At 42.1% G+C, this 144179-nt stretch overlaps 3 protein-coding genes and 1 pseudogene across 3 annotated transcripts in view; 1 reads left to right on the forward strand and 3 right to left on the reverse strand.

Moving 5' to 3' along the window:
• Positions 1 to 8245: 8245 nt before the first annotated feature.
• On the reverse strand, positions 8246 to 75242 carry LOC128366913 (mucin-5AC-like). The gene is made up of 8 exons (XM_053327676.1): positions 75133 to 75242; positions 51154 to 52826; positions 50629 to 51054; positions 48308 to 48539; positions 41998 to 42219; positions 38181 to 38426; positions 36036 to 36206; positions 8246 to 8379 (listed from the first exon to the last, which is right to left on the reverse strand). Exons 2-8 carry the CDS (start codon positions 52354 to 52356, stop codon positions 8246 to 8248), a joined length of 2634 nt encoding a protein of 877 aa, XP_053183651.1. The 5' UTR covers positions 52357 to 52826; positions 75133 to 75242.
• A 1955-nt stretch (positions 75243 to 77197) lies between these two features.
• LOC128366921 (deleted in malignant brain tumors 1 protein-like) lies at positions 77198 to 79483 on the reverse strand. The gene is made up of 5 exons (XM_053327685.1): positions 79420 to 79483; positions 78556 to 79002; positions 78149 to 78460; positions 77724 to 78038; positions 77198 to 77517 (listed from the first exon to the last, which is right to left on the reverse strand). Exons 1-5 carry the CDS (start codon positions 79481 to 79483, stop codon positions 77198 to 77200), a joined length of 1458 nt encoding a protein of 485 aa, XP_053183660.1.
• A 5829-nt stretch (positions 79484 to 85312) lies between these two features.
• On the forward strand, positions 85313 to 96911 carry LOC128372777 (myotubularin-related protein 7-like; annotated as a pseudogene).
• A 42870-nt stretch (positions 96912 to 139781) lies between these two features.
• pmm2 (phosphomannomutase 2) overlaps positions 139782 to 144179 on the reverse strand; it is a 7969-nt gene continuing 3571 nt past the window's right edge. Inside the window, exons 6-8 of the mRNA XM_053332920.1 lie at positions 143284 to 143359; positions 143035 to 143150; positions 139782 to 141104 (exon numbers count right to left, since the gene is read on the reverse strand). Of these exons, the coding sequence (XP_053188895.1) occupies positions 141000 to 141104; positions 143035 to 143150; positions 143284 to 143359 (297 nt within the window). The 3' untranslated portion in view covers positions 139782 to 140999. The remainder of the gene's footprint in view (positions 141105 to 143034; positions 143151 to 143283; positions 143360 to 144179) is intronic.

The raw sequence follows: 144179 nt of genomic DNA on the forward strand, positions 1-144179 counted from the left end.
AGCCACGTGGTGTTGGACAAATCAAACACCGCCGCCACCTTGGAGACAGATTAGCACCGGATTACTGCATATGTGTGTTTGCGGGACAAAAAAGTGTGTCAGGCCTCGCAAAGTGGAAAAACGGGGACAGCACACAAACACTACAGGTAGTTGTAGTATGATCCTGATCTCCTTAATCTGATGCATTCAGATGAAATGAGAAAAAATATAATCTAACCTGAAGGATTCAAAAAAAAAAGAAGATTCCAAAAGAGGTTGGATTCCACAGGTTTTTGCTGTGATCAGGTGATTTCAAACTAATGAGTTTAAATTCCAATCACCAATCAATCACAAGCAACTTAAACAAATTAAAACTGTTGTAGATACAGAGACAAGCTTCCAACTACGATGATGAAACACTGAATATGTAACTATGTAGATGTTTCACTGCCCTCTAGTGGTCGGGTTCATATCAGACAAGACTATTTTATAATATAATCTCAAAATCAATCTTTACTTTTATATAGTTTGTACATTTGGAACTGCACAAAGCCACACGAAGGCTGTAGACAAACACTGTTGTGAAACTACACAGCCCAACCAGCAGCAGGTAGAGCTGTGAGTAAACATGCACTGATTTGTGGCTTTATGATGAGATTCATCCCCAGAGAAAGTATTTACTGCACCACATATGTCTAATGATGAGGAACCTAACTGTACAACTGCTGAAAACCAGATCAAACTGACAGCAGGTGTTTGAGATGATTGGATCAATACATTTTTATCATCTCCACACTTGAGATTCAGCTCCCATGTGTTGCTATGGAAACAAGCATGTGAGCATATGTCCACTATATGACCTGTTTACAGCAAACTAAGCCATCTGGTTACCTAGCAACAACCTGTGATCATTTTTGCGCCCTCCCCCCTCCATCACTCATGTCATCCAGTATGATCAGAGAGAGAGACAGACAGCTGGATGTTTTTACTCTTCTACTTCACTGCATTTCTCAGCTCCACAAAGGATGTTGAATAGAGTAGAAACAGAGACATCTCAGTACAATCTGTGTGACTATAGGTCTGGTTTTTATCCAAATATATTAATGCATATCATGTACTGAATTTTAAACAGCCGCACTGTATTATCTGCAGAATAAACTGTTACATGTCTACCTTCAACAGTGAAAGAAGCTTCTTCAACTGATTTTTTAACAATCTTGAACTGGAAAACATTAACAGAATCCAAACAACACTTTTCATTATTTTTTTTCTTTTTAAATTAATGATAGAAACGCACTTTATTTATACCAACATTTCAAAGGATTGCTGCAAATTGACTTGGCAGTTGGACAGAAAGGCAGCCAGTGGCTCTGTATGACCTCATGAATGGGTAACCCTGCTGTGGACAATATCTAAGCAGTCAAACTGAGCCTACAACCAAACTCTGAATGATTGTCATCATCATATAGGTGAGCCAAACCACTTCAGTGGCAAAGTGACGTCCCACTGAGAGAAACTGAAGTCTATTTAAAAAATCACAAACCACATGTTGAGTAAAAAGAAAAAGAGGATTGAAATAGAAATTCTCTATGAAAATGATAGCCTGCTCCTCATTAAAGGAAGAGGTTAAACAACCGCAGTAACATTAATGCACAGATCATTTAAACCACTTCAACCGCTGGCTGTTTTAGACTGAAACGTAAAAGGATTTCGGCTTCCAGAGACTGTAAAAAACAACTGTTACTCATTTCAAATGAGGTTTGTAGATCAGCTGCAGCTCCAGATGTGGATAAAAGATAAACTGAAATTAATGTCCTTAATATTCTCCAAAAAGAGAACATCTCTACCCATTTTTTTTTTTACAATTAGAGAACACTGCAGCTGAAAATGTACTGTAGATCTCTGCTGAGCCTGGAAAATATTACAGTCCAGCAGATACAGCCTCTAATGCCCTCATCTGCCACCACATTAGGAAAAAAAACCCTCCACATCAGATTAAAGCTTGCCCGATTGGACAGCCTCAACTGAACCACTGTGCAAGCATGCACACGTGTCTCTGCGGAGTGTGTGTGTGTGTGCACACGCGCACATGTGGTGACTAAAGCCTGCTCTAACCTACATTTGAGGGCGATGGCAGGCAGGCAGGCAGCAGGGAAGTGGGTCTGTGGAGCTCAAGACTGAGAAAACACAGTAGCAGCCAAACACGTGCTGCTGGGCTCAGATGGGCTGGTAAGAATACACACGGTGTGAGTCACAGAGAAACAACACGATGGTGAGGAGGATGAGCACGTTCTTATGAGCAAAAAACTACAAAAATCAGAAAAACCACTGGCCACAGAACATGAGCTGATTAGTAGATAATTTGTTACTGAGCATGAAAAAACACTCTTGCAGAGTAAATGGATCAAGATGATTTATCAAAGATGATGATGGAATTACTGAGACACATGACAGAAATGTATGTGTCAGAGTGAGCCTGCTGGCCTGATGATACTGGCAAACACACAAGTCAAAACCATGTGAAGCTGATGAAGCTAAACTGGGCAAATCTACTGTTAGCTTCTTATCTCTCTGCAAACAAAGCTAAAATGTATGAATGTTCCAACTCTCTGGTGTGTTTGGAGGATTATCTCGTCTCTGCCTGTTTACAGCTCCTCCTCTTTTAATCAATTTTATGAGTGCATCACACACGTGATTTTATATTCTGTATTGCCACTAAACTGAATTCTGATTAGAAACAGCTGGCAGTGGATCATGTTTTTGACTTAAGCCTCTGATATGACCACGTGCAAAGTTTTAAAAAAGCAGCTTTATTGATTTAGTCAAATATTTTGCTCTACTTTCCTTACCGCTGCTTTATTTTGTGTTCAGCTGACATTACAGCAGAGAACCAAAAGTCAAAGCAATGCTAACACTGAACATGAAAGTTCATTCTGTGACATTATGCTACCGTTGTGTCTTTAGCTTAGCAGGCTAAGCTAGTTCATGTTGACATCCTCTCTGACTAATTTGTCCCATCAACAAATATTCATAAAAACCTGGTTGTATAATACTCTGCAGCTGCTTTTATTATTGATTTAGTTGAATATTTTGCTCTACTCGCCTTACCACTGCTTTATTTTGTGTTCTGCCAAGATTATAGAACTAAAAACAGTCAAAGTAATGCCAACATTAAACATAACAGTTCCAGAGCATTATGCTACTGTTGACTCTTGCTAACTTAGCAGTTTAAACTTGATGACATCCTCTGCCTTACTCATTTTTCCTATCACAAACAACCAATATTCATATAAACCTATTGTTTTATACTCTGCAGCTGCTTTTTATTATTGATTTAGTTAAGATTACAAAGCTAAAAACAGTCAAAACAACGCTAACATTGCATCTTGCTAACTTAACAGGCTAAGCTAATTCATGACATCCTCTCACAAACAAGAATTATGCTACTGTTGTGTCTTGCTAACTTAGCAGGCTAAGCTAGTTCATGATGACCTCCTCTCTATCTCACTATTTTTCCCCATCACAAACAACCAATGTTCATAGAAACCTGGTTGTATAATACTCTTTTTTTTTTTTTTTTTTGAGTGTAAAAGAAGAAACAGAATTAACAGTAGAGTAAACATTCTCTGCTGCTCTACGCAGGAGACACACTTTGCACAAATGGCAAGCTTGTAATGGTTGAATAAGTAAAAGCCAGATGCGTCCTTGGCTATTTCTGGTTTGTGTATGTGTGTGAGTCACGTGGTGGCTTGCCCCTCTAGGCGTGGGTATCGCAAGCTAAAAAGAAGCCGGTAGCCATGGCTATTCATCACGCCACTGCTGAGGCACTCGTGCAGAAAGCTTACACACACACACACACACACACACACACACACACACACACACACACTAGTGTTGAGACTCTGACGGCCCTATTGTAACCCTATACATCCGTGGCGGGCTGCGGTAGCCGGAGTACACAACACTGAAAGCCCCACAGCGGAGAGAGAGGGACGGAGGCAACAATGGCTACCAGCGCCATGCGGGAAACAGAAAGAGCTGAGGGAGGAGAGGGAGGAGGAGGAGGAGGAGGAGGAGGAGGAGGAGGAGGGTGAATTGGCCTATGAGGCTTATCTGGAGTCAGGTTTTGGAATCCCATGACTAAAGATTGAACTAAAAAACAAACTGATAACTACACAATAGTCAAAGGCAAATTCACCCATCAGACAAAGTGGAAAATGAGGAAGAGTAGAACATAAAGAAAAGAGTAATATGGAAACATTTTATTTAATTATGGTAAGGAAAATAAATACACAAGGCCCAGCGGGTGTTTTTTTTTGGCGGTGGGTTGGTACACCTGCTAATGATGTTACATTAGCTTCCAGACATTTAGAAAACATTTAGTAGGGGCAACCAATCAATGGGAAGTAGCAAACATTATGCTAGGGTGTGGTAGCATCCCATTTAAACCCAACCCTGCCATGTGTATCTATGGTGGATGACCAAAAAAAAAAAAAAAAAAAGAAAGGGGCGCAGGGTATGAAACTGCATAGCAGCACATGGCAAAGAAGGGGGTGATAGGAAATGGGTGGAGGGGTGGATGGATGTGAAGGTTAATGTCTTCTCTTTTTTTAAAGTCAACTTTTTCTAATTTCTAAAAAAAACAAAAAAAAGGGGTCACAGATGGTGTTTGGAGGTTCATGACACGCTGTGGTTATCAATGGAACGCTGAGTGATGGTGAGATGAAGGAACAACATGGTGGGAGGACGGCGGTGTCTCCAGACCTGCGTGGAAGACCACAGTGTTCTTCCTGCATCCCGACAGCAGCTGGAGGTTTCGGAAAAGTCCTTTGGCCGTCAGCTTCACGTGGAAGTTGGACAGCGATAATCTGGGAGACCATAACATCGTCTCTGCTGGTCCGCCAGTACGGTGCAATGTTCCTCAGGCGAAAGATGGAAGATTTGTTTTGTCTAGTTTCAAGTCTTTTTTTTTGGAAGAGTTTGACTAAAACTTTCAGCACTGTGTCTGCTTTTGTGGACTCTTGCAAAGTCCTCAGTTGCTGGAAATATTGACCTGGATTTTTCTGGGGTTGCCCCTCTCTCCTGTTTTCTGTCGTCACCTGTTTTGGGAAATTACCTCTTTTTGTAATTATAAAGCTGTTTCCAGTATACTCATATTCTGTTTTCTTCAGCAATCTTCCAGTATAATTTTATAAAATGTTATCAAAATTTTCCTCTTTTCTTCTTTAAGTCCAGAAATGAGTGAAAATTATTCCGCAAGGGAGAGAAAGAAAAAACGTAGAGATTGTCGCTGCCATGTGAAGGTCAGGAAAAAGAATCAGACTTTGAATTCAAGCTTTTGACTCACTAGAAAACAGAGGCATTCAAAAAAAAAAAACAAGAGTAAAAGAAGAGGGGGGGGGGGGGGATCCGTTAAGCTGCTAGCTGTCCTTCACTGATTCCGAGCCGTGAGTCGTGATGACAAAAAAAAAATTAGAACAAAACAGGAGAAATTAGGTCTGTAACCCAGCCAATAAAAGAGAAAATGGCGCCAAAAAAAAAAAAAGCTGTGTGTTCTACCGTCGTCCAGGTGGTAGTGAATCATCCAGCGATAAAAGATGGAGAGAGAAAACGAGAAGGAATGAGAGAGGTAGTACTCGTGTGAGTGTGAGAGAAGGAGGGAGGAGAGAAAATCCTCAACGTTGCTGCTGCTGCTGATGATTAGTAGTCCGCTTCTGCTGCTACACACAACACACACCGATCTGTCCCACTGACACACACTACGAAGGTGTGTGTGTGTGTGTGTGCGTACCGAAACAGAAATGTAGCTCTCAACACAAACACTTGATGGCTGGACAAAGACTAGCATCTACACACTCCTTCTATTTCACTGCCGTTTCTAAAGCTCTGTGAACCTAGCACACACACACACACACGCAGAGGGAGGGAGGGATGCTGCAGGGGAGGAGGGGGAGTGGGTGGGATTTGAATAATCTCTCCAGCGCTCGCTCCCTCACTCTCTCCCTCCCGTCCTTGCTTCCTCGCTTGCATCCTCCATCATTATTTACTCTGGTCTCTCGCCCCTCTCTGGGTTTCCATTTGAATGAAAGAGTGACAGAGATGATACATATCAAGGTTAGATGTGATGAAAGGCTGTAGACCAAAAAGGCCCGCCTCTCTCTCTCACACACAACCCCCCCCCCCCCCCCACACACACACACACACAAACACACGTCTTCTCTCTTCATCTCTCAGTGGCAGGTGCCATATTAAGGCTATTCATCCAAACCCAGACGCCTCGTGAAAAGACATCTTTGTTTTACACAAACACACTCACACTACTCACACAGCTTAGCCGTTTAATCACATTTACAGTTTAGCTGGCTTTAAATGACAGTTAGAAGCCCAAAGTCAAGAATAAACTTTATAATCACCTGCTAGTCTCATTTCTTTTTCATCCTGCATTTGCTTTCTGATATTATGCTTCTGGACTGCTATTTTTCTGTTTGCTGTAAATATTAGGCAGTTTTTGACCTTCAAAACACTAAGTTGGCAGTTTATTAGGTCTACTTTGTTAAAGCTAATGCCAGCTCTCAAATAAATCATCCTACATTTATGAAAGGTTTTTATAGAAATGACTTTAGAGAGGTGCTGACTCAACGTTATGGTCATCTTGGAGACTGTAGACTATGGTGCTATTGTTTTGTATTAGGTTACACTGAGGCTTTATTTTGAATATGTTGTGTACCCCTTGTATTTCAGGGTGTGAAAGGGTAGATATAATATTAGAAGAACACAATACAACTGAACACCAACCACAGTATCAGAAACGAGCATGAAGTTAGAAACGGTGTCTGTAAACACTGAACATCATATCCTTCATGATATAATGTATAATATATAAAGATATTCAGGGCTGTTTTATTGGACAGTATTCATTTTAGTTACATTGACCTAAAACTGGCAGCTGAGTGTATATTGAAGTTGTTACCAAGGAAACCTGAAATGACTTGGTAGACATGAAAATCATAAATCATATACTTTACTCTTAAAGGTGCAGTGTATATGATTTAGTGACATCTAATGGTGAGGTTGTAGAATGCAACCAACTGAATACCCCTCCCCTGCCTCTCTCCTTCCAAATGTGTAGGAGAACATACAGTGACCACAAATCATGAAAAATGTATATGTAAAAAAAAAAACAATTCTTATTTTCAGGTGATTACACACTAATTAAAGCATACTAATGAAGATTATAATCCATTTCTACCAAGTCCATTCCTCTAGATGCCACTAAATCTTACACACTGCACCTTTAAGAAAAGTCCAAGTGGCCACTTGATGCAGTATGAAGAGCACTAGAGTAACACTTGGCGAGAGCTTCCTCTTTTTTTTCTTCCTCCAACAGACATTTCAAGCAGCCACTTGTTTTCAAAAGATAAAAAGAGAACTGCAATGACTGAAATGAAAATACACTTAACTGAGCATATGATTATCACCTGGGCATCCACAGATCTTATAAATACACTTTGACACAATGAATTTCCATATTTGTTATAAGGCTCCAAACTAGGCTCAGTAAAAGTAGCACAGCATTATTACATTACTGTCACATGGTGTACTCTGCAGACAGAGACAGCAGGTCACTTACAGCTGCAGCTTGTAGCTTTGCACACTGGCAGCCCCACATGGCAGCATGAGGGAAATCAACACCAGCAGCCACAAATCAACTGGTGGGTATGACTGCAGCTCTACTCTGTGATTGAAGCTGATAAGACGCCAAAAATCTTGCCTGTGCAGCTTTGATTTGCTTAAATCTCACTCAGTGGAGTGCACACAATACAAGAGAAATAAGAAATCACTCAACAACTTCAATCAGGCTTCAAAGATTACAAAATTACAACTCAGCCATGACACATAAATAGTCCTCTTAGAGCACAAGACAGCTCATGGGCATTAAAACAAGACACTGTATGTGTGTGTGTGTGTGCCACTATCAATAAAGTCCATGTTCAATAGAGACAAAAAGAGCTAAAGAAAGCCACTGAGAGCTTTAAAAGCCCACAACTGCTAACCACTGTCGCCTGAGGGCTGCTGTGGTGTGTGTGAATGAGAGAGAGAGGTGTATGAATCAAATACATGTGTGTAGGACTTATGAAAAGTAGACTGCCTGCCTTTCCCTCTGTGTGTGTGTGTGTGTGTGTGTGTGTGTGTGTGTGTGTGTGTGTGTGTGTGTGTGTGTGTGTGTGGCGGTTAAGCCATCATGAGGGTGACAGCATGTCTGTGACTAGCGGCTCCCCGCAGGCCACAGGAGGACTTCCAGGACCGCCGCAGAGGGGAGGCAGCCAGGCGCCCGGGCCCAGACCAGAGCCACCGCATTTCGGGGGAAGGCTGCAACCACAGGCCCCGGCTTCACAAGGCCTGCGTGGAGTACACCGGCAGCACTCATACACTCAATAGAAGCAGTGTGTTGTGTTGTAACGTCACTACTCGCAGAACTTGTCTTCATATCAAATCAAATGAGCTTGTAGAGCTGCTTTAAAATGTGTTCTTGAAATGTTGAACTAAGATTGAACCGAATTTAAATACTGCCAAGATGCAAATGTGGCTCCAGATAAATTTTGTGTGTGTATGTTTGTGTGTCATGAGCAGTATTATAATTACAGAGAGACTGCAGAGGAATGATAATTAAAACTGCAAGCAGTGATGAACGGGCCCTCGCGCCCCCATGCACCGCCCCGTACTCGCATGTCGGTGCGTGCTGCAGTCACACGGCAGACACAGCGGGCACGTAGACGTCTTGGCACCTGGGCTTGTAATGAATGTTGTGTGATGGGGCTAAGTCACATTGCATGTGTCCATTAGGTGGCGCTAGAGATCACCCACCAATTACATGTCATTTTGCAGTGTGTGCTGTGGAGAACACATCCTGTAAATTTCATGTAAATCGGATAATGTTTGTCATGTGAGGCTGACTTCCTGTGTCCAGTAGGTGGCGCTGTGTATTTGACGCAGTATTGATGCATAGATGTGTTCAGGGCGGGACCCTCTACATGTGTGATCAATTTGGTGTAGATCAGACAATGCCTGTAGGAGTTATAAGGACTTCCTGCTTTATGGCGAAGCATCGAAATTGTTTGCACAGCCACGCCCAACAGGAAGAAGTCATAAAAAAGCTTTTGATAACTTTTCATCTCCAATGTCTCAAGATGACTCTGTATGAATTTGAAGTGAATGGGATGAAATCTCTAGGACTAGTTCGTTCAAATATGAGGCCTGGAAATGACCAAAAAATGCACCAAAATTGAGCATTTGTCCCAAGATGGCCGACTTCCTGTTGGACTTAGGGTATGGGTCCAAAGGGCGTTTTTGTGCGTCTGGAGATGATACATAAGCCTACCGAGTTTCATTCTTCTATGTCAATCGGGAAGGCTGAGGTTCAATTTTGAAATATTCAAGGGGGCGCTATTGAGCCGTTTAGTCACGCCCATCCCATTGAAGTATATAGGATGTTAAATGACCCCACTCCAGACATGTGTGTTGAGTTTCGTTACCGTGGAGGCATCCTTTGCCCCTGAAAACAGTAATCGTATTTCATGGCGTTGAATGCGTTGTCATGGCAACAGTATTTGATGATGGGTCACGAGTTGCAGAATGTAGCATCACCAAGGTCTTATGTGTCAGCTGAGTCAATTTTAGGTGGAAATACTTAAGATTATGGGAGTAAGTAATGAACAAATGACGCAAGTGACTTCCTGTCGCCACTAGGTGGCGCTATGACTGTCACTAAATATGAGACTGTACATGTGTTCAGACTGGGACACTGAACAAGCATATTAAATTTGGAAAAGCTCAGACTATGTGGAGTCAAGTTATGAGGGTTTGAATTTTCATGGCGAAGGATCGAAATTCGCCACGTCACCACGGCAACCAGGAATGACGAGGGAAAAAGCTTTTGATAACTTTTCATCTCCAATGTCTCAAGATGATCCTGTGTGAATTTGAAGTGTATGGGATGAAGATTATGGGAGTAATTAGTGAAAGAATGAAGCAAGTGACTTCCTGTTGCCAGTAGGTGGCGCTATGACTGTCACTAAATATGAGACTGTACATGTGTTCAGACCAGGACACTGAACAAGCATATTAAATTTGGAAAAGCTCAGACTATGTGGAGTCAAGTTATGAGGGTTTGAATTTTCATGGCGAAGGATCGAAATTCGCCACGTCACCACGGCAACCAGGAATGACGTGGGAAAAAGCTTTTGATAACTTTTCATCTTCAATGTCTCAAGATGACTGTGTGTGAATTTGAAGTGGATGGGATGAAAACTCTAGGAGTAGTTGGTTCAAATATGATGCCACAATTTGCATTAAAATCAATATTTTGATTCAAAATGGCCGACTTCCTGTTGGAGTGACGTCATGGTACCCACAGACTTTTTTGTGCGTCTTGACATGATAAACATGTGTACCGAGTTTCATTTCTCTACGTCAATCTGTGGCGAGGGGCTCGATTTTATTGATTTTGCAGGGGGCGCTAGAGAGCCATTTTGCCACGCCCATTTATGCAAACCATAAAATATCAAATTTTTCACCGGGTCTGACATGTGTGCAAACTTTGGTGACTTTTAAGGCACGTTCAGGGGGGCAAAAAGGCAGTTACTTTGTCACAAGAAAAATTAAAACTGCAAGCAGTGATGAACGGGCCCTCGCGCCCCCATGCACCGCGCCGTACGCGCATGTCGGTGCATGCTGCAGTTACATGGCAGACACAGCGGGCACGTAGACTTCTTGGCACCTGGGCTTGTAATGAATATTGTGTGATGGGGCTAAGTCACATTGCATGTGTCCACTAGGTGGCGCTAGAGATCACCCACCAATTACATGTCATGTTGCAGTGTGTGATGTGGAGAAGACATCCTGTAAATTTCATATAAATAGGATAATGTTTGTCATATGAAGCTGACTTCCTGTGTCCAGTAGGTGGCGCTGTGTATTTGACACAGTATTGATGCATAGATGTGTTCAGGGCGGGACCCTCTACATGCGTGATGAATTTGGTGTAGACAGGACAATGTCTGTAGGAGTTATGAGGACTTCCTGCCTCATGGCGAAGCATCGAAATTGTACGCACAGCCACGCCCAACAGGAAGAAGTCATAAAAAAGATTTTGATAACTGGCGCTATGTCTTAGCTGAGTCAATTTCAGGTGTAAATACTTAAGATTATGAGAGTAATTAGTGAAAGAATGAAGGAAGTGACTTCCTGTTGCCAGTAGGTGGCGCTATGACTGTCACTGAACATGAGACTGTACTTGTGTTCAGACCAGGACGCTGAACAAGCATCTGAAATTTGGAAAAGCTCAGACCATGTGGAGTCAAGTTATGAGGTTTTGAAATTTCATGGCGAAGCATCGAAATTCGCCGCTTCACCACGGCAACCAGGAATGGCGGGGGAAAAAGCTTTTGATAACTTTTCATCTCCAATGTCTCAAGATGATTCTGTGTGAATTTGAAGTTGATGGGATGAAATCCCTAGGACTAGTTCGTTCAAATATGAAGCCTGGAAATGACCAAAAAACTCAGCAAAATATAGCATTTTTCCCAAGATGGCGGACTTCCTGTTGGACTTAGGGTATGCGTCCAAATGGCGTTTTTGTGCGTCTGGAGATGATACATAAACCTACCGAGTTTCATTCTTCTATGTCAATCGGGAAGGCTGAGGTTCAATTTTGAAATAATCAAGGGGGCGCTATTGAGCCGTTTAGCCACGCCCATCCCATTGAAGTATATAGGATGTTAAATGAACCCACTCCAGACGTGTGTGTTGAGTTTCATTACCGTGGACGCATCCTTTGCCCCTGAAAACTGTAATCGTATTTTCATGGCGTTGAATGTGTTGTCATGGCAACGGTATTTGATGATGGGTCATGAGTTGCAGAATGTAGCATCACCAAGGTCTTATTTGTCAGTTGACTCAAATTCAGGTGTAAATACTTAAGATTATGGGAGTAATCAGTGAAAGACTGAAGCAAGTGACTTCCTGTTGCCAGTAGGTGGCGCTATGACTGTCACTAAATATGAGACTGTATATGTGTTCAGACCGGGACGCTGAACAAGCATATTAAATTTGGAAAAGCTCAGACCATGTGGAGTCAAGTTATGAGAGTTTGAAATTTAATGGCGAAGCATCGAAATTCGCCGCGTCACCACGGCAACCAGGAATGACGGGCAAAAAAGCTTTTGATAACTTTTCATCTCCAATGTCTCAAGATGACTCTGTGTGAATTTGAAGTGGATGGGATGAAAACTGTAGGACTAGTTCGTTAAAGTACGAGGAGTGGAAAACGCCAAAATCGCACATATTTTTCAAAATGGCCGACTTCCTGTTGGAGTGACGTCATGGGCCCCACTGACTTTTTTGTGCGTCTGGACATGATACATATATATACCAAATTTCGTTCATGTACGTCAATCTCTCACATTTTTATATTCAATAGGGGGCGCTATTGAGCCATTTTGCCACGCCCATTTCTGCAAACCATAAAATATCAAAATTTTCGCCGGGTCTGGCTTGCGTGCAAACTTTGGTGACTTTTCGAGCACGTTCAGGGGGGCAAAAAGCCCGTTGTTTTGGGAGAAGAAAAATAATAATCCGGACAGATACAATAGGGCTTCGCGCTGGTCAGCGCTCGGGCCCTAATGACGCAAGTGACTTCCTGTTGCCAGTAGGTGGCGCTATGACTGTCACTAAATATGAGACTATACATGTGTTCAGACCAGGACGCTGAACAAGCATATTAAATTTGGAAAAGCTCAGAGCATGTGGAGTCAAGTTATGAGGGTTTGAAATTTCATGGCGAGACATCGAAATGCGCCACATCACCACGGCAACCAGGAATGATGGACGAAAAAGCTTTTGATAACTTGTCATCTCCAATGTCTCAAGATGTTTCTGAGCGAATTTGAAGTGGATGGGATGAAATCTCTAGGACTAGTTCATTCAACTATGAGACCTGGAAATGACCAAAAACTTCACCAAAATTGAGCATTTTTCCCAAGAAGGCCGACTTCCTGTTGGACTTAGGGTATAGGTCCAAATGGCATTTTTGTGCGTCTTGAGATGATACATAAACCTACCGAATTTCATTCTTCTATGTCAATCGGGAAGGCTGAGGTTCAATTTTGAAATATTCAAGGGGGCGCTATTGAGCCGTTTAGTCACGCCCATCCCATTGAAATATATATGATGTTAAATGACCCCACTCCAGACGTGTGTGTTGAGTTTCGTTACCGTGAAGGCATCCTTTGCCTCTGAAAACTGTAATCGTATTTTCATGGCGTTGAATGCGTTGTCATGGCAACAGTATTTGATGATGGGTCATGAGTTGCAGAATGTAGCATCACCAAGGTCTTATGTCTCAGCTGAGTCAATTTCAGGTGGAAATACTTAAGATTATGGGAATAATTAATGAACAAATGACGCAAGTGACTTCCTGTTGCCAGTAGGTGGCGCTATGGCTGTCACTAAATATGAGACTGTACATGTGTTCAGTCCAGGACCCTGAACAAGCATCTGAAATTTGGAAAAGCTGAGACCATGTGGAGTCAAGTTATGAGGGTTTGAAATTTCATGGCGAAGCATCGAAATTCGCCGCGTCACCACGGCAACCAGGAATGACGGGGGAAAAAGCTTTTGATAAATTTTCATCTCCAATGTCTCAAGATTACTCTGTGTGAATTTGAAGTGGATGGGATGAAATCTCTAGGACTAGTTCGCTCAAATATGATGCCAGATTCAGCATTAAAATCAATATTTTGATTCAAAATGGCCGACTTCCTGTTGGTGTTAGGGTATGTGTCCAAGAGACTTTTTGGTGCGTCTTGACATGTTGAACATGTGTACCAAGTTTCGTTTCTCTATGTCAATCTGTCACGAGGGGCTCGCTTTTATTGATTTTGTAGGGGGCGCTAGAGAGCCATTTTGCCACGCCCATTTCTGCAAACCATAAAATATCAAAATTTTCGCCGGGTCTGGCTTGCGTGCAAACTTTGGTGACTTTTAAGGCACGTTCAGGGGGGCAAAAAGGCCGTCATCGGGAGAGAAAAAAAATAATAATTAAAACTGCAAGCAGTGATGAACGGGCCCTCGCGCCCCCATGCACCGCCTTGTACGCGCATGTCGGTGCATGCTGCAGTCACACGGCAGACACAGCGGGCACGTAGACGTCTTGGCACCTGGGCTTGTAATGAATGTTGTATGATGGGGCTACGTCACATTGCATGTGTCCACTAGGTGGCGCTAGAGATCACCCACCAATTATATGTCATGTTGCAGTGTATGATGTGGAGAACACATCCTGTAAATTTCATGTAAATCGGATAATGTTTGTCATATGAGGCTGACTTCCTGTGTCCAGTAGGTGGCGCTGTGTATATGAAGCAGTATTGATGCATAGATGTGTTCAGGGCGGGACCCTCTACATGCGTGATCAATTTGGTGTAGGTGGGACAATGTCTGTAGGAGTTATAAGGACTTCCTGCTTCATGGCGAAGTATCGAAATTGTTTGCACAGCCACGCCCAACAGGAAGAAGTCATAAAAAAGCTTTTGATAACTTTTCATCTCCAATGTCTCAAGCTGACTCTGTGTGAATTTGAAGAGGATGGGATGAAATCCCTAGGACTAGTTCATTCAAATATGAGGCCTGGAAATGACCAAAAAATGCACCAAAATTGAGCATTTTTGCCAAGATGGCCGACTTCCTGTTGGACTTAGGGTATGGGTCCAAATGGCGTTTTTGTGCGTCTGGAGATGATACATAAACCTACCGAATTTCATTCTTCTATGTCAATCGGGGAGGCTGAGGTTCAATTTTGAAATATTAAAGGGGGCGCTATTGAGCCGTTTAGTCACGCCCATCCCATTGAAGTATATAGGATGTTAAATGAACCCACGCCAGACGTGTGTGTTGAGTTTCGTTACCGTGGAGGCATCTCTTGCCTCTGAAAACTGTAATCGTATTTTCATGGCGTTGAATGCGTTGTCATGGCAACAGTATTTGATGATGGGTCACGAGTTGCAGAATGTAGCATCACCAAGGTCTTATGTCTCAGCTGAGTCAATTTCAGGTGTAAATACTTAAGATTATGGGAGTAATAAGTGAAAGAATGAAGCAAGTGACTTCCTGTTGCCAGTAGGGGGCGCTATGACTGTCACTAAATATGAGACTGTACATGTGTTCAGACCAGGACACTGAACAAGCATATTAAATTTGGAAAAGCTCAGACCATGTGGAGTCAAGTTATGAGGGTTTGAAATTTCATGGCGAAGCATCGAAATTCGCCGCGTCACCACGGCAAGCAGGAATCATGGGCGAAAAAGCTTTTGATAACTTTTCATCTCCAATGTCTCAAGATGACTCTGTGTGAATTTGAAGTGGATGGGATGAAAACTCTAGGACTAGTTGGTTAAAGTACGAGCAGTGGAAAACGCCAAAATCGCACATATTTTTCAAAATGGCCGACTTCCTGTTGGAGTGACGTCATGGGCCCCACTGACTTTTTTGTGCGTCTGGACATGATGCATATATATACCAAATTTTGTTCATGTACGTCAATCTCTCACATTTTTATATTCAATAGGGGGCGCTATTGAGCCATTTTGCCACGCCCATTTCTGCAAACCATAAAATATCAAAATTTTCGCCGGGTCTGGCTTGCGTGCAAACTTTGGTGACTTTTCGAGCACGTTTAGGGGGGCAAAAAGGCCGTCGTTGTGCAAGAAAAAGAAAAATAATCTTGACAGATACAATAGGGCTTCGCGCTGGTCAGCGCTCGGGCCCTAATAATTAAAACTGCAAGCAGTGATGAACGGGCCCTCGCGCCCCCATGCACCGCCTCGTACGCGCATGCCGGTGCGTGCTGCAGGCACATGGCAGACACAGCGGGCACGTAGACGTCTTGGCACCCGGGCTCGTAATGAATGTTGTGTGATGGGGCTAAGTCACATTGCATGTGTCCACTAGGTGGCGCTAGAGATGACCCACCAATGACATGTCATGTTGCAGTGTGTGATGTGGAGAACACATCCTGTAAATTTCATGTAAATCGGATAATGTTTGTCATATGAGGCTGACTTCCTGTGTCCAGTAGGTGGCGCTGTGTATTTGACGCAGTATTGATGCATAGATGTGTTCAGGGCAGGACCCTCTACATGTGTGATGAATTTGGTGTAGACGGGACAATGTCTGTAGGAGTTATAAGGACTTCCTGCTTCATGGCGAAGCATCGAAATGGTTTGCACAGCCACGCCCAACAGGAAGAAGTCATAAAAAAGCTTTTGATAACTTTTCATCTCCAATGTCTCAAGCTGACTCTGTGTGAATTTGAAGTGGATGGGATGAAATCTCTAGGACTAGTGCGTTCAAATATGAGGCCTGGAAATGACCACAAAACTCACCAAAATTGAGCATTTTTCCCAAGATGGCCGACTTCCTGTTGGACTTAGGGTATGGGTCCAAATGGCGTTTTTGTGCGTCTGGAGATGATACATAAACCTACCGAATTTCATTCTTCTATGTCAATCGGGAAGTCTGAGGTTCAATTATGAAATATTCAAGGGGGCGCTATTGAGCCATTTAGTCACGGCCATCCCATTGAAGTATATAGGATGTGAAATGACCCCACTCCAGACGTGTGTGTTGAGTTTCGTTACCGTGGAGGCATCCTTTGCCTCTGAAAACTGTAATCGTATTTCATGGCGTTGAATGCGTTGTCATGGCAACAGTATTTGATGATGGGTCACGAGTTGCAGAATGTAGCATCACCAAGGTCTTATGTCTCAGCTGAGTCAATTTCAGGTGTAAATACTTAAGATTATGGGAGTAATTAGTGAAAGAATGAAGCAAGTGACTTCCTGTTGCCAGTAGGGGGCGCTATGACTGTCACTAAATATGAGACTGTACATGTGTTCAGACGGGGACACTGTACAAGCATATTAAATTTGGAAAAGCTCAGACCATGTGGAGTCAAGTTATGAGGGTTTGAATTTTCATGGCGAAGGATCGAAATTCGCCACGTCACCACGGCAACCAGGAATGACGAGGGAAAAAGCTTTTGATAACTATTCATCTCCAATGTCTCAAGATGATCCTGTGTGAATTTGAAGTGGATGGGATGAAGATTATGGGAGTACTTAGTGAAAGAATGAAGCAAGTGACTTCCTGTCGCCACTAGGTGGCGCTATGACTGTCACTAAATATGAGACTGTACATGTGTTCAGACCAGGACACTGAACAAGCATCTGAAATTTGGGAAAGCTCAGAGCATGTGGAGTCAAGTTATGAGGGTTTGAAATTTCATGGCGAAGCATCGAAATTCGCCGCGTCACCACGGCAACCAGGAATGACGTGGGAAAAAGCTTTTGATAATTTTGCATCTCCAATGTGTCAAGATGATTCTGTGTGAATTTGAAGTGGATGGGAAGAAAACTGTAGGAGTAGTTTGTTCAAATATGATGCCACAATTTGCATTAAAATCAATATTTTGATTCAAAATGGCCGACTTCCTGTTGGTGTTAGGGTATGTGTCCAAGAGACTTTTTCGTGCGTCTTGACATGATGAATATGTGTACCAAGTTTCGTTTCTCTATGTCAATCTGTCACGAGGGGCTCGCTTTTATTGATTTTGTAGGGGGCGCTAGAGAGCCATTTTGCCACGCCCATTTCTGCAAACCATAAAATATCAAAATTTTCGCCGGGTCTGGCTTGCGTGCAAACTTTGGTGACTTTTAAGGCACGTTCAGGGGGGCAAAAAGGCCGTCATCGGGAGAGAAAAAAAATAATAATAATAATCATGGCAAAAACAATAGGGCTTCGCGCTGGTCAGCGCTCGGGCCCTAATTAAAACTGCAAGCAGTGATGAACGGGCCCTCGCGCCCCCATGCACCGCCCCGTACTCGCATGTCGGTGCGTGCTGCGGTCACACGGAAGACACAGCGGGCACGTAGACGTCTTGGCACCGGGGCTTGTAATGAACATGGTGTGATGGGGCTAAGTCACATTGCATGTGTCCACTAGGTGGCGCTAGAGATCACCCACCAATTACATGTCATGTTGCAGTGTGTGATGTGGAGAACACATCCTGTAAATTTCATGTAAATCGGATAATGTTTGTCATATGAGGCTGACTTCCTGTGTCCAGTAGGTGGCGCTGTGTATATGAAGCTGTATTGATGCATAGATGTGTTCAGGGCGGGACCCTCTACATGTGTGATCAATTTGGTGTAGGTGGGACAATGTCTGTAGGAGTTACAAGGACTTCCTGCTTCATGGCGAAGCATCGAAATTGTTTGCACAGCCACGCCCAACAGGAAGAAGTCATAAAAAAGCTTTTGATAACTTTTCATCTCCAATGTCTCAAGATGACTCTGTGCGAATGTGAAGTGGATGGGATGAAATCTCTAGGACTAGTGCGTTCAAATATGAGGCCTGGAAATGACCAAAACACTCACCAAAATTGAGCATTTTCCCAAGATGGCCGACTTCCTGTTGGTCTTAGGGTATGGGTCCAAATGGCGTTTTTGTGCGTCTGGAGATGATACATAAACCTACCGAATTTCATTCTTCTATGTCAATGGGGAAGTCTGAGGTTCAATTTTGAAATATTCAAGGGGGCGCTATTGAGCCATTTAGTCACGGCCATCCCATTGAAGTATATAGGATGTTAAATGACCACACTCCAGACGTGTGTGTTGAGTTTCGTTACCGTGGAGGCATCCTTTGCCCCTGAAAAGTGTAATCGTATTTCATGGCGTTGAATGCGTTGTCATGGCAACAGTATTTGATGATGGGTCACGAGTTGCAGAATGTAGCATCACCAAGGTCTTATGTCTCAGCTGAGTCAATTTCAGGTGTAAATACTTAAGATTATGGGAGTAATTAGTGAAAGAATGAAGCAAGTGACTTCCTGTTGCCAGTAGGGGGCGCTATGACTGTCACAAAATATGAGACTGCACATGTGTTCAGACTGGGACACTGAACAAGCATCTGAAATTCGGAGAAGCTCAGACTATGTGGAGTCAAGTTATGAGGGTTTGAATTTTCATGGCGAAGGATCGAAATTCGTCGCATCACCACGGCAACCAGGAATGACGAGGGAAAAAGCTTTTGATAACTTGTCATCTCCAATGTCTCAAGATGATCCTGTGTGAATTTGAAGTGGATGGGATGAAGATTATGGGAGTAATTAGTGAAAGAATGAAGCAAGTGACTTCCTGTTGCCAGTAGGTGGCGCTATGACTGTCACTAAATATGAGACTGTACATGTGTTCAGACCAGGACGCTGAACAAGCATCTGAAATTTGGTAAAGCTCAGACCATGTGAAGTCAAGTTATGAGGGTTTGAATTTTCATGGCGAAGGATCGAAATTCGCCGCGTCACCACGGCAACCAGGAATGACGGGGGAAAAAGCTTTTGATAACTTGTCATCTCCAATGTCTCAAGATGACTCTGTGTGAATTTGAAGTGGATGGGAAGAAAACTGTAGGAGTAGTGCGTTCAAATATGATGCCACAATTTGCATTAAAATCAATATTTTGATTCAAAATGGCCGACTTCCTGTTGGTGTTAGGGTATGTGTCCAAGAGACTTTTTGGTGCGTCTTGACATGTTGAACATGTGTACCAAGTTTCGTTTCTCTATGTCAATCTGTCACGAGGGGCTCGCTTTTATTGATTTTGTAGGGGGCGCTAGAGAGCCATTTTGGCACGCCCATTTGTGCAAACCATAAAATATCGAAATTTTCGCCGGGTCTGGCTTGCGTGCAGACTTTGGTGAGTTTCGGGGCACGTTCAGGGGGGCAAAAAGGCCGTCGTCGGGAGAGAAAAAAAATAATAATAATTAAAGCTGCAAGCAGCGATGATCGGGCCCAAGCCCCCCCCACGCACCGCCCCGTACGCGCATGTCGGTGCGTGCTGCAGTCACACGGCAGACACAGCGGGCACATACACGTCTTGGCACGCGGGCTTGTAATGAACGTTGTGTGATGGGGCTAAGTCACATCGCATGTGTCCACTAGGTGGCGCTAAAGATCACCCACCAATTATATGTCATGTTGCAGTGTGTGATGTGGAGAACACATCCTGTAAATTTCATGTAAATCGGATAATGTTTGTCATATGAGGCTGACTTCCTGTGTCCAGTAGGTGGCGCTGTGTATATGAAGCAGTATTGATGCATAGATGTGTTCAGGGCGGGACCCTCTACATGTGTGATCAATTTGGTGTAGACAAGACAATGTCTGTAGGAGTTATAAGGACTTCCTGCTTTATGGCGAAGCATCGAAATTGTGTGCACAGCCACGCCCAACAGGAAGAAGTCATAAAAAAGCTTTTGATAACTTGTCATCTCCCATGTCTCAAGATGACTCTGAGCGAATTTGAAGTGGATGGAATGAAATCTCTAGGACTAGTTTGTTAAAATATGAGGCCTGGAAATGACCAAAAAACTCACTAAAATATAGCATTTTTCCCAAGATGGCCGACTTCCTGTTGGACTTAGGGTATGGATCCAAATGCCGTTTTTGTGCGTCTGGAGATGATACATAAACCTACCGAATTTTATTCTTGTATGTCAATCGGGAAGGCTGAGGTTCAATTTTGAAATATTCAAGGGGGCGCTATTGAGCCGTTTAGTCACACCCATCCCATTGAAGTATATAGGATGTTAAATGAACCCACTCCAGACTTGTGTGTTGAGTTTCGTTACCGTGGAGGCATCCTTTGCCCCTAAAAACTGTAATCGTATTATCATGGCGTTGAATGTGTTGTCATGGCAACGGTATTTGATGATGGGTCATGAGTTGCAGAATGTAGCATCACCAAGGTCTTATGTCTCAGCTGAGTTAATTTCAGGTATAAATACTTATGATTATGGGAGTAATCAGTGAAAGACTGAAGCAAGTGACTTCCTGTTGCCAGTAGGTGGCGCTATGACTGTCACTAAATATCAGACTGTACATGTGTTCAGACCGGGACGCTGAACAAGCATATGAAATTTGGAAAAGCTCAGACCATGTGGAGTGAAGTTATGAGGGTTTGAAATTTCATGGCGAAGGATCGAATGGTGAAGGAAATTGTCGGCGCCGCCACGGCCAAACCGGATCCCTAATCAGAAAGTTTTTGATAACTTTTCATCTCCAATGTCTCAAGATGTTTCTGAGTGAATTTGAAATCGGTCGGATTAAATCTCTAGGAGGAGATGGCTCAAATGCGAGGTGTGGAAATCGCCAAAAACGCAGATTTGATACAAAATGGCCGACTTCCTGTAGGAGTGAGGGTATGGGTACAAGAGACTTTTTTGTGCGTCTTTACACGATACATATGTGTACTGAATTTCGTTTGTGTAGGACAATCTCAGGGGTGGGGCTCGCTTTTTTAAATTTTCTAGGGGGCGCTACAGAGCCATTTTGCCACGCCCATTTATGCAAACTATAAAATATGAAATTTTTCGCCGGGCCGAACCTGATTGCACATTTTGGTGACTTTTCGCGCACGTTTAGGGGGCCAAAAACGCGTTTGTTTTGTTTAATAATAATAATAATAATTAAAGCTGCAAGCAGCGATGATCGGGCCCAAGCCCCCCCCACGCACCGCCCCGTACGCGCATGTCGGTGCGTGCTGCAGTCACACGGCAGACACAGCGGGCACATACACGTCTTGGCACGCGGGCTTGTAATGAACGTTGTGTGATGGGGCTAAGTCACATCGCATGTGTCCACTAGGTGGCGCTAAAGATCACCCACCAATTATATGTCATGTTGCAGTGTGTGATGTGGAGAACACATCCTGTAAATTTCATGTAAATCGGATAATGTTTGTCATATGAGGCTGACTTCCTGTGTCCAGTAGGTGGCGCTGTGTATATGAAGCAGTATTGATGCATAGATGTGTTCAGGGCGGGACCCTCTACATGCGTGAGCAATTTGGTGTAGACAAGACAATGTCTGTAGGAGTTATAAGGACTTCCTGCTTTATGGCGAAGCATCGAAATTGTGTGCACAGCCACGCCCAACAGGAAGAAGTCATAAAAAAGCTTTTGATAACTTGTCATCTCCCATGTCTCAAGATGACTCTGAGCGAATTTGAAGTGGATGGAATGAAATCTCTAGGACTAGTTTGTTAAAATATGAGGCCTGGAAATGACCAAAAAACTCACTAAAATATAGCATTTTTCCCAAGATGGCCGACTTCCTGTTGGACTTAGGGTATGGATCCAAATGCCGTTTTTGTGCGTCTGGAGATGATACATAAACCTACCGAATTTTATTCTTGTATGTCAATCGGGAAGGCTGAGGTTCAATTTTGAAATATTCAAGGGGGCGCTATTGAGCCGTTTAGTCACACCCATCCCATTGAAGTATATAGGATGTTAAATGAACCCACTCCAGACTTGTGTGTTGAGTTTCGTTACCGTGGAGGCATCCTTTGCCCCTAAAAACTGTAATCGTATTATCATGGCGTTGAATGTGTTGTCATGGCAACGGTATTTGATGATGGGTCATGAGTTGCAGAATGTAGCATCACCAAGGTCTTATGTCTCAGCTGAGTTAATTTCAGGTATAAATACTTATGATTATGGGAGTAATCAGTGAAAGACTGAAGCAAGTGACTTCCTGTTGCCAGTAGGTGGCGCTATGACTGTCACTAAATATCAGACTGTACATGTGTTCAGACCGGGACGCTGAACAAGCATATGAAATTTGGAAAAGCTCAGACCATGTGGAGTGAAGTTATGAGGGTTTGAAATTTCATGGCGAAGGATCGAATGGTGAAGGAAATTGTCGGCGCCGCCACGGCCAAACCGGATCCCTAATCAGAAAGTTTTTGATAACTTTTCATCTCCAATGTCTCAAGATGTTTCTGAGTGAATTTGAAATCGGTCGGATTAAATCTCTAGGAGGAGATGGCTCAAATGCGAGGTGTGGAAATCGCCAAAAACGCAGATTTGATACAAAATGGCCGACTTCCTGTAGGAGTGAGGGTATGGGTACAAGAGACTTTTTTGTGCGTCTTTACACGATACATATGTGTACTGAATTTCGTTTGTGTAGGACAATCTCAGGGGTGGGGCTCGCTTTTTTAAATTTTCTAGGGGGCGCTACAGAGCCATTTTGCCACGCCCATTTATGCAAACTATAAAATATGAAATTTTTCGCCGGGCCGAACCTGATTGCACATTTTGGTGACTTTTCGCGCACGTTTAGGGGGCCAAAAACGCGTTTGTTTTGTATAATAATAATAATAATAATAATCGGTACGATTACAATAGGGCCTTCGCACTGTAGTGCTTGGGCCCTAATTAAAACTGCAAGCAGTGATGAACGGGCCCTCGCGCCCCCACGCATGTCGGGCTGCGGCTCGGTCGCAGAATGTAGCATCACCAAGGTCTTATGTCTCAGCTGAGTTAATTTCAGGTGTAAATACTTAAGATTATGGGAGTAATTAGTCAACGAATGAAGCAAGTGACTTACTGTTGCCAGTAGGTGGCGCTATGACTGTCACTAAATATGAGACTGTACATGTGTTCAGACCAGGACGCTGAACAAGCATATTAAATTTGGAAAAGCACAGACCATGTGGAGTGAAGTTATGAGGGTTTGAAATTTCATGGCGAAGCATCGAAATTCGCCGCTTCACCACTGCAACCAGGAATGACGGGGGAAAAAGCTTTTGATAACTTGTCATCTCCAATGTCTCAAGATGATTCTGTGTGAATTTGAAGTGGATGGGATGGAATCTGTAGGACTAGTGCGTTCAAATATGAGGCCTGGAAATGACCAAAAAAATCACCAAAATATAGCATTTTTCCCAAGATGGCCGACTTCCTGTTGGACTTAGGGTATGGGTCCAAATGGCGTTTTTGTGCGTCTGGAGATGATACATAAACCTACCGAGTTTCATTCTTCTATGTCTATCGGGAAGGCTGAGGTGCAATTTTGAAATATTCAAGGGGGCGCTTTTGAGCCGTGTAGCCACGCCCATCCCATGGAAGTATATAGGATGTTAAATGAACCCACTCCAGACGTGTGTGTTGAGTTTCGTTACCGTGGAGGCATCCTTTGCCTCTGAAAACTGTAATCGTATTTTCATGGCGTTGAATGTGTTGTCATGGCAACGGTATTTGATGATGCGTCACGAGTTGCAGAATGTAGCATCACCAAGGTCTTATGTCTCAGCTGAGTCAATTTCAGGAATAAATACTTAAGATTATGGGAGTAATTAATGAACAAATGACGCAAGTGACTTCCTGTTGCCAGTAGGTGGCGCTATGACTGTCACTAAATATGAGACTGTACATGTGTTCAGACCGGGACGCTGAACAAGCATATTAAATTTGGAAAGCCTCAGACCATGTGGAGTCAAGTTATGAGGGTTTGAAATTTCATGGCGAAGCATCGAAATTCGCCGCGTCACCACGGCAACCAGGAATGACGTGGGAAAAAGCTTTTGATAAATTTTCATCTCCAATGTCTCAAGATGACTCTGTGTGAATTTGAAGTGGATGGGATGAAATCTCTAGGAGTAGTGCGTTCAAATATGATGCCACAATTTGCATTAAAATCAATATTTTGATTCAAAATGGCCGACTTCCTGTTGGTGTTAGGGTATGTGTCCAAGAGACTTTTTGGTGCGTCTTGACATGATGAACATGTGTACCAAGTTTCGTTTCTCTATGTCAATCTGTCACGAGGGGCTCGCTTTTATTGATTTTGTAGGGGGCGCTATTGAGCCATTTTGCAACGCCCATTTGTGCAAACCATAAAATATCAAAATTTTCGCCAGGTCTGGCTTGCGTGCAAACTTTGGTGACTTTTAAAGCACGTTAAGGGGGGCAAAAAGGCCGTCGTTGTGCAAGAAAAAGAAAAATAATAATCCGGACAGATACAATAGGGCTTCGCGCTGGTCAGCGCTCGGGCCCTAACTAGAACTGTTCGTACCGAACAGTTATGAACGGGGGCCAAGCCATCCGGCGTAACTCGTCCCCCACGTGACTCGCCCCGCAAAGCCCACGCAATATGGCCTAAAAGGACGACGGGGCTCTGGGCGTGCGTCAGGACACAGGCCAATGTCTGAGCCTCAGTATTCACTGTAATGGGAAGTGCGAAAGGCCGAATGTGTGGCGATTTGGATTTGTCGTAATAAGTCCCGCCCACTTTCACCGATTGTTACGTAATTTTGCAGCTGGCCTCTGGAGTGATGTTTCATCATGCTCACCAAATTATGTGTGAATGCGATCATCTTTTAGGAAACTTGATATTTGTGGGTTTATAACGCCCCCTGTTGATTGATTTGCACCATATTTGGCACAGAGCCTCTGGATGACTTCCTGAACAAGTGACTTAAGTTTGACGTTAAAAGCATTTACTTTGACCAAAATATGAAACAATGTGTTTTTTTAAGCTAGCAAAAAAGATTGTTTGGCTATAAATAGAGCATTTTTTGGAGTGCCAAAATTCTTTTGATAACTTTTCACCAGACTCATCTGGAGATTATATATGCAAAGTTTCATGCAGATAGCTCTTAAACTGTAGGAGGAGTTCAAAAAAGTAGGTTTTGCATATGCAGTGATTTAGCAAAGGAAATCTGCAGTAGAAGTGGGCGGGGCCTATATCAGAAAATCCAGCTCTATTCAGGGAATACATGGATATGATGTATATGAATGTGTCATTTAAAATGTGGAAGTTACAGGCAAAAACGCGTTTGTATCCGTTATAGCGCCACCTAGTGGTGTAGATGTGCTATTTTTGTTGTGGAAGATCTGTGTCCTATTCTATATGTACCCTATAAATTTCACAACCCTCATCATGAAAGTTCAGCTAAAATAAATGCTTGTTGTTTATGTACTTATAAGCCACGCCCACATTTACCAGTCATGACCACCTTCAATATATGGCCTCAGCAATGGGTGTGCATCATACCTACCGAATTTGGTAGAAATCCGTAAAGCCGTTCAAGAGATATACATTTCCTAGATTTGTAGCGCCCCCTAGTGGTCAACATTCACAAAACTTGGCTCATACCCTCACAGTCACATGCCAACCAAGGATCTGACATTTGGTGTTAATAGCATTTAGTTGGACCGAGATATCCAACAGTTAGCATTTTCATAGCTAGCTACAGAAATTAATTTGTTAATAATTTGCGCCTACCTTGGCCGAGCAAAATTCTTTTGATAACTTAAGATCCGGTTGAGCTGGGCAGTGTACGTGCCAAGTTTCATGCAGATCGGACAAAACCCCGAGGAGGAGTTCGAAAAAGTAGGTTTTCCAGTTTTTGCGATTTTGCGCAAAAATTTTCTAGGCGGAAGTGGGCGTGGCCAATGGCAAAGTGATTCAGCTCTATTCAGGGAATCTGGGGATATAAGGTTTTTGAATGTGCGATATACGGTGTGAGAGTTATAGGCCAAAACGCGTTTTTCTTACTTATAGCGCCCCCTGCAGGCGGACATATGTAGTTTTTTGCGTCTGAGGTACGTGCAGGGGTCTGGACCAACCCTCCAAATTGCACCGCCCTCCCTTGCACGGTGTAGCCTGCAGCACCAGTTTTATCAACGGAAAAATAATAATAATAATAATAATAATAAAAATCAACACAAAAACAATAGGGTTCCTAGCACCGCTGGTACTAGGAAACGCGTCTGCTTGCATACGCGTTTCCTCGTCCCCTCGGGCTTGGCCCCCTAATAATCGGTACGATTACAATAGGGCCTTCGCACTGTAGTGCTTGGGCCCTAATTAAAACTGCAAGCAGTGATGAACGGGCCCTCGCGCCCCATGCACCGCCTTGTACGCGCATGTCGGTGCATGCTGCAGTCACATGGCAGACGCAGCGGGCACGTAGAAGTCTTGGCACCGGGGCTTGTAATGAACACTGTGTGATGGGGCTAAGTCACATTGCATGTGTCCACTAGGTGGCGCTAGAGATCACCCACCAATTATATGTCATGTTGCAGTGTGTGATGTGGAGAACACATCCTGTAAATTTCATGTAAATCGGATAATGTTTGTCATATTAGGCTGACTTCCTGTGTCCAGTAGGTGGCGCTGTGTATTTGACACAGTATTGATGCATAGATGTGTCCAGGGCGGGACCCTCTACATGTGTGATCAATTTGGTATAGACGGGACAATGTCTGTAGGAGTTATAAGGACTTCCTGCTTCATGGCGAAGCATCGAAATTGTCTGCACAGCCACGCCCAACAGGAAGAAGTCATAAAAAAGCTTTTGATAACTGGCGTTATGTCTTAGCTGAGTCAATTTCAGGTGTAAATACTTAAGATTATGAGAGTAATTAGTGAAAGAATGAAGCAAGTGACTTCCTGTTGCCAGTAGGTGGCGCTATGACTGTCACTAAATATGAGACTGTACATGTGTTCAGACCAGGACGCTGAAGAAGCATATTAAATTTGGAAAAGCTCAGACCATGTGGAGTCAAGTTATGAGGGTTTGAAATTTCATGGCGAAGCATCGAAATTCGCCGCTTCACCACTGCAACCAGGAATGGCGAGGGAAAAAGATTTTGATAACTTGGCATCTCCAATGTCTCAAGATGATTCTGTCTGAATTTGAAGAGGATGGGATGAAATCCCTAGGACTAGTTAGTTCAAATATGAGACCTGGAAATGACCAAAAAATGCACCAAAATGGAGCATTTTTCCCAAGATGGCCGACTTCCTGTTGGACTTAGGGTATGGGTCCAAATGGCGTTTTTGTGCGTCTGGAGATGATACATAAACCTACCGAATTTCATTCTTCTATGTCAATCGGGAAGGCTGAGGTTCAATTTTGAAATATTCAAGGGGGCGCTATTGAGCCATTTAGTCACGCCCATCCCATTGAAGTACATAGGATGTTAAAGGACCCCACTCCAGACGTGTGTGTTGAGTTTCGATACCGTGGAGGCATCTTTTGCCTCTGAAACCTGTAATCGTATTTTCATGGCGTTGAATGCGTTGTCATGGCAACAGTATTTGATGATGGGTCACGAGTTGCAGAATGTGGTATCACCAAGGTCTTATGTCTCAGCTGAGTCAATTTCAGGTCGAAATACTTAAGATTATGGGAGTAATTAATGTACAAATGACGCAAGTGACTTCCTGTTGCCAGTAGGTGGCGCTATGACTGTCACTAAATATGAGACTGTACATGTGTTCAGACCAGGACCCTGAACAAACATCTGAAATTTGGAAAAGCAGAGACCATGTGGAGTCAAGTTATGAGGGTTTGAAATTTCATGGCGAAGCATCGAAATTCGCCGCGTCACCACGGCAACCAGGAATGACGGACGAAAAAGCTTTTGATAACTTTTCATCTCCAATGTCTCAAGATGACTCTGTGTGAATTTGAAGTGGATGGGAAGAAAACTCTAGGACTAGTTAGTTCAAATATGATGCCACAATTTGCATTAAAATCAATATTTTGATTCAAAATGGCCGACTTCCTGTTGGTGGGAGGATATGTGTCCAAGAGACTTTTTGGTGCGTCTTGACATGTTGAACATGTGTACCAAGTTTCGTTTCTCTATGTCAATCTGTCACGAGGGGCTCGCTTTTATTGATTTTGTAGGGGGCGCTAGAGAGCCATTTTGCCACGCCCATTTGTGCAAACTATAAAATATCGAAATTTTCGCCGGGTCTGGCTTGCGTGCAAACTTTGGTGAGATTCGGGGCACGTTCAGGGGGGCAAAAAGGCCGTCGTCGTGCAAGAAAAAGAAAAATAATAATAATCTTGACAGATACAATAGGGCTTCGCGCTGGTCAGCGCTCGGGCCCTAATTAAAACTGCAAGCAGTGATGAACGGGCCCTCGCGCCCCCATGCACCGCCCCGTACTCGCATGTCGGTGCGTGCTGCAGTCACACGGCAGACACAGCGGGCACGTAGACGTCTTGGCACCTGGGCTTGTAATGAATGTTGTGTGATGGGGCTAAGTCACATTGCATGTGTCCACTAGGTGGCGCTAGAGATCACCCACCAATTACATGTCATGTTGCAGTGTGTGATGTGGAGAACACATCCTGTAAATTTCATGTAAATCGGATAATGTTTGTCATATGAGGCTGACTTCCTGTGTCCAGTAGGTGGCGCTGTGTATATGACGCAGTATTGATGCATAGATGTGTTCAGGGCGGGACCCTCTACATGCGTGATGAATTTGGTGTAGACAGGACCATGTCTGTAGGAGTTATAAAGACTTCCTGCTTTATGGCGAAGCATCGAAATTGTTTGCACAGCCACGCCCAACAGGAAGAAGTCATAAAAAAGCTTTTGATAACTTGTCATATCCAATGTCTCAAGATGACTCTGTGTCAATTTGAAGTGGATGGGATGGAATCCCTAGGACTAGTGCGTTCAAATATGAGGCCTGGAAATGACCAAAAAACTCAGCAAAATATAGCATTTTTCCCAAGATGGCCGACTTCCTGTTGGACTTAGGGTATGGGTCCAAATGGCGTTTTTGTGCGTCTGGAGATGATACATAAACCTACCGAATTTCATTCTTGTATGTCAATCAGGAAGGCTGAGGTTCAATTTTGAAATATTCAAGGGGGCGCTATTGAGCCGTTTAGTCATGCCCATCCCATTGAAGTATATAGGACGTTAAATGAACCCACTCCAGGTGTGTGTGTTGAGTTTCGTTACCGTGGAGGCATCCTTTGCCCCTGAAAACTGTAATCGTATTTTCATGGCGTTGAATGTGTTGTCATGGCAACGGTATTTGATGATGGGTCATGAGCTGCAAAATGTAGCATCACCAAGGTCTTATGTCTCAGCTGAGTCAATTTCAGGTGGAAATACTCAAGATTATGGGAGTAATTAATGAACAAATGACGCAAGTGACTTCCTGTCGCCACTAGGTGGCGCTATGACTGTCACTAAATATGAGACTGTACATGTGTTCAGACCAGGACGCTGAACAATCATATTAAATTTGGAAAAGCTCAGACCATGTGGAGTCAAGTTATGAGGGTTTGAAATTTCATGGCGAAGGATCGAAATTCGCCGCGTCACCACGGCAACCAGGAATGACGGGGGAAAAAGCTTTTGATAACTTTTCATCTCCAATGTCTCAAGATGACTCTGTGTGAATTTGAAGTGGATGGGAAGAAAACTCTAGGAGTAGTGCGTTCAAATATGATGCCACAATTTGCATTAAAATCAATATTTAGATTCAAAATGGCCGACTTCCTGTTGGTGTTAGGGTATGTGTCCAAGAGACTTTTTGGTGCGTCTTGACATGATGAATATGTGTACCAAGTTTCGTTTCTCTATGTCAATCTGTCACGAGGGGCTCGCTTTTATTGATTTTGTAGGGGGCGCTAGAGAGCCATTTTGGCACGCCCATTTGTGCAAACCATAAAATATCGAAATTTTCGCCAGGTCTGGCTTGAATGCAAACTTTGGTGACTTTTAAGGCACGTTCAGGGGGGCAAAAAGGCCGTCATCGGGAGAGAAAAAAAATAATAATTAAAACTGCAAGCAGTGATGAACGGGCCCTCGCGCCCCCATGCACCGCCCCGTACTCGCATGTCGGTGCGTGCTGCAGTCACACGGAAGACACAGCGGGCACGTAGACGTCTTGGCACCTGGGCTTGTAATGAACATGGTGTGATGGGGCTAAGTCACATTGCATGTGTCCACTAGGTGGCGCTAGAGATCACCCACCAATTACATGTCATGTTGCAGTGTGTGATGTGGAGAACACATCCTCTAAATTTCATGTAAATCGGATAATGTTTGTCATATGAGGCTGACTTCCTGTGTCCAGTAGGTGGCGCTGTGTATATGAAGCTGTATTGATGCATAGATGTGTTCAGGGCGGGACCCTCTACATGTGTGATCAATTTGGTGTAGGTGGGACAATGTCTGTAGGAGTTATAAGGACTTCCTGCTTTATGGCGAAGCATCGAAATTGTTTGCACAGCCACGCCCAACAGGAAGAAGTCATAAAAAAGCTTTTGATAACTTGTCATCTCCAATGTCTCAAGATGAGTCTGTGCGAATGTGAAGTGGATGGGATGAAATCTCTAGGACTAGTGCATTCAAATATGAGGCCTGGAAATGACCAAAACACTCATCAAAATTGAGCATTTTTCCCAAGATGGCCGACTTCCTGTTGGTCTTAGGGTATGGGTCCAAATGGCATTTTTGTGCGTCTGGAGATGATACATAAACCTACCGAATTTCATTCTTCTATGTCAATGGGGAAGTCTGAGGTTCAATTTTGAAATATTCAAGGGGGCGCTATTGAGCCATTTAGTCACGGCCATCCCATTGAAGTATATAGGATGTTAAATGACCACACTCCAGACGTGTGTGTTGAGTTTCGTTACCGTGGAGGCATCCTTTGCCCCTGAAAAGTGTAATCGTATTTCATGGCGTTGAATGCGTTGTCATGGCAACAGTATTTGATGATGGGTCACGAGTTGCAGAATGTAGCATCACCAAGGTCTTATGTCTCAGCTGAGTCAATTTCAGGTGGAAATACTTAAGATTATGGGAGTAATTAGTGAAAGAATGAAGCAAGTGACTTCCTGTTGCCAGTAGGGGGCGCTATGACTGTCACAAAATATGAGACTGCACATGTGTTCAGACTGGGACACTGAACAAGCATCTGAAATTCGGAGAAGCTCAGACCATGTGGAGTCAAGTTATGAGGGTTTGAATTTTCATGGCGAAGGATCGAAATTCGCCGCGTCACCACGGCAACCAGGAATGACGGGGGAAAAAGCTTTTGATAACTTGTCATCTCCAATGTCTCAAGATGACTCTGTGTGAATTTGAAGTGGATGGGATGAAGATTATGGGAGTAATTAGTGAAAGAATGAAGCAAGTGACTTCCTGTTGCCAGTAGGTGGCGCTATGACTGTCACTAAATATGAGACTGTACATGTGTTCAGACTGGGACCCTGAACAAGCATGTGAAATTTGGTAAAGCTGAGACCATGTGAAGGCAAGTTATGAGGGTTTGAATTTTCTTGGCGAAGGATCGAAATTCGCCGCGTCACCACGGCAACCAGGAATGACGGGGGAAAAAGCTTTTGATAACTTGTCATCTCCAATGTCTCAAGATGACTCTGTGTGAATTTGAAGTGGATGGGAAGAAAACTGTAGGAGTAGTGCGTTCAAATATGATGCCACAATTTGCATTAAAATCAATATTTTGATTCAAAATGGCCGACTTCCTGTTGGTGTTAGGGTATGTGTCCAAGAGACTTTTTGGTGCGTCTTGACATGTTGAACATGTGTACCAAGTTTCGTTTCTCTATGTCAATCTGTCACGAGGGGCTCGCTTTTATTGATTTTGTAGGGGGCGCTAGAGAGCCATTTTGGCACGCCCATTTGTGCAAACCATAAAATATCGAAATTTTCGCCGGGTCTGGCTAGCGTGCAGACTTTGGTGAGTTTCGGGGCACGTTCAGGGGGGCAAAAAGGCCGTCGTCGGGAGAGAAAAAAAATAATAATAATAATAATAATCATGGCAAAAACAATAGGGCTTCGCGCTGGTCAGCGCTCGGGCCCTAATAATAATTAAAACTGCAAGCAGTGATGAACGGGCCCTCGCGCCCCCATGCACCGCCCCGTACTCGCATGTCGGTGCGTGCTGCAGTCACACGGCAGACACAGCGGGCACGTAGACGTCTTGGCACCCGGGCTTGTAATGAATGTTGTGTGATGGGGCTAAGTCACATTGCATGTGTCCACTAGGTGGCGCTAGAGATCACCCACCAATTACATGTCATGTTGCAGTGTGTGCTGTGGAGAACACATCCTGTAAATTTCATGTAAATCGGATAATGTTTGTCATATGAGGCTGACTTCCTGTGTCCAGTAGGTGGCGCTGTGTATTTGACGCAGTATTGATGCATAGATGTGTTCAGGGCGGGACCCTCTACATGCGTGATCAATTTGGTGTAGACAGGACCATGTCTGTAGGAGTTATAAAGACTTCCTGCTTCATGGCGAAGCATCGAAATTGTTTGCACAGCCACGCCCAACAGGAAGAAGTCATAAAAAAGCTTTTGATAACTTTTCATCTCCAATGTCTCAAGATGATTCTGTGTGAATTTGAAGAGGATGGGATGGAATCCCTAGGACTAGTGCGTTCAAATATGAGGCCTGGAAATGACCAAAAAATGCACCAAAATTGAGCATTTTTCCCAAGATGGCCGACTTCCTGTTGGACTTAGGGTATGGGTCCAAATGGCGTTTTTGTGCGTCTGGAGATGATACATAAACCTACCGAGTTTCATTCTTCTACGTCAATCGGGAAGGCTGAGGTTCGATTTTGAAATATTCAAGGGGGCGCTATTGAGCCGTTTAGTCACTCCCATCCCATTGAAGTATATAGGATGTTAAATGACCCGACTCCAGACGTGTGTGTTGAGTTTCGTTACCGTGGAGGCATCCTTTGCCCCTGAAAACTGTAATCGTATTTTCATGGCGTTGAATGTGTTGTCATGGCAACGGTATTTGATGATGGGTCATGAGTTGCAGAATGTAGCATCACCAAGGTCTCATGTCTCAGCTGAGTCAATTTCAGGTGGAAATACTTAAGATTATGGGAATAATTAATGAACAAATGACGCAAGTGACTTCCTGTTGCCAGTAGGGGGCGCTATGACTGTCACTAAATATGAGACTGTACATGTGTTCAGATCAGGACGCTGAACAAGCATATTAAATTTGGAAAAGCTGAGACCATGTGGAGTCAAGTTATGAGGGTTTGAAATTTCATGGCGAAGCATCGAAATTCGCCGCGTCACCACGGCAACCAGGAATGACCAGCGAAAAAGCTTTTGATAAGTTGTCATCTCCAATGTCTCAAGATGACTCTGTGTGAATTTGAAGTGGATGGGATGGAATCTGTAGGACTAGTGCGTTCAAATATGAGGCCTGGAAATGACCAAAAAAATCACCAAAATATAGCATTTTTCCCAAGATGGCCGACTTCCTGTTGGACTTAGGGTATGGGTCCAAATGGCGTTTTTGTGCGTCTGGAGATGATACATAAACCTACCGAGTTTCATTCTTCTGTGTCTATCGGGAAGGCTGAGGTGCAATTTTGAAATATTCAAGGGGGCGCTATTGAGCCGTGTAGCCACGCCCATCCCATTGAAGTATATAGGATGTGAAATGAACCCACTCCAGACGTGTGTGTTGAGTTTCGTTACCGTGGAGGCATCCTTTGCCTCTGAAAACTGTAATCGTATTTTCATGGCGTTGAATGTGTTGTCATGGCAACGGTATTTGATGATGCGTCACGAGTTGCAGAATGTAGCATCACCAAGGTCTTATGTCTCAGCTGAGTCAATTTCAGGTGGAAATACTTAAGATTATGGGAGTAATTAATGAACAAATGACGCAAGTGACTTCCTGTTGCCAGTAGGTGGCGCTATGACTGTCACTAAATATGAGACTGTACATGTGTTCAGACCAGGACGCTGAACAAGCATATTAAATTTGTAAAAGCTCAGACCATGTGGAGTCAAGTTATGAGGGTTTGAAATTTCATGGCGAAGCATCGAAATTCGCCGCGTCACCACGGCAACCAGGAATGACGTGGGAAAAAGCTTTTGATAACTTTTCATCTCCAATGTCTCAAGATGACTCTGTGTGAATTTGAAGTGGATGGTATGAAATCTCTAGGAGTAGTGCGTTCAAATATGATGCCACAATTTGCATTAAAATCAATATTTTGATTCAAAATGGCCGACTTCCTGTTGGTGTTAGGGTATGTGTCCAAGAGACTTTTTGGTGCGTCTTAACATGATGAACATGTGTACCAAGTTTCGTTTCTCTATGTCAATCTGTCACGAGGGGCTCGCTTTTATTGATTTTGTAGGGGGCGCTAGAGAGCCATTTTGACACGCCCATTTGTGCAGACCATAAAATATCGAAATTTTCGCCGGGTCTGGCTTGCGTGCAAACTTTGGTGACTTTTGCGGCACGTTCAGGGGGGCAAAAAGGCCGTCGTTGTGAGAGAAAAAGAAGAAGAATAATAATCATGGCAAAAACAATAGGGCTTCGCGCTGGTCAGCGCTCGGGCCCTAATAATCATGGCAAAAACAATAGGGCTTCGCGCTGGTCAGCGCTCGGGCCCTAATAAAAAGAAAGAGAATAATCATGGCAAAACCAATAGGGCTTCGCGCTGGTCAGCGCTCGGGCCCTAATTATGTTTGTATAAGCTTCCAGGGTGTGAGCTGTAGTCAGTCCCAATGTGTGTTTGTGTGTGCAGCGCAGTAAACATCCAGTAGGGTGCTTAGGGATTAATAACATCTCATGTCACTTAAAAAAAAAAAAAAAAAGAAAAAAGTTGTACTCATTCAAACTGAAACATACACAACTCAGATCAAAAGGTGGTAAAAAGTTGGAATTGCAAAGATAGTGACTGCCACACCAGGCTTGTCAAATACATAAATATGGTTGCTACCAAATTAGAAAAGCTCCATAATGAAACTGAAGCTTCTTGAACAGCACTTGCATGTCAAGGGTTTTTTTCCATGTGAGCTTCATGTGAAACTAGAACAAAGAAGAATGTTACAATATTTGCTTTAAAAAGGCAGATTAATTACAGAAGGTGAAAAGGTCATTTTTGAGAAGCCCTTAACCAGAAGTGTTTCCAATGACACACAGATTTGATTCAGCCCCTGGTTTAACATGCCTCAGAAGGTTTTAGATTTGTAGCCTTAGTTTAAAGAAATGATTAAGCCAGACAATCTATTGCCTACCAAGGGTAACAATCTAAAACACTATTGGCATCAAAAGAGGAATATCATTTCAACCCTTGTATAAGGTCACAGCCAAAGCTGGTGCTAGTGCCAAATAAACAGAGGGCAGCCACATGTTAAAATTTGGCACAGAACGCAGTGCTGTTCTATAAAAATACCCTCAGAATAACAGAAAAAATAAGTTAACTGCTAACTGGTGACCTTAGTTCAACACTGTTTATGCTGCACATCATGTTTGCCCTTGTAGCTACTGCCACACACACACACAGCCTCACACACTTCCTCACCTGAGCCGTTCAGTCGACTGAGTCTCGCTGAGCCACATCGTTGCAGGGGATACTGGGATGCCACCTGCTTCGTCGGCCCCTGATTGGCAGTGGAAGGCGTCTTTGCTGCCGTTTGATTGGCGGCGGCTGTCTTGGCTGTGATGTGGCTGGTGACTGACGGGGCTTTTAAACCTGTGGAGTAGACACAGAAGAAGTCAAAGCCCATGGTGGACACTTGTGTTTCGCTCGCAGGCCAGATGCTGATGCTAGAACTTTCCGGTTGAACTTAATGCAGTTGGAATTGTGGAAAAACTATGATAGAAGCCAGATTATGACTGTTCTATCTTCTTCTTCCTCTGTTTGTTCTCCTTCACTCATCACTCTCTAAATGTTGAACAGCTAACTGCTCAGCTGGAGTTATAATTTCTCTCTCTCCCTCTCAGTTCCTCCTGTTCCCGGTCTAATAGGATCACATATATTATCCAGTCGCTGACCCAGACGGGATAGACCTATTGTTTGTCTATTAGTTTTGTTGTTTCTCTCCTCCTGTGAGTAGAAATGGGATTGAAGTAGTGTGTGTTACAAAGCTTTAACCTGCTGACTCATACTTATTGTAGTTAGGAGAGAAGTTGCAGAGACCTTTGTACCTTTAACAGTTCTATTCTCTTTCTCAGACTAACACTTTTGAATAGTATCCAGCTGTAAAGTCTTCCCTGTTACTCAAACAACTAGATGAAGCATTAAATAAATACTTTATTACCTTTGGAACAAAACAAAAATGTAGAAAAAGGAAGAATGAACTACCTAAAAACAAATCTTTTTTTTTAAAGTCACTATATCCATTAAAAATACAGCAAAAAAAGTTTAAATGGGTTTTAATTTACATGTTCTTCAGAAATATGCCTCTACACTGGATCCATCCTACAAAACCCTTACAACTTAGGTTTAGTTGTTCATTAACTTGTCTTGTTGATGATTTTATTCTGCTAAACAAAGAGCTTTTCTTTTTCCACTTCTCTTGCTTTCTTGTTCATTAGCTCGACTTTGCCTGGTGTCGCAAGCTTGCCGAATTAGCAACGTTGCTGTGAATGACAATAATGGCGCTTTTCCACTACACAGTTCCAGCATGACGCGACTCGCCTACTCAACGTGGGTGGGGTCGTCATAGCACGGCTCGGCGAAACTGCTGTGACTTCGTTTTATACAAACACATAAACAATGGAGGACATGGAGGCAGTGGTGTACTTGCTGCTGTATGTGGCTTTCTGTCACACACAAAGCAACAACACTGAGCCATATGGCTGTTTCGCTGTTGCTGGTATTTAAAAATGTCGGGTTTGATTCTTGTGTGGGACGGCTCATGACTCTTCCAGCGACAACTCTTCTGACCAATCAGTGGACAGCAGTCTGTTGACGTCACATATAGTATCGGCTCGGCTCGCTTGAAACCTCAGCAGAGCAGGTACTAAAAGTGCCATAAGTAAATCCTATTGTCAGTTACACATTGACAGAGAGGGCAGCACTTTCCTTACTGGTCCCTCTCGCTTACATTTTCTTACAGTGATAAGCTCACTGAAAGACATACACTGTCTCAAATCACATATAACGCTAACTTGCTAACGTTAGCTTATTTTTCTTAAAATAAACTATTTACAGTGCAGAAAAGGGGTACGTTTAACGCTAGCTTATGGATGCTAGCTAATTGCCATTTCCGGTAGTGGGCAACAGAAGGGTTTGAGAGTTGAGGGACAACACTAACCTGACGAAATTTGCGCACTACATAAGTACCGAGTGTACACTGTACTGACAATTTCATGTTGAAACAGAGCAGCACTTTTCTCAATGTTTCATCTCACTTACATGTTCTTACCACGATAAGCTAACTGAAAAACATACGCTGTGTCTCAAATGTCGTGTAACGTGCTTGCTAATGCTAGCTTACTAACGCTAACCTGCTAATGAGCTAATAGCCATTTCCGGTAAGTGCGCAATGACAGCTGTCACACTAATCTGTTGAAATTTGCGCACTACACAACTAAGTACAGCGTATACAGTGTCATGTAATGGACACGGAACAGCCTCCTTCTCTGGTCCCAAATAAGAAATAAATGAACAGTTCTGACATCAAAACTTTGGCTGAACATGTAAAAACAATCACACGCTCACCTGTAGTTGTGGTCCTGGCTTGCAACGACAGAGCTCTGCTCCGCATTGCAGGAGGCTTTGGAGCAGCAGTATTAGCACTAAGTGTGTCACTGGGAGCACTGGGAGCACTGGTGCAGGGGCCGGCTGTGCTGCTTGAGCTGGTGAGTTTTGCCACGCACTGGCTGCCCACAGGAAGAGTGCTTCTGCTGGGCCGCTCATCTAGCTTGGTCCCTGTTGGTACTGGAGCTCCAGGAGATGATAGAGGGGCTGAAAGAGAGAAGAAGCAGGAGTTATTTAAATACTAATGATTTATATGAATTGTTGAGTGAAACTGTTAAGTGGAAGCTTTTTTTCTTTTTTTTGTAACAGAGGAAACAACATTTAGCAAGTTCAACACCAGACTTTAATCATGAACAAATCTTTCCTTTATATTACAGTACTAACAAAAAGCTCAGTGTTAGACATAAACATTAAGCCCCCACAGGGAATTTCTGTCATTATGTAGAGATAAGATTAGGGGGTTGAAGCCCCTTAATGGCTGCCCAGCATAAACTTATCTGAGGCAGTTTTGCCCCATTTGTACCAAGGCGAGACTATAGAAATGAAAGCATGGGGGTTTTATCAGATGTGTGTGTGTGTGTGTGTGTGTGTGTGTGTGTGTTGTTGGGGGCAGGGTATTGAGCTGGGAGACTTAAAGTTGTCAACAACTCATTTGTCTGAGGAAATGACTCCAGACATCTGTGATGTTAATCAGAGATTTTTGGACCACCATCATATCTGTTCCAGGTGTGTCTGGGTCTGTGTGTGTACTTAAGGATGTGTGTGATGTTGATCTACAAGAACGACTGTGTAAATGTAAACGTGTGTGTGTCCATCACCCTGTTCACACTCACTGTATCCTCTTGTGATTTTATGTGGTTAGATGAAGCAGATAAAAATGGAGTGTAAATGCAACCAAAACACACCACAGGATATAGTGGTTTCACACAGACCTCAGCAGTGTTCAGCTAACAAACAGCAGACAGGAGGAAGTTCTCTTGTTGTGTGCTCTGGCAGCCTTGTGACATTATTTGTATGTATCCTCTGCAGTTATAAAAACTGAGCCAGACATGCAATATTCATGTAGCACTGCATGACACAGAGGAGCAGATAAAGGCTGTGTGAATATGTTCTATGTACATCTGACCATTTCCATACCAAAAAATAAAATACTGTGTTCAGTTTCTGCTGCATGATTTTTTTCTGAACACTCATAGACAAATTGTATTTTCCACTGAAAACCATGAGAATAATTATAAATTCTAGGTGAAATCACATCAAAATGTCATCAACTATTTAATCAATGATCAACCAAACTGTATTATATCAAAGGTGGATGGATTTAAGATGACTAACATACTGGTCTACTCCAGGTTTCCACACACATGTACAATCCTTCTAACTGTGTGGAGGTGTACTACACTGACGCAACTAAATACAGATCCTTAACATTACCATGGGAACCAGGCATCTCAAATACGATCTGGTTACCATAACAACCTGGTGATGTGATGCAGCAACTGTGATGTGATGTGCGAGAAGGAGAAGAAAGGAAAAACCTGTGAAGCTGAAGTCTCACTTTTCTCTACATTTAACTACAAAAAGAATGTTAAATATTTCTGTGTGACAACTCATCTTAACTCAAGGTTACTAGATTACTTACTAGCTTTTTTTCTGAGCCTTTTGACCACATGTAACAGACTTTTTTTGGTGGGGAAGGTGGGAGTTTATAAGGGGTTGGTTGAGACTATGAGATCTCTGCCACAGAAGAGAAGCATTAGGAGGAACATTTATCTAATCCTAAATATATACAATCAAATATTAGAAATACTCAAATATGGGACAGTTTTTAAAAAAAATCTCTGTACTTCTTCATTGCAAGCTTTTGAAACATAAACATGTACTCACTTTTTGTCACCCTCCTTCCGCCTCTTCTAATTAAGTTGCCACATTTATTCATTTGTCAGAGTCTAGAGTCGCTCCTCACTCTGACTTGTGTTGTTGCTTTGCTTCATATTCACACTGATTTCATTAAGTCTTATTTTTGTCTTTGTTGTATAATAGAAGTTAGACAGCAGCACAAAACTAAAGTCTTACTAATACAAAGTCTAAATTAAAACGTTCATCTCCAAAACATCTCCAGGCTCTCAGAGAACTAACACGTTGTGTTGCCATGGTAACAGTACAAAAATCTGATGAGTGAACAGAGAATTGATGGATTTTTCCAACTATTTTCCATTAAAATATACTTATTGCTTTTATATTCACACTGTTTATCTGCTGGAGTGAACAACCAACTGTAGCTGGAACTCAAACAGCTGTGAATAATTTACCCAGAATACACTGCAAATTAGTAGACCATTGAAACATTGGTACCCCTGCTTCATTTCTCTCTGAATCATTGCTCTGTCCCACATTTTACACAATAAAGCAATTACAAAAAGCTTGAGTCAAAGTAACATGTTTTCTCCATCAGGGCAGAGTTTAAGATTCCAGCTGTCTCAGACCAGGTCCAACAGGTTGGCAAATAATTCTTCTCTCACGCTCTCAAACTGTCATAATGAGTCAGCTCGTCCGTATACAATAGGTGAGTATGATGATGTTGAGGTGGATGTGCATTGTTTTGTGTGGTTTGTTCTGCAGATTTTCATAAAGATGTTTCATGGATTTTATTATGTCTATCTGTTTAAGACAAATATCCACTTTGGGAACAATAAAGTTACAGTTGAACATCATTGAAAAGTGTTGAATCTGGAAACTAAGTCTAAAAACTGATGTGAACTTTTCTGCAGCTGCTGGACACAGTAACTTGCCAAACACAGTCTACATTCAGCCTTTATCTTCAGCATAAACACAATATACTAAACAATAAAAAGAGTCCAGGAATATAGAGTACATTACAGAGATACAGTGTTTTGTTAACAGTTAGTGTAAGGTAGATTTGTTCTTGAAAGAATGTCAATGGATGACAATAGACACACGCACACACCAAGCCTGTGATGTACAATTATTTATCTTAACTATATCCTAATTTAATCATGTGTACAAGTACAAGAAAACAAACTGTTCACTAGATTAAAAAAAAAAAAAACTCCAAAAAAGGCTCCATCTATGTCCTGGGTGTGGATCACACACACACACACACACACATTCACACACCGTCTGTGCTCTGAATCCTAACCAGATGTGCTCCTTGACCTCCACAAAAGGAAGAGGGGATATGACTGTGCACTTAAGATACACACACACTCTCTGTCTTACACACACGCAAACACACAGAATCCCTGGGGCGAGCAGCGGTGATGGAGGCGTGATCAGTGAGGCAGGAACTGATCATATATTTCACTCTAACAGCCTGTTTGTACAAGAGTGTCAGTACACTTTTAGCTGCTGATTTTATATACTGGATATGAATGTGTGTGTGTGTGTGTGTGTGTGTGTGTGCGTGTGTATAAAGTCCCTTTCAGCTGTGTGCGGTGAGAATGCAAATGTCTGAATCACCTGGACATTAAATGGACTTCAACCTGCCAGCTCCTGAGTGCAAATTCCATGTAATGTCCTTGGGTGTGTGCGTGTGTGTGTGTGTGTGTGTGTGCGTGTGCGTGTGCATGTGTGTGTGCGTGTGTGTGAGAAACTCAAACTGTCAGTGGAAAGAGAAGGAAGTGAAGTCACCACTGAGAGGGAAACCACACCAAAGAAAACCATCTCTGGGGATTCAGTGTATGTGTGTGTGTGTGTGTGTGTGTGAGAGGAACAAAGCTCATCTGAACACACACACACACACACCCCATCACCTCACCTTTGCTCGTGGCTCCATTGTTCTCGTTGCTTCCCAGAGACGAGGAGCTGAGGCTGGTTGGTAATCCTTTCACAGGAAGCTTTGATGTAGCGGGTGCAGCAGGTCGTCCGACAGACCCGGACGGTGGCTGCTGATTGGCTGCTGATTTGGCGTTGGATGCTGCGAGGCCCAAGGAAGCCAATGCAGATGCTCGCTCTGCGGCGGTGCGAGGTTTGGGGATACCTGAGAGAGAGAGAGAACGAAAAGCATGAATTGGTGTTATAAATCATTACAGGCTCAACACACGCACGCGCACGCGCACACGCACGCACACACACGCACGCACACGCACGCACACACACACACGCACACACACGCACGCACACACACACACACACCTCTGGCAATTCACATTTGATCCAAAACACTGACCTCGTCACTTAACTTTAAGCACATAACACACCTGAACTTCAAGCTACAGTTGAAAGACAGAATATGATGCCAGCTTGTGTGTGTGTGTGTGTGTGTGTGTGTGTGTGTGTGTGTGTGTGTGTGTGTTACTGACTTGTTTTGTTTTAGAGTGTCAAAAAAAACAAAACTGCTTTTTATGCAGCGGAAAAAAGAGAAAGAGAGAGAGAAAGCAGCAGTGGCTATTTTCTGATTGTTTCATGGCAGGTACATTTAAATAAGTAAGTCTCCTGTGCAGTTAAAGCTTTGTGTACATTAGTTTAATGTGTACACACAGAAGTAAACCGTCCTACATTTTCAACAACCTATAATAAAACACTTAAGAGACCAACAAAACGCTCATTTTCCATCCTGTACTGAATGGCTCTTTTGTTGGTACCCAGAGAGCTGTATGGTTATGGAAATGTAAAACACGTCGTCTCAAACTCTCATCATTTTTGTGGACTGAATCACACATTCTTTCCTAAGAGCAAAAAAGGAGAGTGAGTTCCCCCCTCTGAGAGCTATGATGCCTTCCTCTTCACACCGAACCAGGGACATGAGATGCTAGAAAGTGAGAGAGAGAGAGTGAGGCATTGTGTGTGTGTGTGTGTGTGTGTGTGCGCAAGTGAATGAGCCAGCAGGTTTGAGTGGGTGAGGTAAGAACAAAAAGGACTTCAACAAAAAGGAGAAGAACAAAACTGTGTTGAATAAATGGAGATCTCTACTTCACTTTTAACTGATGAGAACACACTAAATGATTTCATGCGTCCGTCATGCAGATCCACAACCTGCTATACCTCTGATGTGTGTCTGTCTGGCATAAAGCGATGGTTCGGCGTAATTTCGACCTAGCGTAATATGCACAATGAGGTCTATCTAATCAGCGCCTCAGCCCTTTTTTTTCATTTGGTCGCAAAATAGTGGAGGTAGAGCCATCAGCTGAATGTCTTAGTACAGGCACTAACAGGACCACCAGTGTATCTGGTAAATGACCCCACTAATAATGTCTGGATTGTTATCAAACTTCTACAACTTACTGCTAAAGCTGTAAACATCGTTGAAATATCACGCGATCACTGAAATACCGTGTGGTCTCGCGAGACACCCACACAGCACATCTAGAGATCTGTGCGTGATCGCGTGATATCTTGACGATGTTTCCAGCTCTAGCAGTAGCAGCAGAGTAAAAGCCATCAGGTAAGTGTTTATTTTAATAAACTCCTGGTGTACTTACAAACTTTTCAATGCATGGATTTATGAGTAAAGACCCTATTTGTACTACTGTAGAAGTTTGATAACAATCCAGGCATTATTAGTGGGGTCATTTACCAGATACACTGGTGGTCCCGTTAGTGCCTGTACTAAGACATTCAGCTGATGGCTCTACCGCCATTATTTTGCGACCAAATGAAAATAAACGGCTGAGGTGGTGTTTAGATAGACCTCATGGTGCATATGATGCTAGGTCGAAATTACGCTGAACCATTGCTTTAAGTAAAAACAAGCTGTACAATCAGCGTATTTAAAATTTCATTCAGGAATCAGTCGGTATTCTGGGATAAGCAGACACTGTGACGCGTTACAGTTTGACGACTAAATATATTCACATAGGAACAGGACTGAGCCGGTCGTCTGCAGTGACAGCACCCTAAATCACAGCTCTATCTGAAGCATGAGAATGCATCTTGTCTAATATTAGATATGTAGTGACTCCATGTCTATTCTCAAAGCTGACGTGATGACTACAATGTATAAGTTGGGATATACAATAAGTTATCCTCCTTCTTTTTGGACTCTAAAATCACACATATAAGCAGACTTATTCATTCATGAATTCATACTGCTTATTGCTTTAATTTTTTCTACTATTTCTATCCTTTTTTTTCTTGCTGCACTGTGACAACCTCATTCATCAACACAGATCATTAAAGTTTCATTCAAAACTTCACAGATTTTCTCTCAAACGTTGATCTATTCTGGCAAAAGGAGAAAAAAAAGAGACACAGAAAGGCTCACAAAGAATTGTGGTAAAAAAGAAAAAAGAAAAAAAAGACGATTGGGTTGTTATAAAGAGAAGGGGAAAGGGTTTACATGTGTTCACCACAATTACATTACCTCACATTAACACACACACACACACACACACACACACACACACACACACACACACACACACATACACACACACACACAGACACAGAGAGAGTCTCTGTTGATGAAGGTAGAGCAGCAGTAAAAGTTGTACTGCGACTCGAAGCCAGCAGGAACATGGAAACATCTGGCTCCGTTTGGTTTCAGTTCGGATTGAAAACGCCGGCCAGAGGAAAACAGCTGGATTGTGTTACCTAAGAAATCAATGTTTGGTAAGAGCTGGCTCGCTATGGATGTGCCTCGTGCTTACTGTTGATACACAAAGACACACATGTACGCATTATAAAAAAAAAAAAAGACAACTGCTTGTCGATGCTATTCAGGACCTTTAAGTGCCTGCATTCCTTCTGCCGGCCCTGACTTTAACCTCATTTTAAACCATAAACTCTAAACCAGCACCTGAGTTTAAAGAATCAGGCAGCTGACCGACACTTAGAATGCAAGAAAGTGACTATTTCACAACAGCGCTGTATGCTTATTGTTTGTCTTCTGAGTTTATTTTTCCGACAAGCGGAGCTCGTAAATGCTTCTCAACAGCTGGTTCTCAAATGTCAGCGGTCGGAGCCGTCAGGCACATGAACACAATAACAAGACTGTGATTATTCAAGCAGCTCAAACGCATTAATGGAACATCCACATGAATACAAAAAAAGGGAGCTTAATATTCAGTGCGATGCTGATTTCATTCAGCATTTCAAAAGCCAAGTTATCAATTATTTGATCATATTCAGAAAAGGCTGCACTCATTCACTCTATTCTGTTTGTGGATCATAATATTTGGTAGGCCTGTCTCAATAATTATCGACTTATCGTGCAATATCGTAATTATCAGCATCATCATATGATACATCGACATGACTTTGATCATTTTTTTGAACTTAGTATTGCCACACTTCACATTAGCAGCTATGAGGCTATTCATGTCACATTGGCTAAACAAGTAGTGTCCTCCATTCCTCACTGTGTACGTCCTGAGTGGAAACTGCAGAAGAATTAAAAAAGGTAAATAAGTCTATAAAATAATTTTCAAATGACAATAATATTGTTTATCACGATTATTTATGAGACAATATATCGTCCAACAAAAGTAGTTATGGTGACAGGTCTAACACTTGGTATGATCATTAGTGGGACAAACTGCCTCAATCTATTGATCTCCTGCTCTGAGGATATCAGCCCCCCCGCTACCTACAATGACAGTGTAATGTGCAACATGGCTAGTGCTGTCACTCAACACTTCACTGCTGTGACCCGTCTGTTTTGACTGTTCCTGCTTTCCTCCCTTCCTTCCTTCCTTCCTTCCTTCCTCCTTCCTTCTTTCCTTCCTCCATCCCCTTTTCTTCTCTTCCCTCCTTCTCTCTTTCTTTCTTCCCCCCTCCCTTCCTCTTTTCCTTTCTCCCTCCCTCCCTCCTTCTTTCTTTCCTTTCATCCTTTCCTTCCTTCCTCCCTCCCTCCTTCTTTCCTCCCTTCCTTCTTTCTTTCCTTTCATCCTTTCCTTCCTTCCTCCCTCCCTCCTTCTTTCCTCCCTTCCTTCCTTCCTTCTGTCCTTCCTCCTTCTCTCTTTCTTTCCTTCCTCTCTCTTTCATCCCTTCCTTCTTTCCTTCCTCTCTCTTTCATCCCTTCCTTCTTTCCTTCCTCTCTCTTTCATCCATCCCTTCCTTCTTTCCTTCCTCTCTCTTTCATCCCTTCCTTCTTTCCTTCCTCTCTCTTTCATCCCTCCCTTCTTTCCTTCCTCTCTCTTTCATCCCTCCCTTCCTTCCTCCCTTCCTTCCTTCCTTCCTTCTTTCCTCCCCCCTACCTTACTTCCTTCCTTCTTTCCTTTCATCCCTTCCTTCCTCCCTCCCTTCTTTCCTTTCATCCCTTCCTTCCTCCCTCCTTTCCTTCCTTCCTTCCTTCCTTCCTTCCTTGACTCAAGGACAACAGGAGGGTTAAGAGTGAAAGCATGAATCAGCAGTGTGAGCAGGAGCAGGGTGACAGCTAAACACTAACCTGTTTACTGCAGAGCGTCGCAATCTGTATCTCATCCCTTCACAGATAAGTAAACCGAGGAGATAATCTGCCGTACTGGAGGGGGCCGTAGCTCTAAAGTGAGACCTGACCCCAAACCGACCCCTCCATGCATGATGTGGGCTGCTCAGATTGCTGTCATTTTTTGGGAGACTTTCTTTCCATCTTACGAGGAGATTTAACTATAAAGAGATTAAACCTGAAAATGTGAAAAAGATTTGTAAATCATCTGGTCAGTACTAAATTCAGAATGGCCCACGCGCTCAAAAGGACCCATTGATGGCAGGTCTTAGACTGAGGTCGAGAGGCATCCGTTTGTTCCTGCGTATCAGCAAAGAGGACAGACAAGCTTTTGTCCATCAGAATGTGACCTTTATGAGGAGAAAAGATCTGTCTGTTTTTTACACACATACACACACACACACACACACACACACACACACACACAAATACATTCACCCACAAACAAACACACAATATGCACATAAGCATTTTCCGCTATGTAAATGACACACTGCAGCTCAGTGATTATGAAAAACAAGGGTCAAGTTACAAAGCCACAGACACACACACACACACACACACACACACATACACACACACACAAACAGAGAAGAGTGGAATTACAAGCTACTGGACACCAGACATGGGACACCGTGTTTAAGTTGAGTGTTTCAACAGCGTCTCATCACCAGCAGCATAGACAATACATGTTTGCACACACACACACAGTGAATGCAACAATATCAGGATGTGACTGACATGACGCCAACAGTCCTCTCCATTTCACCGTTCAACACAAATCCCTTTGTTGGTACACACACACACACATAAAGTGGCAGACAGGAAACAGCAGCTTGAAATACCCTGCAGTAAAAAAAAAAAGAGAGAGAGAAAAAGAGGAGAAAAACAACAAAAAGAGAATGACGGAGAAAAAGGAGGAGGGGGGGGGGAATGAACGAGAAAAATGTTACCCATGTGTTCTTTAACTTCCTCTGAAGACAAACAGGGAAGTCGAGGGTGCAATTAGTATGTGCACACAAACACACACACACACAGTCTAAGTGTCCAGTTATAGCTGGTGAACTGTAGTATAAATACAGACACAGATTAAAGATAAAGATTTAAAGGCAGAGTTCTGGTCTTATGCAACACTGCAGTTGTAATGCATTTGAGCAGGAGGCAACACACACACATACACACACATACACACTTACAGTAGACATTAACAGAACATGCCTGTCCATCAGCAACTTGCTCACTTGTATGTGACTAAGTGTGGAAATGGCACAACGGTGTGTGTTAGGGCCTGCCAAAACACTGGATGTGTGGTGTGTGTGTGTGGTGTGTAGTGGTATGTGGAAGGCATTTTAACTCCCAGCCCTGCAGTGTCAGCCTGCTCATTTCCTGAGTCTGCTGCAGACACGAACCAGAGGTTTTCTTCCATCACACACACACACACACACACACACACACACACACACACACACACACACACTGACTGACACATGAGTCGGCATGCCTGGAAGACAGAGAGAGAAAGTCTTCACGCTGAGAAGTTGAGAAGTTGAGAAGTGTCTTGCCGTGTGGTGCACGTGCAGTGTGCCGTTGTGTGTTTACGTTTTAATTTTCATGAGGTAAATGTGTGCGTGCTGAAATAGCTTGTGTGTGTGTGTTTGTGTGTGTGTGTCTTTCTACATAAAGACACACAATGTTGACTCACCCTGACTCTGACTGAAGCTCAGTCTCGCTCTCATTGGAGATCCACCCCCGGCACTTTGTCCACCCTCTCCCAGCTTGGAGACATCAGTCTGGGCTTGCCTTGGCCCAGCGCTCCCCTGTCCTGGAGGTCCGGTCCCTGTGCCTGGAGGTGGAGCCGGTTCCGAGGGCCCCCTATCCGCTCTGGTGCCTCTCGCCTGTTGCCTGGCATTGGGCCCCAGCTTGGAGGAGACTTTCTGTAGGAAGAGCTGACGTTTAGTGACGGAGTCCCAGCCGAGGGGCCCCAGCTCGGAGCTGCGCACCGAGACCATGGTGTTAGCCATTCCCCGCTCGGAGTCAGAAATGTGGACAGAGGGAAGCAAGGGAGGCAGCGAAGGAGCAGAGGGGAGGAGTGAGGGAGAGTGTGTTGAGATAGAGGGGGAGGAGAAAAAGAGAGAGAGAAGGAAAGAGGGGGAGGAGGGAAAATTGGGAGTGTGCTGCAACCACAAGAGGGGTAAAAAAAAAAAAGAAGAAAAAAAAAGTTGCTATTGTGTTGTACATTCCCCATGAGAATCCAGGCTCTGACCAGGCCAATTTTTTTCTCTCTTCTCACCCCCCCCCCCCCCGACTCTATAAACACCGGCACACATGGAGTGAGTTTGTGGACGAGGGTCTGGCGTCTGTCTCTGTCTTTTCAAGAGGAAAGGCTCAACTTATAGAAGCTGTTCTCAGTTGTCATTGCTCAGCTATTTGTGCTAACAGAGCAGTTCAGGGTCTTTGGGGGAAGTGAGGAAAAAATGTTGTTTCTGTCAGATTTCTTGTACTACACACGGAGAACACGGATCCATTTCTACACATTCTCTCGACACATTATTCACGAGTCCAATCATCCGTCGGCTTGGGAAACTGCAAAGATGAAGACATTTGCTGATAAAATCCCTGATGTGTGAGGTGTCACCTTCACCTCCTAACCCACAAATCGCAGAGCAGCAAACATAAAGCTTATTGGTAGAGATGAAATGCTTCAGAGTGTTCTTGTAGTTTATAGCTTCCTCGACCTTTCAGCTGAGCCAAGAGGCTGAGTCCACGGATTATTGAAGCATACCAATACACTAAATCATGTGCTGACATGCTGGCTGGCAGCTCCACTGATGTTTGGTGATATTAAATGATCCAGGGTTGAGAGTGAAGGTTTATGCCTAGATGTAGAACTATATTTTGAATATCAATAAAATGAATGGTTTAGTTTAAGTTGGCCGCCACATTGACATCTAAACACATGCAACATCATATACTGAGCCACTGTCACTGTGACGGTCATATCATCATAAATTGGTTTTCTTGATCCTAACTTCTTTAAAACGTCATTGTCTGACCTTAATCACAACCTTTCAGAATAAAGGTCAATACACAGAAATCATCTCATTTCCATGCAGTTTTGGCACATATATGTCTGTAATGTACATGTACAGGTTTCTGTGTGTGTGTGTGTGTGTGTGTGTGTGTAGCACAGCTGACGTGTTTTAAACACACCCTGTGCTTAGACCCCCGAGGCTGCCTATGAGAGTATATGCTAGGGCAGGTTTTAAACCTGTCACTGTCTCGCTCAATCTTTTAAAAACACATACCAAAGAAAGAGCACACATACTGTACACCCACCACTCCCTCATTTAAAAACACTCTGCACTCTTTTTAAAATCACTCTGACTTTGTCTCCCATGAATGCAAATGTAAACAACAACAACAACAACAACAACAACAACAACAACACCACTGCTGAGGGCATCACTAAAGCTCACTGCCATTTGAATAATAAAAGAAGTCGATTTGCATCAGACCATTATTATTTATTTATTTTTCAGGCTAAAAAATATAATTTACATGATTATAGCATCCTACCTACCTCTGACCTGCAAATGTTAATGACAATGTTTAGCTGCATGGTAGGCGCCTTCAGCACATTCCATCTAACTTCCAGGTAGCTGCAAAACCAGAACTCAGATATTTGTAACAACTTGAGCTCATGTTAAAATAATAATCATGCTGGAGAATATTTGTGTGTGCAATTATACATACCTAACAGACCCAATAAACCCAATGACCTCCCCACACACAGTAAACTACAAGGTTCAATTGTCAATGATATGTTATAGCTGATGGCAACACTTTGTCTATTTCATAATGGCTATGTTGCATAACCTACGTCTCAAGTCAGATCAGTTTCCGGGTTTTTGTTGGCATTTGAATGCGAAATGACATAATTTTTCATATGTCATCTGTGACTTAAGACGCAAGCCTAAAGCAGAGGAGCTTTAAATATACTCAGATCAGGATCATAGTACTCACCCGGCTATGGTTCCTTGGTTTCTCCACAGCTGGCTCTGTCAATAAGGCCTCTCCAGTACCATCCCTTTGATCCTCCACAGGCTCTTCACCAGCAGCTCCACTTGGATGTTTAGTTTCCACAGTATCAGACACCTCCTGGACAACCTTCGTGGGTGTGTCCTGGCGTCCTTCCTCAGCCACCTCGGAGCCCAGTGAGCTGGTGGAGGTCGAACGCATTCGAGTGACGGCTGCAGTCTTCTTCTCTAGCCGAGCAGAGTCATTGGCTGCCGTTTTGTGGCTAGTTTTGAGGTTACAGTTCCTTCCTTTGATGGGTCTCAGCACAGCCACTTTCATTGGAGATAACCTTTGTCTTTTAACCCCATCGTTAGCCTGTACTTCTTCCTTCCTAGGAACAGCTTTCTTTCCATTAGCTGGAGCAGATTTGTTCTGCTGAGAAGAAGAGAGAGGCTTAGAATTACAAATGTTGCAGTAAAGACAACTGTACAATGTTTGATACATGTAAGCTGTTCAGTGATAGTACATTACCTGGCCTTGAGGTTTTGGTGGGGACGGGGTGGAACGAGACCCAACTTTAGCCTTGACATTCTTTAGGTCGACTTTGGAAAATCTCTTTGCCTCAAAACTGGAGGTTTTGACGGCTGTGGAGGCAGCAGTCTTGGGGGCAGTTGAAGTCACAGTGGCTGGTTTGGTTTTTGCTGCTCTGGCTGGCTGACTGGTATTGGACTGGGTGGGTTTGGAGTTCACTTCATATCTTTCAGCTTCCTCAGGCAGAGAAACTGTGACTTCTTTAGCATCTTGAACTGGATTGGTAGAAGAAGGAGTAGAAGATGATATCTGGGTGGGTTCGCTAAGGTCCTCAGAAGCAGAAGGCTCTGTCTGACCTTCCCCAGGTGAATCCAGAGGACAGGTAACCTCGGCCCCTTCTAACACCTGCTCTGAACTCTTTTCATTGGCTACGCTCACAGCTACCAACCCCTCTGTCTGAAAGTCAGATGGTGGAGTAGAGTCACTTGGGTTCAACAGGCCTCCGCTGGACTCGCTGGTTGAGCTTGTGAGGGTTACGCTGGTTCTCCTTTGCACATCCACATCAGAGCACACTGACAGAAACAAAGCTTCCTCTTCATCGTCATCTTCAGGGATTTCTGTTGCATCCGAGTCAGGTGTTGAGGAGCCATGTCTTTTCCCATTACTGCTTCTACTGCTGAGCTCATCATTATTACCATGACCACCACCATGTGTCGTCAAGGACAAGGCCAGTGTCAGGTTGTCGTTCCAGGAGTCTTGGTGGTATTCGCTGCTGTTGGCGTCCAGGTAAACAGACGTTGCCGTTGAGTTGTCGTTGGATTCTGACAGCTCGGCCGCTGTTTGCATCATTCCCACTGAGACATCGTCATCATTGTCATCTTGTTTGCTTTCCTCCTCTGGTGACCATTTTGAAATGACAACCTCTGTCATTTTGTCTGTTTTGGTCATCACTGTCGTCGTCAGGGTGACCTCAAGCATGTCATAGTCCAGCGGGCTGTCAGTCCGGCCACCGCTGAGGCTGCTCAGACTCCGCAATGACTCAGGAGACAACTCCCCCAGACAGGAGGAGGAAGAGGAGGATGACGAAGAGGAAATTGGGAAAGCATTCCCGTTGTGGTCTCCTGCACTGTGGAGAGGAAGTGTCATGCTAGACCCGCTCTTCCCCCCCACAGAGAAGATCTCACTAGGCTCCGAAACACTCATGTTTGGGTATGGGAGGCTGAGAGTCTGTCACTTTATACAATGTTATAACTTTCTTCTGATCTACGATGAACAGGGTTTTATTTCTCCATTAGTTCTGGTTGAGGAAAAAAGACTAACGCTCTTTACAGAAACAATAATTTGAGCTTTATTCCAGAACCTTTAGAAATACTTTATAATGAGATTTGATAGAATGTCCAATCCATTCTCCATAGAGCAGAATTGGCAGTTTTTCTATTTATGTTCCCATAATATATCTTTAGTATGTCACAGAGTTGCAATCCATCCACCTTTATATTTAAACAGAGCACACAAAAGCTGCTGTATTTCCAAAAGGACTGAAGGTCATTGCTTCCTTGTCAAATGCAGGACTGTAATTTAGAAAAGTATCCACTAACGGGTCCCAGGACTGATCCCTCTGTCCTAATTGAAGGCAAGACGCAACATTTTTGGGACTCTGTTGTTCAAAACATCTGAAAAATAGCAAAAGAAAGGAAAAATAAATGTTAAAAATGAGTACATTTAATAAAACACCAACATGACAACATCAATGAATGGACTTGTGTCACTTCTACAGTCCTTGTCACTGGGTGGCAGCACATTGTGAAACAAATTCTGCCATCTGCTGGTTCCCTATTAGATCATATCAAGCTTGTTGCAATGAATCTTGGCATTTGGTTTGATATTAATTTATTAAGTTTTGAGCAGCACACCACAAAGCTTGTGCAGTCATGTATTTATTATCTTAGAAATAACTTTTACACAGAGACAGAGAGAAATCATTAATCTATTAAAAATCTACTGATTGACTCCAAGACTACAAAACTCAGTTGCCAGGCTTTTAACCAGAACCAAGTGATCACATCACTCCTGTTTCAGCCTTTTCACCTCCTAGTATGTTTTAGAATTAATTTTCAGATCTTAAAGATTACTTTTATGACTTTTCATGGCCTCCCTCCCCGCTTTGTCTCTAAGTACTGCACAAACTAGTATGTACTTTGAGATACTCGGGCAGAGGTCTTTTATCTGTTCCAGAGGCCTGGCTGAAAACTAAAGGGTACAGAGTGTCTGCACTCTGTACCCCGAGGAAATCAGGTCAACTGAGTCACTGATTTCTTGTAAGTCTCTTCTTCTGTTAGAACCTTTCCTGATTTTACTTGAGTTTTAATTTTCTTTGAACTGCTTGTTTCTTTCTACACTGAACTGGTTTTAATACACTAAATAGATTTTTAAAAACCTTATGATTTTATGATCCGTTTTATTTTGCTGGCTTTTTGAAGCACTTTGTAATGTGGATTTTATGTGGAGTGTTATACAAACAAAGATCATCATTATTATCATCATCACCATCACCATCATCATCATCATCATCCTGATTTAGCCCCAAACATGGTAAACAAGAACACATACTGAAAACATCACGTCACCATTCTGTACAAACTTCATTCATTTTGCCCAAATTGCTCGGACTGTAAAGCAAAGGGATAGAATCACACAAAAGCTGTGAGAGGAGAAAATGAGAGTGTGAATAAATATGATGAAGAGTACAGAACATGTTTTATACTGCATATTTCATACATCTAGCAATGGCTCCACTTTGATATTTGTTTTAAATTTGCACAATGTTAACTGAATAAATACCAATTACATACATACAGACTTTTAGCTGGTATTTCATAGTTCAGTAAATAGTCTGAATTGTAAATGACACCTGTAATTCATAGAAATCCAGACTCCCGATCCCATTTCCACAGTCACACGGCAAATGTTTAACCTCACTTTAATATACACGTTTAAAACATTTTTAAATTACTGTAGCTTTTCTATTACTTTTGTTCAAATTCTATCTGTTGAATTGTTATTCTGTTTGTTGATAAGAAAAACCATCGCCTGCACACTGATATACAAGCAGAAGTGACTCCATGTTGCCCTCTGCAGGCTAAAACTAAGAACTAATATTTAATGCATTACTGACGCGACTGCAAGGCTGGTGACACACAGACTGGAACAAACTTCTGAAGGTGTCAGTTTGACAGCTTTAGAAATCCACGTGAAAGGCTGTGAACACTTGTCACATCGGATCAAACCCGTTTTGCAAGTGATGTACTCAGTGTGACAGCCAAAATCTTCATCGCCAGAAGATACAAAACCACAAACATATATTCACTAATTCAGTGTCAAATGACCAGCACCATAAAGTCAACTGATGACATCATCTACTGAAACCTTCATACTCTGATTTCCAGCTTTACAAAATCAGTGACACCAGCAAATAAACCAGTCCAACCAAATTATCTTTAGACTGTTTCTTTCAAATTGGACGATGTGAGCAAAGAGAGTCCTATCAAGTTTGTCCACAAACACTGTTGGCATGCAAAGACTTAGATTGACACATGCTGTATGTGTGTGGCTGCCTGTGTGTGTGTATGTGTATGTGGGTCAGGGACAAAGAGAAAAGGGAGAAGCAGCTATATAAAGGCGATCAGATCCAGGACGGTGTCCCGTCTCCATTATCCAGTAATGACAGCAGGGCCCCTGGGCGACACGGGAGAGTCGACTCACTTCCAGGTAGACAGACAGAGAAGGAGGCGCACAGTTAGAGCCTTCAACTTCTCAGGAAACCAACCGTAACCTCACTGACACAGGATCTGTGAAACCTTTCTGTTTCGGAGGAGCAGAGTTACCTGTAACAAGCTTAGATGACATCAACCACTTACAATCATTTCTTTTCATCTGAGTGAGTCTCTTAGTCGCTGCAGAGGTTGTAAACCACTGTATCTTTCTTTATCAGGATCTAAAAGCACTAAAATGCGTCATATTACTGAAAAAGAAGCAAAAATGTTGGTGTCACAAAAAGACACACAAAAAGTTTTTTCTACATTAAAGCAGTGTACAAGTGGCTGGAACCACATAGAATATAGAATACAATAGGTGGACAGCATAACAACACCTTGGCAAAAGTCAGCATCCTTGCTACAGGAGTCCTACAGTTGACCTCTGCACTAATCAATAATCTATGAGTGACAGTTGGAGCAAATCAGAGAGTGACAGAGAGTCTGACTCGGTGTGATAATCAAACTGTCCTGTCTCCTCACAGGCTTGATTACAAGGTTTACACAAGCAGCACATTCAGTAACACAAGAAGTATTTCTCTTAGAGTGACTGTATGTTTCATGATGCTGCTTATAAGAAGACAGCTTGAGTACGTCACACTATGAAGCAGGCCTGAGACAAAAAGGGTTGACTCACAGTTTTCTAGATGAGCATCAGATATGTGGTATTCTGAGATAGATGTGGTGAATTCAGCTCGGTTTAATCAAATATACATTAAAGCTGTGACTCGACTCACTCACTGATGGCCTACTGCTTCATCTCCGCTCTGTCTGAGAGCAGCCAAACAACCAGCCTGAGTCACTGTCGGCCATTAAAGATGCAGCAGATTCATCGGAGGAGCTCGGATCGTGCCGAGAATCTAGTGGGAAAATCTGTCGGGCCTTCAGTCTTGGAGTTGAACCTTTGGAACGCACTTTCATTGTCAAATACAACAGTCAGCGGTAACAGACAGTGGACTAATGCTAATGCTTCTAACATTTACTTAGCTGTGCAGCAACATCTCTCCTGGTGGTTTTTCTGACATATTTGAAAATAGCATTAAAGCCATATGACAAAGTATATATCCAAATACTCATCACATTTAGCCATTCATTGTTAGAATACTTTCTCTTGTTCAATATCCCCCCCAAAATCAAGGTACTTTCATGTAAGACATAGAAAAGCAGCAAATCCTCATATTTGACAACCTGGAAACACAAAATTAACTGTCCTCTTAACTTAAAAAAATATATTACTTATCATCTACATTTTCTGTTGACCAACTAATTACTACAGCTCTTATTATGCCTGTCACAATAATGATCGACTTATCGTACAATAAAGTAATTATTGACATCATCATGTCTACATATGGACTTATCGTATGATACATGGACATGACCTTTGACCTCAATATTGCCACACTTCACATTAGCAGCTAAGAGTCTATTCATGTCACATTGGTTAAGCTAGTAGTGTCCTCCATTCAACACTGTGATGTCCTGAGTGGAGACTGCAGAAGAATTAAAAGGTAAATAACTCTTTCTTAAACCCAATTATAATGGCTGTGTGTGTTTTTAGTGTAGCACCCCTCTCCAATCCCACCCCCGACGCCCCGTGCACTATTATATTATCATTATATCAGTGGTATGAAATGATCTTCAGATGACAATATCATCATTTATCACGATTATTTCTGAGACAAAATATCGTCCAACAGAAGTAGTTATCATGTCAGACCTAGCTCTTATTTGGATATAATATGTCTGATTAGCTCTAAAAGGTATTTCAACCAGCAGTATATCAAGTTCAAACTCATTAAATTAGTTGCTCTGAACAACTAGTCTGGATAATACTCATCATACTGATCATAAATCAAGACTAGTTAGCATTGAACTGTAAAAGCACACCAACGAGCCCTGGCCCAAACATTTCATCTGCTAGGGGTGGGGGTTTTTTCAAATGCGGTCCAACTCCAGCACACCAGGGGATCGGACTTGAAAAGGAGACAGCACTGCCCTCTGGCATCCACTGGACCATTTACAACTGACTAAGAGCATTGCTATTCAAAATCACATCTTGATAGAAGTTCATCTAATTTTGCTCTTTATGGGTTTCTTGACTTTTAATCTTGTTCTCTGCCATCATCTTTTTGAAACTTCTTTAAAATTCATTCTCATATTCATTCTCACAATACTAAACAGGTTGTCTATCTTTACCTTGCACCTTATGGAACTAACCATGGTCATCAGCTGTCGTAGTGTACAGATATAAAATGCCACATTACACAAAGTTTTGATGATAAGAAATTATTTCTTTCTTTTCTGATGCAGACTGAACCTTCTGTTCATTTTGAGGGTTTTCTATTGGTTTATACATCATGCTACTATATATATGTGCACATAATAAACTGACTCTGCACTCCAACAATATTCCTCTTTTATCATACAGAGAGGATGAACAGAGTCAGACACACAGTGAAGGAGTGTCCTACATTAGAGTCAGGCAGAGTGAGCGGCCCACTATCTTTGACATGAAGCCTAGAAAAACTAAAATGACTCTTACTCAACTCAACTGCCCTCCACCAACCACTCGCCTCATCCGCTCCTGTTAGAATCAGTTTCACCATCGGCCTCACTGTGACTGTGTGTGTGTGTGCGCGCACGTGTGTGTTTGAAGTGAATAAATAGGGCTAATCCACAAGTTTAATGACTATTGTTGAAGGCTTGATCCCTGCTATGCATTAAGACACGCTTGTCAAGCAGGTTAAAGCCCAGAGCTGGATGGAGCAGAAGAAGAAGAAACCGAAGAGGAAGAGAGTGACATGAATGAACACAAGATTAAAGAGGCACTACTCTGCAATTACGAGAGGCCTAATAAAGAGTAGGCGTAGGAAACTGTTCAGTAACAGTATAATAATACATTTAACAACAGCTGGGCATTTTAATCCTGTTTGACAAACTCAATAGATATGCAAACCAATTCAATATCGGCTGATAGTATCGTTAAATAATATATAAATAATATCGGTCTGGCTCAAGTCATGAGAAGACAAAATCATAATAATAAAGAAAATGAACTCTATGGGATGTTAATGCTTTTAGTACAACTAACTTTTTATTTATCTAAAATGCACAAAAATATTAAAGCCTGTAATAAATACATCAACTGAGTTTTAAAAAAAGGACCAGTGTGTAAACTGTAGTGGCTGATTGCAACCAAATGAATAGAAATGAAATGAAATATTCACAAGAGCTCACAGGTGCCCCATTTCCAAAAAAGGGTGTGTTTCATTTCACTGTTATTATGTATTTAACACCCTGCAGATTTCATGTTACATTATATTCCCCTGAAGCTTTGAAGGAGGTGTTTGTTTTGTTCAAGGGGACAGCCCTCAGCTTTAGCTGCAGAACAAAAAGTCATGATACAAATCATTATACACCGAGGTAAAATACATCAAGCCTGAGGTTTCCTTACTTATTACAGTTACATAACAGCATGCAACATAAAGGTGATGGAATGGAAACCAAGTCAAGAGGCCAGAAAGACTAATAGCACAACAACTATTTTAACACATGAATCTGAGTCTAATTTCAGTTGTTAACTTCCACTTCCTCACACTCTCGCCCTTTCATCCCACTTTCCTTTCTCCAGTGACCTGAGAGGACCACAGCACTTTAACCAGCCTTTATAGTCACTTAGCAGCTGTGCTCCACCATCACTCTCTTACCTTTCAAAGGCTCATTCAGGAACAACATCCACAGTCGTCAGCCTCCAATAGAAACTTTACATTTACACAAATATATTTAAGTTGTATATACTTTAAGTAGTATCCTAGCCCCCCTTTTCTGTTGTAAAGTTTGTTCTTTTAACCTCTAGTCCAGGTTAGTAGTGAAAAGCTGTTTTGTTATATTTTCTAGGTTAAGTGCACTGCTGTGAGCATCCACTTTTTTTTATTTTTACTTTTGTTTTTTTCCTCTCAAATATCTGCCTCTCCGATCTTATCTTTCTTCTTTCCACTTCATCCCTCACCCTAATCAATGTCAATCTATCATCGTGACCCTTCGTGAGCGTCTGTGTGTGTGTCTGTGTGTGTGTGTGTGTGTGTGTGTGTGTGTGTATGTGTGTGTGTAACAGGGCAGTAAATCACAGTGGCCCGTGCCAGCCACAGCTGACCGCACTAGAAGCTCTCTGTGGTCCATTGTTCTTAGCCAATCATTGTGGGATTCAGAAGCAAGACTTTGAAGGTTTCGGCAGCTTGGTGAGCGACAGCCAATCAATACTCACCTTTAAAAAGGGAGTCATTTAACTATTATTGTGAGTAGTTCTCCATATCATCTTAAGTCTTTATGTCCTGTATTATGCAGGATTTTCCTCATTACAACAGTAAATGTGAAAGTTAAACATGAAGAATTCTACAAACGCACTACTTTAAAAAAGTCATTGTGATGTGTCATGTTACAATGACCCATCATTCATTTATGTCCTATGTTTATTTCAACTTCTAAATCCATAATTACAATACAAGTTCAGCTACCCTGAACTCCTCTCTGTTGGAACCATTAATCACATGACAAATTCCGCCAATCTGAAATCATTAAAAAAATGAACCCTACTCTTCTTTATGGACCAATTAAATAATGCAACATCATAACTGCTCTCACTATTATATTCTATGCATCTGTAAATTGTCACCTTTCTTCTTCCACTTGTTACACCTTTGTTTTTTTATGTTTTTGTTAAGTCTTTGTATGTATTTATCTGCATTTCTTTTTCTCTCTCTTTAACCTCAGTGTTCTGCATGTATTATGTAGATTTCTTCTATTATGTATGTTTAACTGTTCACTGTTTGATTATCTCATACGACAGACATGGTGTTAGTGCTATTTTCAAAATATGAGTCTGATAACTGCCAGTTTAGTCATTACTTTGCTGTCTTTTCTTTCATACAGTTTATTTTTTACCTTTTTTTGTGTCATAAATCACCAGTACATCCCATAATGTAAATCATAGTTTTGTGATAGACTTGTCTGAGCAATAGCTTCAGATTCAGATCAACTGTATTATCCCACATGAGGAAATTCCACAGAATCCACTGTAAAAACAATAGAATACCCAATAAGACCACAGCATAATAATAATAATAACAACAATAATAATAATAATAATAATAATAATAATAATAATAATAATAATACTTTCACTTATTTCCAGTTGTAATGTCAATGTGTCAAACTTAAAATCTACCATGCTTCATGTAGCACTCTGACTGGGAGAGAATACCTCAGTCATACTAAGTAAAACTGACAACTGAAATCTACAATCTGCCTTTTTTTTTAAAGTGCCATGTTGAGGACATAAGAGTGTAAAGGTACACACACACACACACACACACACACACCAAGCTGAAAGAGTTGCAGTCAGTGTGGAAGTGTATCATTAACGTGGAAAAAAAAACTGGGCAGACATTCATTTTTTCCAAGCTACTGAAATACTCGGCCGCAAATTAGCATGTAAAATAACACATTCATTCACACACACACACACACACACACACACACACACACACACACACACACACACACACACACACACACACACACACACACACACACACACACACACACACACACACACACACACACACACACACACACACACACACACACACACACACACACACACACACACACACACACACAGAGAAGCAGTAGGGAAGCAGTGAATGAACAAACTAGAACATTCTATCTTCAGTACGACCTAAGTCCTCAGCTTATAAATGTTTATGGATCTTATCTGTATTAAAAGTAACAGTGCAGTGAACTTTACAACACAAAGAGATGCAATAGCTCAATGTATTTCACAAAGTCCAGTCACTGCTGATGGGAACATGAGCCAAAACAAGCAGCTGGGTGAAAGGAGGACGGAGCTGAGCAGATTATACACAGACTGAAACATCAAATACACTTTATGAACTGATATGACTTCAAATCTATACATTTGGAGAAGAAACACACAGTAGGATTTAATACTGTGTGCACACTGTGATCCCAGCTCACACTGAGTAATATCAAACGCACATCTGAAGAGACGTGGCTTTTAAATGTGACCTTTACAGCACGCCAACATTCCCGTTTCTCATCTATCCAGTCGCTTTCAAAATGTACAACATCTACTACAACAACAAAAGACCAACACTTTTTCTTGATTTCTTGCCATGTGCAGCACTGGGCCACAGTTGAAATTAAAACACCCTTCACAAGCTGAATTCATTCATTTAAAAAGATCCAATGCTTCAATGTATGGGACCATTTAAAGAGGACTCCCACCTATGCTGATTCCTTCTACACCAACGCCAGCCTCCACCTTTTCTGGTTCAGGGTCCCAACATGGCTCACGGGTCAATCTGAAATTCATGTGTTGCTTTTGGCTAAATCCAGACAGCATTTTACAGTGGAGCCTCCAGCGCCGAGCAAAACTGGATTTCCATTTGTTGTAATAAATGGTTTGATCTATGAGGAGTGTTCCTGATTCTAACCCTATGTCATCTAGACCTGTCACCATAACTACACAGTTATTTACCTTTGATTCTTCTGCAGTCTCCACTCAGGACTACACAGTGAGGAATGGAGGACTAGGCATGGGATGATAACCGTGTTCAAGGTATACTGTGATATGAAAAAGCCACGATAACTGAAACCGCCACATTTTCTGTCATACCGTTCCTAAGGTATGAGCTGTTTTTAGTCTGGTCAAAGACAGGAAGTGCTGGTCAGAAATCCCTCAGTACCATGACCCCTCACATTGCCATTACAGATTCAGGTTAAATGAACATGTCTGTCTTTATTTTTCTTCCTTTTAAGGAACATTTTAGAGCTGTAATCGAAGTACCGCAATACTGTGAAACCGTGATATTTTTGCTTATGTTTATCATACCGCCAGAATCTCATACCGGCCCATGCCTATGGAGGACACTACTTGTTTAGTCAATGTGACATGAATAGACTCTTATGTGAAGTGCTAATGCTGCTATAATGCTCTAATGTGAAGTCTAATGTGAAGTGTGGCAATATTGAGTTCAAAGGTCATGTCACTCAATCAGGATTCCTCCACCTGACAGGATCACACACACACACACACACACACGCACCTGTTTATATCACACAAGCAGTTTAACATAATACAAACAATTCAACTGTATTTAAGAGAACTAAGAGTACATACAGCATGGACGTGAGTTAAGAAATTATTGTCATTTCAGATTTTGAACACAATCCACTAATGAATCGATTTAGAATCAATCTGATTAATTGATGACGTAAAAAAAAAAAAAAAAAAAAAAAAAAACAGAAAAAAGACTGCAGGCACTGTGCTCCTGGTTTATTGTTTCAGGTGGGCGGGCAGCCAATCAGGGAGCTTGTTAATAGGCAGGAGGCAGCAGGCTCACCTTTCCTTCATAGAAACACTTGGCAAGCATCAGCACTGCATCACGTTACACACACACACACACACACACACCTCTACACCTCTGCAGTCACATAGCGGACATAACACTCATACAGTTATGATGACACAAGCTAGTTATTAACACGCAGCGGTGGACGTTACACTGCATCACACCAAGGACACCCCAAACACTGCAAAAGTGGTTGCCATAGAAATGAACAGAGTGCTTAGTCATTGTGAGGGATGAATGCGACTGTGTGTGTGTGTGTGTCTTATTAACCATTAGCTTTCTCCTGCCAACACTCACTGCAGAGGTGTGTGTGTGTGTGTGTGTGTGTGTGTGTGTGTGTGTGTGTGTGTGTGTGTGTGTGTGTGTGTGTGTGTGTGTGTGTGTGTGTGTACGTGTGTGTATATTTGTGCGCCTACATCTGCCATCCATTGTACTCTGACATAGCATAAACAGCTTTGTGGGAGGAAATGTGACACTGCTGGCGCCCGCACACACACACACACACACGAGAGAGTTAAGTATTAATCTAATATTACTGTATTATCACATCAATATCATAAAAATCTATAAAGCAGCTGAAAATGCTGTGTGGAAACTATATGAAACACAGTGAGTCAATGGTGAAACACAGAGAGGCAGCATTAGAGTAATGAGAGTGGTGGGAATGGACGGTGAGAGGAACGGCCAAGGTACTAGATGGAGGGACAGAGCTGGTTGGCTGACTGCCAGTCCAATTAGAACTGGACCTAAGGTTATACAGCGTAACGTGGATGGAGCTGTTATGTAACCTGCTAGCAGCTATCTTAACCCATCAATACCTGAATATGTGACAATTCATTTGAACTATTGGTAGTGAAATTAAAAAAAATAAATTAAAAAAAAAAAGTGATTTGAACTGAGTCTGTCCCTTCACCACATCACTGATTAATTATTATACTGGATGTTTTGACTTTGATATGAAGGGGGTGACTCAAGCTGGTCCACTAAAGGTATTGCTCTGTAAATAGCATTGCAGTAGAGCTTATGAAGGAAGGGTGGGGGCGGGGGGTGGGAATGAAATATTTCCCATCATTGAAATACAGAACCGGAACACTTGGTCTGTCCATACATGGTCAGAAAGGTTCAACACCAGCCCGGGCTGAAACAAGAGATAACGCACAGGAAGTACAGTCAAAGCTGGTTTTAAGATAAATTCAGCAGTGTGTCAAACCGAGGCTCCAAATCTGCTTCTTGAATCGTCATCATCATCTCAAAGTTGTTCTAAAACGCTCCTCTGTGGCCTCCCTCTACCTCTACCTCTACCTCCGCCTGACCTTGTATCTCTGCTTGTGTGATGCTGTTTATACAGACCCGAGCCTCCTCTGGGAACAGCGACGCCTCGGCTCTGGCTGCTGAACTTCATCACTGGCGGGTTATGTCATCCTCTGGTTCTATTAATCCAATCACTTGTTACACTTGTTTAGCGTCACATGATGAAACTGAAACACGTTCTACTTCAAAATTCATGCCTATTTGTCACTTTTAACAAAATCTTAGGGACAACTTCTTCAAAAATCAGCTTTAGATTTTAACTTTCTGTAGACTAACTCGAGTAATATGGATTAGACTAAATAAATAACAGTGTTTCATTTTCAGACCACATTTAAAAAAAGCAAAAGACGACTGCAAAACCGGCCACATGCGGCTCTGTAGAAACAATGCTTCGACTGTGCGTACGTCGTGAGGGGGATTTAGTTACATGTGCAATCATCTCCCCAAAGCATCTGGAAGCCATCAAACCCACCGTCTTCAAAGTCTGCGGAGGAAAGGCTACAAGGCTGGTTTGTGTCTTAAGCCGTGACACTGGCATCACCTTCTAATTCTCTTCATGAGAGTCACAGTTCCTTTATTCATTAGGATAATGTGCAGGGGGATTTGTGCAGAAACTTACAAGATTTTAGAGCACATATCAAAAGATTATGAATCAGTTTTGATTATGAAAAAAGTTTTAATAGCTGGAAATTTAGTAAAAAAAACTACACCACCACACACACACACACACACACACACACGCCCTATATACATACTACATACTCTGTTCACTCTATAGGAAATGAGTTGGCTGGAAATAATCTACCAAGACACAAGTTAATGTTAAATGACTGACTTGTTTTGCACCACTCAACATCTCAAAGTGCACTGAACATTCACTTTCCACAAGACCTATGCCCTAGTATGCACACACAAACACACACACTGAAGTAGAAATCATGCATGTACATGTGCTGATCCTGTGCGTAACTGTTGCCACAGCTGTAACTTACACTTCTGTCTCCTTCTTCTCAGGCTGCACAAAGAAAACACATCCAGCAAGAAAAAAAAACAAAAAAAAAAAAAAGAAGATCACGGGAGCTCCATCAGCTCGCTCACACTCCTGGCTTCAGACTGGCATGCACTTGGCTCTGTCCTCACACACACATACACACACACACACACACACTTGATCCTCCTCCTCCTTCCCTCACTCACACACCTCTCACGGCACTGCGCTGCACTTCCATGCGTCGTATGTTACCCCATCACTGCTGTGTGCGAGTGTGTGGGTGCTTGTGAGCGAGCGGGCGAGGAGAGACTACGCAGGCTGTGACGGTGGTCGAGAGAGAGAGAGAGAGAGAGAGAGAAGGAGAGGGAGGACAGAGACAGGGAGGGGGGGAGAAGAGAGACAGAGGAAGAGAGAGGGAGAGATACACCTCCCTTTTTGGTTCTGAAACACGAGCATGCTGCTCAGTGCTGCAGTAACAAGAAGTGTGTGTGTGTGTGTGTGTGTTAGTTGAGGAATGCCTTTTCCCTCTTGCCATATTCCTGTGCCAGAAACAGCAGTTCGCATTGAGACACACACACACACACACACACACACACACACACACACACACCTTCCTCAAGGTCTAGTGTGGGAGGGGGTAATCAGTCTGATGTCTGTGTTTAAAGAGAGCGTGTGTGTGTGTGTGTGTGTGTGTGTGTGTGTGTGTGTGTGTGTGTGTGTGTGTGTGTGTGTGTGTGTGTGCCTGTCTGCCTGCCTGCCAGGTAACCAAACCCTTATCAGGGTCCAACCCCCCAAAAAACATAGGAGTGGCCAGTCCTGACCAGTCGGGCTGGGTTGGCGGTTGCTAAGCAGCAGTGGGCCCCCTCCCTGTTATTGGTAGCGGGAGTCTGAGGAGAAACAGAGAGGGAGGTTTTGGACTAAAGAAGAAAAGGGGCAAAGAGAGTAATGGAAAAGTAACTCATGTAATCTGATGGAGAGTGAGAAGAAAGAGGAGGAGGAGGAGGAGGAGAGGGAAAGCAGGCTGCGGTTAGCCAATGAAAAGGCCCGATCCAAGCAAGATTACAGAAAATTGGTCCTTTCTGTCCTGCCAATAGACTGAATACTAACCAAACAAGTAGATTAGCAAATGTCTTGATCCAACCACAAGACTGATAATGGCATTTGTTTTTTTCATATTCATAATAACTACCCACATGCATATTCTTACATCATCATGCAGGCAAAAGGTCCTCACTTTCAACATCCAAAAACTCTAATAGGTTTTCACAGGGACACAAAGACACACACTGGCCCTGTTTCCTGTACCAGTTCTGCCACTCTCCAGTAGTGTGAGGCATAAATGAACCAGCACTCGACCCTATTGGACACTTGGCACAGCTTGCTGCATTGACAGAATGGGCTCATGCAGGCTGTCGACATTTTTGTTCAAATTAACAATGAGGAGGAATGATGGCTGTAAACTAAATGGAACACATCAGTTTGTTTGTGGGAAGACTGTATGTTAACTTTTGAAATGTCACTATGTTATGATGTGTCATCTAACTGTCAATTACAAAAGCGATCCATCAGGTATGTCTAGTTAAGAGGAAATATGACACCACATTTTTGCTTGAAGGTGAGTTTATTCTTGTCTTTCTTTAGCAAACTGGCTGTAATGGCCTTCATCGCCGAGCAGTTGAACGCCTCAGTGTGGGTGGTGGAGGAGCTGTGAGGGTGAGCAGTTGTTGTTCAGTGCAGACTGGAGAGTAAGCAACAGAAATCGGAAAATCTCTGGACAGATTATTGTTAAATCTGCTGATCAAAAACTAAAATATTGGGACTGTACGGTCATTTTATGGGCTGTAAACACCTGCTGATGTCACTGTTTTTTACATTTTATTAGATCCAGTAAGAATGACGTACAAAAAAAAACACACAAATTTTACATCCACACCCAGATGATAATAAGATCCAGGTTTGCATTCACATTCAGAGATGCAGGATTCAGAGAGGACTGTTACAAAATCTATACAGTTAAACATTTGTTGAACATTGCACTGCATTTGTGGCAACAGATCACAAACGTACAGGTCCGACTGTAATTCAAAACATGGATGATATTGAAATACACTGATTGCATAATTTGAGTGAGCGCTCACACATCCCTGAGACCCTGCAGCAAAAACTCCCCCATTGAAAATAACTGTATCCAACATGGATGATTGAGCAATTCACTGGCCCAGTAAAGCTAATACGACGACTTCATGTCACCCTGATATGTTAGAGAGTGAAACTGATATTAACACTGTATATCATATTTATCTTACTTTTAAAGTGTCTATTCTGGATTTATTGACATGATACAACATTAAATTAACAAATTTGGTCTCAACAATGGCCAGCATTAGCAGACAACAACTCACTATACATTACTCAACATCAACATTTTTGATGTTGTTCACTTAAAACAAGCAATTGGTGGTAACTGCGCATGTAACCACAATGTTACGGCTTCAATCCTACCACTACCACTTCACTGCCCAATCCAATAAAAAGGCAAAAAGGACGCAAAATATCTTTTAAAAAAAGCTAGTGCTAACTTAAAATATAGCATTTATCAACATTTTGATACTACTTTATGGAGATTTTCAGTCATCATGTTGGGTTACAACACATTTGCTAAAACTAAAACATAACTAAAAGAAGACTCGATATTAGACTTGCATTCACCATTAGCTAACGCAATAGCCATAATTAATGCAGCTTAAATATTTGTTTGAAGAGAAAAAAAAGGTAATGCTAAATGTAAAGAGTAATTGTTCAGAAGAGTGACAGTGTGAAGCTATTAAAGCTGTGGTTAACTTTGTAGAAGATATATTATTGTTGTCGACACGTTTAGTTAAACCATACCTGCTTCAGCTAATTTACAGCACATACAGATCAGGTATGGTTCCTCACTATGACTGAGTTCTCAATAAGAATGCCAGCCTTCTTGGGGCTTTATAAATACTGCACTTGAATAAGAACTAAAAACAATTATGAATTCAAAGCATGCACGCAATCAAATGTAATAAAAATCTGTATTGAAAGTGCCTTTGTAAGAATTTCTTACATGGAGTAAAAAGGGTCACACATGATTGTCCAGTGGTGCCCAGGCACTGCTTTTTCTCTTAATCTTTAAATACTCTATAGGCTTACAGAGCTGCTTGTTGACTTATACTGCACTCATAATAGCTTTCTATCATTTCATCTTTTCAACAGGCTATTTGCACCCAACAGTCCGCGCAACATTAAACATGTAGCTGAAAATCAGGGTTAAAATTGGATTTACAGTCAGATCCAGGTTTCTGCATGATTGAGTTCAGCTTGTTTGTTATTATCTGATTATTAATTCCTGTGAAATGATTATATTTGCCAGCACATTTAAATGACCCGTGCACCTCGTGCTTGCAAACAGGAAGGTTTTAATGAACAAGAATCTGAGATTCTTCTTCAATCATTACTTCAAATAAAATGTTATAGTTTTCAAAGTAATATGCAGGAAGCAGAGGTTAAGACATATGAAAAAATGGCTTCATTATTATTATTACCTAAGTAAGAGGTTCACTGTGTGAAAAGTCAAAAGGCCCAGTGTGACAGACTGTTTAAATAAAATAGAGGATAGAAGATCAGAGAGGCCTCAGGAACAAACAGAGAATGGTGATAGGAGATAACCAAAGCGGTCATTACACAGCACATGCTGCAGCTTAGTCAAGAAAACACTGAACACCTTTATCATGCATGTGAGTGGACGATGGCAAGTGTGTAGCTTAACTGCATACACACAATACTGACTGCGTTTCATGCTGTTCTAAATATCCAAAACAGGCTCCATGCTGAAATGTCTCCACAGGCTGAAACCAAGCAACTCTGGCCCAAAGCCCAACACCAATTATGAATTTCTCCACATTTTCTCCCATATGCAAACATGTAACCGTGTAGAGAGGAATTCTTTAATGCACAATAATGCACAAAACTTTTGATCTTTGAAAAAATAAAAAGGGCCTTGAAGTATCCCGCGAGTGAGGCTTACATGGTCTCGTGGGCTGGATTTTTAAGCTTTAGAAGCATGCGAGTCAACTGGGGTGACGCAGAAAGTACTTAGAGGACAATACATGTGTACAAACATGACACACACACACACACACTGTTCTACAGATAAGGTTGAGAGAGGAAACACTGAAATGACAGCTGAAAAGCTAGAACAGAATGTGGACCACCTATGTAGCAGTTTATAGAACATACTTGGTCATCAATCACTTTTGGGATCAGAAAGAGTGTCATCCACTGTAACTGCGCTCTTATTTTGTTGATGTTTTTGATATGTACACTGGTGTACACGTGTGGATAAAAAAAGTAAGGAGACTATTCTGGAGCCGAGAGTGGCACCAGGGGATAATATAATCTTTCAGTCGCTGGTCGTTTTGGAAAGCTCAAGACTAAAATAGATATTCTAATCAATTCCTGTCTGTCTGACACAGGAAGTGTGAAGGGAAAAGTTTGTGTGTGTGTCTGTAGCTGTCAAGATAACAGCACAGCCTCTACTGGCTGCTCCCAGACACACCACAGCGTTGCTTCTCTCGGCTGATGTGGATTCAATCCTGAGATCTGTTACGTACAACAGATAGATATGTGTCATAGATATGTGGTCTCCAAAACAGCTCAAAAACAAGAAGTTATTTTACACACACTTTACACTGTAGTCATCATTTTTGTGATGACTACAGCGAGAACATCTGAGGATTATTTTGCAGAGTGAAAACTGTCTGAATCCAACTCCAATCAAGCATAAAGATCAGCAGAGTGACAACATACATGTTTTGTGATGGAACACTAGCATCATTCTTTTATCCAATGATCAATGGTAATACACAGACACATTTATCACATGCATTTGTGACTAAAAAGAGATTTGAATTTAGAAAAAATCCTTAATCTGTGGCTCTACATTGCAAAAAGTCTTATGGCAGATGTGGCAAAGTTACATCAGTTAAGCAGGTGTTTTTATAACATAATTTGTATTAGTGAACTGTCATGGATTAATCATAACCTCCAAAACATCTCTAAAAAATGGTGACATATTTCTCAGCTTGTTATATGTGACGTTAAATATGTAAAAGATGTTAAAGATGTGGTCTGAGTCATTCATTTCACACATTTAGTGCAGTTTTCACCTCTAACTTTTTCTTGTCAGTCTTCTCAGCCACTGAACTGATGAAAAAAGTGTAAAACTTGCTTAAAATAAAAACCTCTGCTGTGCCAGTGTGAGTCTTTTATTAGACATATTCTCAATTTGTATCTCAAACATAAAACAAAACCAATTCTAACAGCAGCATGAAACTGTTGTACACTGTGCCAGACTGGGTACAAAATGTTTACAGGACATCTGAAGTCATAACATGGACACAAATGATTCTGCTTTTGAGCTGGTATTAAAAGCAAACCTGAAGTCATAACAGGATTAATGTTTTTCCAACATGACTGCCTGTAAGTGGAAGTAACTAACTCCACCTTGTGCCGCAGGGTTTGAATAGAGCCACTATGCACCAGCACAGACCTGAGCCACCTTCATATTGAGGCCTTTGGAGAGGAGGCAGAGCTGCTCAGTGTGCGTGAACGGCTGCAAAACAACCAAAAATAGACTGCAGCCACAGACTGAGGAGAGTGTGAAACATGCTCCTCCATCTGCTACAAGTTGTAGGACTTTGGAAACCCATTAAATATCAATTTATTTTTCATTTATTCTTTGCTGCATCAAATCAGAACTCCTACTGATAGTCATACTCCCAGATCTAAATCTCACTGCCAATTTTGCTGCATGACTCTTAACCTCACATCAGCTTGCTTTAATATCTATAATACCTGAACTCTGATTGTAGAATAAGTAAAAACAGCCCTCCATTTTTGTTTTAATCACACAGACCTAAATGGACCTATTGGTTTTAATGCTTGACACAGAGCTAATGTAAGAGTGTACAAATAGCAATAATGAAGATTTGTTTCCATTTAAGTCCTGCCAGTGAACAAGCGGGAACATAACAGCCGGAGTCCGGAACTAAAGTGTTCAAATAATAAATACAGCAATGCGTTCCATGCCAGGACACATCAACATGTCAACACAGATTTACGCTACTCTACAAGACATAAACCACTAGCGCTTTTGGTGTCTTCTTAAAATCCAACCGCCTGCATTAATTGATTTTTTGGCCACTTGAGGGCAGCATAAAAACCTGTGAATGTATAAATTTACACACTACTGTAAATGGATGTATTATAAGATTGGATATAGCGCTGCCACTCAACCTATTTAACAATTTCTTCCAGTGGTCACTCACAGTATTGCAGCTTTAAAAAAAATCCCCAATTTTCCCCATAAAACACCGTTGTAAAAGAGATGTCTGTAACTGTTGACAGAACACCTCAAACTGCAGACAAGGTCAATTATGACTCTTAATACTATTACTTTTTTGATCCATGGAGATTTTATATGTGTAAAACGTTCTTAAAGCTGAAAAAGCAATTTATAAATCACAATGTAAAGTCTATGAGCTGAGGAGGGAGCTCGCCAGCAGAGCTAAACACTACAATATTCAGTGGGCCGCATAAAATGGAACCAAACCCAGAAATTAGAAACTTTTTTTTATTTTATTATTTTGGCGATGCGCCAGCCCTGCAATTCTTATTGGAGTGAATGGGCACCATTTTAGGCCCAGTATCCAGTTCTTATAATATATCCATGCTGCTGCCTTGTTAGGTTTATTAAGTTGGTGAACGTGTAAGCAAACAATCACAAATTTACACTCCCAGTAGACAAGGAGGAATATCAGCACTAATTCAGAATCCATACTTTCATACAACCCAATGAATATAAATCCATTCTCACTCTGTTGCCACCACCTCCCGGGGATATATCTGGCTCATAAGCTGTTAAATGTTCCATTATGTTCACCGGCTAGTTGCTAATTTTGTTAAGTAATAATTTATTGCTGGTCAAGTAGTGTTACAGTGGGTTTATCAGGGCTAATAAACATCTAAAACAACCCACTGTGTCTGCTTTGTCTGAAAATGACACTGATGAGAACGGTGAGACTCAACCAAAAAACAGTAAGCAGTAAAACCAAAACAATGAAGCTGTTACTATGAAGCTGTCTAAGCTACCATAAGGTGACATCTGACTCATGGTTGATATACAATTATTGAGTAGAACAGCTTTAAAATCAGCTAAAATTATAATCATTAAATCAATTACATGATATACAGTAAACATCTGTCTGCCACTTTTACCAGTCTAAGAAGTTTCCCATGAGACAGTACAGATGTGACCAACCAGAACCACCCAGATTCACTTTGATTGACAGTAAACGTTGCTGTTGTGGTAAAATTACAAGTTAAACCGCTGTTGAGGTTTTGGGTTGGGTTCAGTTGTTAAGTGCACACCACCACGAGGGAAGTATTGTCCCTTTTTAATCCGTTGTTGTGGATAATAGCTCCATCAATCACAATTTACTATGATCATCCCGATGGCAAGTCTGGGCAGAGGAGAGCCCACACACACATTCACACACAAAATTGCAAACTAGACAGCTTGATCTGAGTGCACACACACACACAAACACACACTTGAATAAGGAGGAGGTGGATGGTTTAGACTTGTAGAATCTTGGCACCTGATGTATTTGTAACTTTAACTCCAACTGAGTCAAATGCAGTGCAGATAAAAGGCGGAAATGCTTTGTAGAGATAAGAAAGTCACGTTCTTTAAGCAGAATTACATTAAAATTCACTTACAACACTCAACATTTTTTAATGTGTGAGCTGCCAAAAAATGACAATATAGGTGGCATATGTTTGGTTTTCATGTGGAGTTTGAGCATTTTACATCTACACGTCAACACTGGCAGGAAATCACTCCAAATGCAGGCTACTTTTGGTAGTATTTTGTTCCTCGGTGTTGTCATGTAATAACCCTGATTCAGTTAAACAGGTCATTTTATCGTTTATGTAATCATCATACGATTGTGTGGCATGGTTCCCAGGCGTATGATCACTAATTTTCTTTTTATGGTTACAAATCTCTAACAATTGGTGCCATAAATGCAACCAAGGACTGAAATACTGGCATAATGCCTGTAGCTACCTAAACATGTCAGATTTCAGCAAGTCAAAGGATTATTCTGTCCTTATGATTATATGTCTAACAGAAAGTTAGTTAGTTTAAAATGCAGTGTGTGAATGGAAGTGCTGACATATCTACAACAGAGATAGCACAATAGCAAACACTGCATGACAGGCTGGTATGACACATTTCACAATTGATATGGTGACAACAGTTTGTAAGTCCATCCACCCCCCCCCCCCCCCCCCCCCACACACACACACACACACACACACAGCTGAATGCAGGCGAGCTATTCTATCATTTAAACACTATTACAAACACTGTATACATTTCAATTAAACAGCTGTTCTGTTTTTACTTTCCTATGTGTTCTCTGTGATTACCAGGTCTATGTGTCATGTTTATGGAGCTTTTTGAGCTGCAGGCTGTGTGTGTAGTTCATGTCAAGTCTGTCTCTTCCACCACATGGCACACAACCCTGGAACATTATCCACTTTTGTAGTTTTCAGTTCAGCAGCTTATAAAAACTTAGTTCTGGGTTCTTTATGCTGCATCCCACCACACACACCAGCTTATAAGCATTTTTCTGCCGTTTGCCAGTAGACTGAAGTGACAAGGAGGCACTTTCACTCAATACAAAGTCATGGGGGAGGAATTAATTGTTTTCCCCTCTGGGGTGGGCAGAACTTGATTGCGCTCTGTGGCTATTAGCATTGTCTAACATAATCTAACCCGTGAAGGTGTGCATTAGCAGAAATAAGTGACTAAAGAGTAAAGACATGTATCAACCATTATATGTGATAAGGAACTGCACCGACTCTGACACAGTGGACTATAACGGATCACGTTTTCACAATACATGAGTGAGAGTCAGCTTGTATGATTTTCTTTTTTGGGCTTAACAGCAATGTCCTTTGTTTGATTCAGGGGGTCTAAAATAGAGAAAAGCCACAAAGTGACTTTTGCCAGGCAGATATAAGAGCTTCCAGTAAATTACTGCTTGAGCCGAAGACAGACCCGTGTTATCATTTTGTTCTATGGGAAAGGGATTATCAGTCAATACACTGAAGCACAGGGCTCAGAGAACTCCTTAAAGTTGGTTGTAATAAAGCAGTAGAGGTGCATCCTCATATCACACACACACAGAGTGCTCTGCCATGCCAGGGAGAAGCACTGAGTCTTTATTTAATCTCAGGCAGCCCTGCAGGATGATGCAGAGGACAACCTGTTATGTAAGACTCTGAATGCTGCTGCAGCAGAAATGTCCATTAGACACTGGCACACACTACTGCATGGACACACACACGCAATGCCCTAAGCAGTAGTAAGGACATGACTGCACACTGCCATTCATAAATGCACATTTGTGCTATGCCTAAACATCCACACATGCTGCTGAACTTGTAAAAGGTCAACATACACAACATAGTAGCTGTTATTGCAACAGAGATAGCATACACACACAACTGTAATGTTACCTGTACATGCACATGCAGACATAATGACATATTCTAGGAAGGAGGGTATTACTGAAATACAGGGGGATGCAACTTTAACTGGAATTAAAACCCCATTAAGTCTTTCTGAAACTGTGTAATTGGCTTAAACCTGAAAAACATGTTCTAAGAAGGCATTTACTTTATAGCTTTTAAAAATATTTGACCGATCTGTGTCAACTTTGTTTCAGGGTATAAAACTCATACACCGACGTCATCTTTCCTGGAGAAATTGGTTGGTAAGGTAATGTACAGGAACTTTCTACCATTGGCAGGACGCCACGCCAAACTCCATTAAAAAATGTGTCAAAATTATGCTTCCTTGTCCACAACAACACTAAATGATAGAACACAACTAATTTAGACCACTCTACGTATTCTTAAAAGCTAGGCTTTTGATTCATCTTCCTGTCCATGCAAAATAACAACACTTATTGCGATAAAATCTTTACCTTACCACACTACTGCTGCGAGGAGGCAATATCAAGCAATATTAATGCAATAAAGTTGAAATTTACATAAATAAAATGTTTGCCGAATTGGACATAAGAGTCTGCCAACTTCTAAAGAGGGGTTACATTTGTTTTAACTAGGAACACATTTTGCCTATACACGAGCAAACATTACACCGCTATATTTTAAATGGAGTTTGGCGTTGCCTACCTGAGGACTCAACAGTATTGTTTCAGGCCAAATACTCGTCGCTAACACAACAATATAGTTGGTAACAAACAGTGGTAAGTCCCTCATTCACAACAAGACAACAGTGTGGAGTAATGACAGGTATTAAACTCACTCACCGGTGTCAGCAGTCTGTGTGTGGGATTATTGTGAGTAACCTGCCCGCAGCTTTCACCTGGACACAGCAGCACCTCAGCACCAGAGCCTCCACACCACACTACTAACACAGTCTCCGAAACTCATCTGAGGTAGCCTATGCTTTCAGCTCCAAATAGTCCACATGACCACAGGTTGTTAGATGATCCGTGACTGACTGCTGCAGTGCTCAGGTGTGATCGGCTGAGTCATGAAGGACCACAGACACACACAACAGACACACACCTGTGGATACACAACAGTTAATGAACCAGTTAAACATCACTCTTTCCGCCTACTCACATGTTCAGGCAGCTATATTAGTAAGCGGACGAATAATAACCTGACGTCATTAGACAATAAAGGTTTTCTTGGAAAGTTATTGCCATGGTGATGCATGGTTGATAAAATCAAGAAGATACTGATTTGATATTACTTGTTATTCAACAAATATTTTGCATATTTTATGTTATTATTGGCCTAGGCTATATCATTTTGCATTTCGTTACATTTTTTTAAATTATTTTGTTTAAATTATTTGTTGGTTTAATTTCTAAAACAAACATAAATAAATGCTAAGCTTCCACATAGTGCTACATTGTATACTGCAGCACATATACATGTGCTGTGAGAATAGGTTGTCTCATAGCTCACCTCCTCATTTCATTTAAAACACTGCCATCTAGTGGTCATATGAAGAATGGTTAAATGGGATTAGATAGGGAACTAGTTCATTCTCAATTATTTACATTAGTCCCTCTCTCTCTCCCTCTCTCTCTCTCTCAATCTGTGTGTGGGATTATTCTGAGTAACCTGTCCACAGTTTGTCTCTCTCTCTCATTAAGCTGTTATCTATCAATGGATAAAATATGAAAGAATGAAAGAATGAAGAATAAGCATGGAACAGAGGCTCCAGTTTGATATTAACTATTTTTAAAAATATCAGGCTAAATTTAGAAAGTTCAATTCACACAACAAACAGTGTGGTGATGTCATCAGATGTCCTCATTCTTGCTTTACAGATGTTACTACAACAGCTGTACAGTGGACAATCAGCCTAAACATGAATAATCCTACATTCTGTTCTGTCTATTTTGAAAGTATAGACAGAGGGACATTTAACTATAACAATGTTTTGTCAAAATGGTTGTTTTTTTTTAATTTATCAAAATGCTTTCCCCAGCAACACATTCAAATAGGGAATGAAAACATATATTTTTAAGACTGAATAGCAGAGTTTGCATTATAAATTGTGTGACAGCCCAACTTTAATTGTACCAAGTATATATATATATATATATTGTCTTAAAATACCCTGTTAAAATGTGTTGAATTATGTGAATAGATTTCAATGAATACTGTCATCATTTTTATTGTGTAAAATGCAATTACACATAATATTCAAATTTTACAACATCAAGAAGTATTGCTTAACATGAACACGTGTTTTTTTTTTCTTTCTTTGAAAATGTATGTAAACAAAATTAACAATACAGCATCCAACTGCCCAGTATAGTTCTACAATGCAGTATAGTGGAACAATTTTACAATGAAAGATGTTAATACAAATAATGAAAATAGAAAATAAACCAAAATATGTGATTTTATGCCTTATATACATATATATAGGTATAGGTTTGATGGCAGTTCTAGGAATTTCAAAGGAAGGTGACAGATGTAGGTCACATGATACAGTCATCATACTTTTGAGTATTTCATGATAAAATTAATGTATCACAAACCTTGACTAGAAACATATTTGACAGCAATCTTAAAAGTGAACTTTATACATCAAGCTCAGAATTAGCAAAAAAATGATTTCATCAAAGTTTAAAAGTGTTAAAGGTTAAGTATCAAAAGTACACACAATTTCAATTTTATATTGGTGTGGTAAAAATACACTGTTGACCATTTCATGATAGCATAAACATAATACACTTTCAATCTATTCAAAATGAGTAAACATTTACAGTATAAAAAATGCACTTGAAACACATTTTGCAATATTTCAGTGCATCAAAAATACACTTCAGTACATTTTTTTTTCAATTGGGTTCGCAGACCACACTGGCATCTTCACCATGACTACAGTCGTGGACCCCAAATCCTGGGTGTGCACAGTCTGTTATCCATGGTTCATTTCCAGAGCAAGAGACATTATCCAACCAGATTGATCCACTGCCCTGTCCAAAATGTGCACTGTGTGGTGCTGACACAGCTTTGCCACAGCCCACCTGTCTGCACACCACATTGGCATCATTCAAGTCCCAGAGATCATCACACACTGTCCCCCACTGTCCATTATGTAAGAATTCCACTCTGCCAGAGCAGGGGTTGTCAGAGTTGGCCAGCCTCACTGAACCAGCTAACAGAAAAACACACAAAATAATGTTATTGTAAGATGGATTTCATGAAGACAATGATATCTATAACAAACTAAACATAGAAAAAATAAAATAAAAGTTTAGTGTAAATCACATACTTCATATGTCTGTAACAGGTGGTGACTAAAATTCTAAATATACTATCATAGACAGGCTGCTACACAGTGAAATTTAATTTTTTGTTTACCTTCACAGACCACACCAGCATCACTAGCATGACCACAGTTGTGGACGCCAAATCCTATATGTGTGCAGTCTGTTATTGATGATTCATTTCCAAAACAAGACACATCATCCAACCAGATGGGTCCACTGCCCTGTCCAAAAGTTGCAGTTGGTAGTGCTGAAAGAGCCTCGCCACAGCTCAGCTGTCTACACACCACGTTAGCGTCATTCAAGCCCCAACCATCATCACACACTGTCCCCCACTGTCCTTCACGGTAGACCTCCACTCTGCCAGAGCAGCGGTTGTTAGAGTTGACCAGCCTCACTGGTGTACCAGCTAACAGAAAAACAACATGATGTTGAAAGATGGACTTCATGAAAACAATATATTTGAGAAACTAAAAAAAGAATAAATAAGAGAAAGATTTTGCTCAAATGTGTGTTTACCTTCACAGACCACACCAGCATCTTCCTGGTGAGTGCAGTAGTGAGATCCAATCCCTCGGTGTGTGCAGTCTGTTAGTGATGGTTCATTTCCTGAACATCTGACATAATCCAACCAGATGGGTCCACTGCTCGGTCCTAAAGGAGCATTTTGTAGTGCTGAACGAGCCCTCCCACAGCCCACCTGTCTGCACACTACGCTGGCATCGTTCAGGTCCCAGCCATCGTCACACACTGTCCCCCACTGTCCTTCATGGTAGACCTCCACTCTGCCAGAGCAGCGGTCAGAATTGACCAACCTCACTGGTGAACCAGCTAACAGAAAAACATACAACATGATGTTGTTGAATGATGGATTTCATGAAAACAACAACATTTCATTGACTTTAACTGCACAAATTTGTGTTTACCTTCACAAACCACACCAGCATCCTCGTGGTGACCACAGTCATGAGATCCAATCCCTCTGTGTCTACACTCGCTGAGCTCTGATTCACTGCCTGTGCATGTGACATCATCCAACCAAATAGGCCCACTGCCCTGCCCAAAGACTGCCTTATGTGGTGCTGACAGGACTCTGCCACAGCCCAGCTGTCTACACACTACCTGAGCATTAGTCATGTCCCAGCCATCGTCACACACTGTGCCCCACTGTCCTTGGTGGAAGATCTCCACTCTACCAGAGCAGGAGTTGTTTCCTCCACCAGCCAGACGGACCGGCCCCTCAACTGTTAGCATAAATGGCCTTTCATCCTCAACTACTGTGCTGTTATCTGCTGTTGCTTGAACAATGGTGGAGTTTTGTGGTCTCGGCTCAGGTGTGGTTGAAGCCACTGCAGGTTGTATTCTGTTAACCACTGTATCAATGAAAAAAAGATCATAAATCTAAGAACAAGCAGGCAGTCAAGTCTAAAACATTTCAATGAATGGATAGGTGATCAGTTTTTTCTATCAGTGTAAATATTAAGTTTCCAAAATAAAAAATAAAAAACAATCAATATTATATCTAGAATTTTCCATTTGATGTAACTGAATGTTCATCCAAAAGGTATGTTGATATCAAAGTCAGTAAGAAAAATCTTGCTTCAAAAAAAGTGCAAATTATGTTTGGGGAGGCAAAATCAAGGCACCATTTGATTAAAGTCTTTCAGTAGAAGTCCGTTCATGGCAGAAAATGTAACAATTTTTTTTTAAATTTAAAGGGAAAGAGTCATTATACAGTGAATATGTGTCATAATGTTTAACCCAAGATGATAAGATGTCAGATGGTTTACCTGAGGCACTTCCTGTAGTAATCTGCAAAATGAGGATCAATAACAAAGCCCCAGGCACCCCCATTATGGACAATATCCAGGACACAAACCTGTTAAAAAGACAACAAACATGTCTTCATAAAGCCCAGAAAAACTGAAAGATGAGACAACTTAGTAAAATGAATATTCCACACAAATATGCAATCTTAAAACTATATAACTGTTGCTATGCATAAAATTCATTAGTTTGTCAGAGTATGTACATACCTAAGAGAGACTGAGTGGGAATCCAGAAAAAAGTTGTCAGTGGAAATGTCCCAGTGGGTGAAACTGTGAGAATTTATAGGCCTGTGCTGTTGATCAAAGGACCATATCGAGCATTCATTAGGGAAGCACTTGAATGGATCATTGACAGCACTGATTCATATCACATCAAAACAGTTACTTATTTATCAAAAACAATATAAAAAATATAGCCACAATTATCGATAAGCAGAGTCCAAATACATAATTTGGCATACATTTATTGTACAACTGTGCACAATACAGTGCCTATAAAAGTATTCACCCCCTTGGATGTTTTCCCCTTTTATTGCTTTTAAAAAAATTAATCATGCTCAATACAATTAGACTTTTACAAAAAAACCCTCTTTAATGCAAAAGTGAAAACAGATTTCTAGTAACAGAAAAGTAATGTCAATACATTAAAAATACATAATGTAAAATAAGTGACTGAATAAATATTCACTCCCTTTAAAGTGACTAATTTAATAGAGGTCCAGCCAATTATTGCACCTGAGTGCAGTGAATGTGTCTCAAGTGATTGTAGTATGCAGACACCTGTGTCTGGAAGGTCCAGTTACTGGTTAATCAGTATAATTACACCATGAAGACAAAAGAACACTCCAAGAAACTCCAAGAAAAGGTTATTTAAACGTATAAGTGAGGGGGTGGATACAAAATATGTCAATGTCAGTTAAATCCATCATTTAGAAATGAAGGAATATGGCATTTGTGTGAATCTGCCTAGAGCCGTACTCACACTCGTACAACTGAATGACGGTGCAAGAAGGAGACTGGTGAGGGAGGCCACCAACACGACTATGACTACTCTGAAGGAGCTTCAGCAGCTGAGATGGGAGAGACTCTGTCTAACTGTTGCTTAATGGGAGAGTGTCAAAGAGAAAACCACTGTTGAAGAAAACGTATTTTAAATCTTGACTAAAGTTCACCCAAAGTCATGTGGGAGACTCCAAGGTCAACTGGAAGAAGGTTCTTTGGTCTGAGGAGACCAAAATGGAGTTTTTTGGCCATCAAGCTATGTTTGGCAGACATATGTCCACCTGCCAATTGTGTTTTTCTAGGTCTGATGGTATTTGCTGCACAAATACAAGAACAAAAACAGGTTGTTACCATCGAAGTCCCCTTCATTCCTGTACAAACAGACCCGACCCAGTGATTCAAACTGGAGAAAACACATAGAAAAATCAGTGTCTCTCTGACACTGTTTAACAGACCCAGATGTCCATGAGGAGCACATTTGCTCAGCTTGTTTCTCTGACAACGTCCAATGACTACAATGCTTCATCTGGTTAAAAGATGTAGTTTTACAGATGACCAAGATCTAAAAAGTTTATCATAAAAATGTGTCTTGTATATGCTTTGGTAGACATTATTGTGGCGGACACATACAAACAAGATGATTATCATGATGATCATCATCTAGTGTGCGTATACTCTTTTCTAGAGGCCAGAGGGTATGACTCCATTGACAGACAACTATATGAAATGGAGTACTACTTTGATTAAAATTACTGATTTCACTGGGTTTAATATTGTTGGTATACAACTCGACAAAATAAATAACAGTCATTTTTAGACATTTAAATGTGGAATAGTCACATATTGTAGTTTCAAGTGAGTAATTACTTAAATGCAATAGCAAGACAAATGTTCTTCTTTGAAACTATCAGACCAACTCAGTTGAAATACATCTGAAGGGAACAAACAAACAACATGGAAACCTTTGCTGTTTTCCCCACGTGCAGTGTGACACATTTATTGTGTTTTCACTTCTTATCATTATTTATTGGAGTCATTATGCCCCTTCCTGTGAATCCTGTGAAAAACAAAATTCCTCTACACGTTTTATAATTCCAAGGTAAATGATTGATAACGATGATGAGTTATTGTTTTGTACCGTTATCAAAGGATCATACGATTTTTACAACACATATGCAGATAAGAGATTATAAGCACCAGTGTGCATATTACTGAAAGTATGATACAAAGCCTTTTCAGCACTTTTCTTTAAGTGTTCGGCATCATTCAAAAAGAAAACCTTACTAAAATACAACTGTCAGCCACACAGGCTGTAACACTGTTAACAAAGCACATGTTTGTTTGACCATCTTATGTTTCTGCATCATGTATTTATCAGTCTAGCTTTGAGAAAGTTTGTGTTTATGGATTAAACTGGTTTCTTTGAAACTATTGGATCAACTCAGTTAAAATAGGTTCTGCAGGGAACAAACAAACAACATGGAAACCTTTGCTGTTTTCCCCACGTGCAGTATGTGATACATTTATTGTGGTTTCTCTTCTTATCATTATTTTTATTGGAGTCATTATTCCCCTTCCTGTGAATCCTGTCTCACTATCATATTTCAAAACAAAATTCCTCTACACGTTTTATAATTCCATAGTAAATGGTTGACTTAGTGCTTTACAATACTAGAGGAGTAATTCAGCCATACAGGGTGTAACACTGCTAACAAAGTGCATGTTTGTTTACCTCTCAGGAAGTATTTGAGCTCATTTGCTCAAACACTTTCACTTATGCCAAATAATCAAAGTCATAAGTAAAGAACATGCATACATGTATATATGTGTGTGTATATATGTATATGTGTATATATATTACAAATAAATACCAAAATTATATACAATCATAACAATCACACATACCAAAAATGAGGTACACAGAATAGAAAGTATTCTAGTTATATAAATAAAATAAAGAATCAAATTATGATAAATTATAACATATTCCTAAGGAAAACTGAGAAATAAAAATAAATTGCACAAATCCTACAAATATAATACTAAAAATCACAAATATAGAAATAGTTCATTTATTTTTGGTGTGACTGATTTTATTTTTTGCATCGTTAGGCTTCCATACAATTAGGCGCACTAGTTAGGTGGTGAACCACTGTGACAGACATAACATCATTTACATAGGCTACAACAGCAGTGAGTTTTTATGGTTATATAAAAAAAAAATGAAAGAATCAGTTTTGCATATTTCTGATGTCCTGATCAACCAATAAATGTAATATATAAATCAAAGATAAACGATAACATAAAATAATCATTTAAATCTAAAATAAATCAAATGTATTTGAGTAGAAAAAACACAAAGAAGAAAATCTCTCCCGGCTCCCGTTCAAACTTCTCAGGCGGGAGCTGGTGGAAGTTGTGCACGCGCAGCTGCGAATAATCCTTGGGCGCTCACGAGCACGCGCTTGGCACGAGCCTGTATCAAGTTCGTCAAAATGAATGATTGGTTGGATCATTTACAAATTCCAAAATAAAACTCCTACAAGCACAGCATAGAGAATCTCAGATATTTATTTTATTTTATTTATCGTTTATTTGCCGAGGACAATGTATATTAATGTACAATCAGTGCAATGACGTCTTGTAAATATAGCGGGTTTAGCTCAAGGCTAATTTCCACCCGTAGTCCTCACCTCACATTAAAAGACAGACAGACATACCATAAAAACAAACAACTTAAAACAGGCTATAAAATTTTTAAAAAAATACAGATATTTCGATAATTATGTTTCTCTGACAGCCAGGCGTTCAAAGTGTATAATTTAAACATGTTCATAAAATGTCTGAACTGGTGTCTAAATCATTTTGTTATTTTATTCTATTTCATTCTTTTTTCTTCTTTTCTCCCATTTTTTATGTAGCAGTTTACACTGTAAAAAGTCCCTCGGTGGTACCATGTATAGGTCTACTACTTTATTTTAAAAAGTATATATCACCCAATCAATTAATTTCCTTTTCTTCTTGTGTTTAAACTTAATATTTAAGTAACTCATTACTTTGTGTGACAAAATTGATTGAACCCCTGTGGCTGCTTGCTGGTGGCCAAAAAAACAGTTACAACACATAACTCTTTCTGAGACTTGTCATTTAAACATTTCTACAGTAATTAAATTAATAAGGTAAATTGTGTTGATTAGTAAGCTTTGGAGAAGGGGCAGATGTATTCTGAACTTTTCATACAATTGTTATGTTTGTATGTAACATTTTGCAATCAGGGCTCTACAGATAATGTTGTGTTCTGATCTCATGTCATACAGGGAACAGCAGAGAGCAGTGTGCATGAGGAGCTTAAAATGTCCAGTATGTCACATGTGATTATTAGCCTCACACCTGTAAAAGGCTGTTTTATTGTGTGTTCAAACATGTGTTACAGTTTTCTGAGCCTAATGAGTGCAGTTCTTTAATAGCCTTCTAATGTTTTAGTGCTAAATATTTTAAGACTATATGCACATTAAAAGACACTGAACTATGAGGGTCTTCCAATAAGCTGAATTTTGTAAAGTAAGTTCCTTGCTGCATTTTGTAAACTGAGGTCAGAAGTTCTCTGCTGTATATCATGAGTTGAGGTCTGATCTTCTGGTGTATAGATTAGGTTTTAATATTCACATGTTTTAAGATTACACCAAAAGACACTATAGGATGTTCTAAGCTCCATTTTATAAATTCAGGTAAGAAGTTCTGGAGTTAAGTAATGGTTTTAATCTGAAAACATTTGAGCACAGAATACAATTCAGTAATGAATACAGATGTGCTAAAATAGTCAACTATATTTGAACTTGTCATCACTCACAGCATATGTATATGGCAGCATTCATTTGCATTTGTTTAATAAATGTTGGAAACAAATACCTCTCTTTTCTTCATTTTATATAATTTCTTCTAATTATATAATTGGATTAGACCTAAAACATACAAAAGATAAAACTGGTTCAAAATTAATAACATTGAGTATATAAATTCAGTCAAATCAGATTCTTGACTTTTCCTTTTCGATGTTACTTTTAATTTTAATTAAGTCTGATGAGGTTAATATGCTGACCTCTTCCACACTGGTTAAACTTAATTTCCTTGTTATACAGTGTACTCATTTTTTTTTAGCATTCACTCAAATACATATTGCTGAGTTCACCCAACTTATGTACAGAAAAAAATATATACATACAATGTATAGAGGTTCAACCAACTCTTAAAAAGTGGTTGGAAAATGTTGCTTTATTTTTGTAAGTTTTAGTACAGTAACATTTTTACAGTGTATTCTGTCTCTTATTTTCCTTATTTCATATGTGATATCTCATTTATGTTTCCTACTGTAGTATATTCTACCCCTTATGGTTTTTATGTTGTTACTCTTGATGACGTTTGCATTAAGAACAACATAAATGCATTCATTGTGACATCTCTGCGATTTGCTGTTTCTTCTTCAGGATGGGAACAAATCATGGAACAAATACGCGAATCCTGGCTTTTATTTTGAAGGGTGTAACCGGATGATATGCGCTTTATTGTCGCCATGGTGACAGTAGCGTAGTACGCAGCTGTTATCAGCGTCACGTCTAGAGGAGACAGTGAGCTCAGCTTCGGTACCGTTAACAGAAGCAGTGTGTGTGTGTGTGTATGTGTGTGTACACAATCCCTCCTGCTCCACTTTAACGGGACACAGCGGGGCGGGAAACATGGGCAATATTCTAGGACGGTGCTGGAACTGCAGACACCGACAGTACGGCACGTTTGTTGACGTGGAACGGGGAATATAACCGCTGACCGCTTGAAAAAAAAAGAAGAGGCACAGAACACGTCGGGCTACTCTTTCCTCTCCATCTCCACCATTTTGGTTGGCAGTGATGGAGCACATTCGGACGCCTAAGGTAACGGCTCGTTCGGCTTTTGATTCTTCTCTGCTGACATTCGTTTATCTCTCTCTCTCACGCTCACTCTCTCTCTCTCTCTCTCTCTCTCTCTCTCTCTCTCTCTCTGTCTCTCTCTCTATCCATCTCGGTGCACTGTGAGGTGCAGCCTCCGTTCAGCACACAGTTAGCCGCCGTGTTCACAGGAAACACTAAAAGCCCCGCTGTGTCCGATAATGGACTCAGCGGCTTTGCATTGTAGAATATCAGACATGGCTATAAACAAAACCCCCCAAAAAACTGGCGCGTGTGCTGAAGGGTGCGCGCGTGCTCTTGCTAACACACATGTGCAGATATTTATTTTATAATTTAAATATGAATAAATATGGATATAAATATGTCTCCAACTAATGTAAATCTGCCCTTTTTCCCCAATCATGACGCTGCATCGTGCTGGTCACCACCATTTTCCCTCCTGGCTGCCAGCCCCCCCATCCTCCTCCTCCTCCTCCTCCTCATTAATCATCATAGTCCCACTGTGCTCATATGGAAAATAAACATCTTAATAGTACACGCAGAGTGTGCATCAATCTGTAATGACACATGTATTAACAGCACAGCCACATAACCAGTCTCTGCATGTTGCACACAAACACACACTCCACACAACAAAACAACACTTAAGTAATGATTTTAATTTTCAATCACACTTCAATTTGAGCTCAATGATCATTATGTGTAATCTGCTGAGTCATGGCAGGGATACTGAGCTGTTATTACACTGTAATAATCTGTTTTGTGTTCATGTGCACACCTTTGTGATTGTATATACATGCCAACGTATGTGTACAGTTGGATCTGTGGGTATTTTTTCCGTCTCTGATCTTGTGTGTGTGTGTGTGTGTGTGTTTCTGTAAGGTGGAAAATGTGCGTCTCCTGGACCGGTCGTCAGGCCAGAGGAAGGCCAGCGTCGGGACTCTCTACCTTTCTGCCACACACACCATCTTTGTCGAAAACAACCCTGAAACACGCAAGGAAACCTGGGTAAGCCCCAGAAGTGGGTTGCCACATACACACACACATACCACACAGTCAAGGTGGATGCACTAGACCAGACGCTTGTATTGCTGTGTATCCTCCGTCACATCACTGCCTGCTCCAGCTGTGTGAAGTGAAAGCTGGCTCTCTTTCTCCCATCCTTTGACTCAGATTCTGATTAAACTCCTATTCTGGATAGCAATAATAACCTGCTTTCAGATGTCCCTGACACATCCTACAGACATGCAGGCAGATCTGTTCCAGTTGCAGGTGGATAGCAATAATGAAGACATGTTGTGACAGAAATATGAGCAGGGAAGTATCAGCTTGACAATGAATTCTGATACTTCCTCTAACATCTCAGCATTACTGCATATCATTTCATTAGGCGTTGGCAGAATATTTCCACCAATCAAGATGTCAAAAATACTTGTTTCAGTTATGAGAATAAGAGCTGAATGAATGCAGTGTAGATTTAAAAACAGGCTAAAAGTACATTTATTAAAACCAGGTCATGCAGGAGAAACATATAAAAGTGAAAGCAATTGAGAAAACAGCATAATCATAGTGACTCATTCTGGACTCAGAGATGCTGTAGTACCTTCTGTGTTATCATATAAGCATAGAATTGTAATGAGGACTGGCCACTTGGATGTTTTTGGAGCCATTTTTCGAGTTTCAGTGTGATTTAAATCATCATAGCGTGTTTGTATTTTTCAATCTCGCCAGCCTTTTACTAACAAAAGCTGCTGTTACCTCATCTCTGTCAGGATTGTGTGAGTGCTGAATTTCCAGACACAAGATAAGCAGATGCCAACCTCCGCCGCCCCCCCCCCCCCCCCCCCCCGCCCCCTTTTTCGAAACTCCTTCAAGAGGTGGATTAGGAGGCTGCCCCTCGTCCCTCTGGACACTTCTTAGATAATAAAGGCATCCAGGGGTGTCAGATTTCACCCATCAGGCGCTGACTGTGTGTGCTGGATTAGCAGGAACAAAAGAAGGCAGATTTCAATGAGTGTGTCACAAAACAATTACTAAAGCAACTTCTTTTTCTTCTTCTTCTTCACTGCACGCCATTCACTTCTTCTGAGAAACAAAAAACCAGACTCTTGATGTCGACATTCCTTCCTGAACATTTTAGATCACAAGACTTATTACACAACAATCTGACATGTTGGTAGTAATACCAGGTTGTGGGTTTTTTTTTTCTTTAAAGTGCTGAGTGACATTATGGACTTCCATATTTACAGACTTCCATATCACACAGTGTGTGTGTGTGTGTGTGTGTGTGTGTGTGTGTGTGTGTGTGTGTGTGTGTGTGTGATTAGAGGTAAGGTTAAGTTGGACTCAGTGAATAACAGGACAGATGTGCTGTGTGTTCCAGGTGTTGCACAGCATGGTGAGCAGTGTGGAGAGAGCCCAGACGTCCCCGGCAGGAAGTCAGCTGATCCTGCGCTGTAAGGACTTCCGGATCTTCCAGCTCCTCATCCCGCAGGAGAGAGACTGTATGGATGTCCACTCCTCATTGGTCAGGTTGTCACGACCAGGTGTGTATATACAAAAGTGTGTTTTTGCACTTGTTAGACCAGGGTGTCACAAACAGGTGTGTGTGTCACTGTTACAGTATGTTAACCCTCCTGTTGTCCTTGAGTCAAGGAAGGAAGGGAGGAAGAAGGAAGGAAAGGAGGGAGGGAGGGAGGGAGGAAGGAAGGAAAGGAGGGAGCATGGAGGAAATTAGGAAAGGAGGGAAGAAGGACAGAAGGAGAGAAGAAAGGGTGGATGGAGGAAATTAGGAAAGGAGGGAGGAATGAGGGAAAGAAGGAAGGAGGGAGGAAGGAAGGAAGGAAGGGAGGGAGGAAAGAAGGAAGGAAAGAAAGGGAGGAAGGAAGGAAGGAAAGAAAGAAGGAAGGAAGAAAGAAGGGACAGTCAAAACAGACAGGGTCAATTTGACCCTGACACAAAGGTTAAACACCTCCTCTCTTCTCTTCTCTTCTCTTCTCTTCTCTTCTCTTCTCTTCTCTTCTCTTCTCTTCTCTTCTCCTCTCTTCTCTTTTCCTCTCCTCTCTTCTCTTTTCCTCTCCTCTCCTCTCTTCTCTTTTCCTCTCCTCTCCTCTCTTCTCTTTTCCTCTCCTCTCCTCTCTTCTCTTTTCCTCCCCTCTCCTCTCCTCTCCTCTCCTCTCCTCTCCTCTAACAGAGAAGTACAGTGAGCTGTACTGCCTGTCCTTCAATCCCAATGTGAACAAGGAGGAGAGAGAAGAGTCGTGGAACTTCTTGGACCTCGCGGCCGACTACAAGAGGATGGGAGTTCCTAATAACCTGTGGGTTGCTACGGCAGCCAACAGTGAATACAGGGTCAGTCACATGTCCAGAGAAACACCAGTAATAGAAAGACAGCCACAGATTTTATCACAACACTCAAACCAATAACTGATAGTTGGCATTTAAAGTATTTAAATAGAATAAGAAGAGATGGTTATGTGTATAAAACAGGATGTAGTTGAATTCATATAGTCTACAGTCTGTATCTGTCTACTTATTGCTCTCTAAGAGAAGTGAACAGGCTTTGTGCTCAGGACTTTCACAAGGTCAGAGATAAGATAATACTGTATATCAGCAGGTATCTCCTCTAACACGCAGAGCAGCAGCAGCTCGCTTTAAAATCAGCTTCAGAGCAAATGTCTTAACTCACAGTTCTTTGCTCAGTCTCTACATTTATTTATTTATTCTTCTTCTGCATTTTCATAATGATGGTGGTCTGAATATCAAATATATGAATAAGGGTTAGGCAGTCTCTGCTTCACTAACAAACACTGGTTTAAATAGAGAGGATTATTTATTTGATTGGACCAATAGCCTGCTTGTCACTAATATGACATCCACACAGCTGCTTATCTGATGTCGTCATGTGTGGACATTAATCACATACAGTAGTTTACAAAACCACATCTGGAACATCTTGAAATGTTCAAACTCTACACACACAACACCACAATGATGTAATGCTTTACACTCCAAGGCCTGTATGATGACATTATTAAAGGATAAGGTTAACAATATTTTATATTTTTTTAACATTGTCTGTTTTTTTGCAGCCAGCGTTAGTTCTTACATGCTAGGAGGGGGGGACTAAATCATACACATTGCACCTTTAATCTTAAATTTCTTAAACCTCTTGACAGGGAAGACAGGGGTCTGTTCAAAACCGCATACTTTCCTACTACTCGTACTAACTCTGACGTCATAGTAGTAGTCATGTAGTGTGTTTAACTGCGTAGTATGTGATTTAGAGTATGTGAGAAGTTCCTGGATGGTTTACTAGATTCTCCAGAAATGCAGAGTATGCATCAAGAGCTGACTACTCACACTCACATTACCCAAGATGCAACGTAACTTCTGAAAAAAAAAAAATATATATATATATATATATATATATATATGTACATATATATATATATTTAAACAGATCACCACCTCGGTGGTTTCAAGTTAGCTACAGCCAGGGTATGTTCGCTTCCTGTTTTCAAAATGAAAGCACAAATTCTATCGTTATGGTTTTCTTAAGTGCGTTACTCGCTACGGCTAACTTGAGTGGCTCCGAATTCTCAGGAACAAAACTTTAAACAGGTGTTATTTGGACAAATTAGCGTCACATTGTGGATCTAAAGGGCTACTTTACTTTCTTCCTAAAAAGGTTAGAAATGTGGATAAAGTGGTATATTTACAGAGTTAGAGCTAAAATGAAATCAGCTTCAGCCTGATGATTTCAGCTCGGGTAGGAACCAAATGCATTGTGGGTAATCGTGTAGTTTACTACAGTGTAAACGGTCTGCTTACTATCTGGTCCTTTAGTGTGTAGGATGGAAGTATGTAGTATAGAAGTATGTAGTATGTAGTATGTAGTATGCGGTTTCGAACACAGCCCCGGACATAGTTCAACATGAAAAGTGTCATTAATGGTGAATAATGTGTATCTACCCTCCTTCAGTGGTAAAATACATGTGTGTCCTCTCTCAGGTGTGTGATACGTACCCATCAGAGCTGTTTGTCCCAAAGTCAGCCACACCCGCCATCATCGTGGGCAGCTCCAGGTTCAGGAGTCGAGGACGATTTCCTGCTCTGTCCTACTTCCACCAGGACACACTGGTAAGTACACACACACACACAGAGGAATAATTGTGATGATGATGATGATGATAATGATGATGATGATGATGTGTTGTCGCTCTGTAGGCTGCAGTGTGTCGGTGTAGTCAGCCTCTGTCAGGCTTCAGTGGACGCTGTCAGGAGGATGAGATAATGCTGCAAGCTGTGATGAAGTCCAACCCTGGTAGTGACTACATCTATGTGGTGGATACCAGGCCCAAGGTAACACACACACACACACACACACACACACACACGCACGCACGCACACACATCCACATGTAGCCACAGTGAAAAACATAAACATACACTGTTATGTCATTTTCTCACATATGGTACCCTGTGTGTGTGTGTGTGTGTGTGTGTGTGTGTGTGCGTGTGTGTGTCTAGCTGAACGCCATGGCAAACCGAGCTGCAGGTAAAGGATACGAGAACGAAGACCACTACACCAACATCAAGCTGCAGTTCATCGGCATTGAAAACATTCACGTGATGAGGAGCAGCCAGCAAAAAATCATCGACGGTAAGAAGAAGTAGAAGAAGAGTGCGTATTTACAGTTAACGACACAGTCGTCATGGAGACGGGGAAATGTTCAGAGTTATCAGACAGAGATGCTGACAGTAAATACACAAACTTCCTCTGATATTATCTTTTCCTACGCAGTGGGAGAGATGCGAGCTCCATCAATGACTGACTTCCTGTGGGGTTTGGAGAACTCTGGTTGGCTCAAACACATTAAAGCCATCGTGGATGCGGGGGTCTTCATCGCCAGGGTGCGTACCCCCAAAAACAAAACACACACCAACAACTGCTTTCTGTTTACCCCAGCATATAAAATCATCAAACTCAGGACTGCATATGTGTAAAAAGTGACAATTCGCTAAGTGGTATTACATGAGTCAGCGTTATTTTGGGGTAAAGACAACAAGTTTGAAGGGTGGTGGGGGGGGGGGGGGGGGGTGGCGTGTGACACAAGTGAGGTTAACTTAATAGGAAGTGAAATTCTAAATCGAGTGTGAAAAGCAGAGAGGCTTTTTAGTGTTGGCTGTATAATTCAATGACAGAATAAAGAGAAACTAACTGGCAGGTGACTCAGCATTTTCCATATTAAATCACTGACAGTAATAAACTTTCCATTCATGAAAAAAGAAAAAAGATGACGATGATAAGGATGATTTGGTAATAAGGGTTTTTTGGGGTTTTTTTTATTCTGTTATTCTGTTATTTTGTTGTTTTTATTTTTCTGTCCACTTTTAGCTCATCAGCCTAAATGTTGTGTTTGTGCTTCTTGTCCCCTTTGTTGTGTTACTTGGTATTAGCTTTTGAATTGGTTTGTGTCCACCTTTTGTTTCTGCACAATGACAGACATCTGGATTTTTTAAAGAGAGAGAGAGAAGCATCCAGATCCATTCATTTCATATTGTTCAACCTGACAGCACTCCCTGCTGTTACATCACTTCCTGTTTTGCTTTTTTTTAGATGCAGAAGTTAAATTCTCTCACAAAAACTCCAGAAGTGATTGTGGTGAAAATCTAGTTCCTACATCCTCTTTCCTATACATCCATTCACTGGGTTCTCCAACCTGCACCCTCCTCTTTAATACTGATTCATATTTGATTGGATGAATCATGTAGTCTATAAAAAAGAAACGCCCATAATAATTTGTTGGAGTGCTTATTTTTGTTAGAACAGTTCAAATCCCAAATTTATTATATTTATAATAAAGTAAAGCAGAAAATTGACACATTTGAGGAGCTGGAAACTGGAGTGTTTGTCCTTTTTTAACTGCTGTGCCTCTTTCTCTCTCTCTCTCTCTCTCTCTCTCTCTCTCTCTCTCGCTCTCTCTCTCTCTCTCGCTCTCTCTCTCTCTCTCTCTCTCTCTCTCTCTCTCTCTGTGTTCAGGCAGTGGCAGATGAAGGGATCAGTGTGTTGGTTCACTGTTCAGACGGCTGGGACAGAACAGCACAGGCCTGCTCTCTAGCCAGTATACTGCTGGACCCATATTACAGAACCATGAAGGGACTCATGGTAACACACACACACACACACACACACACACACACACACACACACACACACACACACACACACACACACACACACACACATACACAGACTTTTTTCAGTCTTAACAGTTTGCTCCTCCACTATGTCCATCCCTCTTCCTCTGCCTCATTGTTCTACTCTTATTCCTGCTTCCTCCTCTTCCTCTCCTCTCTCATAGATGCTGATAGAGAGAGACTGGGTTTCCTTTGGACACAAGTTCTCCCACAGGTCAGTAACTTAACACACACACACACACACACACACACACACTGCAGAACATCATTACAATCATTTTACATACATTATGTTTTATCTCATGTTGTAAAACAGAACCAACCACTGAACTTTACTGTCACATATTTCGCATGCAGTCCATAATAAAGCTCCCATATATCCTTCCTGTAAAACTTTCAAATGAACAGGTAACAGTACTTAAAGTCATGTTTTAACACTTAACAAGTTACAGAAATTGAATGTAAGAAACAGCTGTTGCACCTCTGGATGTGTGTTTGAGATCAGAGGTTTTTGCCAGTTGGTGGAAATGACAGTTCTGTTGTGAAGTAAGAACATGAATGCACCACAGATTACACACATTATAGATAAATAATATAATAAAAGAATTGTTCATATACTGCTGTTGTCTTCCTGAGAGGAACCAAAATACAGGAGAAGTTAAGTGATATTTAGACACATGAACAGATGATGTTCAAATGTATTAAAAGTGAAAGAGGACCTAGTTATGCAAATGTTGTGTGAGCTCTCAGCTTTTCATATCATGATGTCCATACAGAATACACTGTTTTTTACTCATTATACTATATATTATATTTTCTCTGTGTTTTCAGATACAGCAGTGAGAACAGTAAAATGTATTGTTTCTGACTTTAGTAAATGTTTAAGGTGCATGATGATTAAAATAAAAGCTGCAACCAACCCTCACATACTGTTCATAGTTATTCTCTACACCTGTTCACATCATAAACTCCTCGTCAGTTATTAATAAATGTCTGATTCATCTTAACAAAAAGACATTTTATAGAAATGTTTGATGTTTGAATGCTGATTTTTGACTTAAAAATAAAAACAGGTATGATTTGTACATTTGCATAACATTAACATCAGCTGTAAGTCTTTCAAAATAAAGTTTTTTTAGTCATTTAGTTTTCTGAAGCATCCATGAATTTCTTCAAACTGATCTTTCATCCAGTTGAAAAACTCTCTCTCTCTCTCTCTCCTCTCTCTCTCTCTCTCTCCTCTCTCTCTCTCTCTCTCTCTCTCTCTCTCTCTCTCTCTCTCTCTCTCTCTCTCTCTCTCTCTCTCTCTCTCTCTCTCTCTCTCTCTCTCTCTCTCCTCTCTCTCTCTCTCTCTCTCTGCAGGTACGCTCACCTGGACGGAGATCCCAAAGAGGTTTCCCCGGTCATTGATCAGTTCCTGGAGTGTGTGTGGCAGCTGTCTGAGCAGTTCCCATGTGCCTTTAGAGTTCAACGAGCGCTTCCTCATCGCCATACACACACAGGTCTACTCCTGCCAGTACGGATCCTTCCTGGGAAACTGCCAGAAAGAACGCAGGGATATGAGGTAAGCAGCAGACACTTAATAAGTCATCACATCTCTATCTTACTAGTTCCAGCATTTGACTTATACCATGATGCAGCACAGTAACATCCTTATCATCTATTCATTATTTTGGCATCACAGTTCTGCTGCCCTCTATGAACTTGTGGCACATGGGTCTGGATGTCTGCCAGCAAGCAGAGAGCGTATTAAAGCTTCTTTCACTTATAGAAATAAGATAAAAAGGAGCAAACAAGGTGCTGGCCCTCGCTGATTTAGGCTTTTAAAGGAGGAGTCAGTTTGTGTTTTATGACAGAAATCATCCAAAAATGTAGATATGTGTATGTTTAGAGTTTGGTTTGATTGAAACATGCAAATGAAAATCTGTTAAAAGGAATACATTGTGTGTGTGTGTGTGTGTGCGCGCGCGTGTGTGTTGTGTGGATGGCAGGCTCTGTGAACGGAGTCATTCTGTGTGGCCCCAGCTGTGGAAGGACAGAGCAGAGTTCACCAACCCTCTGTACAAGGCGGAGCTGAGCCAGACTCAGGGCGTCCTGAGACCCAACACCACCCCCTACTGCTTCAAGTGAGTCACTACAACAAACACACACACATATACACACACACAGCTGTTTCTACAAAGCTTGTTTACATGAAAAATCTTCAACCATTTTTTCAATCTACATAAGAAAAAAAAAAATCAACATTCTGATTGGTGTGTGTGTGTGTCCCTCCCACCCAGAATGTGGAAGGGTCTCTACAACCACGTGGAGAAGTCGACGCCTCCCCGCCAGTCGCCCGCCGACTTCCTGTCCACCGTGAGAGAGGAGTCCCAGCAGCTGGAGGAGGAGCTGACCAATCACCAGGAGGTACCGCCAGGAGGAACCGCCCACCACCACCATCCGGGCTCCAACCAAGGCATACAACACACACCGTTGTAACACTTCCATAGTAACCCCTCCTACCCTTTCAAACCTCAGTATCCATCACTCTAAAAGCACACAGCTCAAACACTACAACTCCCAGCTAGTTTTAGTCTTCATTTATCTGTAACCCTTTACATACTGTTTATATTCTGACTGAATTAATCTCTACACCAATTCACACTCATAAATTCCCCGTCAGTCATTAATACATGTTTGATTCATCCTTAATGAAGCTGCCAGACAGTGAACAGTGTAGTCAGTTTATTTATGAAGAAATTGTCTAGGAGAACATTTGATAGAATATAATGAATACAACGACACAATTTTGTACATTTGCATATATAAAAAGTGTATCAAATGCACAATTTTTTTTTTAAATGATGCACTTTATGTCCATTTTTGTATAATTTGAGTCACATTAGGAAAAGTCTGGTTAAAAGAAATATATATATGGTGTTTTTACAGCTCTCAAATGTAAACATGGGTCAAATTTGACCCTGAACAGTATGTAAGGGTTCATTTAGATGCCTTTACTTCAACAGTGTTATCAGAAAGTGTGTAGCTTTACCTTCTCCATCCAAATGAAACTCTGTCAGTTTATCGCTCTCATCCTACTAGATTTTGGAGTACTGAGGTAAAAGTGTAGAATTGTTATGTAGTCATTGTATGCTCAAATTATTCTGATGCTATTTGTTAGTAGATGCAGACAAAGTCATGAATTTACAAACCCTACACCAAGTCTGAGGATGACAAATATGTTGTTTGCAACCTATAGACACATCATCATTTACTGTTATTAGAATATCAGACTGCCTGACTCTTTATTTTTTAGTTCAAGTTAGTCCTGTGTCATGATAAATGATATATTGTCTCCGAAATAATCGCCATAAATGATATTATTGTCATTCCAACATCATTTTATACCACTGATATAATATAATAGCTGCTATTGTGAAGCGTGGCGAAATAATGTCCATGTATAATACGATAAGTCCATATAGAGACATGGTAATGTTGATAATTATGTTATTGTATGATGAGCTGATCATTATTGTCACAAGCAAAACTGGGCCTGTTGAAATACACTGATACTAACTTTACTTCAGCCTTCCTCCATCACTAACACAGCCTCCACCTCCTAACCCTGCACTACACTCAACTAGAGACACACTTGTTAACATTCATGCTGATAAATGAATGAAAGACATGCAGGCTAACTGAATAAACTGTGTGTGTGTGTGTGTGTGTGTGTGTGTGTGTGTGTGTGTGTGTGTGTGTGTGTGCAGAGGATAGCAGCCCTGACAGGGAAGCCAATCACGTGGGAGAAGATCGAGGTTCCGCGGAGGAGGATTAGCCAGCTGCGGCACAGACACTGCGGGCCGGACCCGCCCACCACTTACACAGACCCAATCACCAGCCCTGCACAGGACAACGGTCACGCACTCTCCTCCAAACCAGCCAACCGGAAGGCTCAGACGAAGGACCCCGCCCTCACCCTGCCTCTAGGGGCCGCTCCAAACCAGCTCAAGAGCCTCGAACCCGACGATCTCTCCACCTGCAGCGACCTGGAGTCAGGCGTGGCCGACCTCAGCAGCCGCTCGTCCAGTGGCGGGGACGACGGCAAGGACCCGGACCCGGACGAGGCCGCCTTCACAACCGCCTGACGGGAATAACACAGCTTTGAAAATCAACTTCCTCTAGATCCCCAAACATATTTATTCCAGCATCTATCGGGGGAGCAGAGGAGACTGTGATGAGTAAAATTGTTGAAAGACAGTTTTTATTTTATCTCTGGTTTTTTTTAGTCTGTGTATAAAAGGGAGTCACAGTAATTTAAAGAGAAACCTCACCGGCTGTTTATCATTTTTACCTTCTTGATGAAGGCTCTGTGTTTTAATCTGACTCTTTTCTTTGTTTTTGTTGCACAAAGCCCGACCGGCTGCTTTTTTAAAAATATGTAGATGCTGTTTTTAGGTGGGCTCAGATACTGAATTGCTGTTATTTGTACTTAGTTTAAGGGATGCACTGTTATTGTTACTGTTACTGTGAGCTGGATACAAAGTGGAGGGAACCAGCCTGATATAAGAGAGCAGAACAAACACACTGCTGCTGCACTAACCACATCAATCAAACCAGTGGCTTCCTCATATGACAAATACAGAACGTGTATGTTAGTATTTATCATGAAATTTCATCAGCAAACATTTCCCCTATTTAAACTAATCTGACGGAAGATTAACTGAATGAAATACTAATACTTACATCCAGTCTTCCATATTTTGAAGCTTTAGACACACTGAAAGCAGCAGATTGATGCCATATCTCTTCAGATATTCTGCAACATTCCTTCAGATATAACACACCTGTTCCAGTAAAACTAACATCATTTCTATGATAAAAGGAACATCATTGTTCAGGTCGTCAGCCTTCATGATGGAGCACAAGAACAGAACCTGAGAGCCGCTGCCTGATAGAAAATGTCAAATATTGTGTGATGTAGTCTAAACACTGAGAAGCCAATGAGCCAACAGCATCTGTTTCTTCCCTTTTTTAAAACATGTTTTGTTGCATTCAGCTCTTTAAAAGCAGATACTAGTTAGCAGCCATTAATGCTGATATACAGTGTTTAGGTTTTAGGAGTTACACATGATAGGATATACACTATAACTTAGTTCAAATTAGAAACAAAGAGCTTCAAAGATGCTAAGTTAGAAAACTGTGGAAAGGCACTTTAAAAAAAAAAAAGAGACAAGAGGAGGGAAATTTGGACTGAATTTGGATTGAATCAGTCTGAGCCATGTGAACAAAATCCATTTTACACCTAAAGATGAAATACAGTATTTTCTTTTGTGTTTTTTTTATGTGCAATATATGATTTTAAAGCCATTTATTCCTTCATTGTTTCAGTGTACTGTACAACAGCCTGCAAGGACCTGATATCCACGCTGATGTTACTCAGATGAGAAAGTGTGTATCATCTCGTCTCATAGCTGATTCCTGTCCTTTAATGTGATCTGTAACTTATTACATTCCCACGCAGATGGAATACTAAACAGTGAGAACTCTTAAGGTGGAAACACAGTGAGAGTTGACCTATCAGAGCAGAGCACACTGTTGTAAAGCTGACAATGAACACGACTGCTTCACTGTAGGTGTAAAGAAAGCACCGAATGTACTCCTAACAAATCTTAAAGCTACTGATTGGTGGCCCAATACTCTGTCTCTCAAACTGTAAGTGCTGACCTATAAGAAGGTCATGGGAATGGAGCCAGTGTGTGATGAGAGGTGTTTCAGTGTAGCTGTAAACCTCCTCCATCTCTCCTTCTTACCTGTACATTACACTGTAGCCTGTGGTGTGTGTATGTGTGTGCGTGTGTGTGTGTGTGTGTTCTGTATCCATTGATGTAAATGATATATCAATAAACGCACTGTTAAAGGGAAAGAACAGAAATACACTGCCTGATGTTTTCTGAAACATGACATTTTTAAATGAGCTTCAGTAGACCTTTAGACCCGCCCACATTCATTCATTTCAACCAATCACAATCACGTGCAGGCTGCAGACAGGTACACTTGTCCTGTTTTGTATTTTGTCTTTGTTTTATAATACTTTGTTTTTATCTTGATATTTACTTGCATTTGTCCCCTTATCCTGTTGAACTAGAAACGTTTAAATATTTTTTAATTGGACACATGAATACACACAGAAATCATATTTACATTATATACATAAAATAAAGCCCCAAGAAATAAGGTATATTCATTCACACAGGAAACGAAAAATACTTCCGGTATAATCAGGTTTATTTTGAAAGGCTTCGAATCAACTTCCGGTCCTGGCAGCGGCGGAGACCTCAGAATGCATGGTCTGCAAAGGAAGGGTCCTGACAGTAGAGACCTGCAGCCAGAGACTTAGAGAGTTGAGCAGGTGTTTTAAGCTGGAAACACTGCTCTCATACATCCACCTGACATTCACAGTATAAACCTATTATAGCTTCAACCTAACACTGACAGCACATTATTATCATTACCATGTTCACTGTTACATTCTCAAAGCAACACACACTCATCAACTGTATTTTTCAGTTTGAGATGTTTGGGATACTAACTTATTGATATAGATTATTATTTAGACATATTGGTATTGGCTCATATGTGAGCAGATAAAGTAAACGGAATATCAGTACAAAGATAACAAAATGTTCCGTTTATCATATTTCATCAATTGATATTCATTTAAGAATCCAAAATCAAAAAATGGCTTGTTATTATTTCTTTACTTGTCTATGAATGTGATAAAAAAAGGAACTTAGCTTTGTTTTTCAGACTTTTGAGTTATAAAATAAAATTTACAAAATGGGCCCAGGGCCGAATTTGTTTTTGATATTAAAATTTCCAATTCCCGTGACCCGGAAGTTATTAATTGACTTCTTCTTGGGATGTGTGAGGTACTGCAAGACTCACATTGAATGGAAAAGTTGTCAGTGACGTTTGTTACGCACTGTGGTAATCCAACATCCAAAATAGAGAGCCTGAGTTTATGAAAGCTTGTAACGCACATACTGCCCTCCACTGATATGACTGTGTGTGTGTGTGTGTGTGTGTGTGTGTGTGTGTGTGTGTGTGTGTGTGTTATATTGTTTCGTGTTACAGCACCATGGAGTATTTTCACCTGCAGTCTGCTCCGTGTTATGAGCCTACACACACAAGATTTTGCGCTAATCTGCAACTGAGAGCAACACACAGCTGTCTGCATGTCACAGCTGGCTCACAGCTGGCTGCAGCGTCATACAGCAGCTGAAACCAGTGGCGCAAAAAGTGGGTATGCACTATATGCGGCGCATAGGGGCGCCACAATGGAGGGGGCGCCAAAGCGATGGGGGTAAAATTATTTCGAGTCTGCATTTTCTGTATATAACAGCGTTTGTGCATGTGTAGTAAATGATATGATCAATAACAGAGGCACGTCACTGATTAGGCGCCCCTCCGCCTCCCTCGTCTGCCCCTCCGATAATCTCCTCCCCTCCGGGGAGAGAGGTGAAGGCACCGGAGAGCCTCTCCACACTATGCGCGCCCGTGCGCGCCCCCTCGAGCACGCGCTAGAGCAGGAGTGTTTTCATTTGATGACAGGGACCTAATGACATGGAGAGACAGAAAATAAAGCTCTCGGGGGCACAAAACAGAAAACGGAAAACGGAAGAGGGAGAAAGAGAAAGATTTTGCAGGGATGAAAAAAAGCTTTTCAAAGTGGTTGAAAGACAGTAGGTAAGTTATGTCAGTGTATCAAGAGGAGGCTTATAAACATTCAGGTTAGCTAAAGCTACTACTAGTAAAACAACAGGTTACTGTTGTCTGATCAGTAATTTATATAATATAACAGATCATGACAAGAAAAATAAAGGAACTGGTTTGTGGTTATTTTGTTGTTCAGACAGATATATATATTTTTTTTAACTAGATGGTGAATCATAAAACAGATAAATTATAGAACTTGGGATACACTTGAGTTTAATGTCTTCACTCTGATATAACACTACAGTGCTGTTGTGATGTATCTGATAAGTCAGATCAGATGCAGCGTCCAATCAGTAACTGATATCCAATAAGGACAGGGTTAGGGTTAGGTCCATGTGGTTTGACTGCTTGCTGTATTTTTGAAACCTCCTTAACACAAAGTTCATGTCATTCAGGTGTGAGGATGGAGAGAAAGAATCAGGACACACATCTGAGCTGGCGATGCTCACTAGGGGACTATCGTAAATCGCATGACTGTGATGTCGTCTTAACCCTTAAAGGGGCATTTCACTCAAATCATACAAATAATACAAACACAAATAGTAATACAATAACATAAAGTGACTGAAATTACAGCTGGGTTACATAACCATTAAAAAAAAATTCAGGCGGGGGTGCGGGGGGGGGGGGGGGGGGGGGGGGGGGGCGCCTGCAATGTATCTGCATACCCCTCAGAAAGTAGGTAGTTGCGCCCCTGGCTGAAACAATGAGTCTCCAAACTGAGAAAAGCGTTGTGTGCATTTAAGCACGCGGTATAACAGTGTTAACTTCATTAACACCGGGTCCATCAGGATCTAACAGTAATTCATGTTCTGCTGCACTTCCACACAGATCAGCTGTTACACACTCAGGTTTATAGGATTGTTTAAAATATAGCAGAACATAGATAGATGAACCCTGAGTTTCATCAGAGCTGTCAGGACATTTCTATTTGAATTAGCTGAAATTATTTGAAGCCCAGAGTCTGACTGAAGATTTCACCCTTGATATCAGTGGCGACTTTAGACCCTTTTATGGGTCCTCAAGCACCGAGTCTACGCACACAGTTAACACCAACACTGCACGTGGGAATTCATGCTGGTCTTTGTCAAATAGATGGTTTCTACAGCGCAGTCAATACATTCATATTTATTGAAATGTGGTGATTATTATATGAGAGCAGCGAGGACGGTTAATAAAATAATACATTTAGGTTTAATATGTAAAGCTGGTGATAGTTGCTAGGCAGCGCTGTTCTTCTGTCCACTACAAACATGAATTAAAACTGCAAGCAGTGATGAACGGGCCCTCGCGCCCCCATGCACCGCCTTGTACGCGCATGTCGGTGCGTGCTGCAGTCACACGGCAGACACAGCGGGCACGTAGACGTCTTGGCACCGGGGCTTGTAATGAACACTGTGTGATGGGGCTAAGTCACATTGCATGTGTCCACTAGGTGGGGCTAGAGATCACCCACTAATTACATGTCATGTTGCAGTGTGTGATGTGGAGAACACATCCTGTAAATTTCATGTAAATAGGATAATGTTTGTCATGTGAGGCTGACTTCCTGTGTCCAGTAGGTGGCGCTGTGTATTTGACACAGTATTGATGCGTAGATGTGTTCAGGGCGGGACCCTCTACATGCATGATGAATTTGGTGTAGATCAGACAATGCCTGTAGGAGTTATAAGGACTTCCTGCCTAATGGCGAAGCATCGAAATTGTCTGCACAGCCACGTCCAACAGGAAGAAGTCATAAAAAAGCTTTTGATAACTTGTCATCTCCAATGTCTCAAGCTGACTCTGTGTGAATTTGAAGTGGATGAGATGAAATCTCTAGGAGTAGTTCGTTCAAATATGAGGCGTGGAAATGACCAAAACACTCACCAAAATTGAGCATTTTTCCCAAGATGGCCGACTTCCTGTTGGACTTAGGGTATGGGTCCAAATGGCGTTTTTGTGCGTCTGGAGATGATACATAAACCTACCGAATTTCATTCTTCTATGTCAATCGGGAAGGCTGAGGTTCAATTATGAAATATTCAAGGGGGCGCTATTGAGCCATTTAGTCACGGCCATCCCATTGAAGTATATAGGATGTTAAATGACCCCACTCCAGACGTGTGTGTTGAGTTTCGTTACCATGGAGGCATCCTTTGCCCCTGAAAAGTGTAATCGTATTTCATGGCGTTGAATGCGTTGTCATGGCAACAGTATTTGATGATGGGTCACGAGTTGCAGAATGTAGCATCACCAAGGTCTTATGTCTCAGCTGAGTCAATTTCAGGTGTAAATACTTAAGATTATGGGAGTAATTAGTGAAAGAATGAAGCAAGTGACTTCCTGTTGCCAGTAGGGGGCGCTATGACTGTCACTAAATATGAGACTGTACATATGTTCAGACGGGGACACTGTACAAGCATATTAAATTTGGAAAAGCTCAGACCATGTGGAGTCAAGTTATGAGGGTTTGAATTTTCATGGCGAAGGATCGAAATTCGCCACGTCACCACGGCAACCAGGAAAGACGAGGGAAAAAGCTTTTGATAACTTTTCATCTCCAATGTCTCAAGATGATCCTGTGTGAATTTGAAGTGGATGGGATGAAGATTATGGGAGTAATTAGTGAAAGAATGAAGCAAGTGACTTCCTGTCGCCAGTAGGTGGCGCTATGACTGTCACTAAATATGAGACTGTACATGTGTTCAGACCAGGATGCTGAACAAGCATCTGAAATTTGGAAAAGCTCAGACAATGTGGAGTCAAGTTATGAGGGTTTGAAATTTCATGGCGAAGCATCGAAATTCGCCGCGTCACCACGGCAACCAGGAATGACGTGGGAAAAAGCTTTTGATAACTTTTCATCTCCAATGTCTCAAGATGACTCTGTGTGAATTTGAAGTGGATGGGATGAAATCTCTAGGAGTAGTGCGTTCAAATATGATGCCACAATTTGCATTAAAATCAATATTTGATTCAAAATGGCCGACTTCCTGTTGGTGTTAGGGTATGTGTCCAAGAGACTTTTTGGTGCGTCTTGACATGTTGAACATGTGTACCAAGTTTCGTTTCTCTATGTCAATCTGTCACGAGGGGCTCGCTTTTATTGATTTTGTAGGGGGCGCTAGAGAGCCATTTTGACACGCCCATTTGTGCAGACCATAAAATATCGAAATTTTCGCCGGGTCTGGCTTGCGTGCAAACTTTGGTGACTTTTAAAGCACGTTTAGGGGGGCAAAAAGGCCGTCGTTGTGCAAGAAAAAGAAAAATAATTAAAACTGCAAGCAGTGATGAACGGGCCCTCGCGCCCCCATGCACCGCCTTGTACACGCATGTCGGTGCATGCTGCAGTCACACGGCAGACACAGCGGGCACGTAGACGTCTTGGCACCGTGGCTTGTAATGAACACTGTGTGATGGAGCTAAGTCACATTGCATGTGTCCACTAGGTGGGGCTAGAGATCACCCACTAATTACTTGTCATGTTGCAGTGTGTGATGTGGAGAACACATCCTGTAAATTTCATGTAAATAGGATAATGTTTGTCATGTGAGGCTGACTTCCTGTGTCCAGTAGGTGGCGCTGTGTATTTGACACAGTATTGATGCGTAGATGTGTTCAGGGCGGGACCCTCTACATGCATGATGAATTTGGTGTAGATCAGACAATGCCTGTAGGAGTTATAAGGACTTCCTGCCTAATGGCGAAGCATCGAAATTGTCTGCACAGCCACGCCCAACAGGAAGAAGTCATAAAAAAGCTTTTGATAACTTGTCATCTCCAATGTCTCAAGCTGACTCTGTGTGAATTTGAAGTGGATGGGATGAAATCTCTAGGAGTAGTTCGTTCAAATATGAGGTCTGGAAATGACCAAAACACTCACCAAAATTGAGCATTTTTCCCAAGATGGCCGACTTCCTGTTGGACTTAGGGTATGGGTCCAAATGGCGTTTTTGTGCGTCTGGAGATGATACATAAACCTACCGAATTTCATTCTTCTATGTCAATCGGGAAGTCTGAGGTTCAATTTTGAAATATTCAAGGGGGCGCTATTGAGCCATTTAGTCACGGCCATCCCATTGAAGTATATAGGATGTTAAATGACCCCACTCCAGACGTGTGTGTTGAGTTTCGTTACCATGGAGGCATCCTTTGCCCCTGAAAAGTGTAATCGTATTTCATGGCGTTGAATGCGTTGTCATGGCAACAGTATTTGATGATGGGTCACGAGTTGCAGAATGTAGCATCACCAAGGTCTTATGTATCAGCTGAGTCAATTTCAGGTGTAAATACTTAAGATTATGGGAGTAATTAGTGAAAGAATGAAGCAAGTGATTTCCTGTTGCCAGTAGGGGGCGCTATGACTGTCACTAAATATGAGACTGTACATATGTTCAGACGGGGACACTGTACAAGCATATTAAATTTGGAAAAGCTCAGACCATGTGGAGTCAAGTTATGAGGGTTTGAATTTTCATGGCGAAGGATCGAAATTCGCCACGTCACCACGGCAACCAGGAATGACGAGGGAAAAAGCTTTTGATAACTTTTCTTCTCCAATGTCTCAAGATGATCCTGTGTGAATTTGAAGTGGATGGGATGAAGATTATGGGAGTTATTAGTGAAAGAATGAAGCAAGTGACTTCCTGTTGCCAGTAGGGGGCGCTATGACTGTCACTAAATACGAGACTGTACATGTGTTCAGACCAGGACCCTGAACAAGCATCTGAAATTTGATAAAGCTAAGACAATGTGGAGTCAAGTTATGAGGGTTTGAAATTTCATGGCGAAGCATCGAAATTCGCCGCGTCACCACGCCAACCAGGAATGACGGGGGAAAAACCTTTTGATAACTTTTCATCTCCAATGTCTCAAGATGACTCTGTGTGAATTTGAAGTGGATGGGAAGAAAACTCTAGGAGTAGTGCGTTCAAATATGATGCCACAATTTGCATTAAAATCAATATTTTGATTCAAAATGGCCGACTTCCTGTTGGTGTTAGGGTATGTGTCCAAGAGACTTTTTGGTGCGTCCTGACATGTTGAACATGTGTACCAAGTTTCGTTTCTCTATGTCAATCTGTCACGAGGGGCTCGCTTTTATTGATTTTGCAGGTGGCGCTAGAGAGCCATTTTGCCTCGCCCATTTATGCAAACCATAAAATATCAAATTTTTCGCCGGGTCTGACTTGCATGCAAACTTTGGTGAGTTTCCGGGCACGTTTAGTGGGGGAAAAAGGCAGTTACTTTGTCAGAAGAAAAATAAAGAGAATTAAAACTGCAAGCAGTGATGAACGGGCCCTCGCGCCCCCATGCACCGCCTTGTACGCGCATGCCGGTGCATGCTGTAGTCACATGAGGACACAGCGGGTACGTAGACGTCTTGGCATCCGGGCTTGTAATGAATGTTGTGTGATGGGGCTAAGTCACATTGCATGTGTCCACTAGGTGGCGCTAGAGATCACCCACCAATTATATGTCATGTTGCAGTGTGTGATGTGGAGAACACATCCTGTAAATTTCATGTAAATCGGATAATGTTTGTCATGTGAGGCTGACTTCCTGTGTCCAGTAGGTGGCGCTGTGTATTTGACACAGTATTGATGCATAGATATGTTCAGGGCAGGACCCTCTACATGCATGATGAATTTGGTGTAGACAGGACAATGTCTGTAGGAGTTATAAGGACTTCCTGCCTAATGGCGAAGCATCGAAATTGTCCGCACAGCCACGCCCAACAGGAAGAAGTCATAAAAAAGATTTTGGTAACTGGCGCGTTATGTCTTAGCTGATTCAATTTCAGGTGTAAATACTTAAGATTATGGGAGTAATTAGTGAAAGAATGAAGCAAGTGACTTCCTGTTGCCAGTAGGTGGCGCTATGACTGTCACTAAATATCAGACTGTACATGTGTTCAGACCAGGATACTGAACAAGCATATTAAATTTGGAAAAGCTCAGACCATGTGGAGTCAAGTTGTGAGGGTTTGAAATTTCATGGCGAAGCATCGAAATTCGCAACTTCACCACGGCAACCAGGAATGGCGGGAGAAAAAGCTTTTGATAACTTTTCATCTCCAATGTCTCAAGATGACTCTGTGTGAATTTGAAGTGGATGGGATGAAATCCCTAGGACTAGTTCGTTAAAATATGTGGCCTTGAAATCATCAAAAAACTCAACACAATTGAGCATTTTTCCAAGATGGCCGACTTCCTGTTGGACTTAGTGTATGGGTCCAAATGGTGTTTTTGTGCGTCTGGAGATGATACATAAACCTACCGAATTTCATTCTTCTATGTCAATGGGGAAGGCTGAGGTTCAATTTTGAAATATTCAAGGGGGCGCTATTGAGCCATGTAGCCACGCCCATCCCATTGAAGTATATAGGATGTTAAATGACCCCACTCCAGACGTGTGTGTTGAGTTTCGTTACCGTGGAGGCATCCTTTGCCCCTGAAAACTGTAATCGTATTTTCATGGCGTTGAATGTGTTGTCATGGCAACGGTATTTGATGATGGGTCATGAGTTGCAGAATGTAGCATCACCAAGGTCTCATGTCTCAGCTGAGTCAATTTCAGGTGGAAATACTTAAGATTATGGGAGTAATTAATGAACAAATGACGCAAGTGACTTCCTGTTGCCAGTAGGGGGCGCTATGACTGTCACTAAATATGAGACTGTACATGTGTTCAGACCAGGATACTGAACAAGCATATTAAATTTGGAAAAGCTGAGACCATGTGGAGTCAAGTTATGAGGGTTTGAAATTTCATGGCGAAGCATCGAAATTCGCTGCGTTACCACGGCAACCAGGAATGACGGGCGAAAAACCTTTTGATAAATTTTCATCTCCAATGTCTCAAGATGACTCTGTGTGAATTTGAAGTGGATGAGATGAAATCTCTAGGACTAGTTCGTTAAAGTACGAGGAGTGGAAAACGCCAAAATCGCACGTATTTTTCAAAATGGCCGACTTCCTGTTGGAGTGACGTCATGGGCCCTAGTGACTTTTTTGTGCGTCTGGACATGATACATATATATACCAAATTTCGTTCATGTACGTCAATCTCTCACATTTTTATATTCAATAGGGGGCGCTAGAGAGCCATTTTGGCACGCCCATTTCTGCAAACCATAAAATATCAAAATTTTCGCCGGGTCTGGCTTGCGTGCAAACTTTGGTGACTTTTAAGGCACGTTCAGGGGGGCAAAAAGGGCGTTGTTGTGGGAGAAGAAGAAGAATAATCATGGCAAAAACAATAGGGCTTCGCGCTGGTCAGCGCTCGGGCCCTAATTAAAACTGCAAGCAGTGATGAACGGGCCCTCGCGCCCCCATGCACCGCCCCGTACTCGCATGTTGGTGCGTGCTGCAGTCACAAGGTAGACACAGCGGGCATGTAGACGTCTTGGCACCTGGGCTTGTAATGAATGTTGTGTGATGGGGCTAAGTCACATTGCATGTGTCCACTAGGTGGTGCTAGAGATCACCCACCAATTACATGTCATGTTGCAGTGTGTGATGTGGAAAACACATCCTGTAAATTTCATATAAATCGGATAATGTTTGTCATATGAGGCTGACTTCCTGTGTCCAGTAGGTGGCGCTGTGTATTTGACACAGTATTAATGCATAGATGTGTTCAGGTCGGGACCCTCTCCATGCATGATGAATTTGGTGTAGACAGGACAATGTCTGTAGGAGTTATAAGGACTTCCTGCCTCATGGCGAAGCATTGAAATTGTCCGCACAGCCACGCCCAACAGGAAGAAGTCATAAAAAAGATTTTGATAACTGGCGCTATGTCTTAGCTAAGTCAATTTCAGGTGAAAATACTTAAGATTATGAGAGTAATTAGTGAAAGAATGAAGCAAGTGACTTCCTGTTGCCAGTAGGGGGCGCTATGACTGTCACTAAATATGAGACTGTACATCTGTTCAGACGGGGACACTGTACAAGCATATTAAATTTGGAAAAGCTCAGACAATGTGGAGTCAAGTTATGAGGGTTTGAAATTTCATGGCGAAGCATCGAAATTCGCTGCGTCACCACGGTAACCAGGAATGACGGGGGAAAAAGCTTTTGACAACTTTTCATCTCCAATGTCTCAAGATGACTCTGTGTGAATTTGAAGTAGATGGGATGAAATCCCTAGGACTAGTGCGTTCAAATATGAGGCCTGGAAATGACCAAAAAATTCACCAAAATAGAGCATTTTTCCTAAGATGGCCGACTTCCTGTTGGACTTAGGGTATGGGTCCAAATGGCGTTTTTGTGCGTCTGGAGATGATACATAAACCTACCGAATTTCATTCTTCTATGTCAATCGGGAAGGCTGAGGTTCAATTTTGAAATATTCAAGGGGGCGCTATTGAGCCATTTAGTCACGCCCATCCCAATGAAGTATATAGGATGTTAAATGAACCCACTCCAGACGTGTGTGTTGAGTTTCGTTACCGTGAAGGCATCCATTGCCCCTGAAAACTGTAATCGTATTTCATGGCGTTGAATGCGTTGTCATGGCAACAGTATTTGATGATGGGTCACGAGTTGCAGAATGTAGCATCACCAAGGTCTTATATCTCAGCTGAGTCAATTTCAGGTGTAAATACTTAAGATTATGGGAGTAATTAGTGAAAGAATGAAGCAAGTGACTTCCTGTTGCCAGTAGGTGGCGCTATGACTGTCACTAAATATGAGACTGTACATGTGTTCAGACTGGGACACTGAACAAGCATATTAAATTTGGAAAAGCTCAGACCATGTGGAGTCAAGTTATGAGGGTTTGAATTTTCATGGCGAAGGATCGAAATTCGCCACGTCACCACGGCAACCAGGAATGACGAGGGAAAAAGCTTTTGATAACTTTTCATCTCCAATGTCTCAAGATGATCCTGTGTGAATTTGAAGTGGATGGGATGAAGATTATGGGAGTAATTAGTGAAAGAATGAAGCAATTGACTTCCTGTTGCCAGTAGGTGGCGCTATGACTGTCACTAAATGTGAGACTGTACATGTGTTCAGACCAGGACACTGAACAAGCATATTAAATTTGGAAAAGCTCAGACAATGTGGAGTCAAGTTATGAGGGTTTGAAATTTCATGGCGAAGCATCGAAATTCGCCGCGTCACCACGGCAACCAGGAATGACGGGGGAAAAAGCTTTTGATAGCTTTTCATCTCCAATGTCTCAAGATGACTCTGTGTGAATGTGAAGTGGATGGGATGAAAACTCTAGGAGTAGTGCATTCAAATATGATGCCACAATTTGCATTAAAATCAATATTTTGATTCAAAATGGCCGACTTCCTGTTGGTGTTAGGGTATGTGTCCAAGAGACTTTTTGGTGCGTCTTGACATGTTGAACATGTGTACCAAGTTTCGTTTCTCTATGTCAATCTGTCAGGAGGGGCTCGCTTTTATTGATTTTGTAGGGGGCGCTAGAGAGCCATTTTGTCACGCCCATTTGTGCAGACCATAAAATATCGAAATTTTCGCCTGGTCTGGCTTGCGTGCAAACTTTGGTGATTTTCGGGGCACGTTCAGGGGGGCAAAAAGGCCGTCGTCGTGCAAGAAAAAGAAAAATAATAATAATTAAAACTGCAAGCAGTGATGAACGGGCCCTCGCGCCCCCATGCACCACCTTGTACGCGCATGTCGGTGCATGCTGCAGTCACACGGCAGACACAGCGGGCACGTAGACGTCTTGGCACCGGGGCTTGTAATGAACACTGTGTGATGGGGCTAAGTCACATTGCATGTGTCCACTAGGTGGCGCTAGAGATCACCCACCAATTATATGTCATGTTGCAGTGTGTGATGTGGAGAACATATCCTCTAAATTTCATGTAAATCGGATAATGTTTGTCATATGAGGCTGACTTCCTGTGTCCAGTAGGTGGCGCTGTGTATTTGACACAGTATTGATGCGTAGATGTGTTCAGGGCGGGACCCTCTACATGCATGATGAATTTGGTGTAGATCAGACAATGCCTGTAGGAGTTATAAGGACTTCCTGCTTTATGGCGAAGCATCGAAATTGTCTGCACAGCCACGCCCAACAGGAATAAGTCATAAAAAAGATTTTGATAACTAGTGTTATGTCTCAGCTGAGTCAATTTCAGGTGGAAATACTTAAGATTATGGGAGTAATTAATGTACAAATGACGCAAGTGACTTCCTGTTGCCAGTAGGTGGCACTATGACTGTCACTAAATATGAGACTGTACATGTGTTCAGAGCAGGACGCTGAACAAGCATATTAAATTTGGAAAAGCTCAGACCATGTGGAGTCAAGTTATGAGGGTTTGAAATTTCATGGCGAGGCATCGAAATTCGCCGCGTCACCACGGCAACCAGGAATGACAAGCGAAAAAGCTTTTGATAACTTTTCATCTCCAATGTGTCAAGATGATTCTCTGTGAATTTGAAGTGGATGGGATGAAATCCCTAGGACTAGTTCGCTCAAATATGTGGCCTTGAAATCATTGAAAAATTGACCAAAATTGAGCATTTTTCCAAGATGGCCGACTTCCTGTTGGACTTAGGGCATAGGTCCAAATGGCGTTTTTGTGCGTCTGGAGATGATACATAAACCTACGGAATTTCATTGTTCTATGTCAATCGGGAAGGCTGAGGTTCAATTTTGAAATATTCAAGGGGGCGCTATTGAGCCATTTAGTCACGCCCATCCCTTTGAAGTACATAGGATGTTAAATGACCCCACTCCAGACGTGTGTGTTGAGTTTCGTTACCGTGGAGGCATCCTTTGCCTCTGAAAACTGTAATCGTATTTTCATGGCGTTGAATGCGTTGTCATGGCAACAGTATTTGATGATTGGTCATGAGTTGCAGAATGTAGCATCACCAAGGTCTTATGTCTCAGCTGAGTAAATTTGAGGTGGAAATACTTAAGATTATGGGAATAATTAATGAACAAATGACGCAAGTGACTTCCTGTTGCCAGTAGGTGGCGCTATGACTGTCACTAAATATGAGACTGTACATGTGTTCAGACCAGGACACTGAACAAGCATATTAAATTTGGAAAAGCTCAGACCATGTGGAGTCAAGTTATGAGGGTTTGAAATTTCATGGCGAAGGATCGAAATTCGCCGCGTCACCACGGCAACCAGGAATGATGGGGGAAAAAGCTTTTGATAACTTGTCATCTCCAATGTCTCAAGATGATCCTGTGTGAATTTGAAGTGGATGGGAAGAAAACTGTAGGAGTAGTGCGTTCAAATATGATGCCACAATTTGCATTAAAATCAATATTTAGATTCAAAATGGCCGACTTCCTGTTGGAGTTAGGGTATGTGTCCAAGAGACTTTTTGGTGCGTCTTGACATGTTGAACATGTGTACCAAGTTTCGTTTCTCTATGTCAATCTGTCACGAGGGGCTCGCTTTTATTGATTTTGTAGGGGGCGCTAGAGAGCCATTTTGGCACGCCCATTTGTGCAAACCATAAAATATCGAAATTTTCGCCGGGTCTGGCTTGAATGCAAACTTTGGTGAGTTTCGGGGCACGTTCAGGGGGGAAAAAAGGCCGTCGTCGTGCAAGAAGAAGAAGATGAATTAAAACTGCAAGCAGTGATGAACGGGCCCTCGCGCCCCCACGCATGTCGGGCTGCGGCTCGGTCGCAGAATGTAGCATCACCAATGTGTTATGTCTCAGCTGAGTTAATTTCAGGTGTAAATACTTAAGATTATGGGAGTAATTAGTCAACGAATGAAGCAAGTGACTTACTGTTGCCAGTAGGTGGCGCTAAGACTGTCACTAAATATGAGACTGTACATGTGTTCAGACCAGGATGCTGAACAAGCATATTAAATTTGGTAAAGCTCAGAGCATGTGGAGTGAAGTTATGAGGGTTTGAAATTTCATGTCGAAGCATCGAAATTCGCCGCTTCACCACTGCAACCAGGAATGGCAAGGGAAAAAGCTTTTGATAACTTGTCATCTCCAATGTCTCAAGATGACTCTGTGTGAATTTGAAGAGGATGGGATGAAATCCCTAGGACTAGTGCGTCCAAATATGAGGCCTGGAAATGACCAAAAAATGCACCAAAATTGAGCATTTTTCCCAAGATGGCTGACTTCCTGTTGGACTTAGGGTATAGGTCCAAATGGCATTTTTGTGCGTCTGGAGATGATACATAAACCTACCGAATTTCATTCTTCTATGTCAATCAGGAAGGCTGAGGTTCAATTTTGAAATATTCAAGGGGGCGCTATTGAGCCATTTAGTCACGCCCATCCCATTAAAGTATATAGGATGTTAAATGAACCCAATCCAGACGTGTGTGTTGAGTTTCGTTACCGTGGAGGCATCCTTTGCCCCTGAAAACTGTAATCGTATTTTCATGGCGTTGAATGCGTTGTCATGGCAACGGTATTTGATGATGGGTCACGAGTTACAGACTGTAGCATCACCAAGGTCTTATGTCTCAGCTGAGACAATTTCAGGTGGAAATACTTAAGATTATGGGAATAATTCATGAACAAATGACGCAAGTGACTTCCTGTTGCCAGTAGGTGGCGCTATGGCTGTCACTAAATATGAGACTGTACATGTGTTCAGAGCAGGACGCTGAACAAGCATATTAAATTTGGTAAAGCTCATACTATGTGGAGTCAAGTTATGAGGGTTTGAAATTTCATGGCGAAGCATCGAAATTCGCCGCGTCACCACGGCAACCAGGAATGACGGACGAAAAAGCTTTTGATAACTTTTCATCTCCAATGTCTCAAGATGAGTCTGTGTGAATTTGAAGTGGATGAGATGAAATCTCTAGGACTAGTTCGTTCAAGTACGAGGAGTGGAAAACGCCAAAATCGCACATATTTTTCAAAATGGCCGACTTCCTGTTGGAGTGACGTCATGGGCCCCAATGACTTTTTTGTGCGTCTGGACATGATACATATATATACCAAATTTCGTTCATGTACGTCAATCTCTCACATTTTTATATTCAATAGGGGGCGCTAGAGAGCCATTTTGGCACGCCCATTTCTGCAAACCATAAAATATCAAAATTTTCGCCGGGTCTGGCTTGCGTGCAAACTTTGGTGACTTTTAAGGCACGTTCAGGGGGGCAAAAAGGCCATTGTTGTGGGAGAAGAAGAAGAATAATCATGGCAAAAACAATAGGGCTTCGCGCTGGTCAGCGCTCGGGCCCTAATAATAATCATGGCAAAAACAATAGGGCTTCGCGCTGGTCAGCGCTCGGGCCCTAATTAAAACTGCAAGCAGTGATGAACGGGCCCTCGCGCCCCCACGCACCGCCTCGTACGCGCATGCCGGTGCGTGCTGCAGTCACACGGCAGACACAGCGGGCACGTAGACGTCTTGGCACCTGGGCTTGTAATGAACGTTGTGTGATGGGGCTAAGTCACATTGCATGTGTCCACTAGGTAGCGCTAGAGATCACCCACCAATTATATGTCATGTTGCAGTGTGTGATGTGGAGAACACATCCTGTAAATTTCATGTAAATCGGATAATGTTTGTCATATGAGACTGACTTCCTGTGTCCAGTAGGTGGCGCTGTGTATTTGACGCAGTATTGATGCATAGATGTGTTCAGGGCGGGACCCTCTACATGCATGATGAATTTGGTGTAGACAGGACAATGTCTGTAGGAGTTATAAGGACTTCCTGCCTCATGGCGAAGCATCGAAATGGTTTGCACAGCCACGCCCAACAGGAAGAAGTCATAAAAAAGCTTTTGATAACTTTTCATCTCCAATGTCTCAAGATGACTCTGTGTGAATTTGAAGTGGATGGGATGAAATCTCTAGGAGTAGTTCGTTCAAATATGAGGCCTAGAAATGACCAAAAAACTCAGCAAAATATAGCATTTTTCCCAAGATGGCCGACTTCCTGTTGGACTTAGGGTATGGGTCCAAATGGCGTTTTTGTGCGTCTGGAGATGATACATAAACCTACCGAATTTCATTCTTCTATGTCAATCGGGAAGGCTGAGGTTCAATTTTGAAATATTCAAGGGGGCGCTATTGAGCCGTTTAGTCACACCCATCCCATTGAAGTATATAGGATGTTTAATGACCCCACTCCAGATGTGTGTGTTGAGTTTCGTTACCGTGGAGGCATCTTTTGCCCCTGAAAACTGTAATCGTATTTTCATGGCGTTGAATGTGTTGTCATGGCAACGGTATTTGATGATGGGTCATGAGTTGCAGAATGTAGCATCACCAAGGTCTTATGTCTCAGCTGAGTTAATTTCAGGTATAAATACTTAAGATTATGGGAGTAATTACTGAACGAATGAAGCAAGTGACTTCCTGTCGCCACTAGGTGGCGCTATGACTGTCACTAAATATGAGACTGTACATGTGTTCAGACCGGGACGCTGAACAAGCATATTAAATTTGGAAAAGCTCAGACCATGTGGAGTCAAGTTATGAGGGTTTGAAATTTCATGGCGAAGCATCGAAATTCGCCGCGTCACCACGGCAACCAGGAATGACGTGGGAAAAAGCTTTTGATAACTTTTCATCTCCAATGTCTCAAGATGACTCTGTGTGAATTTGAAGTGGATGGGATGAAAACTCTAGGGGTAGTTTGTTCAAATATGATGCCACAATTTGCATTAAAATCAATATTTTGATTCAAAATGGCCGACTTCCTGTTGGAGTGACGTCATGGAACCCATAGACTTTTTTGTGCGTCTTGGCATGATGAACATGTGTACCGAGTTTCGTTTCTCTATGTCAATCTGTCGCGAGGGGCTCGATGTTCTTGATTTTGCAGGTGGCGCTAGAGAGCCATTTTGCCACGCCCATTTGTGCAGACCATAAAATATCAAAATTTTCGCCAGGTCTGGCTTGCGTGCAAACTTTGGTGACTTTTCGAGCACGTTCAGGGGGTCAAAAAGGCCGTTGTTGTGGGAGAAGAAAAATAATAATAATCTTGACAGATACAATAGGGCTTCGCGCTGGTCAGCGCTCGGGCCCTAATAATAATCTTGACAGATACAATAGGGCTTCGCGCTGGTCAGCGCTCGGGCCCTAATTAAAACTGCAAGCAGTGATGAACGGGCCCTCGCGCCCCCACACACCGCCTTGTACGCGCATGTCGGTGCATGCTGCAGTCACACGGCAGACACAGCGGGCACGTAGACGTCTTGGCACCGGGGCTTATAATGAACACTGTGTGATGGGGCTAAGTCACATTGCATGTGTCCTCTAGGTGGGGCTAGAGATCACCCACCAATTACATGTCATGTTGCAGTGTATGATGTGGAGAACACATCCTGTAAATTTCATGTAAATCGGATAATGTTTGTCATATGAGGCTGACTTCCTGTGTCCAGTAGGTGGCGCTGTGTATTTGACGCAGTATTGATGCATAGATGTGTTCAGGGCGGGACCCTCTACATGCGTGATCAATTTGGTGTAGACAGGACAATGTCTGTAGGAGTTATAAAGACTTCCTGCTTCATGGCGAAGAATCGAAATTGTTTGCACAGCCACGCCCAACAGGAAGAAGTCATAAAAAAGCTTTTGATAACTTTTCATCTCCAATGTCTCAAGATGATTCTGTGTGAATTTGAAGTGGATGGGATGGAATCCCTAGGACTAGTGCGTTCAAATATGAGGCCTGGAAATGACCAAAAAATGCACCAAAATTGAGCATTTTTCCCAAGATGGCCGACTTCCTGTTGGACTTAGGGTATGGTTCCAAATGGCGTTTTTGTGCGTCTGGAGATGATACATAAACCTACCGAGTTTCATTCTTCTACGTCAATCGGGAAGGCTGAGGTTCAATTTTGAAATATTCAAGGGGGCGCTATTGAGCCGTTTAGTCACGCCCATCCCATTGAAGTATATAGGATGTTAAATGACCCCACTCCAGACGTGTGTGTTGAGTTTCGTTACCGTGGAGGCATCCTTTGCCCCTGAAAACTGTAATCGTATTTTCATGGCGTTGAATGTGTTGTCATGGCAACGGTATTTGATGATGGGTCATGAGTTGCAGAATGTAGCATCACCAAGGTCTCATGTCTCAGCTGAGTCAATTTCAGGTGGAAATACTTAAGATTATGGGAGTAATTAATGAACAAATGACGCAAGTGACTTCCTGTTGCCAGTAGGGGGCGCTATGACTGTCACTAAATATGAGACTGTACATGTGTTCAGATCAGGACGCTGAACAAGTATATTAAATTTGGAAAAGCTGAGACCATGTGGAGTCAAGTTATGAGGGTTTGAAATTTCATGGCGAAGCATCGAAATTCGCCGCATCACCACGGCAACCAGGAATGACCGGCGAAAAAGCTTTTGATAACTTTTCATCTCCAATGTCTCAAGATGACTCTGTGTGAATTTGAAGTGGATGAGATGAAATCTCTAGGACGAGTTCGTTAAAGTACGAGGAGTGGAATACGCCAAAATCGCACATATTTTTCAAAATGGCCGACTTCCTGTTGGAGTGACGTCATGGGCCCCAGTGACTTTTTTGTGCGTCTGGACATGATACATATATATACCAAATTTCGTTCATGTACGTCAATCTCTCACATTTTTATATTCAATAGGGGGCGCTAGAGAGCCATTTTGTCACGCCCATTTCTGCAAACCATAAAATATCAAAATTTTCGCCGGGTCTGGCTTGCGTGCAAACTTTGGTGACTTTTCGCGCACGTTCAGGGGGGCAAAAAGGGCGTTGTTTTGGGAGAAGAAGAAGAATTAAAACTGCAAGCAGTGATGAACGGGCCCTCGCGCCCCATGCACCGCCTTGTACGCGCATGCCGGTTCATGCTGCAGTCACATGCAGACACAGCGGGTACGTAGACGTCTTGGCACCCGGGCTTGTAATGAATGTTGTGTGATGGGGCTAAGTCACATTGCATGTGTCCACTAGGTGGCGCTAGAGATCAGCCACCAATTATATGTCATGTTGCAGTGTGTGATGTGGAGAACACATCCTGTAAATTTCATGTAAATCGGATAATGTTTGTCATGTGAGGCTGACTTCCTGTGTCCAGTAGGTGGCGCTGTGTATTTGACACAGTATTGATGCATAGATGTGTTTAGGGCGGGACCCTCTACATTTGTGATCAATTTGGTGTAGGTGGGACAATGTCTGTAGGAGTTATAAGGACTTCCTGCTTCATGGCGAAGCATCGAAATTGTCTGCACAGCCACGCCCAACAGGAAGAAGTCATAAAAAAGCTTTTGATAAATTGTCATCTCCAATGTCTCAAGCTGAATCTGTGTGAATTTGAAGTGGATGGGATTAAATCTCTAGGAGTAGTTCGTTCAAATATGAGGCCTGGAAATGACCAAAACATTCACCAAAATTGAGCATTTTTCCCAAGATGGCCGACTTCCTGTTGGACTTAGGGTATGGGTCCAAATGGCGTTTTTGTGCGTCTGGAGATGATACATAAACCTACCGAATTTCATTCTTCTATGTCAATCAAGAAGGCTGAGGTTCAATTTTGAAATATTCAAGGGGGCGCTATTGAGCCATTTAGTCACGGCCATCCCATTGAAGTATATAGGATGTTAAATGAACCCACTCCAGACGTGTGTGTTGAGTTTCGTTACCGTGGAGGCATCCTTTGCCCCTGAAAAGTGTAATCGTATTTCATGGCGTTGAATGCGTTGTCATGGCAACAGTATTTGATGATGGGTCACGAGTTGCAGAATGTAGCATCACCAAGGTCTTATGTCTTAGCTGAGTTAATTTCAGGTGGAAATACTTAAGATTATGGGAGTAATTACTGAAAGAATGAAGCAAGTGACTTCCTGTTGCCAGTAGGTGGCGCTATGACTGTCAGTAAATATGAGACTGTACATGTGTTCAGACTGGGACACTGAACAAGCATATTAAATTTGGAAAAGCTCAGACCATGTGGAGTCAAGTTATGAGGGTTTGAATTTTCATGGCGAAGGATCGAAATTCGCCACGTCACCACGGCAACCAGGAATGACGAGGGAAAAAGCTTTTGATAACTTTTCATCTCCAATGTCTCAAGATGATCCTGTGTGAATTTGAAGTGGATGGGATGAAGATTATGGGAGTAATTAGTGAAAGAATGAAGCAAGTGACTTCCTGTTGCCAGTAGGGGGCGCTATGACTGTCACTAAATATGAGACTGTACATGTGTTCAGACTAGGACCCTGAACAAGCATCTGAAATTTGGAAAAGCTGAGACCATGTGGAGTCAAGTTATGAGGGTTTGAAATTTCATGGCGAAACATCGAAATTCGCCGCGTCACCACGGCAACCAGGAATGACGGGGGAAAAACCTTTTGATACCTTTTCATCTCCAATGTCTCAAGATGACTCTGTGTGAATTTGAAGTGGATGGGATGAAATTTCTAGGAGTAGTGCATTCAAATATGATGCCACAATTTGCATTAAAATCAATATTTTGATTCAAAATGGCCGACTTCCTGTTGGTGTTAGGGTATGTGTCCAAGAGACTTTTTGGTGCGTCTTGACATGTTGAACATGTGTACCAAGTTTCGTTTCTCTATGTCAATCTGTCACGAGGGGCTCGCTTTTATTGATTTTGTAGGGGGCGCTAGAGAGCCATTTTGTCACGCCCATTTGTGCAAACCATAAAATATCGAAATTTTCGCCGGGTCTGGCTTGCGTGCAAACTTTGGTGATTTTCGGGGCACGTTCAGGGGGGCAAAAAGGCCGTCGTCGTGCAAGAAAAAGAAAAATAATAATAATAATCTTGACAGATACAATAGGGCTTCGCGCTGGTCAGCGCTCGGGCCCTAATAATTAAAACTGCAAGCAGTGATGAACGGGCCCTCTCGCCCCCATGCACCGCCCCGTACTCGCATGTCGGTGCGTGCTGCAGTCACACGGAAGACACAGCGGGCACGTAGACGTCTTGGCACCGGGGCTTGTAATGAACATGGTGTGATGGGGCTAAGTCACATTGCATGTGTCCACTAGGTGGCGCTAGAGATCACCCACCAATTACATGGCATGTTGCAGTGTTTGATGTGGAGAACACATCCTCTAAATTTCATGTAAATCGGATAATGTTTGTCATATGAGGCTGACTTCCTGTGTCCAGTAGGTGGCGCTGTGTATATGAAGCAGTATTGATGCATAGATGTGTTCAGGGCGGGACCCTCTACATGTGTGATCAATTTGGTGTAGGTGGGACAATGTCTGTAGGAGTTATAAGGACTTCCTGCTTTATGGCGAAGCATCGAAATTGTTTGCACAGCCACGCCCAACAGGAAGAAGTCATAAAAAAGCTTTTGATAACTTGTCATCTCCAATGTCTCAAGATGACTCTGTGCGAATGTGAAGTGGATGGGATGAAATCTCTAGGACTAGTGCGTTCAAATATGAGGCCTGGAAATGACCAAAACACTCACCAAAATTGAGCATTTTCCCAAGATGGCCGACTTCCTGTTGGTCTTAGGGTATGGGTCCAAATGGCGTTTTTGTGCGTCTGGAGATGATACATAAACCTACCGAATTTCATTCTTCTATGTCAATGGGGAAGTCTGAGGTTCAATTTTGAAATATTCAAGGGGGCGCTATTGAGCCATTTAGTCACGGCCATCCCATTGAAGTATATAGGATGTTAAATGACCACACTCCAGACGTGTGTGTTGAGTTTCGTTACCGTGGAGGCATCCTTTGCCCCTGAAAAGTGTAATCGTATTTCATGGCGTTGAATGCGTTGTCATGGCAACAGTATTTGATGATGGGTCACGAGTTGCAGAATGTAGCATCACCAAGGTCTTATGTCTCAGCTGAGTCAATTTCAGGTGGAAATACTTAAGATTATGGGAGTAATTAGTGAAAGAATGAAGCAAGTGACTTCCTGTTGCCAGTAGGGGGCGCTATGACTGTCACAAAATATGAGACTGCACATGTGTTCAGACTGGGACACTGAACAAGCATCTGAAATTCGGAGAAGCTCAGACCATGTGGAGTCAAGTTATGAGGGTTTGAATTTTCATGGCGAAGGATCGAAATTCGTCGCGTCACCACGGCAACCAGGAATGACGAGGGAAAAAGCTTTTGATAACTTGTCATCTCCAATGTCTCAAGATGATCCTGTGTGAATTTGAAGTGGATGGGATGAAGATTATGGGAGTAATTAGTGAAAGAATGAAGCAAGTGACTTCCTGTTGCCAGTAGGTGGCGCTATGACTGTCACTAAATATGAGACTGTACATGTGTTCAGACTAGGACCCTGAACAAGCATGTGAAATTTGGTAAAGCTCAGACCATGTGAAGTCAAGTTATGAGGGTTTGAATTTTCATGGCGAAGGATCGAAATTCGCCGCGTCACCACGGCAACCAGGAATGACGGGGGAAAAAGCTTTTGATAACTTGTCATCTCCAATGTCTCAAGATGACTCTGTGTGAATTTGAAGTGGATGGGAAGAAAACTGTAGGAGTAGTGCGTTCAAATATGATGCCACAATTTGCATTAAAATCAATATTTTGATTCAAAATGGCCGACTTCCTGTTGGTGTTAGGGTATGTGTCCAAGAGACTTTTTGGTGCGTCTTGACATGTTGAACATGTGTACCAAGTTTCGTTTCTCTATGTCAATCTGTCACGAGGGGCTCGCTTTTATTGATTTTGTAGGGGGCGCTAGAGAGCCATTTTGGCACGCCCATTTGTGCAAACCATAAAATATCGAAATTTTCGCCGGGTCTGGCTTGCGTGCAGACATTGGTGAGTTTCGGGGCACGTTCAGGGGGGCAAAAAGGCCGTCGTCGGGAGAGAAAAAAAATAATAATAATAATTAAAACTGCAAGCAGTGATGAACGGGCCCTCGCGCCCCCACGCACCGCCTCCTACGCGCATGGCGGTGCGTGCTGCAGGCACACGGCAGACACAGCGGGCACCTAGGCGTCTTGGCACCCGGGCTCGTAATGAACGTTGTGTGATGGGGCTAAGTGACATTGCATGTGTCCACTAGGTGGCGCTAGAGATGACCCACCAATGACATGTCATGTTGCAGTGTGTGATGTGGAGAACACATCCTGTAAATGTCATGTAAATCGGATAATGTTTGTCATATGAGGCTGACTTCCTGTGTCCAGTAGGTGGCGCTGTGTATTTGACGCAGTATTGATGCATAGATGTGTTCAGGGCGGGACCCTCTACATGCTTGATTAATGTGGTGTAGACGAGACAATGTCTGTAGGAGTTATAAGGACTTCCTGCTTTATGGCGAAGCATCGAAATTGTTTGCACAGCCACGGCCAACAGGAAGAAGTCATAAAAAAGCTTTTGATAACTTGTCATCTCCAATGTCTCAAGATGATTGTGTGTGAATTTGAAGTGGATGGGATGGAATCTCTAGGACTAGTTTGTTCAAATATGATGCCTGGAAATGACCAAAAAATTCACCAAAATATAGCATTTTTCCCAAGATGGCTGACTTCCTGTTGGACTTAGGTTATGGGTCTAAATGGCGTTTTTGTGCGTCTGGAGATGATACATAAACCTACCGAATTTCATTCTTCTATGTCAATCGGGAAGGCTGAGGTTCAATTTTGAAATATTCAAGGGGGCGCTATTGAGCCGTTTAGTCACGCCCATCCCATTGAAGTATATAGGATGTTTAATGACCCCACTCCAGACGTGTGTGTTGAGTTTTGTTACCGTGGAGGCATCCTTTGCCCCTGAAAACTGTAATCGTATTTTCATGGCGTTGAATGCGTTGTCATGGCAACGGTATTTGATGATGGGTCACGAGTTACAGACTGTAGCATCACCAAGGTCTTATGTCTCAGCTGAGACAATTTCAGGTGGAAATACTTAAGATTATGGGAATAATTCATGAACAAATGACGCAAGTGACTTCCTGTTGCCAGTAGGTGGCGCTATGGCTGTCACTAAATATGAGACTGTACATGTGTTCAGACCAGGACGCTGAACAAGCATATTAAATTTGGTAAAGCTCATACTATGTGGAGTCAAGTTATGAGGGTTTGAAATTTCATGGCGAAGCATCGAAATGCGCCACATCACCACGGCAACCAGGAATGATGGACGAAAAAGCTTTTGATAACTTGTCATCTCCAATGTCTCAAGATGTTTCTGAGCGAATTTGAAGTGGATGGGATGAAATCTCTAGGACTAGTTCATTCAACTATGAGACCTGGAAATGACCAAAAACTTCACCAAAATTGAGCATTTTTCCCAAGAAGGCCGACTTCCTGTTGGACTTAGGGTATAGGTCCAAATGGCATTTTTGTGCGTCTTGAGATGATACATAAACCTACCGAATTTCATTCTTCTATGTCAATCGGGAAGGCTGAGGTTCAATTTTGAAATATTCAAGGGGGCGCTATTGAGCCGTTTAGTCACGCCCATCCCATTGAAATATATATGATGTTAAATGACCCCACTCCAGACGTGTGTGTTGAGTTTCGTTACCGTGAAGGCATCCTTTGCCTCTGAAAACTGTAATCGTATTTTCATGGCGTTGAATGCGTTGTCATGGCAACAGTATTTGATGATGGGTCATGAGTTGCAGAATGTAGCATCACCAAGGTCTTATGTCTCAGCTGAGTCAATTTCAGGTTGAAATACTTAAGATTATGGGAATAATTAATGAACAAATGACGCAAGTGACTTCCTGTTGCCAGTAGGTGGCGCTATGGCTGTCACTAAATATGAGACTGTACATGTGTTCAGTCCAGGACCCTGAACAAGCATCTGAAATTTGGAAAAGCTGAGACCATGTGGAGTCAAGTTATGAGGGTTTGAAATTTCATGGCGAAGCATCGAAATTCGCCGCGTCACCACGGCAACCAGGAATGACGGGGGAAAAAGCTTTTGATAAATTTTCATCTCCAATGTCTCAAGATTACTCTGTGTGAATTTGAAGTGGATGGGATGAAATCTCTAGGACTAGTTCCCTCAAATATGATGCCAGATTCAGCATTAAAATCAATATTTTGATTCAAAATGGCCGACTTCCTGTTGGTGTTAGGGTATGTGTCCAAGAGACTTTTTGGTGCGTCTTGACATGTTGAACATGTGTACCAAGTTTCGTTTCTCTATGTCAATCTGTCACGAGGGGCTCGCTTTTATTGATTTTGTAGGGGGCGCTAGAGAGCCATTTTGCCACGCCCATTTCTGCAAACCATAAAATATCAAAATTTTCGCCGGGTCTGGCTTGCGTGCAAACTTTGGTGACTTTTAAGGCACGTTCAGGGGGGCAAAAAGGCCGTCATCGGGAGAGAAAAAAAATAATAATAATAATAATAATCATGGCAAAAACAATAGGGCTTCGCGCTGGTCAGCGCTCGGGCCCTAATAATTAAAGCTGCAAGCAGCGATGATCGGGCCCAAGCCCCCCCACGCACCGCCCCGTACGCGCATGTCGGTGCGTGCTGCAGTCACACGGCAGACACAGCGGGCACGTAGACTTCTTGGCACCCGGGCTCCTAATGAACGTTGTGTGATGGGGCTAAGTCACATTGCATGTGTCCACTAGGTGGCGCTAGAGATCACCCACCAATTATATGTCATGTTGCAGTGTGTGATGTGGAGAACACATCCTGTAAATTTCATGTAAATCGGATAATGTTTGTCATATGAGGCTGATTTCCTGTGTCCAGTAGGTGGCGCTGTGTATATGAAGCAGTATTGATGCATAGATGTGTTCAGGGCGGGACCCTCTACATGTGTGATCAATTTGGTGTAGGTGGGACAATGTCTGTAGGAGTTATAAGGACTTCCTGCTTTATGGCGAAGCATCGAAATTGTTTGCACAGCCACGCCCAACAGGAAGAAGTCATAAAAAAGCTTTTGATAACTTTTCATCTCCAATGTCTCAAGATGATTGTGTGTGAATTTGAAGTGGATGGGATGGAATCTCTAGGACTAGTGCGTTCAAATATGAGGCCTGGAAATGACAAAAAACTCACTAAAATATAGCATTTTTCCCAAGATGGCCGACTTCCTGTTGGACTTAGGGTATGGGTCCAAATGGCGTTTTTGTGCGTCTGGAGATGATACATAAACCTACCGAATTTCATTCTTCTATGTCAATCGGGAAGGCTGAGGTTCAATTTTGAAATATTCAAGGGGGCGCTGTTGAGCCGTTTAGCCACGCCCATCCCATTGAAGTATATAGGATGTTTAATTAACCCACTCCAGACGTGTGTGTTGAGTTTCATTACTGTGGACGCATCCTTTGCCCCTAAAAACTGTAATCGTATTTCATGGCGTTGAATGCGTTGTCATAGCAACGGTATTTGATGATGGGTCATGAGTTGCAGAATGTAGCATCACCAAGGTCTTATGTCTCAGCTGAGTTAATTTCAGTTATAAATACTTAAGATTATGGGAGTAATCAGTGAAAGACTGAAGCAAGTGACTTCCTGTTGCCACTAGGTGGCGCTATGACTGTCACTAAATATGAGACTGTACATGTGTTCAGACCGGGACACTGAACAAGCATATTAAATTTGTAAAAGCTCAGACCATGTGGAGTCAAGTTATGAGGGTTTGAAATTTCATGGCGAAGGATCGAATGGTGAAGGAAATTGTCGGCGCCGCCACGGCCAAACCGGATCCCTAATCAGAAAGTTTTTGATAACTCTTCATCTCCAATGTCTCAAGATGTTTCTGAGTGAATTTGAAGTCGGTCGGATTAAATCTCTAGGAGGAGTTAGCTCAAATGAGATGCGTGGAAATCGCCCAAAACGCATATTCGATACAAAATGGCCAACTTCCTGTAGGAGTTAGGGCATGGGTACAAGAGACTTTTTTGTGCGTCTTTACACGATACATATGTGTACTGAATTTCGTTTGTCTAGGACAATCTCAGGGGTGGGGCTCGCTTTTTTTAATTTTGTAGGGGGCGCTACAGAGCCATTTTGCCACGCCCATTTATGCAAACCATAAAATATCAAATTTTTCGCCGGGTCGAACATGATTGCACATTTTGGTGACTTTTGGGGCACGTTCAGGGGGGCAAAAAGGCGTTTACTTTATAGGAACTATAATAATAATAATAATTAAAGCTGCAAGCAGCGATGATCGGGCCCAAGCCCCCCCCACGCACCGCCCCGTACGCGCATGTCGGTGCGTGCTGCAGTCACACGGCAGACACAGCGGGCACATACACGTCTTGGCACGCGGGCTTGTAATGAACGTTGTGTGATGGGGCTAAGTCACATCGCATGTGTCCACTAGGTGGCGCTAAAGATCACCCACCAATTATATGTCATGTTGCAGTGTGTGATGTGGAGAACACATCCTGTAAATTTCATGTAAATCGGATAATGTTTGTCATATGAGGCTGACTTCCTGTGTCCAGTAGGTGGCGCTGTGTATATGAAGCAGTATTGATGCATAGATGTGTTCAGGGCGGGACCCTCTACATGTGTGATCAATTTGGTGTAGACAAGACAATGTCTGTAGGAGTTATAAGGACTTCCTGCTTTATGGCGAAGCATCGAAATTGTGTGCACAGCCACGCCCAACAGGAAGAAGTCATAAAAAAGCTTTTGATAACTTGTCATCTCCCATGTCTCAAGATGACTCTGAGCGAATTTGAAGTGGATGGAATGAAATCTCTAGGACTAGTTTGTTAAAATATGAGGCCTGGAAATGACCAAAAAACTCACTAAAATATAGCATTTTTCCCAAGATGGCCGACTTCCTGTTGGACTTAGGGTATGGATCCAAATGCCGTTTTTGTGCGTCTGGAGATGATACATAAACCTACCGAATTTTATTCTTGTATGTCAATCGGGAAGGCTGAGGTTCAATTTTGAAATATTCAAGGGGGCGCTATTGAGCCGTTTAGTCACACCCATCCCATTGAAGTATATAGGATGTTAAATGAACCCACTCCAGACTTGTGTGTTGAGTTTCGTTACCGTGGAGGCATCCTTTGCCCCTAAAAACTGTAATCGTATTATCATGGCGTTGAATGTGTTGTCATGGCAACGGTATTTGATGATGGGTCATGAGTTGCAGAATGTAGCATCACCAAGGTCTTATGTCTCAGCTGAGTTAATTTCAGGTATAAATACTTATGATTATGGGAGTAATCAGTGAAAGACTGAAGCAAGTGACTTCCTGTTGCCAGTAGGTGGCGCTATGACTGTCACTAAATATCAGACTGTACATGTGTTCAGACCGGGACGCTGAACAAGCATATGAAATTTGGAAAAGCTCAGACCATGTGGAGTGAAGTTATGAGGGTTTGAAATTTCATGGCGAAGGATCGAATGGTGAAGGAAATTGTCGGCGCCGCCACGGCCAAACCGGATCCCTAATCAGAAAGTTTTTGATAACTTTTCATCTCCAATGTCTCAAGATGTTTCTGAGTGAATTTGAAATCGGTCGGATTAAATCTCTAGGAGGAGATGGCTCAAATGCGAGGTGTGGAAATCGCCAAAAACGCAGATTTGATACAAAATGGCCGACTTCCTGTAGGAGTGAGGGTATGGGTACAAGAGACTTTTTTGTGCGTCTTTACACGATACATATGTGTACTGAATTTCGTTTGTGTAGGACAATCTCAGGGGTGGGGCTCGCTTTTTTAAATTTTCTAGGGGGCGCTACAGAGCCATTTTGCCACGCCCATTTATGCAAACTATAAAATATGAAATTTTTCGCCGGGCCGAACCTGATTGCACATTTTGGTGACTTTTCGCGCACGTTTAGGGGGCCAAAAACGCGTTTGTTTTGTTTAATAATAATAATAATAATTAAAGCTGCAAGCAGCGATGATCGGGCCCAAGCCCCCCCCACGCACCGCCCCGTACGCGCATGTCGGTGCGTGCTGCAGTCACACGGCAGACACAGCGGGCACATACACGTCTTGGCACGCGGGCTTGTAATGAACGTTGTGTGATGGGGCTAAGTCACATCGCATGTGTCCACTAGGTGGCGCTAAAGATCACCCACCAATTATATGTCATGTTGCAGTGTGTGATGTGGAGAACACATCCTGTAAATTTCATGTAAATCGGATAATGTTTGTCATATGAGGCTGACTTCCTGTGTCCAGTAGGTGGCGCTGTGTATATGAAGCAGTATTGATGCATAGATGTGTTCAGGGCGGGACCCTCTACATGCGTGAGCAATTTGGTGTAGACAAGACAATGTCTGTAGGAGTTATAAGGACTTCCTGCTTTATGGCGAAGCATCGAAATTGTGTGCACAGCCACGCCCAACAGGAAGAAGTCATAAAAAAGCTTTTGATAACTTGTCATCTCCCATGTCTCAAGATGACTCTGAGCGAATTTGAAGTGGATGGAATGAAATCTCTAGGACTAGTTTGTTAAAATATGAGGCCTGGAAATGACCAAAAAACTCACTAAAATATAGCATTTTTCCCAAGATGGCCGACTTCCTGTTGGACTTAGGGTATGGATCCAAATGCCGTTTTTGTGCGTCTGGAGATGATACATAAACCTACCGAATTTTATTCTTGTATGTCAATCGGGAAGGCTGAGGTTCAATTTTGAAATATTCAAGGGGGCGCTATTGAGCCGTTTAGTCACACCCATCCCATTGAAGTATATAGGATGTTAAATGAACCCACTCCAGACTTGTGTGTTGAGTTTCGTTACCGTGGAGGCATCCTTTGCCCCTAAAAACTGTAATCGTATTATCATGGCGTTGAATGTGTTGTCATGGCAACGGTATTTGATGATGGGTCATGAGTTGCAGAATGTAGCATCACCAAGGTCTTATGTCTCAGCTGAGTTAATTTCAGGTATAAATACTTATGATTATGGGAGTAATCAGTGAAAGACTGAAGCAAGTGACTTCCTGTTGCCAGTAGGTGGCGCTATGACTGTCACTAAATATCAGACTGTACATGTGTTCAGACCGGGACGCTGAACAAGCATATGAAATTTGGAAAAGCTCAGACCATGTGGAGTGAAGTTATGAGGGTTTGAAATTTCATGGCGAAGGATCGAATGGTGAAGGAAATTGTCGGCGCCGCCACGGCCAAACCGGATCCCTAATCAGAAAGTTTTTGATAACTTTTCATCTCCAATGTCTCAAGATGTTTCTGAGTGAATTTGAAATCGGTCGGATTAAATCTCTAGGAGGAGATGGCTCAAATGCGAGGTGTGGAAATCGCCAAAAACGCAGATTTGATACAAAATGGCCGACTTCCTGTAGGAGTGAGGGTATGGGTACAAGAGACTTTTTTGTGCGTCTTTACACGATACATATGTGTACTGAATTTCGTTTGTGTAGGACAATCTCAGGGGTGGGGCTCGCTTTTTTAAATTTTCTAGGGGGCGCTACAGAGCCATTTTGCCACGCCCATTTATGCAAACTATAAAATATGAAATTTTTCGCCGGGCCGAACCTGATTGCACATTTTGGTGACTTTTCGCGCACGTTTAGGGGGCCAAAAACGCGTTTGTTTTGTATAATAATAATAATAATAATAATCGGTACGATTACAATAGGGCCTTCGCACTGTAGTGCTTGGGCCCTAATAATAATCGGTACGATTACAATAGGGCCTTCGCACTGTAGTGCTTGGGCCCTAATAATCATGGCAAAAACAATAGGGCTTCGCGCTGGTCAGCGCTCGGGCCCTAATTAAAACTGCAAGCAGTGATGAACGGGCCCTCGCGCCCCCATGCACCGCCCCGTACTCGCATGTCGGTGCGTGCTGCAGTCACACGGCAGACACAGCGGGCACGTAGACGTCTTGGCACCTGGGCTCGTAATGAATGTTGTGTGATGGGGCTAAGTCACATTGCATGTGTCCACTAGGTGGCGCTAGAGATCACCCACCAATTACATGTCATGTTGCAGTGTGTGCTGTGGAGAAGACATCCTGTAAATTTCATGTAAATCGGATAATGTTTGTCATATGAGGCTGACTTCCTGTGTCCAGTAGGTGGCGCTGTGTATTTGACGCAGTATTGATGCATAGATGTGTTCAGGGCGGGACCCTCTACATGCGTGATCAATTTGGTGTAGACAGGACCATGTCTGTAGGAGTTATAAAGACTTCCTGCTTTATGGCGAAGCATCGAAATTGTTTGCACAGCGACGCCCAACAGGAAGAAGTCATAAAAAAGCTTTTGATAACTTGTCATCTCCAATGTCTCAAGATGACTCTGTGTGAATTTGAAGTGGATGGGATGGAATCCCTAGGACTAGTGCGTTCAAATATGAGGCCTGGAAATGACCAAAAAACTCAGCAAAATATAGCATTTTTCCCAAGATGGCCGACTTCCTGTTGGACTTAGGGTATGGGTCCAAATGGCGTTTTTGTGCGTCTGGAGATGATACATAAACCTACCGAGTTTCATTCTTCTACGTCAATCGGGAAGGCTGAGGTTCGATTTTGAAATATTCAAGGGGGCGCTATTGAGCCATTTAGTCACGCCCATTCCATTGAAGTATATAGGATGTTAAATGAACCCACTCCAGACGTGTGTGTTGAGTTTCGTTACCGTGGAGGCATCCTTTGCCCCTGAAAAGTGTAATCATATTTCATGGCGTTGAATGCGTTGCCATGGCAACGGTATTTGATGATGGGTCACGAGTTGCAGAATGTAGCATCACCAAGGTCTTATGTCTCAGCTGAGTGAATTTCAGGTGGAAATACTTAAGAGTATGGGAATAATTCATGAACAAATGATGCAAGTGACTTCCTGTTGCCAGTAGGTGGCGCTATGACTGTCACTAAATATGAGACTGTACATGTGTTCAGACTGGGACACTGAACAAGCATATTAAATTTGGGAAAGCTCAGACCATGTGGAGTCAAGTTATGAGGGTTTGAATTTTCATGGCGAAGGATCGAAATTCGCCACGTCACCACGGCAACCAGGAATGACGAGGGAAAAAGCTTTTGATAACTTTTCATCTCCAATGTCTCAAGATGATCCTGTGTGAATTTGAAGTGGATGAGATGAAATCTCTAGGACTAGTTCGTTAAAGTACGAGGAGTGGAAAACGCCAAAATCGCACATATTTTTCAAAATGGCCGACTTCCTGTTGGAGTGACGTCATGGGCCCCACTGACTTTTTTGTGCGTCTGGACATGATACATATATATACCAAATTTCGTTCATGTACGTCAATCCCTCACATTTTTATATTCAATAGGGGGCGCTAGAGAGCCATTTTGGCACGCCCATTTCTGCAAACCATAAAATATCAAAATTTTCGCCGGGTCTGGCTTGCGTGCAAACTTTGGTGACTTTTAAGGCACGTTCAGGGGGTCAAAAAGGGCGTTGTTTTGGGAGAAGAAAAATAATAATCCGGACAGATACAATAGGGCTTCGCGCTGGTCAGCGCTCGGGCCCTAATAATCATGGCAAAAACAATAGGGCTTCGCGCTGGTCAGCGCTCGGGCCCTAATTAAAACTGCAAGCAGTGATGAACGGGCCCTCGCGCCCCCACGCACCGTGCCGTACGCACATGTCGGTGCATGCTGCAGTTACATGGCAGACACGGCGGGCACGTAGACTTCTTGGCACCTGGGCTTGTAATGAATATTGTGTGATGGGGCTAAGTCACATTGCATGTGTCCACTTGGTGGCGCTAGAGATCACCCACCAATTACATGTCGTGTTGCAGTGTGTGATGTGGAGAACACATCCTGTACATTTCATGTAAATCGGATAATGTTTGTCATATGAGGCTGACTTCCTGTGTCCAGTAGGTGGCGCTGTGTATTTGACACAGTATTGATGCATAGATGTGTTCAGGGCGGGACCCTCTACATGCGTGATGAATTTGGTGTAGACAGGACAATGTCTGTAGGAGTTATAAGGACTTCCTGCCTAATGGCGAAGCATCGAAATTGTCCGCACAGTCACGCCCAACAGGAAGAAGTCATAAAAAAGATTTTGATAACTGGCGTTATGTCTTAGCTGATTCAATTTCAGGTGTAAATACTTAAGATTATGGGAGTAATTAGTGAAAGAATGAAGCAAGTGACTTCCTGTTGCCAGTAGGTGGCGCTATGACTGTCACTAAATATCAGACTGTACATGTGTTCAGACCGGGACACTGAACAAGCATATTAAATTTGGAAAAGCTCAGACCATGTGGAGTCAAGTTGTGAGGGTTTGAAATTTCATGGCGAAGCATCGAAATTCGCCACTTCACCACGGCAACCAGGAATGGCGGGCGAAAAAGCTTTTGATAACTTTTCATCTCCAATGTCTCAAGATGACTCTGTGTGAATTTGAAGTGGATGGGATGAAATCCCTAGGACTAGTTCGTTAAAATATGTGGCCTTGAAATCATGAAAAAACTCAACAGAATTGAGCATTTTTCCAAGATGGCCGACTTCCTGTTGGACTTAGTGTATGGGTCCAAATGGTGTTTTTGTGCGTCTGGAGATGATACATAAACCTACCGAATTTCATTCTTCTATGTCAATCGGGAAGGCTGAGGTTCAATTTTGAAATATTCAAGGGGGCGCTATTGAGCTGTTTAGTCACGTCCATCCCATTGAAGTACATAGGATGTTAAATGACCCCACTCCAGACGTGTGTGTTGAGTTTCGTTACCGTGGAGGCATCCTTTGCCCCTGAAAACTGTAATCGTATTTTCATGGCGTTGAATGTGTTGTCATGGCAACGGTATTTGATGATGGGTCATGAGTTGCAGAATGTAGCATCACCAAGGTCTCATGTCTCAGCTGAGTCAATTTCAGGTGGAAATACTTAAGATTATGGGAGTAATTAATGAACAAATGACGCAAGTGACTTCCTGTTGCCAGTAGGGGGCGCTATGACTGTCACTAAATATGAGACTGTACATGTGTTCAGATCAGGACGCTGAACAAGTATATTAAATTTGGAAAAGCTGAGACCATGTGGAGTCAAGTTATGAGGGTTTGAAAGTTCATGGCGAAGCATCGAAATTCGCCGCTTCACCACGGCAACCAGGAATGACCGGCGAAAAAGCTTTTGATAACTTTTCATCTCCAATGTCTCAAGATGACTCTGTGTGAATTTGAAGTGGATGGGATGAAATCTCTAGGACTAGTTCGTTAAAGTACGAGGAGTGGAAAACGCCAAAATCGCACATATTTTTCAAAATGGCCGACTTCCTGTTGGAGTGACGTCATGGGCCCAAGTGACTTTTTTGTGCGTCTGGACATGATACATATATATACCAAATTTCGTTCATGTACGTCAATCTCTCACATTTTTATATTCAATAGGGGGCGCTAGAGAGCCATTTTGCCACGCCCATTTCTGCAAACCATAAAATATCAAAATTTTCGCCGGGTCTGGCTTGCGTGCAAACTTTGGTGACTTTTAAGGCACGTTCAGGGGGGCAAAAAGGCCATTGTTGTGGGAGAAGAAGAAGAATTAAAACTGCAAGCAGTGATGAACGGGCCCTCGCGCCCCCATGCACCGCCTTGTACGCGCATGTCGGTGCGTGCTGCAGTCACACGGCAGACACAGCGGGCACGTAGACGTCTTTGCACCGGGGCTTGTAATGAACACTGTGTGATGGGGCTAAGTCACATTGCATGTGTCCACTAGGTGGGGCTAGAGATCACCCACCAATTACATGTCATGTTGCAGTGTATGATGTAGAGAACACATCCTCTAAATTTCATGTAAATCGGATAATGTTTGTCATATGAGGCTGACTTCCTGTGTCCAGTAGGTGGTGCTGTGTATTTGACACAGTATTGATGCATAGATGTGTTCAGGGTGGGACCCTCTACATGCATGATGAATTTGGTGTAGATCAGACAATGCATGTAGGAGTTATAAGGACTTCCTGCTTTATGGCGAAGCATCGAAATTGTCTGCACAGCCACGCCCAACAGGAAGAAGTCATAAAAAAGATTTTGATAACTAGTGTTATGTCTCAGCTGAGTCAATTTCAGGTGTAAATACTTAAGATTATGGGAGTAATAATTAGTGAAAGAATGAAGCAAGTGACTTCCTGTTGCCAGTAGGTGGCGCTATGACTGTCACTAAATATGAGACTGTACATGTGTTCAGACCAGGACACTGAACAAGCATCTGAAATTTGGTAAAGCTGAGACCATGTGGAGTCAAGTTATGAGGGTTTGAAATTTCATGGCGAGACATCGAAATTCGCCATGTCACCATGGCAACCAGGAATGACGGACGAAAAAGCTTTTGATAACTTTTCATCTCCAATGTCTCAAGATGACTCTGTGTGAATTTGAAGTGGATGGGATGAAATCCCTAGGACTAGTTCGTTCAAATATGAGACCTGGAAATGACCAAAAAATTGACTAAAATTGAGCATTTTTCCCAAGATAGCTGACTTCCTGTTGGACTTAGGGTATGGGTCCAAATGGCATTTTTGTGTGTCTGGAGATGATACATAAACCTACCGAATTTCATTCTTCTATGTCAATCGGGAAGGCTGAGGTTCAATTTTGAAATATTCAAGGGGGCGCTATTGAGCCATTTACTCACGCCCATCCCATTGAAGTATATAGGATGTTAAATGAACCCACTCCAGACGTGTGTGTTGAGTTTCGTTACCGTGGAGGCATGCTTTGCCTCTGAAAACTGTAATCGTATTTTCATGGCGTTGAATGCGTTGTCATGGCAACAGTATTTGATGATGGGTCACGAGTTGCAGAATGTGGCATCACCAAGGTCTTATGTCTCAGCTGAGTCAATTTCAGGTGGAAATACTTAAGATTATGGGAGTAATTAATGAACAAATGACGCAAGTGACTTCCTGTTGCCAGTAGGTGGCGCTATGACTGTCACTAAATATGAGACTGTACATGTGTTCAGACCAGGACGCTGAACAAGCATCTGAAATTTGGAAAAGCTCAGACCATGTGGAGTCAAGTTATGAAGGTTTGAAATTTCATGGCGAAGCATCGAAATTCGCCGCGTCACCACGGCAACCAGGAATGACGGGGGGAAAAGCTTTTGATAACTTTTCATCTCCAATGTCTCAAGATGACTCTGTGTGAATTTGAAGTGGATGGGAAGAAATCTCTAGGACTAGTTCGCTCAAATATGATGCCAGATTCAGCATTAAAATCAATATTTTGATTCAAAATGGCCGACTTCCTGTTGGTGTTAGGGTATGTGTCCAAGAGACTTTTTGGTGCGTCTCGACATGTTGAACATGTGTACCAAGTTTCGTTTCTCTATGTCAATCTGTCACGAGGGGCTCGCTTTTATTGATTTTGTAGGGGGCGCTAGAGAGCCATTTTTCCACGCCCATTTCTGCAAACCATAAAATATCAAAATTTTCGCCGGGTCTGGCTTGCGTGCAAACTTTGGTGACTTTTAAGGCACGTTCAGGGGGGCAAAAAGGGCGTCGTTGTGCAAGAAGAAAAAGATGAAGAAGAATTAAAACTGCAAGCAGTGATGAACGGGCCCTCGCGCCCCCACGCACCGCACCGTACGCGCATGGCGGTGCGTGCTGCAGGCACACGGCAAACACGGCGGGCACGTAGACATCTTGGCACCCGGGCTTGTAATGAATATTGTGTGATGGGGCTAAGTCACATTGCATGTGTCCACTAGGTGGCGCTAGAGATCACCCACCAATTACATGTCATGTTGCAGTGTGTGATGTGGAGAACACATCCTGTAAATTTCATGTAAATCGGATAATGTTTGTCATATGAGGCTGACTTCCTGTGTCCAGTAGGTGGCGCTGTGTATTTGACACAGTATTGATGCATAGATGTGTTCAGGGCGGGACCCTCTACATGCGTGATGAATTTGGTGTAGACAGGACAATGTCTGTAGGAGTTATAAGGACTTCCTGCCTAATGGCGAAGCATCGAAATTGTCCGCACAGCCACGCCCAACAGGAAGAAGTCATAAAAAAGATTTTGATAACTGGCGTTATGTCTTAGCTGATTCAATTTCAGGTGTAAATACTTAAGATTATGGGAGTAATTAGTGCAAGAATGAAGCAAGTGACTTCCTGTTGCCAGTAGGTGGCGCTATGACTGTCACTAAATATCAGACTGTACATGTGTTCAGACCGGGACACTGAACAAGCATATTAAATTTGGAAAAGCTCAGACCATGTGGAGTCAAGTTGTGAGGGTTTGAAATTTCATGGCGAAGCATCGAAATTCGCCACTTCACCACGGCAACCAGGAATGGCGGGCGAAAAAGCTTTTGATAACTTTTCATCTCCAATGTCTCAAGATGACTCTGTGTGAATTTGAAGTGGATGGGATGAAATCCCTAGGACTAGTTCATTAAAATATGTGGCCTTGAAATCATCAAAAAACTCAACAGAATTGAGCATTTTTCCAAGATGGCCGACTTCCTGTTGGACTTAGTGTATGGGTCCAAATGGTGTTTTTGTGCGTCTGGAGATGATACATAAACCTACCGAATTTCATTCTTCTATGTCAATCGGGAAGGCTGAGGTTCAATTTTGAAATATTCAAGGGGGCGCTATTGAGCTGTTTAGTCACGTCCATCCCATTGAAGTACATAGGATGTTAAATGACCCCACTCCAGACGTGTGTGTTGAGTTTCGTTACCGTGGAGGCATCCTTTGCCCCTGAAAACTGTAATCGTATTTTCATGGCGTTGAATGTGTTGTCATGGCAACGGTATTTGATGATGGGTCATGAGTTGCAGAATGTAGCATCACCAAGGTCTCATGTCTCAGCTGAGTCAATTTCAGGTGGAAATACTTAAGATTATGGGAGTAATTAATGAACAAATGACGCAAGTGACTTCCTGTTGCCAGTAGGGGGCGCTATGACTGTCACTAAATATGAGACTGTACATGTGTTCAGATCAGGACGCTGAACAAGTATATTAAATTTGGAAAAGCTGAGACCATGTGGAGTCAAGTTATGAGGGTTTGAAATTTCATGGCGAAGCATCGAAATTCGCCGCGTCACCACGGCAACCAGGAATGACCGGCGAAAAAGCTTTTGATAACTTGTCATCTCCAATGTCTCAAGATGACTCTGTGTGAATTTGAAGTGGATGAGATGAAATCTCTAGGACTAGTTCGTTAAAGTACGAGGAGTGGAAAACGCCAAAATCGCACATATTTTTCAAAATGGCCGACTTCCTGTTGGAGTGACGTCATGGGCCCCAGTGACTTTTTTGTGCGTCTGGACATGATACATATATATACCAAATTTCGTTCATGTACGTCAATATCTCACATTTTTATATTCAATAGGGGGCGCTAGAGAGCCATTTTGCCACGCCCATTTCTGCAAACCATAAAATATCAAAATTTTCGCCGGGTCTGGCTTGCGTGCAAACTTTGGTGACTTTTAAGGCACGTTCAGGGGGGCAAAAAGGGCGTTGTTTTGGGAGAAGAAGAAGAATAATAATCATGGCAAAAACAATAGGGCTTCGCGCTGGTCAGCGCTCGGGCCCTAATAATAATCATGGCAAAAACAATAGGGCTTCGCGCTGGTCAGCGCTCGGGCCCTAATTAAAACTGCAAGCAGTGATGAACGGGCCCTCGCGCCCCCACGCACCGCGCCGTACGCGCATGCCGGTGCGTGCTGCAGTCACACGGCAGACACAGCGGGCACGTAGAAGTCTTGGCACCCAGGCTCGTAATGAACGTTGTGTGATGGGGCTAAGTCACATTGCATGTGTCCACTAGGTGGCGCTAGAGATCACCCACCAATTACATGTCATGTTGCAGTGTGTGCTGTGGAGAACACATCCTGTAAATTTCATGTAAATCGGATAATGTTTGTCATGTGAGGCTGACTTCCTGTGTCCAGTAGGTGGCGCTGTGTATTTGACACAGTATTGATGCATAGATGTGTTCAGGGCGGGACCCTCTACATGTGTGATCAATTTGGTGTAGACGGGACAATGTCTGTAGGAGTTATAAGGACTTCCTGCTTCATGGCGAAGCATCGAAATTGTTTGCACAGCCACGCCCAACAGGAATAAGTCATAAAAAAGCTTTTGATAACTTGTCATCTCCAATGTCTCAAGCTGACTCTGTGTGAATTTGAAGTGGATGGGATGAAATCCCTAGGACTAGTTTGTTCAAATATGAGGCGTGGAAATGACCAAAACACTCACCAAAATTGAGCATTTTTCCCAAGATGGCCGACTTCCTGTTGGACTTAGGGTATGGGTCCAAATGGCGTTTTTGTGCGTCTGGAGATGATACATAAACCTACCGAATTTCATTCTTCTATGTCAATCGGGAATTCTGAGGTTCAATTTTGAAATATTCAAGGGGGCGCTATTGAGCCATTTAGTCACGGCCATCCCATTGAAGTATATAGGATGTTAAATGACCCCACTCCAGACGTGTGTGTTGAGTTTCGTTACCATGGAGGCATCCTTTGCCCCTGAAAACTGTAATCGTATTTCATGGCGTTGAATGCGTTGTCATGGCAACAGTATTTGATGATGGGTCACGAGTTGCAGAATGTAGCATCACCAAGGTCTTATGTCTCAGCTGAGTCAATTTCAGGTGTAAATACTTAAGATTATGGGAGTAATTATTGAAAGAATGAAGCAAGTGACTTCCTGTTGCCAGTAGGGGGCGCTATGACTGTCACTAAATATGAGACTGTACATGTGTGCAGACGGGGACACTGTACAAGCATATTAAATTTGGAAAAGCTCAGACCATGTGGAGTCAAGTTATCAGGGTTTGAATTTTCATGGCGAAGGATCGAAATTCGCCACGTCACCACGGCAACCAGGAATGACGAGGGAAAAAGCTTTTGATAACATTTCATCTCCAATGTCTCAAGATGATCCTGTGTGAATTTGAAGTGGATGGGATGAACATTATGGGAGTAATTAGTGAAAAAATGAAGCAAGTGACTTCCTGTTGCCAGTAGGTGGCGCTATGACTGTCACTAAATATGAGACTGTACATGTCTTCAGACCGGGACCCTGAACAGGCATCTGAAATTTGGAAAAGCTGAGACCATGTGGAGTCAAGTTATGAGGGTTTGAAATTTCATGGCGAAGCATCGAAATTCGCCGCGTCACCATGGCAACCAGGAATGACGGGGGAAAAACCTTTTGATAACTTTTCATCTCCAATGTCTCAAGATGACTCTGTGTGAATTTGAAGTGGATGGGAAGAAAACTCTAGGAGTAGTGCATTCAAATATGATGCCACATTTTGCATTAAAATCAATATTTTGATTCAAAATGGCCGACTTCCTGTTGGTGTTAGGGTATGTGTCCAAGAGACTTTTTGGTGCGTCTTGACATGATGAACATGTGTACCAAGTTACGTTTCTCTATGTCAATCTGTCACGAGGGGCTCGCTTTTATTGATTTTGTAGGGGGCGCTAGAGAGCCATTTTGTCACGCCCATTTGTGCAAACCATAAAATATCGAAATTTTCGCCGGGTCTGGCTTGCGTGCAAACTTTGGTGAGTATCGGGGCACGTTCAGGGGGGCAAAAAGGCCGTCGTCGTGCAAGAAAAAGAAAAATAATAATAATCTTGACAGATACAATAGGGCTTCGCGCTGGTCAGCGCTCGGGCCCTAATAATAATCCGGACAGATACAATAGGGCTTCGCGCTGGTCAGCGCTCGGGCCCTAATAATCATGGCAAAAACAATAGGGCTTCGCGCTGGTCAGCGCTCGGGCCCTAATAATAATCATGGCAAAAACAATAGGGCTTCGCGCTGGTCAGCGCTCGGGCCCTAATAATCCGGACAGATACAATAGGGCTTCGCGCTGGTCAGCGCTCGGGCCCTAATAAAAGCATAAATGCTACACAGAGCTAGCACGCTGCACACATCACTTCATCAGATCATGTTTTCCCTCAGATGAGTGAGATGATCAGCTGGTTCACCAGGCTTTACACATGTCAAATATATTACAAATATGTCGCAACAGATTTACAAACAGACGAAGAAGACGTCAACAAATAACTTCTGGGTCACGGAAAGTGGAAAAATCAAATATCAAAAACAAATTCGGACCAGGGGCCGGGGCCATTTTTTTGACCTGAGCCTTAAATAAAAGGTCTAAAAACAGAGCGTATAAGTTAATTTTTTGTATCAAATTCATAAACAAATAATGAAATAACAACCAATTTTTTGATTTTGGATTCTCAAATGAACGAATGATACACGGACCCAAAATACTGTATGTTTGAAGTCATTGTGAAATATTGCTGCGGTATATAGTTTGTCCACCAGGGGGCACTAGCCTATCAGTTATTTTTTACAGTCATGGCCAAAAATATAGACACCCCTGCACTTCAGTCAGATAATCTGTCTGTTTTTATTCACATGAAATAAACATGTGAATACCAAAACATTTGTAATTGAAATGATATTCTGGGAGAGGTTGGGTATTATCTGACATATATTTTTGGCTATGACTGTACTTGTTTAAAAGTGGCACATGCCCTGGTCACAGTTCTTAAATAATTAAATGGTTTGCTTGTGTTATGTTTATTATTTATGTAATATATGTTATGTAAGTAAAAGTAGAAGCACCAAGTAGACACAAGACAACATACATTGTTCCCTTCTTTTATTTCTCACAGTTCTAATCCTTTACAGCAGAATACAAGGGGATTCTTCATTTAAGGTTTTTAGTGCCATATATTGGGAACATTACTTATTATATTATTATAGCCTACATTCTATAACATTTAAGGAGCGATAATATAAATAACCATTTATGTTTTGTATTATTATAAAAAGGGAAATTCATCACCAAGATCAAGTTGTTTTTGTTCTACACCTCTTTACTCTGAAATTCTTCAACCTGTAGCTTTTTTCCTCACCTTACATTAGTCCAATAACTGGTGATTTTACTTCTCTTAATGAACTTCCAGAACACCAGAGTGATTGAGCCTAAAGTGCTGACAGTTCATCAAAGCTTCTAATATGTGTTCTTAAACATCTGGCTAGGGATTCCAGTTTGTTCGGATCAAACTGAGCAGTGACGGTAAACATAGATGAACCAAGGCAAGAGTGAAACCTAGAAAAGATTTTATAAATTTGCTCAGGGACAACAACAAAAAAACACAAACAAAAAAAGAAAAAAAAAATCAAACTAACACTGGCATGACTTTCCTCGAAGCTTCCACTCTATGAATTACAGTTCAAAATCACATCTGTAATGCTCAATCAAAGCTTATGAGAGGCACACTGGGTCACTTGGAAGCTCAGGATTAGTTAGAAAAGTATTGATATCAATTCCATGGCGTGACAGTACCAAGCTTTTTTTTTTAAGGCCATGTACAAATATGCTGAATTTCCAGTTAAGTGATTGAAGAACATGATGGTCAGACTCACATGAGGATTAAAAAAGAGAAAAAAACTGCATTTTATATCTCTGGCAGCTATGTTGGCAAAAGGTTTTGACTCAACCTTTACCATGAGGTAATGCTGAAATAAAAATTAAAAAAGTTATGAAACAATGTTGTAGATTGGCCACAAAGAATATCCAAAAAAAAAATAAAAAATCCACGTTTACTATCACACTTAAAGCCATAACATTCCTCATTCAAAACCCCATTAAGAAAACCCACAATTCTATCTCTCCATTTATCAGTGACTTGGCATTATCACAGACTCATTGGCTCTTCCTGCATTAAATTTATTCTTTTCGTAATGAAACCTCAAGATTAGATCCTCGCAGATGAAAACGTCCTCCAAAATAAAAGTCTGTCGTCTCTGTTTTGGACAAAGGTGATGGGAACGTACAGTTACAGTTGCAGCTTCTGGCTCATGAGAAGAAAAGCTGCTGACAAAGCTGTTTTGTGTCTTCTGGGCTGGAGACTTCGTGGCCGATGGTCCGAGGGTCATCGTAGATTTCGTAGTCGTTTCCTCCCTAAAAACACACACAAAACCCACAGACGCACAATAGTCGTAAATCATTTGACAGATGTTTTCTTCTCACAGGCTTTGTACTTTCTGCAGATATGACTTTCTAAACATGTCATTCTGCTGAATTCAGTTTTTGTCTCCGACCTACAAATATCCCATAATGACACGTTGGTAATAAACTGCTTATTTTCACTGGCAGACACACTGAAACTCTACTGTGTGTGGTCATGTACTGTGTGTAACTAAAGCGGCCTCTCAATAGGAGAGGATTTTGGTGGCAGCAGGTTTTATAGCTTCACATTTTATCTGCTTCTCTATTCTTTTTTTTGTTGGAAAAAAGGAAGAAAGAAAGAAAATGGAGGAATTTACAGGAAGTTACAAAATAAGTTTCATAAGAGTATTCAACATCGTTCCTGGCATTTCAACCAACCACATCATGGCTGAACTGGCCCCTCCAAAAAAAGTCTCAGATGGGTGTTTTGAGGTGAGAAGCCTGCATACTGTATGTGTGAAGAGACTGTCAGTCTGCTGTATGCACTGCTAACTGCTGCTGTGGATTGAGAGGACAATGGGAACATGTTTTACAATGGTGAAGGCATTCAGCTCCAGCTCAGACTGCTGCTCTATCAGTGTGGTGAGACGGCTTCTAAAGCAGCACAGCATGCAGGCTTTCATTGATCTGGAGTGTCACCTCATGGAACTAGTGATGCACTGATTGTGAAATTCTGAGCCAATACAGATGCCAATTTTTAAAGTAAGAGTTTGCCGACATATACCAATACAGATTTTTTAGACAAGGATGTTATTATGTTTTGTTGTGTTATTTATTCCACGGGGAAAAAAGAAATCACGGAAACTCAATTGTTTTAAATGAATTCAGCCCAGTGCTACACTTACTGTTACTGTTACTACTACTGCCTGAGTCTGACCAGACTGTAATAACCAGAACACTGGCCACTGATTTGTATCTTATTTACAGATAGGCCGATGTTAGTCAACAAGGAACAACAAGGAAGGCAGATACCGATATTTGGCTGATATATCAGTGCATCCCTACATGGAACAACATGCAGCACCTCATTAAAATAAAAAACACTTATACCTTCTTCTTAAACATCCAGACATCTACTTGTAATTGCTTTCTATAACTGTATTAGATTTGATCTGTTTTTTTGCTGTTGTTTTCCTTGTCTGTCTTTTGTCCGATGTCATTGTAAATGAGGGTCACTATAAATAAAGGTTGTCACTACGTAACCTTTAACTCACAAATGACACACCCTGATTTGAAAAAAAAAACAATATCCAAAAATTACAAAATATATGTAAAAGTTTAAACAAGTATAAAACATCAGTAATGAGCAGGGTGGAAACGCCTGGGTGTCAAACGTCTATTCTGTTCTATTAAAAAAAAACAGGGAGTGTACCTTTAACCCACAATGAGAAAACCTATAGTACATACATATGAAACTGAAGCAAACATCTAACCACTTCACACATCAGCTGCAACTCTGACTATGACTACACTACACCAGCTTAATCTAAAAAACACTGTTTGGATATGAAAACAACATGAGTCAGCTACATTTTCATATTGAAACTTGAGGCAGGTGTTTTCAGAGTGAGTTCACACCATGGCCACATTTGAAAAACACATCTTGTTCTCTCCATGATGACTCTCTGTTCACATTAATTGCTGTTTTTGAACCAAAACAGAGATTTTCAATGGACAGACAGCCAATACTAAGAGAAAAAGATGAGTGATTAAACCTTAGTGTCAGTATAGTGTATAGATATCAGCTAGAGTGGCATCCAGCTGGGTTCTCTGTCTGATCTTTTCAACCCAGCAGTTCTACTGATATTCTGCCTTTCATTGAATTTACATGCAGGATCTACAGCAGTCGTCGGCATCATTGTGCAGCAGTTAGCATACTCACGGGTTTGGTCTTGTCGCCAAAGAAGTGAATAGTTGAGTAGTTGTCCTTCTCAACAATCCCCAGACAGTATCTCTTATCCCAACCATCAGGGAAGACGTCAAAGCTGATCTGCCCCCCTGCACAGAGACAAAGACAAGAGTATTTACATCATAGTGAGAGAGAAACAGCCACAACTGAGCTGCTTAAAGCACATCAGTACTCAATGTAAACACAAAGGCTGTATAATTGTAATAAATGCAGTTGACTCACCAATTGAGAAAGACAATCCTTTTCCTTTGAACTCCTCCTTTAATACAGACACAAACTTCTCTCTGATTTTTTCTGTCTGTTGGGACCAAAAACAAGAATGGGAAATAAGTTCTGTACTGTTGCCTCAGTTAAAGAGATATATCATGTTTGTCCTGTTAAACAAAGCTTCTTTTAGGCTGCAGTGGGATCACCAAAAGCAAGAAAAATACCAGTTTACATGTAATTACACTCACAATCTTGTTTGAGAGTGAAAGATGCATTAGTTGATTTTTTGGCCAGATGGGGGCAGTAGAACAAGCTGAAAACAATATATTCATATGATAGATTCTCGCATTATAAATAAAAACGGCTCAAACTCAGGTATGACATCATTCCAAGCTCCGACCTCCAACTTCTGAGGTAAATGGAACACAGCAAGAGCAACATGAGCATTGCACTGCAAAAAATAGAATCTAACTAAGACTAAATATCTTAAATCAAGGCAAAATGTGCTTCTCACCAGGCCGTTTTTGTCTAAGAGCATTTCACTCGCTTAATTATCTTAATGCGGTATTATAACTAGTTATTGAGATTTTATTACTGGTTATGAGTAAGTTCTTGCTTAAAATGAGGATAACCATAACTCTCTAGGTGTTATATTAACACTGACAAGTGCAAAACCTCTTTGTCAAAGTCAGAATGTCTTATTTCAAGCATCTTATCCTTTTAATCTCTTAACATATGAATACTAGGCCAGATAAACACTAGTTTTAAAGACATTTGTGGAGTTTAAGATATATTTACTTGTTATAAAAAAATTCACCAAGTCAGATTTTCCTGTTCTGTTGGCAGATCATTTTGCTTATTTATTTTCTTGTTTTTTTAAGCTGAGTTTTTGCAGTGTGTGAGTTGTGTTT

The sequence above is a fragment of the Scomber japonicus genome, chromosome 2 (genome assembly GCF_027409825.1).
Source record: "Scomber japonicus isolate fScoJap1 chromosome 2, fScoJap1.pri, whole genome shotgun sequence".
In the NCBI taxonomy this organism is placed as follows: Eukaryota; Metazoa; Chordata; class Actinopteri; order Scombriformes; family Scombridae; genus Scomber; species Scomber japonicus.

Bases quoted from the DNA above. Each gene is read 5' to 3' on its own strand.
- LOC128366913 (XM_053327676.1), bottom strand. From the start codon at position 52,356: ATGAGTGTTTCGGAGCCTAGTGAGATCTTCTCTGTGGGGGGGAAGAGC. The intron at 48,540-50,628 runs GTGAGTACTATG...CTCTTCCTACAG, and splicing joins AACCAAGGAACCATAGCCGG to AAAGTCTCCTCCAAGCTGGG. The intron at 42,220-48,307 runs GTGAGTCAACAT...TCTCTCTCTCAG, and splicing joins GAGCTTCAGTCAGAGTCAGG to GTATCCCCAAACCTCGCACC.
- LOC128366921 (XM_053327685.1), bottom strand. From the start codon at position 79,483: ATGGGGGTGCCTGGGGCTTTGTTATTGATCCTCATTTTGCAGATTACT. The intron at 79,003-79,419 runs GTAAACCATCTG...TCATTGATACAG, and splicing joins TACTACAGGAAGTGCCTCAG to TGGTTAACAGAATACAACCT. The intron at 77,518-77,723 runs GTAAACAAAAAA...TTTTTCTGTTAG, and splicing joins TGCTGGTGTGGTCTGTGAAG to CTGGTTCAGTGAGGCTGGCC.